This window comes from Hibiscus syriacus, unplaced genomic scaffold, assembly GCF_006381635.1.
Source record: "Hibiscus syriacus cultivar Baekdansim isolate YM2019G1 unplaced genomic scaffold, ASM638163v2 tig00110223_pilon, whole genome shotgun sequence".
NCBI classification, from domain to species: Eukaryota; Viridiplantae; Streptophyta; class Magnoliopsida; order Malvales; family Malvaceae; genus Hibiscus; species Hibiscus syriacus.
Genome location: NW_024062636.1, coordinates 1,638,663 through 1,782,841, shown reverse-complemented (window position 1 = coordinate 1,782,841; position 144,179 = coordinate 1,638,663). Strand labels below are relative to the sequence as shown.

General features: G+C 34.2%; 4 protein-coding genes and 1 long non-coding RNA gene across 6 annotated transcripts; 3 read left to right on the top strand and 2 right to left on the bottom strand.

Moving 5' to 3' along the window:
- Positions 1–24,996: 24,996 nt before the first annotated feature.
- On the top strand, positions 24,997–25,855 carry LOC120114338 (21 kDa protein-like). The gene has a single exon (XM_039135284.1). The coding sequence runs from the start codon at positions 25,032–25,034 to the stop codon at positions 25,698–25,700; it is 669 nt and encodes a 222-aa protein (XP_038991215.1). The 5' UTR covers positions 24,997–25,031; the 3' UTR covers positions 25,701–25,855.
- A 10,717-nt stretch (positions 25,856–36,572) lies between these two features.
- LOC120114346 (21 kDa protein-like) lies at positions 36,573–37,237 on the top strand. The gene has a single exon (XM_039135287.1). It carries the CDS (start codon positions 36,612–36,614, stop codon positions 37,209–37,211), a length of 600 nt encoding a protein of 199 aa, XP_038991218.1. The 5' UTR covers positions 36,573–36,611; the 3' UTR covers positions 37,212–37,237.
- A 26,755-nt stretch (positions 37,238–63,992) lies between these two features.
- On the bottom strand, positions 63,993–68,192 carry LOC120114375. Of its 2 annotated transcripts, none has more exons than XM_039135313.1 (5): positions 67,895–68,192; positions 66,868–66,945; positions 66,706–66,790; positions 65,162–65,250; positions 63,993–64,191 (listed from the first exon to the last, which is right to left on the bottom strand). In XM_039135313.1, exons 1-5 carry the CDS (start codon positions 68,189–68,191, stop codon positions 64,048–64,050), a joined length of 693 nt encoding a protein of 230 aa, XP_038991244.1. In that variant the 5' UTR covers position 68,192; the 3' UTR covers positions 63,993–64,047. The 2 variants fall into 2 exon arrangements, with proteins under 2 accessions (XP_038991244.1, XP_038991245.1); XM_039135314.1 differs by lacking the exon at positions 63,993–64,191 and adding an exon at positions 64,909–64,990 and having other exon boundaries at positions 65,065–65,250.
- Positions 68,193–70,003: 1,811 nt separating this feature from the next.
- On the top strand, positions 70,004–71,928 carry LOC120114412 (NADH dehydrogenase [ubiquinone] 1 beta subcomplex subunit 8, mitochondrial-like). Its single transcript, XM_039135346.1, has 4 exons — positions 70,004–70,185; positions 70,290–70,376; positions 70,473–70,568; positions 71,739–71,928. Exons 1-4 carry the CDS (start codon positions 70,048–70,050, stop codon positions 71,793–71,795), a joined length of 378 nt encoding a protein of 125 aa, XP_038991277.1. The 5' UTR covers positions 70,004–70,047; the 3' UTR covers positions 71,796–71,928.
- Positions 71,809–95,218, bottom strand: LOC120114413. Its single transcript, XR_005515391.1, has 3 exons — positions 95,205–95,218; positions 81,360–81,363; positions 71,809–71,942 (listed from the first exon to the last, which is right to left on the bottom strand). It is a non-coding gene; the product is annotated as an uncharacterized LOC120114413 (long non-coding RNA).
- Between the last annotated feature and the right edge of the window lie 48,961 nt (positions 95,219–144,179).

Genomic DNA, 144,179 nt, shown 5'->3' with positions numbered 1-144,179 from the left:
TTCTCTAGCATTTTATTGGTGTGTATTTTGTCTTCTTTGAATTCCTTTTTCATAGTTCCTCATAGCTTCGGCTATAGATGATTACTTGAGGTCATGTTTTTCTTTTAAATCCAATAGGGCGTATAGGGGGCGGGCTCGACAGAGTGGTGTCAGTGAGACTAGACTTAAGTTTGTACGTTGAATGTAGGCATATTAAATGCTAGGCTGCTGGAGCTGACCGACGTAATAAGTAATAGGAAAATAGATTTTGCATGTATTCAAGAGACTAGTTGGAAAGGGGCTCGCGCCAAAGAGTGTAACGAGTACAAGTTGTTGTATTCAGGCGTAGATAACGCTAGAAATGGGGTGGGTATCTTGGTATCCTCTAGGCTCAAGGAAAATGTAGTTGAAGTTTGTAGAGACCGTGATAAAATCATGATGATTAAGGTCATTATAGAAGCGGAAGTGGTGAATGTCCTTTCAGTGTACGCCCCATACGTTGGCCTAGGGGAGGGGGAGAAACGTTGCCTCTAGGATATGTTAGATGATGTACTTAGGAGTATTCTGGAGGACCAAAGAGTTTTCATAGGGGGAGACTTCAATGGCCATATAGGTAGTGAAATTGATGGGTATGACGGTGTTTATTGGGGTTTCAGTTTTGGTAGTAGGAACGAGGAGGGGCGTACGTTGCTTGAATTTGCTACTGCACACGATATGGTGGTCACTAACTCTTCTTTAACAAGAGAGATGTGAACTTGATTACGTTCCATAGCGGGGGACATTGTACCCAAATTGACTACATCCTGGTTCGAAATCGGGATCGATGGGCTTGCATTGACTGTAAGGTGTTCCCTGAAGAGGAATATGCATCACAACACAGATTGTTGGTTTTGGTGTTCCGCGTACGCCACGGGCGGAGCACTCATAGGAGGGATAAACTAGGTAAACCTAGGATCCTTTGGAAGAACTTACATGGAGCGACATCTAATGACTTTAAGGGAAAGGTTTTGTCTCATACAGGTTTTGGAACTACAAGCTTAAATAATGTAGATATGTTATGGCAAATTCCACCAGAGAGGTGCGAAAAAACACCCTTAGATTGTCAACATGGAAGGCCAAGGATAATAAAGAATAGTGGTGGTGGAACGACGAAGTACAAACTAAGGTGAAGACAAAGCAAACTTGCTTCATGGAGTTGCTACAATGCAATGACGACGAAGAAAGATTGAGAGCTAAACAAAGATACAAGGAGGCAAAGTGGGAAGCTAAGAAAACATTGGCTAAAGCAAAGGATAAGGCATACGAGGAAATGTACAAGAGATTAGACACCAAGAAATGACAAAACGACATCTTCAGGCTTGCAAAAACTAGGGAGAATAGGAAAAAAAGATCTAGGTAGCTTTAGGTTTATTAAGGACATCAATGGTGTTCTTTTAGTGAAAGACCATGATATTAAGAGGGTTTGGGGTAGTTACTTCTTTGGATTATTTAATAACGGTGCCTCTCCCTATAGAGATAGTAACGTTGATGGGTCAACTGACCATCATAATACGACCACTGACTGCCCTACAAGTAGGATTGGGATTGAGGAAGTCAAAATGACCCTTATAAAGATGGGGAGGGACAAAGCTGTCAGTCCATATCAAATTCCAATCACTATGTGGTTAACCCTAGGAGAAAAGGGAGTTAAGTGGTTGACCAACATCTTTAATATTATTTTAGAGACTGCCAAGATGCCAGAGAAGTGGAGAGAGTCTACGGTGATACCAATCTATAAGAATAAAGGAGATCCCCAACGTTGTGGTAACTAAAGAGGTATTAAACTACCCAGTCATACCATGAAGCTATGGGAAAGAGTGATAGAGGCTAGGTTGAGACAGGTTACTAGGGTTTCAAAAAACCATTTTGGCTTTAAGCCAGACATATCTACTACGGAGGCGATTCATCTACTTCGACGACTTATGGAGAAATATAGGGAAAAAATAGAGATCTTCACATGGCGTTCATTGACCTGGAGAAGGCGTATGATAGTGTACCCTGCGATACAATCTGTAAGTCCTTGGAAACGAGATGGATCCCAATTGCTTATATCCGGGCGATTCGTGATACGTACTGTAGATCTACTACATACTTCAGAACTACAGTTGGCGACACCGAGGCTTTCCTGGTGGAAATCAGACTCCACCAGGGGTCGGCTCTTAGCCCTTACATCTTCACCTTGATTATGGACGACATCTATTGTGCAACACTAGACGGTGTTCCATGGTGTATGCTTTTCGCTAACGACATTGTTCTAGTTGCTGAAATAAAAAATGAGCTGAATAGTATACTGGCTACCTGGAAGACTTCTTTGGAAGAAAAATGTCTAAGGATCAATATTAAAAAGATAGAGTATTTATGTTCAAACTTCAGTGGATACCAAAACGATGAAGATGTAGAAGTATGCATCGAATGACACTTTCTCCCCTCAAAAAATTGTTTCAAGTACCTAGGGTCTATGATATATAAAGATGGGGGTGTAGATGATGATGTTACACACCGTATAAAGGAGGGATGGCTAAAGTGGAGGGTTGCTACTGGAGTTTTGTGTGACAAGAAGGTGCCTCTAAAACGTAAGGGAAAATTTTATAGAATGACAATAAGACCAACGTTGCTGTATGGATCAGAATGTTGGGCAATCAAGAAGGATCACGTAAGGAGGATGGAGGCCGCAGAAATGAGAATGCTTCGATGGGCATGTGGTAGGACTCTGTGGGACATGACACCAAACTCCGTAATTAGGATGTCCTTGGGGGTGGTGTCTGTATCTGAAAAATTGAGGGAGGGAAGGCTACGGTGGTTTGGGTATGTCCATAGGCGTAAACCGTCAGATGCGGTCAGGAGGGTAGAGTCGATTACAGTCGACGGTGTCAGAAGGAGAGGACGACCAAGGAGGAAGTGGGTAGACTACTTGAGATCCAATTTGAAGGATTTAGCCCTTACCGAGGACATGACTTCTGATAGGAAAGTATGGAGACTAAAGACCAGGGTAGCCGAGTAGTGTGGGTCACAGACATAGGGTGTATCATATTTGTCTTCTTTTTAAATTGCCTTTGTAGTAATTTCCATGACCTCTACTTTTTATACGATTTTGTCATTGGATTTTCTGAAGGATTAGAACTAGGGTAGCGGAGTAGTATTGCCTTAGTTTAGGTTCTAACCATTAGACTTTATTCCTTCTCTTAGCTTGCTATCGCTAACTTCCGTTTATCCTTCTCTTCATGTTTCCTCTTTTTAAATTTAGCCCTGACTTTCGTTTCTGTCTATATGTAGAGATTTTTAGGCAGAGATTTATGTGAAGGGATTACTTCCCATTACAGATGCACATATGAAGACTATTCAACTATATATTTATTGATTTATTTATACAAGCGTTGTATTTTATCTTTATTTTTAATTTTCTAACTGCCAGAGTTCTTCCACGGAAGCTGCTCTCAACTTGGCGTTGGGTGCAGCCTACTACCCTACCTTCCCCTTACCCCATTGCATATTAGGAATATGGTTTTGTTGTTGTTTTAATCCCCCTAACTTTAGAATATTTTTGCATTCTGGTCACCTGTAGGGTTTTAAATTGTAATTTACCCTTTTATTTGCACGTTATATATTTTTGGTAAAATTACTATTTGGTCCCTATAAGTTAGGTGTGTTTTTACACTTTAGTCATGTGTAGTGATCTTTTAATTTTATTTTAATTTGTGTGGACTAATTTTGTAATTTTTCCTTTTTTAGTTAAACATGTTATTTTAGGCTTAAATAAAATATATAATTATCTTTTAGTCCCTTTAGTTTTTGCGTGTTTTGTATTTTAGTCCCTAAACTATTTTTTTTATTTTATTTCGATTTATCCATTTAATTTTGATTTGTTTTAATTTAACCCCTATTATATGTTTAATTTATTCTTTTTTAGCTTGGTAATTTAATATTTATGCAATTTGGTCCTTGTGCATTCTTATTTTATTTTTATTTTTCATGTTGTGTTTTTCTATTTTATTTTAACTTTAATTACGTTGTTTAGAATAATTAATTATTTTATAGTTTTAATCTTTAGATTTAGCTCTTAGATTAGGTTAGAACTCAAATCAGACTTAGAAATTAGGACGACACCCTAGTTATTAATTAGGGAGCAATTCGAGTCGAATTTTCGCATAAGATGCCCAATTACACGAATTGATTGCTCGACTTTCTAAAATTTATTAATTATAAATAATAAAAAACACTTTAGGCTTAGTCCCTTTTTAATAGATTAATTTAGATAATATTTAGGATTTTGGTTTATTAATTAGTTTGCAACTTTAGAAATTATTGATTAGGCCCTTAAACTTCTAGTCTCTTAGAACTCAGTATTTTAGATCTTTGACCTTTTAGTCCCCGAACTTCAATTAGACCTTTAAGATTGACATAATCAAATAGGTTAAATAGAACCTCCATTTTAGCTAGATTTCAATATAGTCATCTTAATTTAGGGAATAATTTGAGTCGGCCCTCGCGTAAATGCTCGAGTGACCATCTCGGTTATTCAATTCAATAATTGGTTTAAAAATCAAATATGGTTAATATTAAAACCTACACTCCTATGTTTGTGCCTTTAGGCTCTTTAACTTTAATAATTCGACACTTTAGGATATAGAGAGCCTTAAATTACCCTTATTTAATTAGGAAGAATACAATTTGTTTGATTGCATTTTTTGATGTAGGCTGATCTACACGCTTTGGTAAAAAGAGTAGATAGTCTTATTGTGTCCCGATCTAGGATTGACAAGTATTGATGCCCTTGAATTATAAGCTTGGCTGCAACATAGATAAGAAAAGAAATATAATTAATAAAGGAAGAAATAATGAAATAATAAAGATAAGAAATGAAATGAAAGAAAGATGGAATAGAGATGGCTGCGGAATTGATGGTCTTTATGGATGATGTTGAAGGTGTTGATGATGAAATAGAGATGGTGGTGAAGTTGTATCTCAAACACGCCAAAGACGAACAATGCTAAAGAGCACAATCCCAGTCTTCACAAACTTGCTTGAGGCGTGGTGATAGTGTCTTTAACCCACTAGATATTAATCTAGAACTTTTGGAATCAGGATGGAAGGAATGACTCCACTAGTATAGGACTGATACTTGTTTAATAGATAAAGTTCACAAAGAACTCTGAAGAGAAAGTAACTCACAAGAGTAAATTTTATATATGAGATGAGATGATTACAAATGAAGGAAATAGCCTATTTATAGTTTCAAAGGGTTTAGGCTGAATAGATACATGATGGTTCGGCTATGGATGAAATCCCTTTGAAAATACATGATTTTTAAATGAAAATACATGATTTTTAATGAAGATACATGCTTTTGGCCGAATATTAAGGTGTTGGTTCGGCCTTAGGATGTTTTGAATGCATTTGGAAGTTATTTGGGCGCCAAAATGAAGAGGAAGGAGTCTTTGGCCGAATAGGAAGCATCCCTTGGTGTTTTGGCGCTTATTTGACGTCACATGGAGTACACATGCTTGAATGATGCACATGGCAACCTACATGAATGCACATGGGTCTTCTTGCAATGCTTTGGTGAGGTTGCAACCATAAGATGATGTCTTGAAGTCCATTGGCAGCCTAGAAATGAACTAGCTTCAAGGTAAGCTAGGTGAGTGTCTTGGTAGCTAACTAGGTGAGTTATAGCTTGATGAAGTCAAGCTAGTTAGCTTTGGTATTCTCAGCTCCTCAGCTACTCTCTCAGCTACTTCCAGCTACCTTTAGTCCACTTTTCAGTAATTTGGTCCAAAGTGCTCCTCCAGTTAAGTTCAGCTACATGCTAGCTCCTCTAGCTAAGTTGAAGCTCCTTAAATGATGAAATGAGATACCATAACATTCAAGAGCTAGTGTGAGCTGCTATGCTTGTCCTTTTAGCTAACTAAGCTACCATAATATGTCTTGCTTTGTGTTTCACCTATATAAATCAACAAACAAATCAAGTAAGCAATGTGTCAGCTCAAGAAGAGATAACATGTATATATGCTAGATAGAAGGCATAGGACGTTCATGAGCTTAAGAAAATATGTATAAGCTAGAAAAAAGATGCATACATGCAAATGAGTAAAGAAACATGGATTTAAAGCTAGTGAGCTAATGTAAATATATCATGAGCTAGAATAACATGACGTGAGCTAATAAATGAATGAATACATGCTGCCATGATATCTAAATGATATGCAAATATAATAAATGAATCTAAAACATATGTAAACATAATATAAAGCTAAGTAAAGATGTAGAAACATATGTTATGCATGAAAATCATATAGTATGCAAGTGAATGATAACATATGATTATTCAAACATAGTTTAAGATGCAAATGTATGCTCATAATAATATATAATGAGTAAATGAGTAAATATAATATAAAGTAAGGAATAACTCCCTTAGATTTATCTTGATGGATGTTCAATGATGTGAGTATGTGATGTAGAAAGTTGGTGCTAAACAGGATCACATCATCATCCCCTTCTTTTAGGCGATTTGTCCTCAAATCGAAAGGTGAATTCTCCTTAGTGTCTTTCCATTCAAACGTTGTTGATTTGTCTTCAAAATATATCCATTCAATAGAAACTTTTTCAAGACATTTCCTTTCAAAAAGATCTATGAAAAGATCCTTGTGAAAAGTCATGAACCTTGAATAAGTACTTTGAACCTCCTTGTTCTGAAAAGAAAGAAGACTTTGATAAGTAAGGGAATTATTAAGCATTGTTAAGTTAACCATATACTCCCTGTTCACATATTTTGAATGGCCAATAATGATGTCTTTTGAATCACAAAAGATGTTGCTTCGAACGATCATAACTTTTGGCATTCTAAAAGACACATTCTTTAGTTTTCCAGGGGTCATGTCCTTTGATTGAGGAATTACAACCTTTAGCAAATCAAAATATAAGTGTTTTAAACTTCCATGGATCATGTCTATTGGTTCCTCCATTTGACAACTTATGCCTTTTAGATTGTCCTACAAATCAAAGAAAATTTCTACAATTTCATGTTTAGAATATTCATCCTTGATCTGCTGTCTCGTCCATAAGCATTCTCGAATGACCTTGTCATAAAAAATTGATAATATAATACCATAGACATGAATCAATTTACTGCAAAATATATCAAAACATGTAAATGAAAAACTGTTGACAATATGAAAGGAAATATCAAACCAGGGTGGATGTTTAATGGGAGTTGGTTGCTGGACTCTTTTTTGGATTGGCAATGTACTTGGAATGTCAACGAAAACAACTCTTGGCACTTCAAGTGATGCTTCTTTTGGAAATTCAAATGGCATAACCTTTGAAATATCAAGAGACATGTTTTGTGAATCACCAAAAGTCATGACTATTGGTTCTTCAAAAGTCACATCTTTTGGTTTTCCAAAAGCCATGATTTTCGAATCATCTCCTTGAAAAGATATGTATCTTGAATCATCCTGCAAAACAAAAGAGAGAATAGGAGAAGAAGTAGGTTAGATAAAAATTGTTCTTCACTCTCCTCTTTTCCTCCAAATTTATTCTTTTCAACTCCAACGGTTTCTGCATCCACTCTCCGTTCATCATTTTCAACTCCAACATTTTGTTCAACTTCAAAACGCTTTTGTTCATTTGAATTTTCCCCCAAACATTCTTTATTTGCATTGTCTTTAAGTTATTCTTTCATTGCTTCAATGTTATTCTTCAATGTGTTTTGATCTTCATTTACTCAGTTTGGTGAAAGTGGAGTTAAGATGATTTTCCTTTCATTGTGAAAGAAAGAGTATCGGTTTGTGAAACCATCATGGACAGTCCGCTTATCAAATTGCCATGGCATTCCCAAGAGTAAATGACTCGTATGCATATGCACCACGTCACATAGAATCTCTTCTTTGTAACTTTCAAGTGAGAATGGAACAAGTACTTGTTTAGTGACCTTCATCTCTTCCTCATTGTTCAACCATTGCAATTCATATGGGCTAGAATGTTTAATCGTTGTAAGCCCCAATTTGTTCACCATGTATGTACTTGCAATGTTTGTACAACTTCCTCCATCAATAGCTACAAGATACAGTTTACCATTTATATGGCAACGAGTGTGAAATTTGTTTGTTCTTTGATGTTCATTCTCCAATGTTTGGAAAGATGAAAGATCATAAGACATTGTTAGTAGAAAGAAAGAAAAATTAAAACCTTACCAGCACGCTCTTAAAGCCTCACAATCTTCACTCCAAAGAAAATAAAGAGATCACTCCACTCAACACTCGTGTTTACTCTCGAGAATATAATTTGGTTTTTAACAATTCCCTTTCTGATATCACTCTCTCAATTAGCCCTTTTCCACTCAATTTCTCTTGCTAAGCCCTTTGAAAAACTTATTCAAGATTAGAACAAGTTCATTCTTTCCTTGTGTGCATCGGCTGCAAATAAGGTTTGGGTAGAAAGAATAGAAGAAATGAAAAGGTAGAAGAAATGATTCAAGGTATTAAAAGAAGGAAATGGTTGAAGACAAGGAAAATGAAAGGATAGAAAATGAAAGGATAGAAAATGAAGAGGTGACTTACAATTCAAGAAATAACACTTACTGCAACCTTTCTCAAGAAACAATAAAGTTATATTCTCTTAGTGTAGATGGCCTCTTTGATGTATTTTGCAATGGTAGAGCACTTTCCTTGGCTTGCTTTCTCTTTTTGAATTTTCTTTTCTTTTTCTTTTCTTCTTTTCTGAATTTTTTCTTCTTTTTGTCTTTTCTTTTCTTTTTGCACTCCAATTTTGATATAGGAGTTTGATTTCTCTTTCAACTTCTTTTTCTTCTTACTTTGCACGCCAATGACACTTTTGTTGTCAATCCAACTATGCTCTGATTACCGCTTGATGTAGACTGATCTACACACTTTAGTGAAAAGAGTAGATAGCCTTATTGTTTCCCGATCTAGGATTGACAAATACTGATGCCCTTGAATTATAAGCTTGGCTGCAACATAGATAAGAAAAGGAATATGATTAATAAATGAAGAAATAATGAAATAATAAAGATAAGAAATGAAATGAAATGAAAGAAAGATGGAATAGAGATGGTTGCAGAATTGATGGTCTTATTGGATGATGTTAAAGGTGTTGTTTATGAAATGGAGATGGTGGTGAAGTTGTATCTCAAACACGCCAAAGATGAAACAATGCTAAAGAGCACAATCCCAATCTTCACAAACTTGCTTGAGGGGTGGTGATAGTGTCTTCAACCCACTAGATATTAATCTAGGAATTTTGGAATCAGGATGGAATGAATGACGCCACTAGTATAGGAATTATAATTGTTTAATCGATAAAGTTCACAAAGAACTTTGAAGAGAAATTAACTCACAAGAGTAAATTTTATATATGATATGAGATGATTACAAATGAAGGCAATAGCCTATTTATAGTTTTCAAAGAGTTTAGGTCGAATAGATACATGATGGTTCGGCTATGGATGAAACCCCTTTGAAAATACATGATTTTTAATGAAGATACATGCTCTTGGCCGAATGGTAAGGTGCTGGTTCGGCCTAAGGATGTTTTGAATGCATTTGGAAATTATTTGGGCGCCAAAATGAAGAGGAATGAGTCTTTGGCCGAATAGGAAGCATCCCTTGGTGTTTTGGCTCCTAATTGATATGACATGGAGAGCAGCTGCTTGAAATATGAACATGGTAGCCTACATGAATGCACATGGGTTTTCTTGCAATGCTTTGGTGAGGTTGTAACCATAAGATGATGTCTTGAAGTCCATGGGCAGCCTAGAGATGAACTAGCTTCAAGGTAAGCTAGATGAGTGTCTTGGTAGCTAACTAGGTGAGTTATAGCTTGATGAACTCAAGCTAGTTAGCTTTGGTCTTCTCAGCTCCTCAGCTACTATCTCAGCTACACTCAGCTACCTTTAGTCCACTTTTCAGTAATTTGGTCCAAAGCGCTCCTCCAGTTAAGTTCAGCTACATGCTAGCTCCTCTAGCTAAGTTGAAGCTCCTTAAATGATGAAATGAGCTACCATAACATTCATAAGCTAGTGTGAGCTACTATGCTTGTCCTTTTAGCTAACCAAGCTACCATAATATGCCTTGCTTTGTGTTTCACCTATATGAATCAATAAACAAATCAAGTAAGCAATGTGTGAGTTCATGTAAAGTAAAATGTATGTTGTCGTGAGGTATTTGAATGATATGAGCTATGAATGATTATCTAGAAGCTAAGATAACATGTAAGCAAGCTAGATAGAAGGCATAGGATGTTCATGAGCTTAAGAAAACATGTATAAGCTAGAAAAGAGATGCATACATGCAAATAAGCTAAAGAAACATGGATTTAAAGCTAGTGAGCTAATGTAAATATATCATGAGCTAGAATAACATGACATGAGCTAATAAATGAATGAATACATGCTGCCATGATATCTAAATGATATGTAAATATAATAAATGAATCTAAAACATATGTAAACATAATATAAAGCTAAGTAAAGATGTGGAAACATATGTTATGCATGAAAATCATATAGTATGCAAGCGAATGATAACATATGATTATTCAAGCATAGTTTAAGATGCAAATGTATGCTCATAATAATATATAATGCATAAATGAATAAATATAATATAAAGTAAGGAATAACTCCCTTAGATTGATCTTGATGGATGTTCAATGATGTGAGTATATGATGTAGGAAGTTGGTGCTAAACAGAATCACATCATCCTCCCATTCTTTTAGGCGATTTGTCCTCAAATCAAAAGGTGAATTCTCCCTAGTGTCTTTCCATTCAAACGTTGTTGATTTGTCTTCAAAATATATCCATTCAATAGCAACTTCTTCAAGACATTTCCTTTCAAAAAGATCTATGAAAAGATCCTTGTGAAAAGTCATGAACCTTGAATAAGTACTTTGAACCTCCTTGTTTTGAAAAGAAAGAAGACTTTGATAAGTAAGGGAATTATTAAGCATTGTTAAGTTAAACATATACTCCCTGTTCACATCTTTTGTATGGCCAAGAATGATGTCTTTTGAATCACAAAAGATGTTGCTTCGAACGATCATAACTTTTGGCATTCTAAAAGGCACATTCTTTAGTTTTCCAAGGGTCATGTCCTTTGATTGAGGAATTACAGCCTTTGGAAAATCAAAATATAAGTCTTTTAAACTTCCATGGATCATGTCTATTGGTTCCTCCATTTAAGAACTTATGCCTTTTAGATTGTCCTGCAAATCAAAGAAAATTTCTGTAATTTCATGGTTAGAATATTCATCCTTGATCTTCCGTCTCGTCCATAAGCATTCTCGAATGACCTTGTCATCAAAAATTGATAAGATAATACCATATACATGAATCAATTTGCTGCAAAATAAATCAAAACATGTAAATGAAAAACTGTTGACAATATAAAAGGAAATATCAAACCAGGGTGGATGTTTAATGGGAGTTGGTTGCTGAATTCTTTTCTGGATTGGCAATGTACTTGGAATGTCAACGAACACAACTCTTGGCACTTCAAGTGATGCTTCTTTTGGAACTTCAAATGGCATAACCTTTGAAATATCAAGAGACATGTTTTGTGAATCACCAAAAGTCATTACTATTGGTTCTTCAAAAGTCACATCTTTTGGTTTTCCAAAAGCCATGATTTTTGAATCATCTCCTTGAAAAGATATGTCTCTTGAATCATCCTACAAAACAAAAGAGAGAATAGGAGAAGAAGTAAGGTTAGATAAAAATTGTTTAGATAAAAATTGTTCTTCACTCTCCTCTTTTTCTTCAAATTTATTCTTTTCAACTCCAACGATTTCTGCATCCACTCTCCGTTCATCATTTTCAACTCCAACATTTTGTTCAACTTCAAAATGCTTTTGTTCATTTGAATTTTTCCCCAAACATACTTCGGTTGCATTGTCTTTAAGTTGTTCTTTCATTGCTTCAATGTTCTTCTTCAAGGTGTTTTGATCTTCATTTACTCGGTTTGGTGAAAATGGAGTCAAGATGATTTTCCTTTCAATGTGAAAGAAAGAGTATTGGTTTGTGAAACCATCATGGACAGTCCGCTTGTCAAATTTCCATGGCCTTCCCAAGAGTAAATTACTCGTATGCATATGCACCACGTCACATAGAATCTCTTCTTTGTAACTTACAAGTGAGAATGGAACAAGTACTTGTTTAGTGACCTTCATCTCTTCCTCGTTGTTCAACCATTGCAATTCATATAGGCTAGAATGTTTAATCGTTGTAAGCCCCAATTTATTCACCATGTATGTACTTGCAATGTTTGTACAACTTCCTCCATCAATAGCTACAAGACACACTTTACCATTTACATGGAAACGAGTGTGAAATGTGTTTGTTCTTTGTTGTGCGTTCTCCAATGTTTGGAAAGATGAAAGATCATAATACATTTTTAGTAGAAAAAAATAATTAAAACCTTACCAGCACGCTCTTAAAGCCTCACAATCTTCACTCCAAAGAAAATTAAGAGATCACTCAACTCAACATTCGTGTTTACTATCGAGAATATAATTTGGCTTTTAACAATTCCCCTTCTGATCTCACTCTCTCAATTAGCCTTTTTCTACTCAATTTCTCTTGCTAAGCCCTTTGAAAGACTTACTCAAGATTAGAACAAGTTCATTCTTTTCTTGTGTGCATCGGCTGCAAATAAGGTTAGGGTAGAAATAATAGAAGAAATGATTCAAGGTATTAAAAGAAAGAAATGGTTGAAGACAAGGAAAATGAAAGGATAGAAAAGGAAGAGGTGACTTACAATTCAAGAAACAACACTTTCTGCAACCTTTCTCAAGAAACAATAAGGTTATTTTCTCTTAGTGTAGATGGCCTCTTTGATGTATTTTGCAATGGTAGAGCACTTTTCTTGGCTTGCTTTCTCTTTTTGAATTTTCTTTTCTTTTTCTTTTCTTCTTTTCCAAATTTTTTCTTCTTTTTGTCTTTTCTTTTTGCACTCCAATTTTGATGTAGGAGTTTGATTTTCTCTTTCAACATCTTTTTCTTTTTGTTTTGCACGCCAATGACACTTTTGTTGTCAATCCAGCTATGCTCTGATTACCGCTTGATGTAGACTAATCTACACGCTTTGGTGAAAAGAGTAGATAGCCTTATTGTGTCCTGATCTAGGATTGACAAGTACTGATGCCCTTGAATTATAAGCTTGGCTACAACATAGATAAGAAAAGAATATGATTAATAAAGGAAGAAATAATGAAATAATAAAGATAAGAAATGAAATGAAAGAAAGATGGAATAGAGATTGTTGCAGAATTGATGGTCTTTATGGATGATGTTGAAGGTGTTGATGATGAAATGGAGATGGTGGTGAAGTTGTATCTCAAACACACCAAAGATGAAACAATGCTAAAGAGCACAATCCCTATCTTCACAAACTTGCTTGAAGGGTGGTGATAGTGTCTTCAACCCACTAGATATGAATCTAGGAATTTTGGAATCATGATGGAAGGAATGACGCCACAAGTATAGGAATTATACTTGTTTAATCGATAAAGTTCACAAAGAACTTTGAAGAGAAATTAACTCACAAGAGTAAATTTTATATATGAGATGAGATTATTACAAATGAAGGCAATAGCCTATTTATAGTTTTCAAAGGTCGAATAGATACATGATGGTTCGGCTATGGATGAAACCCCTTTGAAAATACATGATTTTTAATGAAGATACATGCTCTTGGCCAAATGGTAAGGTGTTGGTTCGGCCTAAGGATGTTTTGAATGCATTTGGAAATTATTTGGGAGCCAAAATGAAGAGGAAAGAGTCTTTGGCCGAATAGGAAGCATCCCTTGGTGTTTTGGCGCCTATTTGATGTCACATGGAGTGCACATGCTTGAATGATGCACATGGAAGCCTACATGAATGCACATGGGTCTTCTTGCAATGATTTGGTGAGGTTGCAACCATATGATGATGTCTTGAAGTCCATGGGCAGCCTAGAGATGAACTATCTTCAAGGTAAGCTAGGTGAGTGTCTTGGTAGCTAACTAGGTGAGTTATAGCTTGATAAACTCAAGCTAGTTAGCTTTGGTCTTCTCAGCTCCTCAGCTACTTCCAGCTACCTTTAGTCCACTTTTTAATAATTGGTCCAAAGCGCTCCTCCAGTTAAGTTCAGCTACATGCTAGCTCCTCTAGCTAAGTTGAAGCTCCTTAAATGATGAAATGAGCTACCATAACATTCATGAGCTAGTGTGAGCTGCTATGCTTGTCCTTTTAGCTAACCAAGCTACCATAATATACCTTGCTTTGTGTTTCACCTATATGAATCAACAAACAAATCAAGTAAGCAATGTGTGAGCTCATATAAAGTAAAATGTATGTTACCGTGAGGTATTTGAATGAAATGAGCTATGAATGATCATCTAGAAGCTAAGATAACATGTATATAAGCTAGATAGAAGGCATAGGACGTTCATGAACTTAAGAAAACATGTATGAGCTAGAAAAGAGATGCATACATGCAAATGAGCTAAAGAAACGTGGATTTAAAGCTAGTGAGCTAATGTAAATATATCATGAGCTAGAATAACATGGCATGAGCTAATAAATGAATGAATACATGCTGCCATGATATCTAAATGATATGCAAACATAATAAATGAATCTAAAACATATGTAAACATAATATAAAGCTAGTAAAGATGTGGAAACATATGTTATGCATGAAAATCATATAGTATGCAAGTGAATGATAACATATGATTATTCAAGCATAGTTTAAGATGCAAATGTATGCTCATAATAATATATAATGCATAAATGAGTAAATATAATATAAAGTAATGAATAACTCCCTTAGATTGATCTTGATGGATGTTCAATGATGTGAGTATGTGATGTAGGAAGTTGGTGCTAAACGGGATCACATCATTTTTAAAACCCAAGGCAATTTTCATTTATTAGGGAATTAATAGTATATCTCCCACAAGTATGCTCAAGGGGTAGCTACCGGTGATTCCTAAAATAGGTCGACATACTTTTCAAAACCACATCATAATTTTTAAAATATCGAGGCAATATTCAGTTATCGGGCACAATAGTTGATCTCCCGCATTCATGTTAGGGGGTGAATGCTATCGACCTTAATAAACAAATACATTTTTTCAACTTTGCATCCGTAATGCTTTTTAAATTAAATAAAGTTCGAATTCAAAATTTCTGATTTTAAATATAGGGTAATCAACTAGGTACCAATTTTTGGGCGCTTGTGGGGGTGCTAATCCTTCCTCACGCATAACTGACTCTCGAACCTGATTTCTGGATTTTCGCAGACCTTAAAACTTGGTATTTTGATAAAAGTAAAATGTTTTATTAAAATCACCCGATTCTTATGGTGTCCCAATCGCACCTTAAATGATTAGTGGCGACTCCTCACATTTCAAAATTCATTTCAAAGAAAAACCCCTAAGTCGATACTGATCTTTCCCCGCCCGGGCAAAAAACAGGTGTTGACATAATTACTCATTTATGGGTTAAAAAATCTTGGTAGTTTATATATATATATATATATATCAAATATTTTATAATTTAAACTCAATACTTAATTTTTCATGCAAAATCCAAAATATATATTTTTACTACATAAAGTGAATATAATTCTTCACTTTATCAAATAACATCTAAATTTCATACTAAATATATTGTCGGCCAAATGGTTAATTCTGCCCGATAACAAGCTTTTCATTGATGATTATATTCGAATGACGACTTCATCACATATTCAATTAGTGTATCATCAAAATTTTGAATTGCATTTTTCTTTTCTTTTCAGAGAAGGACGATTCATTATTTAAAGCTTGAAATAAATTATCTTTCATATTTATTAGTAATATTTTATTTTATTTTATATATTAATTCAGCATCATTTAATTCGTAATACAAATTCAATAAATAATATATTTTATAATTATTAAAATTCATCAACTGACTTTGTGAGTTAAAAGTAATTTTTAAATAGTAACTACTTTTTAATATATATATATATATTGAAAAATAATAATTATTTAAATAAATGGTTATCATTACAATAATATTAATTAGTTTATAATATTATGGAAGATTGTAAAAAATACAAATTACTAAAATCTGTTATTTTTTATTGAAAAGTTCGAGACTAAAAATGTCACTAAACCTATAAATATTTGAATTTTAATAGAATCGTCTAATTACATAGTTTATTACCAGAGCAGTCGTCATTGAAGAAAGAACTAAACAAAACCTCCAGGAAAAATTGGGAAGTGAACAATTATCTTTATATATAGGGAAGGCCGACGACGCAAAAAGCCCCAAAGATGTTGATCTAAGCTCAACTTTTATAGAAAAATAAGAAGGGGATTTGGTGTAAGATAGTACAAGTTGGGGTTTGGATTAAGGATATGAGCCCCACAACTCGTGGTGTAATGACTGGACATTCAAAAGATAGAATTTCTTGACTGATCAACACTGTCCCTTTTTGTGTTACAAGACACCTCCATAGGTATAATGAGTAATAAGTCTCGTAAAGATGGGGTTCGGTGGGGGGAAATTGGGGGATTGAAGAAAAATTATGGTTTAGATTGGTCCTGTAAATTTCTCTTCAATGGAAGAATTTTGGTTTATATTCAGAGTGGCGGATGAGCTTATAAGATAGCTCAACTGTTGAGTATGATTGGATGGCAGTATAATATAACCATTGTTTTCTTCAAATAAATAATGAAAATAAATAAATAACATGAAGATAAATTTAAAGTACTAATTGTGTGCATTCTAGTTCTTTTAGGGTTTTCATATGACTATAAGGTTGGATTTAATAAATTCTCTATATGACGGTTTGGTTCTAAAAAGGTACTCAAACAGTCCATATAACTTGCTAAGTTAAATAAAGACTTCGATCCTAACTCACTACAGGCTTTGCAGACCGGATTCAACTCAGGAAAATACATCACTAAATGTCTATCAAAGGAAAGTAGTATCCTTGAAGATATAAAGAATGTTTTTTGAAACTATTCTGCTAGACCTACCTGAAGAAAAACAATATTCTTTGGTGGTGTAGCATTTTCCCACACTTAGGTAAGTCGGGACAAAGTTAGGGTATAGAGCTATGATATCATTTCTTAATGTATTCAGACAAGGAAATCTTGTAATCATAGAGAATTTTTAAAATATATATATATATATATATTGGGTTATAAATAAAATAAATTCGAAGTCAAAATTTCTAAATTTAGAATAAAGAGTAATTGACTCATGACTCGATTCTTTTTTTAAAACAAAAGTCTCAGTGAATCGTCAAGCTATCATAAAGGTTTTTTAGGGTCGATCTTGATGAGGTTTTGAAAAAAAATGAGAGTCACCATCAATCATTTTTTGGTAAGATTGGAGCACTCAGTTATACGTGGGGAAAGATTAGCATCCCAAAGCATCCAAAATTAATACATAGTCGATTACCCTTGGTTTTGAAGTTGGAAATATTGAACTCAAGGTTTTATTTAATTTAAGATCCACTATGTATGTAAAATTTAAAAAGATATCAATTTATTAGGACTATAAAAATTACCCACAAACATAAGTGGAAGTTTCATTATTAATCCTAATAAATAAACATTATCTTAATAATTTTAAAAATTATGATGCGAGATTTTGAAAAGAATGTTGATTTATTTTAAGAATTAATAACGGTCACCCCCGAGATAAGGCGGGAGATACATTATTAACCCACAAAACAAATGAACTTTATCTTATTTTGAAATTGAATTATGCAGATAAACAACCAATTATTAAACCTAAGTATACTAGGTTGGTTAATTAAGGCTTCGCTCTAATTAAAGTACCAAATTACGAATTTTAAAGAACTTAAAAGGACTAAACCTCAAATGTAGGCTCTAATATTAAGATCTAACAGATTTTACAAATTTTATTCAAGCAAAGTGGGTACCATTTTAAATATTCACATGAATTAAGGGACTACAGAAAAAAATTAAACTAAGAAGAAGGCTCTTATATTAAAATCTAACCATTTTTAACCATTTATTGAGACGAATAATTAATTTATAACCTCGAGCAAAATTAAGGATCAAATTAAAAAGTCACCAAAATTAAGGGGCTAAGGTGAAATTAAACCTAAAATGGAGGCTCTAATATTAAAACCTAACAATTTTAACCATTTATTGAATCGAAAAAATACTTTGGAACCTGAAACAAAGGTGAGGACCAATTTAAAAATTCACCTAAATTAGGTACTAAGGTGAAATTAAACCTAAAATTGAGGCCCTAATATTAAAACCTAACCATTTTTAACCATTTATTGAATCAAATAATTAATTTGAAACCACAAGCAAGGCAATGACCAAATTAAAAATTTCCCTAAATTAAAGGACTAAGGTGTAATTAAACTCAGAGTTAAGGCTCTAATATTAAATCCTAATAAATTTTAGCAATTTATTGAATCGAATAATTAATTTGAGAACCTCGAGCAAAGGAAAAGACTAAATTAAATATCCTCCTAATGTTAGGGACTAAAATTAAGAAATGTTGATAAATCTAGAAGCTAAGTAATCAAACTAGAACTAAATTGTAAGATCACAAAAATATTGATTAAAGCTAAGATAAATTAGAACATAAAAAAGGACTAAACTGAAATAATTTAAAATAAATGGATGAAATTAAAACACATCGAATAAATTAACTAAAATAAAAGAAAATAGAAAGTAAATCATAAAATAAAAAGGTGTAGAAAATTAAACACTGGAACTTAAAGGACTAAAATTGAAATTCTAGAAATTAAAAATACTAAAAATTAAAGTATGGAAATTTAAAATAACAGAAACATAAAATTGAATAAAATTAAAGTTAGAATGTTGTTTTTAACATTTTACCTAGACCATAAATAATATGAGTCGTACTCTAGGACGAGTCGTCGTGAGGTCATAGAATGATTTTGTAACGAATTAGAAATTAATGGTTAGAACTAAAAATTTATGCCAGCCGTAAATAATGTGGGTCATCCCTTAGGAAGGTTGAATCAAATAATTTTATGATAATTAAAAGAGTTAATGATTAGAAAAAATGAAAAATTTCTGAATTAGTACATCATATTCGAAATAATAAAAAATAATAGAGAAATAGAGACCAAAACGTAAAAATACAGCAAACGTAGGGGGACTAAATGCGATTTACTCTTTTTTGCGTACGTAATAAAAACTCAGTTTTGACCTTTTTTTTTTTTATTAATTTTAGCCTAAAACCAAAAGCCTCCTTACTTTTATTTTTTTACTCTTAACTCTCCCCTTAGCTGCAAGTCTCCCACAACCCACGACCGAGACTCAGCCAAACACCCAACAATGTTGCTTGGACCGTCGGACTTCAACAAAGGTTCACTCTTCGACCACCACCAGAGGTGACCGATAAGATCAAAACCTAACCCCGAACGAACCTAAATGTTCGTCATCTCCTCTCTACACCAAAGACTCGAAGCCTAAGGGCTAAAGACGACCCCTGAACTCTCGCCCTAGCTTCGGTGACGAAAAGTCACCTCCCTTTTGCTACCAAATACTTAGATTTGAGCCTAAACCAACCCGCAAAGACCAAAGACCCAAACCATCATCTCCCCAAGGACCCAACAACCCAAGATGCTTCACTATTCTCCTCGATGGTGAAACCTCGCTGATGTGGAACGAACCGAGAATATTTCACTGAGGAAACCTCAAACGACAGTTAAAACAACGAAATTTAACCCTCTTTCGATTATGTTTCTTTGTTTTTTAAGAAAATGTGAGATGACTGCTTCAAATGTAAAGGCAAAAATTACCTTAAAATAAACTGCATATTACTTCGTTTTTATATTTTTTTGGATTGCCAACTCTTTTACATTTCGTTTTCAGGGGTTAAATAGACCATTTTTTTAGGTTACAAACGATAAAAATTAAAAAAGCTCTGATTGGAGGGCTTCTAATTATTTTACATTGTTTTACCATCGCATGACTCTTTCTTGTGTTTGCATGGTGGCTCCGACGAGACTGCTGTCGTGGAGGACTCCATGAGCTCCTATCTTGCTGGAGGCTACGTACCGTGAAGGATGAGAGAATGAGTGAACCACGGTTTGAAGATCTGATGTGAAAAGGGGACCAATGGTTGTTGACGACGATTGAATTGATTCATTAGAGCTAGGCTTGATCTGAATTTGAGAGTTCTCTCAATCGGAAACTTAGGAGAGTGTGGCGCGGTTAAGATGAAAACCCTAAGGTTACGTTTGTTGTTCACAGAATGTAATATTAAATTTGGGAATAAGATTATTAGAATATAAATATTTATTTATATAAAATATAATAATCTCGAGTGGACAAATATATTATTTTTAATATATAAGATCTATTTTTAATAACTCAAAATGAAATATTATTTTAAATAATTACATTTTTACAATAATAATATTTTCAACTCATAATTTTATAAAATAATTAATATACTATATATTACAAATATATAATAATTTTAACTACTCAAAATTATTAATATTTTATTAAATTAAACTCTTTGTATATTATTATTATTATTTAGTTTATAATTTTGAGTAAACACGAATAATAAAAATTGAGAAAGATCTATGTAAAAATAATTATTATTTCAAGGGTATTTGTGTCCAAAGTGATGAGAATTGTTCATTAACTAAGAATTTGAAGGTAATTACATTCTCGCCGTTTTAACTCGAAAATGTTATTATTAGTAATAAGTTATTACCTGGTAATGATTTTTTTCATGAACCAAATATAATAATACAATTCCGAAAAAGATCATTCCTTTGATAATGATCTTTTCTGTGAACCAGACACTTCTGATTTGGGTTTGTACACACAGGCCTTTACTACTGTTTGACTACTCTAAATGGGGTTTAGATCTTGGATAAGTAATTTGTTTTTGGTGAGTTTAATTTGAGTTGGTATGAAATGAGTTCATGCTTGGATAATGAATTTATTTATAAATGGGTTTTGATTGTTGGGTTTGATTTTTGTAAAGGTTTAATGTAATGGGTAAATATCATTTGAGTATTGATTTGTAACAGGGCTTTTAATGAGCACTTGGTTATTATTTTAATAGGAGTATTTATAATAATATTAATATAATAATTATAAAAAGGGGATAAAAATGGTGACTACAGTTAGTTTTCGAAGTGAAAAGAGATCTACGTAGAATCGCCTCCGTCGACTATAAACTCTAGACTTTGTATATTCTTCGGTTAATTATTTTTTTATAAGATCTTTAATAATACCATATGGTTTGTTAGAGTCATATCAACAATGAGACAGTCATTTAAGGATAGATCGAGGGGTTAGAAATTTTAAATTTTTCTTTATATTTTCTATTGATAATATATTTTCTTTCATGAAATTTTATAAATTTATATCCTCTTAAAATTTTAGAAATTTATCTCTAACATAAAATTATGCATCGGTATATGGTGTTATCTATTCAACTTGTCAGTTTACAAGTAACAATTATAATCCTAGGTATACGCTAATATCTTCTTTATAATCCTTAAGCTATTGGAACTTGCTATTGATTCAAGCCCATTTCCCATTTTACAACACCAACCTTGAGGCCTTTGTAAATTATTTGCAGCACTGCCAGGGCTCTAGCCTTCTGTTGAATGAAAAGAAGACAAGTCTAGCCCCAAACAGAAAGGTTGGGCACTCTGTAACTTCATTGAATGGCTCGATGGCTCGATGAAAATGAATTGATTAGAAAGATTCTTCTGAGCTTTGATGATGAAAGGTGAAGTTTTTAAAATGCAAAGGATAGGATAAAATCTTATTGCTGGAGTATCTGTGTTTTTCTTCAGTGTTGCCCGTCATCACTTCACATGCCATCTGAAATCAAAGCTCATTCATTGGCTGACAAAGATCAGAGGTATATGCTACTTGAATTGGATATAAACTAAAAAAAAAAGTAAGGGCTGAATTTCAATTGTTTTGGCAAGTCTAAAATCTTTGGGTGATTACTGTTCCTTCTTTGTTTGATGCTGAAAACTTTGACCACTACATTTGACCTATTGATGCTTGTTTGCCGAATCTCGTGCTATTTTGCTTCTGTCTAGGGATGTAAAATCGGGTAATCGTTCAGGTTTCAATTGGAATCTGTCAGGTCGGATAAAATCGAATACAAGTCAAGTCAGGTAAATTTGATGCTTCGACTCGGATCAGGTCGGGTCCAGGTCAAATCAGGTCGGATCATTTTCATGTTGATTTGACACCAGGTATAGTTCGGGTTCAGGTCGGGTTACTTTCAGTTCGGATCGATGTCAGTTCAGGTCCGGAACAGATAAAGACTAGGTTAATTCAGGTACGGATGGACTTCAGGCGGATATCGTTCAGATCAGGTGACATCATTGTCAGATAAAATTCAGGTTGAATCTTTATCAGATACGAATTGAGTTCAAATTAGGTCAATTTTTATTTTTGGATTAATTATTTTCGTCTTTCACGAAGGTTGAATTGCAATTTTAAATTGTATATAATTTAGAGTAAATTACTAAGAATATAAATAATCATGGATCTATTTTATGAAAAATATAAAATTAATGACTAAATTGAACAAAGATGAAATTACAAGTAAAAGTTCAAATAAATTACAAAACATGCATTGATGAGGGACTAATGTAAATGGATTAGCACTAATGCAAATGGACTTATTTTTGGGTTTCATTATTACTTATTCATAACAACAAAATAAATGGGCTATTAATGTGAATTAACCTAACATGTAACTAAAATACTAATTATGCAAATGAAATTAATATGACATGTACTACCATTTATGAACCATATAATATGCAATGTGACATACTAATTATTTAACACCTAATTAATCATTTTTTATATAATTTATATTTAAATAATTTTATTAATTTTATTAAACAATTTTATATAATATGTATGTATAAACCATGTATGGTATATATAAATTATATATATATACCTATATATATATATATAAACTATATAAAGTAAATTACTTATATTGTTTATAGAAACACAATGCATAAACTATATAAAGTAATAAAGTATATAGTTTATAGAAACCCTAAACCCTAAATCATAAACCCTAAACTTTAAACTATAAACACTAAACACTAAACCCTAAATTCTAAACCATAAATCATAAACTCTAAATCCTAAACCATAAACCTTAATATAAATGGACTAGCACTAATGCATATATATTTGTAATAAAAAAGTGGATTTATGTATTGGGCCTATGTAAACTAATGTAAATGGACTAGCACTAATGCAAATGGACTTATTTTTTGGTTTTATTATTACTTATTCATAACAACAAAATAAATGAGCTATTATTGTAAATTAACCTAGCATACAACTAAAATACTAATTATGCAAATGAAATTAATATGACATGTACTACTATTTATGAACCATATAATATGCAATGTGACATACTAATTATTTAACACCTAATTAATCATGTTTTATATAGTTTATATTTACATAATTTTATTAAATAATTTTATATAATATGCATGTATAAACCATGTATAGTATATAAACTATATATATATATAACCTGTATATATATATAACTATATAAAGTAAATTACTTATATATTTTATAGAAAACTATGCATAAACTATATAAAGTAATAAAATATATAGTTTATAGAAACCTTAAATCCTAAACTCTGAATATTAAACCCTAAATCAAAAACCCTAATATAAATTAATGGCACTAATGCATATATATTTGTAATAAAAGAGTGGGCTATGTATTGGGCCTATATAAACTAATATAAATGGACTAGCACTAATGCAAAAAGACTTATTTTTGGGTTTTATTATTACTTATTCAATACAACAAAATAAATGGGCTATTAATGTGAATTAACCTAACATGCAACTAAAATACTAATTATGCAAATGGAATTAATATTACATGTACTATTATTTATGAACCATATAATATGTAATGTGACATACTAATTATTTAACACCTAATTAATCATGTTTTATATAATTTACATTTAAATAATTTTATTAATTTTATTAAATAATTTTATATAATAGGTATGTTTATTAATTTAATTATCATAATAAATATTTATTATAACATTTAAAAAGTAATCATATTAATTTTTTAATTACATCTTAAATTAAAAAACTCATAATTTTATTAAAATCTTATAATTTCGTCCATGATAATATATAAGTAAGGTAAATATCAAGTCTGATAAATATCAGATCATGTCATTAACAAGTCGATCATTAACAGGTATTATCATAATAAATATTTATTATAACATGTAAAAAGTAATCATATTAATTTTTTAATTACATCTTAAATTAAAAAACTCATAATTTTATTAAAATCTTATAATTTCGTCCATGATAATATATAAGTCAGGTAAATATTAAGTCTGGTAAATATCAGATCAGGTCATTAACAAGTTGGATCATTTACAGGTCAGGTTAAAAACAAGTCAGGTTCATCACAGGTCAGGTTGAAAACAGGTCGGGTAATACCAGTTATTTACCAGGTCAATCTCGGGTTCGGGTTCATATCAATCGGATGCAGTTCGGGTCCAGGTATCATATTTTCGGTTCAATTCGGGTTCAGGTTGTTCTCAGGTCAGATGCAAGTCGGGTTCAGATCCACAATTTCCAGGTCTTACTCAGGTTCAGATCAATACCAGTTCCGACTCAAGTCGGTTTTCGATCGCCATAACACATGTCAAAAACAATTTTAACTCGAGTCAGTTTCAGTCAGTTTTATTACACCCCTACTTTTGTCCCAAACATATTCATCTTAATTGCAGTGTGCTTTTAAAAGCAAAAGAAAAGAAGATTTGGCCAACAATGCCTTGTCACCTACCAGAAGGAAAAACAATAAACAATCACCGCAAAAGGAGAAGATCAAATCAGTTCAAAAGGAGGAAGAAGCCAAAAGAAAGAAGGAATGCAAAAACACATTATTTAATCCAACCATTTTAATTCTCTATAAATGGTTGAACTCCGGTACTCCATTCATTTCATCACCATTCAGTTTTTCTCCTTTAAAGACATGGCAAGACTAGGTATTTTTGTGCTAGTTTTCTCCTTTCTACTTTACATGGCTGTCATAGCTTCATCTGCTTCAAGTCCAACAGACTACATCGTTGCATCGTGCAAAACCACAAGCTACCCTGCGTTATGCGTCCAATGCCTGTCCGGTTATGCCAAGGCGATTCGGAAAAACGACCGACACCTTGCTCAAACTGCTTTATCAGTGAGCCTATCCAGGGCTCAGTCAGCTGCGGCTTATATTGCCAAGATGATTCATGTTAGGGGTATCAAGCCTAAGGAGCGTCAAGCAATTAAAGACTGTATAGAAAACATGGGTGATAGTGTGGACCGACTTAGCCAGTCTGTGAAGGAACTCGGCCGTATGGGACGTGGTGTAGGTCAGGACTTCATGTTTCACATGAGCAACGTGCAGACATGGGTCAGCGCTGCACTAACAGATGAGAATTCTTGCCTTGATGGCTTTGCAGGCAGAGTCATGGATGGAAACATCAAGGTTGCACTAAGACGCAGGGTCGTCCATGTTGCTCAAGTTACTAGCAATGCGCTTGCATTAGTGAATCGTTTTGCTGCAAGACACCGACCGGCTAAACTTACTGAGCAGCCTTAGATTCAACCTAAAATATCTGGTTTATGTATAAAAGTGTTGGTTTGGAAAGCAAGGTTTATACCAGCCTGGATTTTGTGTAAAGGGGTTCGGCCTGCTTGAAATGTCTGTAACTATATCATATAACGACTCCAAGTCTATGGCGAATACTACTTGTTTGATAGTTAAGTTTTATGGAATTCTCTGTAAATCAACTCTTTCCTTTCTACTGGAAGGTGTTATACGTCCGAAAGTTACCTCAGTAAACTACTAGTTTTTTTGGATAGATTCCTTTACTTATCGGACCTTTCAATAAATCTATTCCTCTAATCACATGAGTATCATAATCTCTCGCAGAGCTTCAATGCATAGGCAAGACCTCTGACTGGTTCACTTAATCTACAGAACGAAATACAAGATCTGACAATCAATCTATTTAGCCTGCAAATCTATGAGTAGTCATAATTAATTTATGCCGACTAAATATACTAAAAATATCTAAGCCACGACTGAGATAAGGATCTTAGCAATTTATTCTTTTTCTTCATTCATATTTTCCACTGTGTTTTCATCTCTCCCACATAAAAACATAGGCGAACAATCATTACCTCACCGATTGTGACTCTTTATCCAAATAATAAAAGAACTATTAATGACAGACAAACTTTTTCCATCAACAAAATGAAATGCCATTTAGCTACAGCGTCCGAACGTAAGTATTTATGGTGGTTTTGCTCGGCTTGAATGTTGCAACTTAAAGTTTGGTCAATTGACACTTGATAGCTTATAGCGGAGACAAACACAGTGAATGAAATGATACGCTTTGAGCTTTAAAAATCTGACATTATTAAATTTGTACCTGCTCCTCAACTTTGGATTATAATAATATGCAGCAAAAGAAGGTGCCATGAACGCTTGTCTCACCTTTTTAATACCGTAGCAGACAAGCATATCTCTTTCTGTAAAGACATGTCACGAAAGATCAGTCTTTGAATCATCCAAAGGAAATCTTTAAGACTGAAATTGACGACTAAGAATTCATGAAAGATTACAAGTTCCCACAAAGTGATACGAATTGCAAGGGAAAAATGAATGGAATTGACATGGAACTGATGATCAGACCACAAGGATTTATCAATTGCCATATGGCTTAACCCTTTTAAACATTCTATGTCTATAACTTATGGTCTAAATTTTTCTGATCCACTACTGATTTAATACTGAAAATCTTAATTTATTTTTATATTCATTGTTATTACTGTGGTCTGTCTTTATCCTTATCACCTATCCTTACTGTGGTCTGTCTTTATCCTTATCACCTATCCTTACTGTGGTCTGTCTTTATCCTTACTCATTAAAGCATCCTAAATTATCATTTCTATATACTCGCAGCATGACCCAGCAAACTGAGACGAGCCTTGACAAAAATATTAAACCTTAATCTTGTTTTACATTACAATTGAGATCCATTTTAATGTGTCCCTTTCACAAATTGATTGTTAACTTTGAATTCATGTCATTAAACTAGTTTTAAATGATTGAGCGACGTGATGAACTTCAAAGCTCGACGACCGTGGCCAGAGCAAGTGCTAAGCATTAACTGTTTCCCACACTCAACAGTTATTTGAATATGATGTAGGATTTTTCATTTTGAGAGTTCTTCAAAATCAGTGGAGACAAATTGCCCAACCCCACTGGTGTACTTTTAGCATGATTATTATTAGGGTAGACACAATTTTATATTAGGGGTAGATTTATAAAATTATTTTTTTATCTAAGGAAGTTACCAATTAACATAAAATGATTTGCACATCATCCAAATATTAAAAAATATAATTTATTTTTATAAAATTAATCTTCTAAAATCTATTTTAATAAAAAAAAATATACCATTAACTATTAAATTAGATACCTCAACATCCACCGAATATATCTTCGGCCCTTTGGGTTAAGTGAGGTCCGATTGTAGATCATCCAAAGCTGTACTATCTTCCTCTCTTCTACACAAGTCATCTCACTTGTTTATTCCACAAACATGACTCAGCAATGCAAAGGAAGAGAAATTGGAACATTAGGTTAGAGTTATACTCGAGGTAATATGGGATCCGAATAATTGGAGGCATTTATCCAAAATATATCAAATATTTGAAGGCAAGAAACATATAGTGTAGTCTATTTTTGTCTGCATCGGATAAGAGCCTGTCACACCCCTACAATAATCAAATTAAAGTGGCTATGTAACACCCCTATTTTTGTTTAATTTTTAATTTTAAAAAAATATTAAGACATCGTTAAAAACCCCTTCTATCAATGCAAGGTTGGGTCCTATAAAGGGAAAAGAGTACCCAACTATTCATTAATCAAGTTTCTTTACAACCTAGTCAATGAACTCGGGATAATTCGCTTCTCTACGTAAACAGGTCACAAGACAACTATTAAAATTCTTGCAAGTGTCACGTATTGGCCGCATGTGTACACATATCGTGGATTCGTTACCATCCTCACTATTAAACATATTAACCACCATTGTCGAATCAAGTTCGATGATGCTATCCGACCAACCTTATTCAAGGGCAACATTTAAGGCTGCAACCATGCTATGCAATTCTGCCAAACCGGGTTCAAAAACGTAACCAGACGTGGTGGCTAAACCTCCAAGTACTGCCCCTTTTGCATTTCCTGCAATGACGCCAACTGCGAGCTTGGTCACTGGGTTATACGCACCATCAACGTTCAGCTTTATAACGCTCCCTTACGTGGACACCCTTGATCAATAGTGGGAATAGAAGGTCCGTTGGACAGTCACGATGAAGCACTCTGGAATTAGTAACAAGAACCCATGGGGGTTGCACCCGTCCATCATGGACCAACGAGTTCTGTCTATTCCAAACATTCCATTAAAACACCTGTATCTAAATAGTTAATACCCTCGAATAGTCTGAGTAATGAAATTACTCCTGTTATATCTAAAACTTAAATAATTTTGTATGTAAAGATTCCTGAATACATTTCTGATGCACCCGAATCCTAAATGGTCTTGAAGCATCAATTTTCAAATGTTTGATTAGATTTGTTAGTAGTCAAACCCTTTAAATAAAGTTTTTTTTTCTAAAATCCAATCAAATTACAGAAGTTCCATATTTCCTTTCCTGATCACTACCAAGTGCCTCTGAAAATAGCTGAATCCTCTGGTGTGTTTCTTTTGTGTTACATTTTTGTTTTAAATACTTGTGCACATGATTATTTTATTTGATTTAAAATGTGACTGGCTTACTTGATTTGACTTCCAAATGCTTTATCTAGTTTAAAGTCTAATTTCTGGTTTATCGAATTTTAAATCATGTTTGTCTGATACATGTTCTATGGTTACTGTTTTATTAAAAATATAAATATGCCTAATTTATAGAATCTTGATACTATTAGTTACTACATGAAATTGTTTTACTGGGATATATTATGGAGTTCTGAGGTTCAACTTTGATTAAGCTATTAATTTATTATGGACTTAAGATTATCCTTGGATAGGCTCATAGGCCCCAAGGTATTCCCTTAGATTAGATCATATACCTAATGTGTATAGGGTAAGTCCTTAAGGATGCAGTTTTAGGGGACTCCAGAACTGCATTTTAGTGTACACTTGGAGGGTAGTTATGTGATTTAAATAAACATCACTGTCACTTTTACAATATTTTACTCGCTCACAATTTCTTATATTATTGTTTAATGTTAATCTTATTTATATTGGGGTACTGTCTAGGATCTATTATAGAGTTTGTGTAGGTTTAGCTCCAATAAAGCTAGTAATTCCTTATGGACCTGAGGTATCCCCTCAAGTTGGTTCTTACACACAATGGTCCTAGGGTAAGTCCTTATGGATGCAGTTCTAAGGAATTGCATATCGGTTTTAGGTTGGAGGGAATTATTATGATTTTTAAAATTTGTTTTCTTGAAATAACCTACTACTATTTTAAATTATATCTACACTTATTTATGATTTTGTTAGAACACAATAGACACGTTAATTCAATTTCTTGAACTTGTCTCTCTAAATGTTTCCTTTAAACGGTAGTTTCCTAAAAAAATAATTGGTGAACCCCAACCCATCACTAAAACCCGTACATGCATGGATTACTAAGAATGTTTGATGTTTCAGTATATATCTATTTGCCATTTTGCATCATTTGATAGTCTTGTATTACTGAACTTTCCCAAAGCTCACTCCATTACTTACCATTTCAAGTTAAAAAGACTTGATCATGTGCAATTATCGACGGTAGTAATGAGATTTCCTTTGGCATCACTTGCAAAGTATGGTACATATGTAATTAGTGGGCATGTAGGTAATGTTTTGTTTTTATATTGAGTTTGAAACTTGTATAAAATTGTGTATGATTACAATTTTGTTTTAAATATATGAACGATTTTATGAACTTGTATATTTTTATTTATAATTGTTTTATGGTTTAAACTATTAAGTCGTAGGTAACAACAATATTCTATTAGTATTCTTTATTCATAAGAACATGATCATTCCTATAAATTAAGACCCTCCATTAAAAAGAACTTTCAAGCTTTTCTAATGAGGTTATACCAAAGAGAAAACGGCAGCTGCTGGCTTTTATTTTTCCAATAACTGCTCTTGTCATCCTCATTCAGCTAGAAACAAACCTGGATACATGTTTAGCTGCGGCACCGGTTCACCACAGTGGAAGGAGGAGCACTCGACGTATAAGAACCTCTTGTAGTGCTACCCTCCATCCGAACTTGTGTTTCACCACCTTCACCCGATATGCGACCAGAGTCTGAGGTAGCCCCAGATCGCTAACCACCGCTGCCTGTTGGGAAATAAAAAAAAGTAATTTTCCTATAACCAGATTATTGAGAATGCGAAATAAAAGCGGAAAAATAATACCCGAAATTGATAACGGAGTTCAGCCAATTATGCCTACGTCTCCAGACTGCTGCAGATCTTTTACTAAAGAGAGAAAATTTACAGGTGTTTACAAAACACACACAACTCACAAGAAAACTCTCTAAACTCTTTAGTATTGGGAGAAAGAAATGATTTGGGATGATTTTGAAGCTAAATGGGTTAGGGTATTTATAGTTGAAGCTTAAGGACTAATCTTGTAAATACCCTAAAGTTTAGGGACTAAAAAGTAATTTTCTAATACTAATTTTTAACAAAAATCAGCTTCTCACCTTTGAAATCATCTAGCCATCGGCTGCCAAAATTGAAGCATTCAATGGATGCCAAAATTTGACATTTAAATTAGTCGACTGCCATGTTGACTTTTTAAAAATCTTCCACTTGAAGACTGATTTTAATCTGTCTTCACACCTCGATTAATGCAGCAGCATTTCTGGCCTTGTTACTCTAGCATGCCAATTAAAGCTAAACACAATTTCAGTTTGTTCGTAGTCACCGTCTTTGTTAACATGTCTACCGGATTTTGAGCTCCACTAATATTTTCAAGTTTCAAAATCCCATCTTCCAGAAGAGATCAAATAAAATGATATCGCAATTTTATATGCTTCGTCCTGGAATGAAAAGACAGATTTGTTGCTAGATGGATAGCACTTTGACTATCGCAATACAAGACATTGTTTTCTTGTTTCTTGCCTAACCCTTCCAAGAAACGTTGGAGCCAAACCATCTCCTTGCTGGCTTCCGTAACAGCGACATATTCTGCTTCAGTTGTGGAGAGAGCAACTATCTTCTATAGTTGAGAAACCTAACTCACTGTAGTACCTCATAAAGTATAGACATACCCTGTAGTGCTCCTTCTGATGTCAACATTTCCGGCTAAGTCAGCATCTACATAGCCTGTCAGTATCGTATCTCCACATTTGAAACAAAGTGCTTTATTTGTGGTACCCCGCAGATATCTGAGGATCCATTTGACTACTTCCCAGTGTACCTTGCCCGATTATTCATATACATGCTAACAGCTCCCACTGCCTGAGCAATATCTGGTCTGGTACAAACCATGATATACATCAGACTTCCAATTGTTGAGGCATACGACACCTTCACCATGTGTGCACGTTCTTCCTCCGTCTTTGGTGACTAATCTTTGGAGAGTCTAAAATAAACAGCTAAAGGTATACTTACTGGTTTAGCATATTGCATGTTGAACCTGGAGAGTACTTTGTTGATGTACCCAGCCTGTGATAACATCAAAGTCTCCGACTTTGTGTCTCTCTTAATCCTCATCCCAAGAATCTGCTTTGGAGCGCCCAGATCTTTCATTGCAAACTGCTTCAACATTTTTTGCTTCAAGTTTATAATCTCTTGTATGTCTGAGCCTGCAACGAGCATGTCATCAATGTACAACAATAAAATAATGAAGCTGTTGTCGAACTTCTTGATGTAGCAACAATGATCTGCTTGGTATCTGGTAAAACCACTGCTACCCATGAAGCTATCGAACTTCTTGTACCACTGTCTAGGAGTTTGTTTTAAACCATACAAGCTATTCTTCAACTTGCATACCATGTTTTTCTTGTCTGCCTTTATGAATCCTTCTGGTTGCCTTATATAGATTTCTTCCTCCAAAACACCATGAAGGAAAGCTGTCTTCATATCTAACTGCTCAAGATGTAGATTCTTTGCAGCTACAATTTTCAACACCAGTCTGATTGAAGACAATTTCACAACTGGAGAGAAAATTTCATTGTAGTCAATACCTTCTTTTTGCTGAAAACTTTTGACAACCAATATTGCTTTCTAGCGTTTTCTCCCATCGTTCTCTTCTTTGATCCTGTAAACCCGCTTGTTATGGAGAGCTTTCTTGCCTGGTGGTAATTCAACTAATTCCCACATCTGATATGACATAAGCGAGTCCATCTCATCTTTCATGGAAGACTCCCACTTAACTGAATCCTCCACCTGCATTGCTTCATCATATCACTCTGGTTCACCATTATCAGTCAGCAACAAGTAGCGCAAAGAAGGAAAATAACGCTGGGTTGGTTTAGAAATTCTGGAGGAGCGTCTCAGTTCTGGTTTGCTTGGTTCTTCTTGAACTGCTTCAGGACTGATCTGAACATCATTTCCAGAGATCTCCTCAAACTCAGCAAATTCCTTTTGTTTCAGCTTCGGTATTGGAGCTACTTGATTATATGGTTGACCTGTCTTTGTACATCACATTTTCATTGAAAATGACATCTCTGCTTCTGATGATCTTTCGATTTTCATAGTCCCAAAACTGGTAACCAAACTCATCACCACTATAACCAACAAAAACAAATTTGTTGGACTTAGCACCAAGTTTACTTCTTTCAGCAGAATTTATGTGTACATAAGAAATACAACCAAACACTGTTAAGTGTGAAAGGTTTATTTCTTTTCTGGTCCAAACTTCCTCTGGTATTTCATCATCCAAGGGAATTGAGGGCCCACGATTGATCAGGTAAGCTGCAGTGTTGATAGCTTCAGCCCATAGCAATTTGGGCAAGCCGACATGTATCCTCATGCTTCTAGCACGTTCATTCAGAGTTTTGTTCATGTGCTCTGCTACGTCATTCTACTGCGGTGTCATTGGAACTGTTGTCTCCATATTGATCCTATTGTTTGCGTAAAATTCTCTGAATCTACTATTTTTGTACTCTCCTCTATTTCAGACCTCAACCGCTTGACTTTCAAACCACTCTCATTTTCCACCATGGCCTTCCATTTTCTAAAGGTATCAAAGACTTCTGATTTCTTCTTCAGAAAATAAACCCACACCTTCCTTGTAGAATCTTCAATGAATGTGACATAATATAGTGAGCCTACAAGAGATGGAACTGGAGATGGTCCCCATACATCAGTATGAACCAACTCTAACTTTTCAGCCTTGGGTGTCTTGTCAATCTTTGCAAAACTGACTTTCTTTTGTTTGCCAAAGATGCAACCTCACATAGTCCGACATCTATACTCTTTAGATCCAGCAGCTTCCCTTTTGACAAAAGTGTCTTCATCCTTTTCTCTCTCATATGGCCTAGCCTTTGGTGCCATAGTTTTGATTTTCCATCAGCATCTGCTACTGTAATGGTATTCTCCAATTTTGAGGTTACGTAAAGAGTATCAGTCTTCTTACCACGAGCAATGACAAGTTCTCCTTTGGTAATCTTCCATTCACAACCTGAAAAGGTTGTACAATATCATTCTCCATCAAACTGTTCTACATAAATCAAATTTCTTTTAAGTTCAAGAATATGTCTCACTCCTTTCAGCTTCTAGGTGGTCTGGTTTGGCCACTTTAATCGGATGTCTTCTTTTCCGACGATCTTCAAGGTTTCATCATCAGCTAGATGAACCTTCCCAAAATCACAACTGACATAGTTCTCCATGATTTCTTGGCATGGGGTATAGTGGAAAGATGCCCCTAAATTTAAGATCCATGATTCAATTGGACTGTTAACACTTAGAATCATGGCATCACCTGTTTCCTCTGTCACGTTGGCAAATTCCTATGTACTGGTATCTTTCTTCATTGTTTGACAATCTCTTTTAAAGTGACCCTTCTTGCCACAATTATAACACTTAAAATCTTTCTTTCCCGTTCTTGATTTTCCCGTTCTAGATTTCGATCTGCCACGATTTGGATTCCTTTCTGAAGTTCTCCCTCTAGACTCCGTGTGCAATGCTGAGGAGCTTGATGCTTCACCCGATTCTCTCCGTCAAATTTCTTCACTCAGTACCAGATCCCGAACATCGTTGAATTCCAATTTACTATTTCCTGACGAGCTGCTGACTACTGTAACAGTAGCATTCCAACTGTCTGGTAGAGATGATAAGAGAATTAAAGATCGAACTTCATCATTGAATTCAATTTCCACGAAACTCAACTGGGTTATGATTGTGTTGAGTTCATTTAGGTGTTGAGCCATTAATGCCCCTTCCGCCATCTGCAAATTGAATAATTGCCTCATCAAGTGAACTTTCTTTGAGGCCGATGACTTCTCATACATACTAGAGAGAGCCTCCATAAGACCCGCCGTGGTCTTTTCCTTTGCTATGTTGAAAGCAACATTGCGGGATAACGTCAGTCGGATAACTCCGATGGCTTGTCTGTCGAGAAGAGTCCAATATTCATTCTTTATGCCCTATGGTTGCTTTCCTGAGAGAGGTTGATATAGATTTTTTTGGTACAGAAAATCTTCAATCTGCATTTTCCAAAAGCCAAAGTCCGTACCATCAAACTTCTCAATTTTCACATTCCCTTCTTCTGCAGCCATTGCTCCCACTCGAATCTGGCTTCTTTTGGATCATTTCTGATAATTAATACGAACCACTATGTATTAGAACACCTCCGTCGACAAATTCGTATCGCCGACCAAATTTTACTATTTACGAATTTCACTATTCACATAAATAGTAACCTCACAGAAAAACCGAAAAAAAATCACCACCAAAAGCTCTTGATACCAATTGTTGGAAAATAAAAAACGAGTAATTTCCCTATAACCAGATTAGTGAGAATGCGAAATAAAAACGGAAAATAATACCCGAAATTGATAACGGAGTTCGACCATTTATGCCTACGTCTGCAAACTGCTGTAGATCTTTTACTAAAGAGAGAGAATTTACAGGTGTTTACAAAACACTCACAACTCACAAGAAAACTCTCTAAACTATTTAGTATTGGGAGAAAGAAATGATTTGGGATGATTTTGAAGCTAAATGGGTTAGGGTATTTATAGTTGAAGCTTAAGGACTAATCTTATAAATACCTTAAAGTCCAGAGACTAAAATAACAATTTTCCCATGCTAATTTTTCAACAAAAATCAGCTGCCCACCTTTGAAATCATCTAGCCGTCGGCTGCCAAAATTGAAGCATTCAATGGCTGCCAAAATTTGATATTTAAATTAGTCGGCTGCCATGCTGACTTTTCAACAATGCCCGATACGCGACCATAGTCCGAGGTAGCCCCAAATCGCTAGCCACCACCGCCCTTTCATTGGCGTTCAACACGAATCATTTCACTACGAAATCGATGATATCTATCTCCAAACACCACGGCTTAAAGCGTAGAGAGGCCGCGGCCTTGAGGGATTGTGTGGAACAACTAGAGGACTTCGTTGATGAGCTGAAAGACTCCATCACGAAACGGAGTCCGCCTACTGCGGCAGCAGCCATTTGACGAGTGCAGCTTTAACTAACGAGGATACCTGCATGGATGGCTTGTCTGGGAAATCCATTAATCGTAATTTGAAGACTGGAGTGAGAAGAAGAGTGGTGAAGGTTACACATTTGACGAGTTTCGCTTTGGCTTTCGTCAACCGCAATGCTGCAGCGCCCACTCATAAATGATATTGCCATTTCTCTTGTGCATCGAGTGAGGTTTTGCCTTTACAGTTTGTATTGATTTGCTTTTTTGCTAGCCAGCTAAATAAAGCTAGGGTTTTTCAAATTGATGTGCCGGATCATTTTTCCTTTGGGAATAAATATCGACTGAAAATCTTTACTTCCTCTAGCAAAATTGATGTTTGATCTAAATTTGCAATTTCAGAGTGTTGTCTTTCTTGTCTCTTTATTTTCCCCAGAACTACTTTAATATTGTTCGTTTAATTTTTGTACCATTTTCGAAGATGAATAAGATTTAACATTTAGTCACATCAAAATAGATGCGTTAAATACATAAATAGCCATCAAAACTGTTCACTTCTTTCATTTTAATACGAAAGTGATAAAAGTGAACAACTTGAGGAGGTTATTTATGATTTTCACCATGTACAAAATCCAAACTACTAGTGTAGCAGTCCGATTTTAACTTGAAATTATTGGATTCATTCATTCGCTGCCGTCACATTCCCAAAAGTTCTTTTTGTTGGAACCACATGACTCGCGACTCGTGAGCTTTCTCTTCCAATAAATTCAGTCCCTCTCTTCCGCAAGACCAATCGATCTCTCAAGCTTTTCTTCAGAAAGAGAAAGGCAAGCAAAATGGCAATTGGTTCACACTTTTCACCGGCAGCTATTCTCATCCTCATTCTCTTCACAACTCACCCAAACTGTTTATCGGCCAGAAAAATCCTCAGCTCCGATACAGACACAGAGTTCATCAAAACTTCGTGTGACGCCACCACCTACCCCGACCTGTGTTTCGCCACATTTTCAAGCTACGCAACCGAAATCCAGGCCGACCCCAAAATATTAGCCGCCAAGTCTCTCTCTGTGGCACTCAACACCACGCTTTGGGCTTCACAAAGCCTGACGGACCTCTCCAAAACGCAGGGACTAAAGCCTAAAGAGGAAGCGGCTCTTCACGACTGTGTGGAAGAAATGAGTGATTCAGTGGATGAATTAAGAAGGTCCATTTCTGAAATGGAAGAGAGTGAAGGCAAAAGCTTTGCATTGAGAATGAGTGATGTGGAAACATGGGTCAGTGCAGCTTTGACTGATGAAGATACCTGCATGGATGGCTTCTCCGAGAATGAAATGGATGGTGATGTCAAAGCCACTGTGACGACGACAATCGAGAACGTTGCACAGTTGACAAGCATTTCATTGGCTTTCGTCAACCAGTATGCTGGCAGCAAATAGTAAACTGTTATTTAAAAAACATGTCCATTACCTATGCAATTGTATTTCAACCTCTCTTTTTTTCCCTGAATTGTTTAACATTTGAGTATCAGTTCCTATAGTTTATCATCAGTTTGTCTCCATTGCAGCAATGTGATAGCAAAACAAATACTAACAAATAAGCGTTTTGCAGTTGGAGAACGAAGCTCAACCTATTTTCCACATGGTCCTACTTATCACAAAATGAAGGTCCAAAACAACCTGCCTCATCCCCAACTCAAACTATACACCACGTGATCCGAGAGTTATCAAGAATTCGTATAACATGAAAATTTGATCACGAATTTTATTGAACAGTGATCGATTACTAGAAAAGGTTGACACGAGTGAGAGCAAAAAGAGAAATGAATTTATCGAAAATTTAAAAGATTTCGATGTTTTCTTTTATTCCCCCCCCCCTCCGAAAATACAAAATTCGGTAGGAGCAAACAAGCCCAATACAAGAATTTATAATCTCAATATACTAACAAAAAATAATTATATACTTAATAAATTATTTTTGGATTTTAAAATTTTAAATTATCACTCTTCTCTTTTCCCTTTTTTCCTTCATTATAATTTGTGTCAATTTTATTTATCAATATGATTTTTTCTTCTTTAATTTTGTTTAATCGACGAAGACACCGATTTTAATATAAGTTGTTGTCTGCTGATTATTATTTTTTTAGTTTGTTAATAAGAATAATTATGTCTTTGTGACATGTTCTCTGCCTTTATGACACGTTTATATATATCTGCCTTTGTGACATCTTTTTCTATGCCTTTTGGTAACTTACCTTTTTCTTGTTTACGATTTTTTTGTCGTTATTTTTGTTTATCTATCTTTTTTTCTCATAGTTGGATTTCATATAACCATTTACTGATGAAGATAGCGCTTATTTGTTATCATGATGATCTTTCTTGATTTGGACCCTCGGATAGATTTGGATACGCGTTTTGCTTTCGTGGATAGTTTTCTCACGTCGCTTGACTTTGATTTGCGGTTTGTTGGAAGTATTTCCACAGCTTCATCCCCTTTTATAGTTCGTTTATCGATGCAGTCAGATTTGTTCGTATCTTTATTTTATTCGAGCTTTTTGGTTAAGTTTTTTAACTTTTTCCTTCTTTGGTCCTTATGTGATCTAGGTGGGTAGTTTTTGTCTCAATGGTAATAGGAAAATGTCATAATTATATTTTAGGTTTATCATTATGCTGGTAAATCGTTATTATAATTTTGGATATTTTCTATTTTTAATAAAACTAGCGACAATTTAAATTATCATATCGATTTTTTATTTTATTTTATTGAAAATTATTTAAAATTATATATATATTCATGAAGAATTATCTCAAACAGATGCAAATATTACAATTCCTAATGGTATAAAGTTAAGAGAGTTTTTATAATTTTTAATTTTCCACATGTTGAATAATAATTAAAAGGGTTAACTACATGATTTATTTATATTTGTGTTTTTTACTTTTCCATTGATTTAAAAAATAATAATATATGGTCAATTTCGCTTTTATTTAATTAAGATATGGTCACTTGTATTTTATTTAATTAAGATGTAGTCTCCACGAGTTAACTATAGTTAACAATTAACAGACTAGGTGACATGATATTTTGGTATAATCACACATTTGATCCCTATTATTTATATATTTTCTTAATTTAATCCTACTAAAAATAAATTAAAATAAATTTAATCCTCCAACCAAATGATGCCACATGTCACCATTCTATTGGAGGACCAACTTTATTTTAATTTAATATGTTTATTTTTCACCAATCAGTGTCACCCTCTTGAAAACAAAGCAAAGTAAATTGGGGCTAAAGGGATTCAAACCCGGGTATCTTAGAAAATCAAGCATGTACCCAACCATGTATCTTAGTGTATAAATACTTAAATTCATAATATTTTTTTCATATTAACTTTAAGAAATATTTTTTATATTAATTTATAAAATATATTTTATTATTAATATAATTTAAAAATATTTTATTTTTATTTTTATTTAAAAATATTTATTTTATTCTTATCTGAACTTTTGAAAATATATTTTATTATTATTTTAACTTTTCAAACTATATATTTTTCTTAATTTACTAAATTATATTATATTATTAATTTAAATTATTAAATATATTTTATTCTCATCTTAACTTCAAAATATTTTAACATAAAATATATATTTTTCAATTAAAATAAAAATGAAATATTTTTTAAAATTAAGTTAATAATAAAATATATTTAATAAGTTAATATAAAAATATTTTTTAAAATTAATATAAAAATTATTATGAATTTAAGTTAAGTATTTATACACTAAGATACAAAATATATAAATCATGTTGTATATTTTAAATCAAGTATTGGTGTTGGCTTAATGGTTGGGCACATACTTGGTTTCCCAAGTGACTTAGATTCAGATCTTTTTTTGTTTCAATTTGCATTGGTGTTTTCTTTCGATTAGAGGATTAAATTTATTTTAATTTATTAAAAGTAATATTAAATTGAAAGAATATATAAATAGAAATGACCAAATGTGTGATTATTCTAAAATATTTAATTGTCATGTCACCTAATTTATTAAATGTTAACGACAATTAACTTGTGATAATCACATCTTAATTAAATAAAAATGAAAGTGATCATATCTTAACTAAATAAAAACAAAAGTGTCCATATATTATGTTTTTGAAATCAACGAGGAAAAGTGAACAAAATACAAACATAAGTGATCAATCATGTAGTTAACTCTAATTAAAATAATAAAATATCAAAGATGGTTTCATTAATATTTTATATCAAAAATAATTATTTGCCATCTTAAAAAACTAATTAACAATAATAAATAATTTAATATTTTTTTATTAATTTAGGGTGCTTACAAGTGGTAATATATGTTATAAAGACTCTTAACCATTTGACAATAAACGCTCAAATATCATATAGTATCTGATGCTCGAAGTTGAGACCTCTAAGAATAACAACCTTCCTTTAACCACTGAAATAACTTAGTTCATGCATAAACACTTTAATCTTAAATCAATCTCTTCAAAATAGTTCACTTCTCATTTTTCAAAAATAATACTAAACTAACTCTAAACAACAAAAATAATACTGAACCAACTCTATATAGCAGGTAATATAAGGCATAACAAGAGCAGCTTAAAATACCATAAAACGTGTGTTAAAAATAGTGCATCTCAGTAGACTTTATGTTTACTTTTTTGTTTTGTTTGGTCAGTGTTTTGTTCCTGAAATATAGGAATAAGTTGCTTAGCTGAAGTCAATAACGTGTCTAATTGCTTCCTTAGTTTTATGAGATAATTAGAGTTCTTTTAGGAACAATTTGTTACGTTTTTCATGTATTTAATCCCTTTATAGAAGATTAATAAATAATTATTTTTCCTTAATTATTTTCTCTTGTTAACTAAAAATTACTTACATCTTTGTTTTGTTTCATGATATCACTGTCAGGTCAAAAAATTGTTATTTATTATTTCTCTTTGTATATCAAGTCACTTGTTTTGTCTTGTTGGAAGTGATTCGAAGCTGAAAGCAGAGATGAAGTTAGAAAATGGAGGAAGTAGTTCTATCATTCAGTATGGTGTTGAGAAACTTGTAGAGACAAACAAGTATTGGAGGATGTGTGTGGAGGCATTTCTTCGAGGTCAAGATCTGTGGGATCTAGTTACAGGAGCAGATGTAGAAATTCCTAAAATCACAAGAGAATGTTAAAGCTAGTAGAAAATGAAGATCAAATCCAGAAAAGCTCTCTTTGCATTCAGGGCTTCCATTAGTAAGGAGTTCATCACCATGTTCGTGATGTTAATTCACCAAAAACAATTATGGGAGACTCTTGAGTGGTTATTTTCTATAAAGAATACAACTCGTTTGCAATTTTTGGAGAATGACATTGCATCCTTAACACAAGGTAGCATGTCATGAGAAGTTGAAAAGCATGACAACTTGATGTGAAAAATATTTTTTATACGAAAAGTTAGATCGTGAAGTATTCATGGAACAACCTGTTTGCTATATTTTTAGACTAATATCCTTACCATGTATGTAATTTAAAGAAGCAATGCATGGTCTTAAACAAGCACCACGTGTTTTGTAACGCTCCGAAATACGAGTTAGGAGTTTCAGGTTTATTCAATTAAGCTTTAGAATAAATTTCCCTTAGTATGTCAAGCTTTGGACCCAAATGAATATGACTTGGGCTTATGATGAGCCCAACAAGAATACGAAGGGATGTATTTAACCATGAAGCAAATGAGGAAGGACTAGGTGAAGAATTTACCCATTTGTTTGAATCAAGGTTGATTCCCATTAATTTCGGATGATCTCGCGTTTGAAATATATATTCTCTTTGCCCCGAAAGTTTGTCTTCTTCCTCTATTCTATTTGACTCTCTTCCTCTTCAAGAACCAAGTTAAAGTAGGAAACTTTAAGAGTTCCAAGCACCCATTTGAGCCTCCAATGTAAGAATTACAACCTTCATTCCCTAAGCTTTCATTCAAACCCATTTTTGCAAGTTATGGCCAAGTTTCACAAAAATGGGTTTTAGTGGGGGTTTATGAAATTCTATATTTCAGTTCATTTTATGAGATTTAAGTTGTAAAGAAATGTTTTTGGCTTCTTCCCAATGTTTAAAATGAGTTAACGACTCATTAAACTTATTTTGATCAGTGCAGGAGCAAGAGAAGAACTCAAAGGTTAGAGGCAAGGAAAGGTTAGTCCTTGGGTGATTTTAGCGCATTTTTCAGTCACATAACTTCAAGGTAACACGATTGTACACATGAAGATCATTGTATGCACATATAAGGTTTGTTTGTTCATGAAAGTATGCTAGAGTAAATCCATGGTACAATTTGTATTTGATGTTTGCAAGCAAGAAAGTTAGTACATTTTGACCTCTAAGACACCAAATAACACTTTAAAAATGCTTGCTAGTCTTAGGAGAGTGAAAGAGTGAGATTTGTGTGCGATTTCGTGCTCAAAACAAAGCACACAGGTCCGTCGATACCGGTACTGATACTGTTCTTCGTGAAAGGTAAAAACCAAGCAATTTATAAGGGCAGTATCGATACTCCTTCAAGGAGTATCGATACTCGGGGCCCAGTATCGATACTCAGAGGGTTGGTATCAATACTGAGGCATTTTTAAAAATAATGAATCCAAAGGTATCAATACTCAAAGTATTGATTCTCCTATAGGAGTATCGATACCAATGTATTTTTCAAAACATCGAAGTAAATTTTGGTGCCAATACCTAGGTGAGTATCGATACCCACGGTGATTTTTTGCAAGTTTGGTTCAATTGGTTTGGGTGTTTCAAGTTCGCTTAAGCTTCAAGTATCTAATACAAGTAAAAACAATCAAGTTAACTAATTTCTCAACTAGAAATCAAGTAAGATAGAATGACATAAAATTGGCCCTTGTGTGATGCTCGGGAAACGGTTAGGACACCCAAGTTACTCTAGCATTATGATGATCATCCATTGTTTGTAAATATCCGGATATTGTTTGTTTGGTACGTATTCGATGCACATAAATTTTGGGTCTTATCAATACAAATTTTGATGCACGTAAATTCTAAAATCGTACCTTATACTCGACTAGGTTTGATATATGAGCTTCCGATGCACATAAATTATGGTCCTCACCCTGACCTCTCGAGGATCCGAGGTAGACTAAGGGCTATAATTTTCGATGCACGTAAAATTTGGTTCTTACCCCAAAGCTATCACATTTTAGATAGGCTAGCCTATTGTCTGAGATGCAAGTAAATTCATCCGACCACACCACTTGGTCTATCTCATGTTTATTATGTACTTATACATGTTTACGGCTTTGCACACCGATATGTTTATGTAATGAATGCATGTAGTATTGCATAGTTAATCTTGCGGTACTGAGCTTGTGAGCTCATCATATGGAATATGTTTCCATGCGTAGGTTAGTAGAGGGGATCATTGAGGAGCCTATCGCATTCGTACATTCCAGACCAGAAGATTTGCAGAGTATGTAGTGGGTATATTTTAGAGGTCATGTATTCTATATGGACATTGTATAGTTGAGTCATAACTATATTTTGATTTTAAATTCTATGGTTATTTTGTACGTATTTTGGGGACTCCTATGTTTTGTAAATGTTGAATTTGATTTCTATTGCAATTATGATGAATTATTTTTTATGATTACAAATGTTTTAAAAGAAATTTTTGAGTTGATCATTCTTGTGGTCCCGTGTGGCATCGTAATCAATGGATCTTTGAGTTAGATTGGATTAGGGTGTCACAGTTAGTGGTATCAGAGCGTCCAGGTTTAGTCATTCCTACGACCCTCAGATCAGAGTCAGTAAGTGTCTACGAGTGCATGCCCCTCAAGAATACTTAAGTTTCTGGAATGACATAGTGACCTATCTTTCATTTCTAATTTCAAGATTCGATTATAGCTAACGATATGATTCTAAGTCATGAGGGCCCGGAGTAGAGTCGTGCCTTCTTGGTTGAGATTTTGACGATGAATACGCCCCTGATTCTGATCACAAGATGCTTGCAGACGCAAGATTCGATGAGGTGAAATTCTTTCACGATCTAACCTCGACCCTTAAGTAAATAATTTACATTATTATAAATTTGCACCCCTAGTTCAGCCTACTGTGGCGCCTCAAGAGTCTCCCGTTGAGAGGCTTCATAGGTATAGGACTATCGACTTCTTAGGATCTGGGGACGATGATCCCATCTCTGTAGACCAATGGCTTCAGAAGACACTATGTACATTCATAAGAGAACCTTATCGTCAGTTTCTAGATCTATCACCAAAGACATCTAGACAGTCTTAATTACCAGCAAATAGGGCCAAGGGCCCCTAAAGGCCAAGGGCCCCTAAAGTCCAAGAAGACTACCATCAGGGCCGTCTAGGGGATCATCACATAGTTTAGATCATGGAGGTAGATATGGCTTCAGTAAGAGAACCTTATCGTCGGTTTCTGGATCTAGCACCGGCATATCAGAGAGGGCGCTAGATCATTTGATGTGCCCGACTTGTGGCAGGAGACACCTTGGGGGGTGTTATTGAGGGACTAGAGGTTGCTTTAGTTGTGGGTCATTGGACCACTTCATCAGGGATTGTCCCAAAGCTCAAAGTTCAGCCTCCTCATTTTCACAGAGATTCGTTCCTTCTATTCAGCGAGGTCGAGGGTCCTCGATGGGTGGCAGAGCTGGTTCATGGCAGGAGAATAGGGGTACACCAAATTAGAGTCCGTCTAGGATCCTAAAGTAGTATCGTGTCAGTATGTCGTGTAATACCCCAAATTTTTGTTAGTGACCAAAATTCAACTTTTGAAAGTTTGATGGTCAAAGTATAAACTTGGAAAAATTTAGGAAATTAAGTGATGAAGTTCCTAAAAAGAATTTTATTCTATAAATAGATAGTTTACTCTTGAGAGTGGGGTTTCATGGAAATTTGGAATTTTAGTAAAGAAAAATTAGAAATGGTTAAAGCCGATAAGGAATTGGTAATTTCATATTGAATTGGAATTTTACCAAAATTTGAAGGATGATATAAAATGGTTGGAAATATTATTTTAATATTTTGAATCAGAGAAATTTGGTTTGGAAATGTGCAATTTTTCATATTTAACCAAAACAGTGGAATTTAGTGACTAAAACGTAATTTTTGAAAATTCATGGGAATTTTCGTAAATAAAAGTCAAAATAATTCATCTTTGACTTTGAAAGATGATAAGGATGAGGTGTATAGGTTTTATGGTGAATATGGAGATTCATTAATGGCAAAAATGGAATTTCCTATTGATTTGAATAAAAAATTCCATTATGTGATATTATGCCATGTGATGGATTATTTAATATTAGACTATCAATAATGGTGGAGCATTTTCAGCTTCTTCCTCATCCAAGCTGTCGTGGGCTTTCTCCTAAGGTAAGAGAAAACTTCAACTCAATTTTCAAGCAATTTACTTAGGATTTTGAGTAAATTGTAAATAGAAAATTGTTATATACGAAAAACGTTATCATTTGGTACCAATATTGCATGATAATCTTGTTGGTGTGCAAAGATCCCAAATTATATAGTTTTTATTCATAAAAGGGATCATTAAATTGATGATGGATCTTGATGTTTGTGAGTTGGTTGATTCATATTCAAGCATGTATGATGATTAGAACATGTTTAATTTTTCTAGAACTTGTTCTTTAAGTTTTGGCCATGGATTGTTTGAGTGAGAAAAATTATGGAAAAATTATATATGGGTTGGAAATGATGAATGAAGTATTCTACAAGTTTTATAAAAAATTTGAGGACCATTTTGTAGTTTTTGAAAAGTTGGAGATCAATTCGTAAATTCTATAAAATTGAGGGGTTGTTGTATAAGTGTTGTATAATTGATGTATTATGCTAGAAATTATTGATTGGGAATTTTAATGAGTGTTATATGTGAAAAATGACTATTTTGGAAGTTTGAAAAGATTTGTGATTTAAGTATAATATTTGTAAAGTTGGGGTACTTAAATGTAATTATGCTTTTGTAAAAGCATTTGAATGGAAATAAATTCAATGCTGGAATTATTGGTGTTAAGAATGTAAGTGATAAAATGGTAAAGGACCATTTTGTGTAAATTGGAAAAGTTGGTTCCAATGTTAAAAGGAATTATTAAGAGATAAGTATTTTGATAGATAATGAGTTTCAAATATATTATGGAGCTATTTTAGGATATGTTTATGTTAGTACAAAACTAACATATGTATTGTTATGAATTTGTGAATTATACAGATCGTGATTGATTTGTGATCGAAGCAAGTCAAATAGAAAAGGGTTTATTGTGGACAATAGTGAGGCACATATATATATTTGGAAAATTTTAAAGTGTCAAGGTGAGTGCAATACATGCATGAAATTATACATGGATATTTTATACATCATCAGGAAGACTTGCGATAAGTCAACCTTATTTATATTAGCATGATATATGTTATTTTTATAACTTCGACATGACATTGAAATGTCACGGTATGAAATTAAAATGCATTGATCATGAAAAATGTGATATTTTACCATGAATGTTTTCGGGTATGAACTGCCCAATGTTAAATTTGATAATATACTTTGCCATGGATGGATTGAATAAAATAGACTATATGCCCAAGTAAGTCATTGAGGGAAAGGGTATAGTTGGCATGCCATAGAGTATAGCAGATGCAGGTTTATATTTCACTCTAGCGTGTAAGGACACTAAGTGTATATGGTGGGCACGACCTTATGTGTAATACACTTCGGTGTATATGGTGGGCATGACCTTATGTGTAATACACTTCGGTGCATATGGTGGACACGACCTTATGTGTAACACTACGGTGCAAATATCGAATACCCAGGGTCCTCAGGGTTTTATAATGGGCTATTGTCTATGGTTTATGATTTATAGTTTATGGTTTATTGGTTAATAAATGGTAAGCATACAAATAAGCTTACGAGCTTATGGAATAAATGACAAGTATATTGGTAAGAAATTTTATACTTAGTTATATTATTTTGATCATGGTAAAATATTGGATATGCTGGTAATATGATTTTAAGGTATTTGATTTTTATAATGAAATTCATGCATGAGTTGTATTGCATTGTTATTGTTTTAATTGTCTCACTAAGTATATACTTAGTGTGTGATGATTTTCACGCGTAGGTAAAAAGCCATTAGTGGAATAAGGAGTGCAAAGTGATATCAAGCATCAAGAAGTATATTTCTATATCAGTAAGACATCCTAAGATGTAATGTAGACTTAATTAGTGACATGTAATTATTAAAGTTTTATTTGTTTTGTTGAACAAAATTGGAAACAAAATGGAATTTTTATGAATTTATATGTATTTTCGGAAGTTACTTTAGCAGTTACTGTAGTAGTAAACAGTAACCACATTTTAAGAAAATTTCCAGAATGATTTTAGGGTATCGATTCCCTACTATGGGAACCGATTCCCCCACTGTTCATGGTTCATTATTCACTATTCACGGTACTATTCATAAAAATCTTTTGAATTGAGTTTCTTATAACGAAATATAAATTATATGATATGCTATTTTTATAATATCAGTTACCATTTTAAGAATATAAGTTTTAAATCATTTTTAAATTGATAAAAGGTTTTAAAAAAATTCGAGTTACATCTATAATATGTATAGGTATAATTATACAGGTTATATGTGTTACATGTTGTGCGAGCACATGAGGAGTACAATACTACCAATGTGATCTCAGGTATCATTACAATTTTCTCCATTCCTATTATTGCATTGGTATATATGAGTTTCACATACTCTTATGTTTGTTACGATCTGATCTGAGAGAGAAACATTCTCGCTAAGAACTTAGTAATAGGGGTTAGAGCCTCTATTTCTCTAGGATTGGACGTTTTCTTGACAAGGTTCATCTATGTTACCTCGTAGAGCTTCAGGGTGAGGTATTCTTAGCCGACTTAATGGAGATACTATTTTGGGAGTTCGATGTGATCTTAGGCATGGATTGGCTATTTGAGCATGAGACAAGTTTAAGGTACAAGGCGAGACAACTTAAACTTTGCAAGGACGATGAGACCAAGGTATTGATGACCAGTTGGAGTGCGAGTTGCGCTACCAAAGTTATTTCGGCAATTAGGGCTCATAAATTGTTAAGTCATGAGTGTGAAGCCTTCTTGGCTCAAATGGTGGATACACTAGTTCTATTCTAACGTTTGAGGACATTCGTACCGTGCGAGAGTTCTCTAATATGTTTTCGGAGGAACTACCAGGGATATCACCTGATTGCGTGATCAAGTTCAGTATTGAGGTTTTTTCAGGTTCAACCATAGTGTCCATTGTACCATATCACATGATGTTGTTAGATAAGGGTTCCATCTGACCGAGTATTTTTCCTTGGAGAGCACCAGTCTTATTTGTCAAAAAGAATGATGGGTTGATGAGGTTGTGCATCGACTACTGGTAACTGAACAAGTTAACTATCAAGAACCGCTACCCTCTCCCTAGGATAGATAATTTGTTCGACCAGCTTAAGAGAGCATGTCTGTTTTCCAAGATAGACTTGAGGTTAGGGTATTATCAGTTGAAGGTTAAGGTTGCCAATATAACCAATACAACTTTTAGGACAAGTTACAACCATTACTAGTTTCTTGTGATGTCGTTCGTACTCGCCAATGTCCTGGTAACATTTATGGATTTGATAAATCGTATCTTTCATCCTTATCTGGACCAATTTGTGGTGTCTTCATTGTCGACATCTCGATGTACTCTCGATCCAAGGAAGAATATGACCATCACCTCTGTATCATTTTGCAGATGCTTCAGAGCATAAGTTATATGCCAAGTTTGGGAAATTTGAGTTCTGGTTACCCGAAGTGGTATTCTTAGGTCATGTAGTAGCGATCGATGGAATCCATGTAGACCCCCATAAGATTAAGGCAGTGTTAGAATGGGAACCACTTAATAATATCACCGAGGTGCGCAGTTTCTTAGGTCTTGCAAGGTACTACCATCATTTCGTCAATGATTTTCCATGATTGTGACATCGATGACCAACTTACTTCAGAAAGGAGTTCTATTTGTATGGAATGAGAAACGCTAAGAGAGTTTTGATCTATTAAAAGAAATTCTCACGTAAGCCCCCCATTTTGACCCAATGAGAATTGGGTAAAGATTTCATTGTATTTAGTGATGCGTCATTAAATGGTTTGGGATGTGTTTTTATTCAAGAAGGTAAAATTTGTGGCCTATGTGTCTCGTCAGCTCAAGCCACATGAACGAAACTATATTACCCACAATTTGGAATTTGTCGTAGTGGTTTTTACCTTAAAGATTTGGAGGCACTACTTGTTTGAAGAGAAGTGTCACATCTTCACGGATCACAATAGCCTTAAGTATCTACTCACTTATAAAGAATTGAACTTGAGGCACCGAAGATGGGAAAAACTTTTGAAGGACTACGATTGTGTGATCGATTACCATCCGGGTAAAGCGAATATTATTGCAGACGCATTGAGTAGGAGCTTTATGTAACATCCTCAATATCGAATTAGTGACCAAATTGAAAGATTTTAAAATTTAGTGACCAAAGTAGATAAGTCGAAAAGTTAAAGGACTTAATTGAAATATTGATGTAGGATGATTTAGCAAATGAATGAGGAATAAAGGGAAGTAATTAAATATTATTGTGGATATTTAAATACCCACGTGGGGCATGTGTAGGAAACAAAGTTTCCAGACAACTCTTCTTCCACTTTCTTCAACCGTGGAGTACATGAGCTAAGGTAAGAATTCCTTTAGTTGAATAATTCTTTTAAATTAGATATGCTTTGGAGTCTTGGAATATTAGGAAACCTAAAAGAAGGTTTAAAGTAGTTTAACGTCCAAAGAATAACAAGTTATGGAGGATTGAAGGTATGGAGCATTTAAGTGAAAATTTGAAGAAGGTTTAAATGAATTTAGGAGCTGAATTTGGCTTGTCATATATTAGAATAAGAAGTTGTAAGTGTCAGAAATAAGTTTGGCTTATATGTAAAATTTGGTATGATTCTTAGCTTTAAGAATTTGGATGAGATATGGGAGATTATAAGGTATTGGAATGATAGAAGTTAGTTAAAATGATTGTTGTTGAGTTTGGTAGCATAACAAGGGTTTTATATATGAAATTGAGGGAAGTGTTGGTAATTTTTTGGTGGAAACAGTATGTTCTGGGTAGGGTGTATCGGTACACTATGAATAGGTACCGATACACTAAGACCAAATTTTGAAGGATATCTTCACGGTGTGTCGATACATTGAAGAGTGTATTGATACCTGTGTATCGATACACACAGTCATGTATCGATACTTGTGAATTTTGAAGCTGTTTTGGATATCGATACACCCGTAGTATACCAATACCCCCTAAAGGGAAAATTAAATTATGGTTCGTTAAATTAGTTTAAGTTATTAGCATCAAATAATAAGGTTTAGGCATCTGATAATTGTCTTAAAATTTATATTTATGTAGATACTGAGCCTAAAGCAATTCCGAAACATTTGGGAAGTAAGATCGATCGAGGGAAAGACAAAGAGATCTAGATCGAGGGAAAGACAAAGAGATCTAGGTGAGTGCATATGCATAGCATGATTATAATAGTATATCGAACTTTAGATTTGTGATAAGTATAGATTCAATACCTTAATACATGACTCATTTTATATTATGATACATGAAATGAATTCGTACCATATGCATTATATGACATGTTTTAAATGAATATGCATGAAAAGTTACATGAGCCATATGATAAAGGTAAGAAATTATATGTCTATGAGATACACTGTGTGAATTGTGAAAATCCCATGTTATGTAGATGAAAACTATAGGTATAGTTGGCATGCCAAGAGTAGAGTGTCTACGCGGTCCTTCAGGACATATATGTATTCTTTGGAACATGTATGGGGTCCTTTGAGACACGTACTTGATCTTTTGCATATGTATATGATTCTTAAGGAATTTCTATGTGGTCCTTAGGGACATCTTATATGGCACTTCGGTGCATCTCTACACGATAATTCGGTGCAATTCTAATTGGCACTTCGGTGCATTTATAGGAGTTGTGGTGACAGCATAGTGCACAACCTCTTTATACTCGTATACCTTAGGTTCTCAATATTGTATCATGGGCTAGTGAACTTATTAATAAAAATTCATGATTGTTAATATGTTAAGCTTATAGATAAGAAACATGGTTATATAAATTGCATTGATTAAATATATAATTCCATTGCACTCCATCTCATTCTGGCATTATCATTATATTTTATTATTATTATTATTATTATTATTATTATTATTATTATTATTATTATTATTATTATTATACCTCACTAAGTCGATGACTTAACGTGTGAATGTTTCACACGTAGGATCCGAGAAGGTAAACAAGCAAAGCTAGGCAGCTGGACAGCATTACTCCTGTAACTATCAGATCAGAAGCAACCTAAATAGTATGTCATTATGTTATATAAATTAATGTTGGCATGTAATCAAATGATTAGGTTGTGTATTCTCTGAGTATTTTGGGGAACTTTTGTATAAATCTATGTATATTATCATATTTTATTAATATAAGTCCTAATGTGTTGTTATTTCGTTAAGAATATTATTTTAAAAAGTCAATGTGAGATCTCGGACTCGTATTCGGGTCGGGTACGGGTTGGGGTGTTACATTTAATGGTATCAGAGCTACGGTTTAGCCGATTCTAGTCATAAACCAGAGTCTAGAGTGTATTTAATGGAATACATGCCAACAAATTGTGAGAACTTCTGATATGATATAATAATGAGTATTCTGTCTTGCTAATAGAATATTATGTTTATTCTTATTAGATGTCCGGACATAGTAGCTCCTGAAGTGAAGCTGGAGAAGATAGGCCAGCTGAGAGTCTAGCTGAGAGTAGTAATTCACCTTCTCTGGCCAGGCAAGGTGAAGAACAGGCATTTCAGTGGGTGATTGTGCAAGATCAGGACACATTCTTCAGGACGTTGGACGCTATTCTAACGCGTCTCCAACCTCCTTCTCCATCAACTCCAAGAATGAATATAGTAAAAGAGTTAAGAGGATTAGGAGCTCCCAAATTTAAGGGAGAAACCGAAGAAGGTCCGGTGGCAACTGATCTTTGGCTGAATGATTTGAAAATCATGTTAGATGGTTTCTAGTGCTCTGAAGTGGAGAAGTTGGATGGAGTTGTGTCTTTGTTAAGGGGACAAGCGAGGATATGGTGGACGAACGTCACCATGAGAATGTCAAGTGAGCAATTGACGTGGTCTCTGTTTTTGGAGGAGTTTAAACTCAAATATATTGGAGATCAATTCATCAGGCAAATGAAGCAGTAATTTATGAACTTGAAGTAGAAATCACTCCGTATATGAGTATGAGTGCGAGTTTAATAAGCTGAGTCGGTTCGTCACTGAGCTCGTTCCTATAGAAAAATATGCTCGTGAATGGTTTGTGGAGGGCTTGTGCCCTAGATTAAAACAAATGCTAATAGTACTGAACTTTTCATCGTTCCAGGAGGTGATTAATCGTGATAAAGCTCTTGATAGAGCTCAGAATAAAATATTTGGGGATAAAAGAGTTCAGACTTAGAAGAGGACTGGTGTTTCATCCAACTCAACACCACCAAAAAGATGAAGAGATTCGGGATTCTAGCCCCAAGCTAGATCTGAATCTGTTGCATCTTCTGCAAGGGGAGTAAGTCAGGCGAGAGCTAGACAGACACAATCAGTGGGATTCGATGTTGGGAGATCCAACCAAAGTCAAGCAAGACAATGTCAGTATTGTGGAAAGAATCATTTTAGGATATGTCGGATGGCTTTTGGAGCCTGTTTTCAATGCGGAGATATCAGATATTTTATCTGGGATTGTCCATTGATGGTTGGTGAGCCTGCACTGTCTGAGAGAGTTGGTTCTGTCTCGCAAAGAGGACAAGGAAGAGGCAGAGGGAGGAACCAATCTGAATCCTCTGCACAACCTGAAGTCCATTCAACTGCTCGGGTATACAATCTAAAGACAAGTGAAGACCGTGATGATCCTAATATTATAGCAGATACTTTCCAGCTGTTTGATAAATTAGTACCTATATTGATTGATTCGGGATCCACTTATTCTTATATTACCAGTAAATTAGTAAAGAAATTGAGAATCCCATTAGAATCTATGAGTAATGAGGTGATAGTAACTAATCCTTTAGGGTATAGTGCTCGGGTAAATAAGGTCTGTAAAGGGTGTCCCATAAAGATTCAGGGAATTGAATTCCATACTAATCTGATGGAACTACCCTTTGATGAGTTCGAAGTGATTCTAGGAATGGATTAGCTATTTCGTTATTATGGGAATGTTGATTGTAGATTGAAAAAGGTAACTCTGAGAAGTCCAGAAGGAACAGAAATGAATGTGATCAGTGAAAGGTTTAATCCTTTAGCAAATGTAATATCAGCGATGTCAACCAAGAAGTTGCTACTACAAGGATGTCAAAGTTTTCTTGAAAATATGATCGACATAAGAATTAAAGAGAAATGTTTAAAGGAGATTCCAATAGTTTGAGAATTCCCTGATGTTTTCCCTGCTGAGTTACCAGGATTACCTCCAGATAAAGAGGTAGAATTTAAGATAGAAATAATGCCAGGAACAACTCCTATTGCAATGACACCTTATCGGATGGCTCTGAAAGAACTACAAGAGTTAAAGAATCAATTGTAAGAGTTGCTAGAGAAGGGATTTATTCGACCAAGTGTGTCGCCTTGGGGGGCTCCAGTTTTATTTGTTAAAAAGAATGATAGGTCAATGCGTCTCTGCATTGATTATCGACAGCTTAATAAGGTGACCATCAAGAATAAGTATCCCCTCCCCCGAATTGACGACTTGTTTGATCAGTTAAAGGGAGCTTCGGTATTCTCGAAGATTGACTTATGTTCTGGTTATCATCAATTGAAGATTCAGGAGAAAGACATTTCGAATATAGCTTTTAGAACGAGATATAGTCACTATGAATTCATTGTAATGCCATTTGGAGTAACAAATGCACATGTTGCTTTCATGCATCTCATGAACAGGATTTTTCAACCCTATTTAAACCAGTTTATAGTTGTCTTTATTGATGACATACTGGTGTACTCGAAATCCAATGAAGAGCATAGTGCACATATGAGGATAGTCTTGCAAATTCTCAGAGATAAGAAATTTTATGCCAATTTGTCTAAATGTGAGTTTTGGCTTAATGAAGTGATTTTCCTTGGGCATGTGATTTCTATAGATGGGATTTTGGTGGACCCTTACAAGATAAAGGCTATTATGGATTGGAAAGTTCCAAAGAATGTATCGGAAGTTCAGAGTTTCCTTGGACTTACTGGTTATTATCGAAGATTCGTTAAGAATTTTTCAATGATAGTGCTGCCTTTAACAAAGCTGATGAGAAAGAACGTATTGTTTGTTTGGACTCTTGAATGTAAAGAGAGTTTTGAAACTTTAAATAGAATTTTGACAGAAGATCATGTGTTGGTTCAACCTGCATCTGACAAGAATTTTGTGGTATACAGTGACGCGTCCCATAATGGTTTGGGATGTGTATTAATATAAGAGTGGAAAGTGGTAGCGTATGCATTGAGAGTTGAAACCACATGAAAAGAATTATCCAACTCATGACTTGGAAATGGTTGTTGTAGTGTTCGCTCTCAAGATTTGGCGTCATTATCTGTACAGAGAACATTGTTATTTGTATACGGATCATAAGAGTTTGAAGTATCTGATGAGTCAAAAAGAGCTTAATTTGAGACAAAGGAGATGGGTTGACTTCTTAAGAGATTATGATGTAATAATTGACTACCATCCCGGAAAGGCTAACTTGGTAGCAGAAGCTTTAAACATGAAAACGTTTGCAGCCTTACGAGTTATGGATGCAAGATTATCTTTAACTGGAGACGGTGGTGTATGTGCAGAGTTAAAGCTTAAACCAGCATGGTTGGATCGAATTAGACAATTACAAAGTAAAGATGAAGGGTGCTTGAAAAGAGTAGAGCAAGTGAAAATGGAGAAATTAAAGATTTTGAGGTTAAGTCGGATGGGAATTTGTTTTATAAGGGAAGGATTGTGATACCCAACGATGAGGAGTTGAAGAAAAATTTATTGACAGAGGCCTATTACAGTCCATTGACGAATCACCCAGGTAGAACCAAGATGTATATGGATTTGAAAGATCGGTATTGGTGGCCAGGGATGAAACGCAGTATCATCGAGTTTGTGTATAAGTGTTTGGTATGTTAACATGTCAAAGCCGAGCATCAAGTTCCGTCAGGATTATTGCAACCACTTTTCATTCCTCAATGGAAGTGGGAAAATGTGATGATGGATTTTGTTTCGGGGTTACCCTTGACTTCGAACGAAAGAGATTCAATCTGGGTAATTGTTGATCGATTGACTAAGTTAGCACATTTCCTTCCTGTCAGAATTGATTTTTCTATGGAAAAGTACGCGGAATTATACGTTAGAGAAATTATTAGATTGCATGGAGTGCCTGTTTCTATAGTTTCATATCGAGACCCTTGATTTACTTCGAGATTATGTAAATCCCTACATGGAGCGTTGGGAACTCGCCTAAACTTTAGTACGACCTTTCACCCTTAAACTGACAAACAATCAGAGATGACTATTCAAATCTTGGAATATATGTTGCGAGCATACGTAATTGAGTTCAAATGGTGGTGGGAGAAGTATTTACCACTGGCAGAGTTCGCTTACAACAATAGTTATCAGTCCATTATCAAGATGGCACTCTATGAGGTGTTATATGGGAGGAAATGTTGTATGCCATTAAATTGGTATGAGCTCAAAGATCGAAGCATTTTTGGTATGGATTTGATTCAAGATGTGGAAGAGAAAGTTCAGGAAATTCAACATAATCTCAAAGTGGCATTTGATCGGCAAAAGTCCTATTCTGACCTTAAAAGAACAGAGATTAAATTTGAAGTTGAAGATAAAGTTTCTAAAGGTATCTCATTGGAAGAAAGTATAAGTTTTGGTCGGAAAGGAAAGTTAAGTCCTAGATTCATCGGGCCATATGAGGTTGTTAAGAGGATAGGACCAGTGGTATATCAGTTATCTTTTCCACCGGAAATGGAGAAAATCCATAATGTCTTCCATGTGACCATGTTGCGGAGGTATAGGTCTGATCCCTCTCATATCATTACACCAGAGCAAGTAGAAGTCAAACCTGATTTAACCTACGAAGAAGAACCAGTACAAATATTGACTTATGAAGTCAAAAAGTTGAGGAATAAAATGGTTCCACTGGTCAAAGTTCTCTGGAGAAATCACAAAGTAGAGGAAGCAACATGGGAGAGTGAAGAGGATATGGGTCAACAATACCCCCATCTATTCGTGCAATAAAAATTCAAGGACGAATTTTCTTAAGGGGGTGATTTGTAACATCTTCAATACCATGTTAGTGACCAAATTGAAAGTTTTTAAAATCTAGTGACCAAAGTAGGTAATTCAAAAAGTTAAATGAATTAATTAAAATATTAGTGTTGGATGATTTAGCAAATGAATGATGGAAAAAGGGGATAAAAAGTCATTGAGTAAAGGGAAGTAATTAAATATTATTGTGGATATTTAAATACCCATATGGGGCATGTGTAGGAAACAAAGTTTCCAGGCAACTCTTCTTCCACTTTCTTCTTCTTCAACCGTGGAGTACATGAGCTAAGGTAAGAATTCCTTTAGTTGAATAATTCCTGTAAATAAGATATGTTTTGGACTCTTGGAAGATTAGGAAACCTAAAAGAATGTTTAAAGTAGTTTAACATCCAAAGAATAACAAGTTATGTAGGATTGAAGGTATGAAGAATTTAAGTTAAAATTTGAACAAGAATGTTTAAATGAATTTAGGAGATGAATTTGACTTGTCATATATGAGAACAAGAAGTTGTAAGTGTCAAAAATAAGTTTGGATTACATGTAAAATTTGGTACGATTTTTAGCTTTAAGAATTTGGATGAGATATGGGAGATTATAAGGTATTGGAATGATAGAAGTTAGTTAAAATGATTTTTGTTGAGTTTGGTAGCTTAAAAAGGGTTTTATATATGAAATTGAGGGAAGTGTTGGTAATTTTCAGGTGGAAACAGTCTGTTCTGGGTAGGGTGTAACGATACACTATGAATAGGTACCGATACACTAAAACCAAATTTTGAAGGATATCTTCATGGTGTATCGATACATTGAGGAGTATATCGATACATGTGTATCGATACACACAGGCAAGTATCGATACTTGTGAATTTTAAAGCTATTTTGGGTACCGATACACCCGTAGTGTACTGATACCCCCTAAAGGGAAAAATGAATCATGGTTCGTTAAATTAGTTTAAGTTATTAGCATCAAATTATAAGGTTTAGGCATCTGATAATTGCCTTAAAATTTATATTTATGTAGATACTGAGCCTAAAGCAATTCTGGAACATTTGGGAAGTAAGATCGATCGAGGGAAAGACAAAGAGATCTAGGTGAGTGCATATGCATAGCATGATTATAATCGTATATCGAACTTTAGACTTGTGATAAGTATAGATTCAATACCTTAATACATGACTCGTTTTATATTATGATACATGATATGAATTTGTACTATATGCATTATGTGACATGTTTTAAATGAATATACGTGAAAAGTTATATGAGCCATGTGATAAAGGTAAAAAATTATATGTCTATGAGATACACTATGTGAATTGTGAAAAGCTCATGTTATGTAAATGAGAACTATAGGTATAGATGGCATGCCAAGAGTGGAGGGTCTACGCGGTCCTTCGGGACATATATATATATTCTTTGGAACATGTATGGGGTCCTTTGAGACACGTACTTTATCCTTTGCATATGTATATGATTCTTAAGGAATTTCTATATGGTCCTTAGGGACATCTTATATGGTACTTCGATGTTTCTCTACGCGGCACTTCGGTGTTTCTCTACGCAACACTTCGGTGTAATTCTATGTGGTACTTCGATGTATTTATACGAGCTGTGGTGACAGCATAGTGTACAACCTCATTATACTCGTACACCTTAGGTTCTCAGTATTGTATCATGGGCTAGTGAACTTATTAATAAAAATTCATGATTGTTAATATGATAAGCTTATGGATAATAAACATGGTTATATAAATTTCATTGATTAAATATATAATCTCATTGCACTCTGTCTCATTCTGGCATTATCATTATATTTTTTATTATTATTATTATTATTATTATTATTATTATTGTTATTGTTGTTGTTGTTGTTGTTGTTGTTGTTGTTGTTATACCTCACTAAGTCGATGACTTAGCGTGTGAGTGTTTCACACGTAGGATCCGAAAAGGTAAACAAACAAAGCTAGGCAGCTGGGACAGCATTACTCCTGTAACTATCAGATCAGAAGCAACCTAAATAGTATGTCATTATGTTAAGTAAATTAATGTTAGCATGTAATCAAATGATTAGGTTGTGTATGCTCTAAGTATTTTGGGGAACTGTTTTATAAACCTATGTATATTATCGTATTTTATTAATATAAGTCCTAATGTGTTGTTATTTTGTTAAGAATATTTTTTTAAAAAGTCAATGTGACATCTCAGACTCATATCTGGGTCGGGTACGGGTTGGGGGTGTTACACTTTACTAGCGCATCTAAGATTGACTGATTCAGGTTATTTGTTAGCCAAGTTGAGGGTCAAACCCGAGCTAGTGGGTGAAGTTAAAAGATTGCAAGCTTTAGACAATCAATTAAATTTCAAGTGGAATATGTCTTTCGAGGAGAGGTCCCAAGTTTCGAGTTGTATGATGAAAGTGTATTGTACTTTCGATGGTGTTTATGTGTACCAGCTGTCAGACATCTTCACAAAAAGATCATTCACGAAGCACATTGTAGTATCCTCTTCATTCATTCGGGTAGTAACAAGATATACCAAGAGCTTTGACCTTTGTATTGGTGACCAGAAATAAAGAGTGAAGTGTCTGAATTTGTTGCTAAGTGTTTGGTTTGCCAACAAGTAAAGGTGGAACATCATGTTCCCTTGGATTTTTGCAGTCGATTCAGATTCCGCAGTGGAAATAGGAAAGAGTGACGATGGTCTTAGTAACCGATCTTTCGATGAAGAGGTTTCGTCATAGTGTTGTATGGATTACTGTGGATCGACTGGCCAAATCAGCTCATTTTTTTTCGATTCGTATGTATTACACATAAGAGAACTTGGCTCAACTGTACATACATGAGATTATGAGATTGTATGGAGTCCTTATCTCAATTATTTCCAACAGAGATCCACGATTCACTTCTCGGTTCTAGAAAGCGTTACATAGAGCTTTGGGTACTAAACTGCATTATAGCACCATCTTTCATCCTCGAACAGACGGGTAGTCCGAGAGAGTTATTCAGATTTTAGAGGATATACTTAGATGTACCGTTTTGGATCTTAAGGATAGTTAGGAGGATCACTTGCCCTTGGTGGGATTTACGTACAATAACAGTTACCAACCAAGTATTAAGATGGCTCCTTATGAAGCCTTGTATTGGAGAAAATGTAGGACTCTATTAAGTTGGACGAAACTCAACGAAAAATTGTAGGTCCTGACTTAATCCTAGAAACCGAAGAGAATTCAATTGATTCAAAGCCATTTGAAGGAGGCTTCTGACAAACAAAGGTCCTATGCCGATATGAAGCGTTAGGATATAGAGTTTACAGTGAGAGACATGATATTTCTTAAGGTTTCCCCAGAGAAAAAAATACTTCAGTTTGGACGCAAATGTAAGTTGACCCTGCGATTCATAAGACCTATAAGGTTTTGGAGAGAGTTGGGCTAGTGGCTTATCATTTGGCGTTACCTATAGAGTTAGAGCGCATTCACAATATGTTTCACGTCTCTATGATTTGAAGATACTGATCCGATATATCCCATGTTAGTAAATTTTTTATGGATGAACCATGGCGTAGAGGAAACGACATGGGAATCCGAAGAGGATATGCAACTCCAGTATGCGTACCTCTTTTATTCGGGTAAATTTTGAGGACGAAATTTCTTCTAGGATGGGAGAATTGTAACGCCCTAAAATATGGGTTAGTAGTTTCGGGTTTATTCGGTTGAGATTTAGAATAAATTTCCCTTAGTATATCAAGCTTTGGACCCAAATATATATTACTTGGGCTTGTAATGAACCCAATAAGCTTAAGAAGGGATGTTTTTAATCATGAAGAAAATGAGGAGGGACTAGGTGAATAAATTACCCATTTATTTGAATCAAAGTTGATTCCCATTAATTTGGGATGATCTCACGTGTGAAATATGTTTATCTTTGTCCCCAAAAGCTTATCTTCTTCCTCTCTTCTTTTTGTCTCTCTTCTTTTTGTCTCCCTTCCTCTTTAAGAACTAAGTTAAAATAGGAAAATTTAAGAGTTTCAAGCATCCATTTGAGCCTCCAAGGTAAGAACTACAACCTTCATTCCCTAATCTTTCATTCAAACCCAGTTTTTCAAGTTTTAGCTAAGTTTCACATAAACGAGTTTTAGTGGGGGTTTATGAAATTATATGTTTTGGTTCGTTTTATGATATTTAAGTTGTGAGGAAACATTTTTGGCTTCTTCCAAAGGTTTAAAATGAGTTAACGACTTATTAAACTTATTTTGATTAGTGAAAGAACAAGGGAATATCTTAAAGGCTAGAGGAAATGAAAAGTTAGTCCTTGGGTGATTTGAGCACGTTTTTCAGTCACCTAGCTTCAAGTAACACGATTTTAACTTGTTCATACCACATGTAGATCATTGTATGAACATATAAGGTTTGTTTGTTCATGAAAGCATACTAGAGTAAATTCATGGTAAAATTCATTTTTGATGTTTGCAAGCATGAAAGTTAGTACCTTTTGACCTCTAAGACACCAAATAAGACTTTAAAAATGTTTCCCAGTCTTAGGGGAGTGAAAGGGTGAGTTTTATGTGTGATTCTGTTCTCAAAACAGAGCACACAGATATCGGTACTAGAAGAACAATACTGATATTGTTCTTCGTGAAAGGAAAAAACCAAGTAATTTATAAGGGCAGTATCGATACCTCTTCAAGGAGTATATATGCTCGAGGCCCAATATCGATATTCAGAGGGTCAATATTGACGCTGAGTCATTTTTGAAACATAAAAACCAAATTTGGTATCAATACCAAGGTACTTTTCAAAACATTGAAGCAAATTTTGGTACCAATACTCACCAAGGGGTCAATATTGATATTGTTGGCACGGTATCGATACCCACGATGATTTTTGGCAATTTTGGTTTAATCGGTTTGCGTGATCGGGCCTAGTGTTTTGAGTTTTCTTAAGCTTCAAGTATTCAATACAAGTGAAAACAATCAAGTTAACTAATTTCTTACCTAGAAATCAAGTAAGATAAGATGACATAAGATTGGCCCTTGTATGATGCTCAGGAAACAGTTAGGACACCGGGGTTACTCTATCATTATGACGATTGTCCTTTGTTTGTAAATATCCGGATATTGTCTGTATGGTACGCATCTGATGCACGTAAATTTTGGGTCATACCGGTACAAATTGTGATGCACATAAATTCTAAAATCGTACCTTATGCTTGACTAGGTTCGGTATGTGATCTTTCGATGCACGTAAATTTTGAACCTCACCTCGACCTCTCAAGGATCCGAGGTAAACTAAGGGTTATAAGTTTTGATTCACATAAATTTTGGTTCTTACCCCAAAGCTATCACGTTCTAGATAGGTCAATATGTTGTCCGAGATGCACGTAAATTCCTCCGACCACACCACTTGTCCTATCTCATGCTTGTTATGTACTTATGCATGTTTATGACTTTGCACACCGACATGTCCATGTGATGAATGCATGTAGTATTGCATAGTTAATCTCGTGGCACTGAGCTTGTGAGATCAGCTTATGGAATGTGTTTCCGTGCGCAGGTTAGTAGGGGGGATCGTTAAGGAGCCTATCGCATCCGTACATTCCAAACCAAAAGATTTGCAGAGTATGTCTTGAGTCTATTTTAGAGGGCATGCATTCTATATAGACCTTGTAGTCGAGTCATAACTCTATTTTGATTTTAAACTCTATGGTTGTTTTGTACGTATTTTGGGGACTCCTATATTTTGTAAACGTTGAATTTGATTTCTGTCGCAATTATAAATTATTATGATGATTACAAATGTTTGAAAAGAAATTTTCAAGTTGACCATTCTGGTGGTCCCGTGTGGCATCGTAATCCATGGATCTTCGGGTCTGATTGGATTAGGGTGTCACATGTTTGGTATGGTAAAGTCGCTCAATTTTTTTTATCTTTTATGGATTTAGAGTTTCGGACGCTGATTCTAGTTTGCTCATTAAGCTAGAATCAAATATATGTTTGCTAGTTTGCTAGTTCTCTTGCACGTGGATGATATGATAATTATTGGGAATAATGAGGCTGAAACTTCTATGTTGAAAAATGAACTATCGATTCATTTTGAAATGAAGAACTTGGGAGAGGTGTGTTGCTTTTTTGGTTTAGAAATTAAAAGATTAGACTAAGTATATTTTATTTGTCAACATAGATATGCAAATCAACTGTTGCAGTTTTCTAATACGAGGGAGTCCAAAGAAAAATTAGCTCCAATGGAATCACATCTCAAGTTGAAGAAAGATGAAGGGGAGCTCTTCAAGGATGTCAGAAAATTCAGACTTGTTGGTAGTTTAATTTAATTAACTATCACACAACCAGAGATTTCGTATGCAGTTGGTGTTATTTCTCAGTTTATGTAAGCTCCAAGAACTCCATATTTTGATGCTGCTAAAAGAATTCTATGATACATCAAGGGAACTACTGATTTTGGTCTTTTCTACAAGAAAGGAAATGAATTTTCATTGCAAGGCTATACTGATGCAGTCTGGGCTGGCAGCTTGGAGGATCGTCGATCAACTTTAGGGTACTGTTTCAGTTTTGGTTATACTGCTATTTCATGGTGTTGTAAAAAGCAATCGATCGTCGCACTCTCCAGCACTGAAGCTGAATATATGGCAGCAACAATGACAGCACAAGAGTGTGTTTGACTGAAGTGTTTGATAAAAGATATTTTTGGTGCAGTAGATTCTCCAATAAAAATTTATTGTGACAACCAAAGTGATGTCAAGTTGCTTCAAATCTGGTCTTTCATGCACGAACGAAGCATATTGAAGTTTGTCATCATTTTATCTGTGAGAAGGTGTTAAATCAAATATCTGAACTGAAGGGGATATCTTCCAATCAACAAGTTGCAGGCATATTCACAAAAGCTTTAGGGAAACTTGAGTTTGAATGCTTTAGAGCAACCCTTAGTGTCATTAACCCTGAGTATGCACCAGGGGATATCTTCTAATAAGAAAAACTTATGTTTGCTTTTCTGTTTTGCTTGGTCAGTGCTTTGTTCCTGAAATCTAGGAATAAGTTGCTTAGTTGAAGTCAATAGCATGTCTTATTGCTTCCTTAGTTTTCTAAGATAGATGGAGTTTTTAGGAACAATTTGTTACGTTTTTTATGCCTTTAATCCCTTTACAGCAGATTAATAAATAATTATTTTTCCTCAACTATATTCTCTTGTTAACTACAGATTACTGGCATCTCTGTTTTGTTTCAATATGCGCGTTGAAATGATGATATATACTAACATCTAATCCAGAAATTACACATACAGACTGTGATTAGATAATGCTGATTTTCATCTCTAGAAATTCCTGCCTCTACTTTTCAGCATAATATGACTAAACCAACCCCAGATTCAGAGATTTCGATGGCTAAAATATGATCTTTTTAATAAAAGAAAGATTTATTAAGCAAAATTAAAATGCATAAATACAACCGAAAGACAAACAAAGCAAAGTTGAAAACCCAAGTCATCGTACTTACCCAATCAAAAGCCTTCAAAGTCCTTAGGTACCCAACACGCCAATATGCCCTATCTTAGGCCTTTTGATATCTTGCATGACAATGACATAAAGACTATTAGGAAATCTCTAATTCAGTAAAGTCCGTATTTAATAAGACTACCTAAAAGGCACATGAGCCACCTTAATCAAGTACATGGCTGCCTACGCAGGACTCAAAATTTCCAATTGCGCATTTAATAATAAAGAAACCAATAAAAGAAGCATCATTCTCCACCAGACTGGATTCCCATGTAGTTTCTTGTTATTGTGGAATGAATTAGTATAATTAGCTACCACTGCAGCTGACAATAAAAGGTTTGACAAAGTTGATGAATTCAGAGGTTCTGATTCCAAGCTTCAGATCAACCTCGCCTCCTCCCAACCAGAAGAAATCGGGATTAAGCTTTACAAGGGCTTCATCTAAAATTACCTGAAATCAGTTTAATTCTCCAGTCACTAGAAGCATGATGAAAAACATGAAATCATTTTTTCTGCCATTCATGGTGCATACATGGGCATGTGCAATGTCATGCCATTTAGTCTAATCAAGATGGATCATACCTCCAATCAGAAACATTAAAATTGATTTTCTGTTTCTTGAAGAAATTTGTGATATAGTTTCTCAGTTTTCATCACTAATCACCCCTTAAATGTAGACTGTCCAATAGAAATGTCACGCTACCAACTAATTTTTGAATCTTAGGCTTCCATCTCTCAGTTTACACAAGCTATCATCATGTGCTAAAGGAATATGCAGACATACACACAACAAAACAATAAACTCTATAAGTGGCAGACTAGCAGCAAATGATTTGAGCTGACATGAGGAACAGTGGACCAACCCGAAAGCGGGTAGATAGATTGAAAAACTGGAGTATATCTGTTTCTATACTCAAATACATGAAACAGACTTGAAAACAACAATTTTTACTGTTTGACTGTGCATACAAACGTGCCAAATGGTTCTAAGCATGATAAGGATGGATATCTGTCCAGGCAACAGACACCCCGGGTCCTCATTCGATCATCCTATGGGACAGGCATTGAAGGAGGTACTGTCTAAGACAGGTAAAGGTACCATTTTTACACAAAAAGGCTCGTCAAAGCAATGAGTTGTCTACAGAAAAATGAAATGACATTTTTTTAGAAACTTCCTTGTTCCCTTTCTATTGTCCATTATACTATGTTACAAACTGAAGATAAGTGCCATATTGAATAATTCCCAATGCATTGTACAGCAATGGCAGATAAAGAAGAAATAACAAGCAACACAAGACCAATATACTAACAAAATAAACAAACTTTAGTGCATTTGAAGGAAGGGGAAGCAGAAAGAAATGGAAAAGCAATTAGATGTCATGTAAAGCAAGAATATAAAGGTTTGCATAAAGAGCACTTACTGGAATGTCAGTTTGCATACCAATGCAAGTAACTGCATTGTGTTCATAGCCAGTCAACTTTATTGATGTCTCCTCGGGAGCAAGTCTCACTGAATTATTTAAAACAAGTAATAATTAACTAAATATTTTAGAGATCTCAACCTTAAACAAATCTTCCAGCCACATAAAGAATGATAGGAGCCAACATTGCACCAAAAGTTTAATGGTTTCTTCAGCCCAATATTAAAAAAAATGGCATCCTTAAGAAGAAAGCATCAATCAAATAACTTGACCATGCATCAGAACAATAAAAAACTTCACAAGCTGGGTTCTGAATGCATCTCATATCTTTATAGATGATTTAATAAAATTCAAACAAATCGGCATTGCAGTAGAATCAGAAATAATGAACAACCAAAAAAAAAAAAGAATGAATGAATGAACACCGGATAGCTTTATTACCATTCGCAGTCATAAACAACAATGCACCTATTAGTCAACAACTTTTGCATAAAAGCCAAAAATGTCAACAAGTTCTCTCTCAATTATTGATTCAGCAGATGCTGAAACTAGTCCTTGCATCCTCAGCAAATGGCAGTAAGTGAACTAATATTTAGACCAAAAATGTAACGGTAAGTTGATGATAACTTGCAATTTATTACTCCATAGCTTTCCCTTAATTAATCATTCAGTTCATGCTGAAACTAGTTTTTTTATTAATTTGAGGTAAGTACAAGTCAGTATTTGTTCAAAGATAACTCTCGGCTCTTTAACATTGAATGCTTACACCCCTGGCATTCCAGGTGCTCGAACCCGGTAACTCAAGGAATAATAATGACTCCTTTACCATTGAGGTCGCTTGGTTCGTGCATGCTGAAACTAGTTAAATGACAATAAATGAACTAATTTCTGCCCGTGTTTAGTTAACTTAGTCTCTGTGAGGAATGCAGACAGCTTAGGATCTTTAACTAGTTATGGTTATCTCTAGACTTACATGAAATGCAGACTACCAAATATAAGCAAAAAATGTTTGTGCTAATGGAAAAAAGAATGTTATTACTAATCAAAATTCATTAGCTTCTCCAAACTGAAATAATGAAAAGGAAAGAGAATATGATGACAATGACATAAAAGGAAGGTCTGTAAGACTGACAATAACTTTATAATATGATTCATTTTGAACAAATTATCAAATAACTAGGTTGACAAGAAAATAAGGGCATTTAGGACTCCATTCTTTCCACACAGAGATTATTAAAGACTTAGGACATCATGTATTAATGCATGAATGACATGTACTGGCACCAACCTACCAGAATATAACATTGAAACCAACTAAACTCAAATATGCCAGGATCTTTACACCGACCAAGTGTAATCTCTTGGCTGCTAACCTCCTAAATGCATGTGCTTTGAATCTTCATTATAGTCAAATGTTTATGTTGGATCTTTAGGTATACATTTCAGAAAAGCTAGAATAATCTAATAATAATTTCAATGAAATATTCCTGAATTTTAAAGGTGTCATTTTTAACATAAAGAGGATTACAAACAAATAAGCTTACAGTTAAATTTCTTCTTTGATATCTTGCCATTGTTGAGTGTGTAGAGAAAATTTTTGACAGTTTCAGCATTGAATCTAGCAGTATACTGCAATATGAAAGGATTTAAATGTAAGATCCTTCTTATAGGGGCATCTTGTTGATACATAGGGAAAAGGAAGTTACCTGAACTACAACAACATAATACTTTGAATTGTTCCAATCACTACAATCAATTACATTGGGAGGGGCTTGAGTATTCACCTGAGCAGACAAAGCAGACTTAGTAAATAGTATGGTAGATTAAAATGAACAAATCAACTTATGGTCTTTTGCAATAGAAAATAAAAAGCCACCGTAAAAATGGAAGGAGTGAAGGTAAATGGCTGTCATATTGAAAACTGAGAATATGCTCAGAATGCTTAGCAGTTTACAATTTTAACTCTCTGCTAACACCCAACTACCCATAAAACCATATTCGTCAATCCACATGAAACCCCTTACAACAGAAATGTTTATATTCAAACATGAACCAACTGTGAAAGAACCAAGACAGCTACTGATGTATTTTTACAGCTCATACAAATATGTTGTTGAATGATAAATGACTTCAAAAAGGTTGGGGGGCATATTTCACTGTTCATATCAGAACATTAAACCTATGATCATCCTAACAACATATTCTTTACAGAACTCATAAATTTCCACATGTACAAGGTGTATGACAAAAGGTAATATCAACTCAAAATTGCCCATCACGGGTTGGTTATGCGAGCTCTATTTCACATTACAGCCACACGTCAAGTCACCTTTTAGTACATTTAAATGCATTTGCATTTCTCCTCCTTAACAAAAGCAACCAACTTTTTCACCTTCTGAACAACCAATATCACATTCTCATGTCAGCTGCTTCACTACTTCAAATAATCTTTCTTCAATGATGTAGCTCGGCGTTGTAATGAAATGAATCCATTTTTTTAAAGAAAAGTCTAGATGCACTACTTAATTGCTTCTCAATCTTACATTTATCGCTAATTGCTTGAATAAAAAAAAGTAATGACTAGGAAATACGAGAATTAAAGAAATTTAACAGATATTCAGTATCTCAAGCTAAAAATCAAATCAGAAACTCGTTGCTAATTAAGAAAAAAATTACTAAATTGCAACTAAATGATCAATTATCAATTTGAAGTAAAATAGTTTAATGACAAACCAAAACGATGCTTTTGCAAAGATGATGGACAGAGGCGGCACCGAGGGCGTCGCGGCGGGACTCGAGAGGCCATTCATAATAATTGGAGGCGACTCTCTTGAACATGAAGTCGTTGACGGCATTGGACCGTAGAATATTGGAAAGACGAGCTTCGACATCGGCGCTGGCATCGCCGTTGGTGAGAGGAGAGGAAGAAGAGATAGGTTCAGCATTATGAGGCAGGTGAGTGAGCTCTAGCTTCAATATTCGTTCGAGGATTCGAGTCTGGACTCGCTCTAGCTCTGCCAACGCCTCCATTTTTACAGCCAACGCTAGGGAATGGGGTGTGCCTTCGGTTTTAAGATGCGAGAGGTAGGATTGTGTTACACAAAAGGATAAACTACTCAATTTATCACTTAACTTTCTTCAAAATATTAGTTTGGTCACTAAAATTTTAAAATTGTAAATTAATAATTAAATTTTATATATTGAATTTTTCTATCACCCCTCCGATTTCTAAGTAACATCCCAATTATGAGACTTATTTTTATTAATATATAATTATAATATGTTTTTATTAATATTTAATTGTAATTTAAAATAAAAATAAATTTTTTAATTATACTCTAAAATTCTAATCCCAAAATTATTAACCTCAATATCTTTTTATTTTATCCTTAAAACCTGACGGACGTTCTTCTCACAAATCCTTACCATCGTTCTCATTCTCCCTTCGTCGGTTCTCCCTCTCTCTCCCCTACCCTCATGGTGTCCCTTTTTCCTCCCTTAAATTCTTGTTGTAGGGATAATCGATAAATGTCGAATTAAGTCGAATTGAATATTTTTTTAATTATTTAAATTGATGAATCATATTTTATAACATGAATTTAACTTAATATTTTTCTAATCGAAATGATTTATTTGAGTTTATGTTTAAATTTAATTATAAATATTTATAATATTATAATAATATTTTATTGTAATTTAAACGGTTCTCTATAATCATATGTAATATATGTATATTTATTCGTATTTTCATATATAATATACATATATCATGCAGAGTCGAAAGATTCGGCTCAAACTTGAAAATCAATATATTAATTACTAAAATTTTTTGAGTTACTATTCGAGTTGTATTTTATAACTCGATTTGAATTTGAAATTTTTTCAACTAAAGTCCAGTTTATGAAATTACAATTCAAAATCAATTCGAATCGAATGGAATAAAAAATTAATTTTTTTAAGTCATATAAATATAGATATAGATTATAGATTTATATATTATATAAATTTTATAAATTATAGATATATAAGAATTAAATATTTACCCCTACACACCACATAATTTTACTTTAAAAAGTCTTGGCATAACAAAAACTTAAAACCAAAAATTAAATGGGTCTTCCATAATTATAGATATATAACAATTAAATATTTACCCCTACACACCATATAATTTTAGTGTCTTCCATTTTTTTAATATAGGAAGTTGAGAAAAAAAAATTAGAACCAAATCGTGACGATTGATTAAGATGACATTAATTTATTATCATGCCGATCTTTCATGCTTTAGAATTTCAGATTAATTTGAATATGCAATTTGCGTTCGTAGATAGTTTTCTCACGTCACTCGACTCCGATTTGTAGTTCGTCGGTGGTCTTTTGGTAGCTCTATTTCCTTTTGTGATTCATTTGTTGATACAAACATATTTGTTTGTATCTATATTTTGTTCAATTTTTTGTTAGGGTTTTAACATTTTGCTTCTTTGGTCATTGTGTAATCTATGCGGCTAATTTTTTGTGTCAATGGGTATAGGAATATATCTCAACTATATTTTAATTTACGTTTATGATTATACTTGTAAACCTTCATTGTATTGTATATTTCCTATTTTTAATAAAACTAACATCTTCATATAAAAAAATTGAATTTGTTGAATTCACTTTTTAAATTAAATTCAGTCATAATAATAATAATAATAATAATTCTTAAAATTCCAATAAATGGGTCGATATTGACGAGCTTATTGGATATTGGATTCAATTCTCTATCCCATTGATGGGCCTGTGGTTTTGAGTGTTATCAAGACTCCACCTCATTTTACATCAATTTACCAAATTCTAACTTCTGTTTGGTTTCAGGAAAGCGAAGGAAGAAGAATAGAGAAAAAATGGCAGGACGATTGAGTAACGTAGCGTCGAAGATCATGGGCGGAAACGGCATTGTTTTGCGCTCAGCTGCTTCCTCTCTCCGCCTCCGTTCCGGCATGGGTCTCCCTGTCGGCAAACACATCGTTCCTGACAAGCCTGTAAGCTTTTAATCAATATATAAGTCCCCCAATTAATTCATCGGCTCTATTAAACCAATTAACTGAAAACCCTAAAATGTTTTTACTTCTTTTTGACGCTTCAGCTTCCTGTTAATGACGAGCTAACTTGGGACAATGGAACCGCCTTCCCAGAACCTTGCATAGATAGAATCGCTGATACTGTCGGAAAGGTAGGAAATATTTCCTTGCAGAAATTGAGATTTTTTTTTCTCATGTCTATTGCTTATTCTTATGTTTCATTTTATTTATTCATTTGCTGAGAATAGTACGAGGCATTGGCTTGGATGTGTGGAGGTTTGAGCTTCTTTGCATCGTTGGGAATATTAGCTTGGTGGAATGATAAAGCCTCTAAAATTCCATTTGTAAGTAAAAGAAAGAAACTCTGATATCATATCTGATTTTGCCTTGGCTCAGTTTAGTTTTCTTTATAGCCCGTGAATTTCTTCATGTGATAGTAACTTGTAGCTTTAGCGTTGTTTTGGGTATCCTTCAAATTTCGAAAAAGTAGAAATGTTGGATATTATTCATTGAATCAAATGCCATGGCACCCTGGTTTCACGCGGGTTGTCTGCTAAGAAAAATTGATGCCATGCTCAAGTCAATGGTGATCATAGAATTGGGGATTTGATATCTAAATTATATAAACTATACATGTCAGAACGCAAAATTGAAGATACTTGTTTGTCGAGGATTCAGGATTCTAGGCCTTTCTCAGCAATCTTTAATAGCTCTAAGAAAGAACATTGCTCAAGTTCGTGATGTAAGATCGGTTTCTTTGGTTCTTGATCCTTTTATAATGAACCGAGAAACATAACCAGAAATGACATTTCCTGTTTAACATTGAAATTTTTTAGATGAGCCCTTGCCTTGGAACGAGGACTACTTTGGTTGTCTGACTTACTGTTCCACCAGCTAAAGTTCTATATTCATTAAATGTTCAGTTAGCAAAGTTAATATGTTTTGGGGTTTGCAAAAGGCACTTGCACTCTTGCAGGATAGTTTCCTTTCATCCCTGTACTTGAGGGATGAAAGAGCACTATCATGTCACCTCAGATATCTCAAATGGATTATTTGTAAATAATAATTACAATCTGTGGAGTGGACATGCCTTTGCTTTTAGGATAGTTAGTACAAAACAGCCAAACGTAAGCTCTCTGCTTCAACCGGCAAATAAATATTTTGTTTTTATAATACTCCAATTGTGTTCTCGAGATATGGCAGATAAAATTTTAATCAATAATGCCTGTATCTGGTTGAGTGATATCTGTTTTGAATTATATCTTTCTATTTCGTATATGGATTTTAATTTCTTTTGTTACTGAGACATCAATCTACGTTTTGTACGTTGTCCTCCATAACCACAATTCTGTGTAGACAGAAGTGTATTTGATCTATATTTCTTAAATTTGGTTTAAAACTATTGTTGCTTGCTAGGATTAATTAGTTTGTTACACTCTTAAAGTTGTGTTGCTTGCTAGCTACATATTTTGATACTTATGCTGATTGATTTTTTTTCTCCTACTATTAACTAGGCACCTAAGTTTTATCCATATGACAACCTACGGGTGGAGCTTGGTGGAGAACCATAGGCTGACTCGTACGAGAAACTCATTCGGTATCATTGTGTCACTCATCTTTCATGTGTTTCATTTACTTTTGGAACTCAACGGTTAAATAATGTAAACTTGTGGGTTTTTTGCTGAAATAAACATTTCAAACATATGTGCATGGCTCGTCTTGGGAGACTTAAGATTATGATGTTCGTAAAGATCATCCGCATGGTTGTAATTAAATTTTCACCAAGTAGAACAGTTTGCCGATTTTCATGTTTCAGAATAAATGACGTACAAGGTGAAATTGATATCTGTTTCCTCTGAAATCATGCGGATTAATTAGAAGCGTTTGGCCACAAACTTGATCATGGGAACTTCTAGGGATAGAGCTATAAAAGGGTAAAAATAGAAGGAAAAACCACTTGGTCAGGTAACAAGTTTCAGGTTATCTCTAGCTATCTATATTTTGTTACCAGAAACAGAAACAAATTGGGCATATATTAATATATAGTAATAGGTTTTGTTCACAAAGTTTTTTAAAATGAAATCTCTTGAATTTTATTAACTACTTGCGCATATACTGTGGGTAAATTTTACTGATGTAAAATAAATCGTTAGTAAAATAAATAAATAAACACATAAAATTTATAAATTATATTATCTTAGTCGGTGTGATTGATTTCTACACACATCTATTAAAGAATTCATATGTTATTACATATGAAAAAATACTTCTATAAAAAATATATATGTATTGTATATGGTTATAAAAACTATTTAATTTAGAATTAAATAATATCATAATATTAAAAATATTTATAATTAAATTTGAACGGAAACTTAAAAGTTTGATTCAACTTAACTCAAAATTTATAAATTTGACTCGATCTGACTCGTATTTTATAAATTTGATTTGACTTGAAAAAATTTAAGTTAACTTTGAGTTATAAAATAAGACTTGTTAATTTGAATAAGTCAAATTTTTTTGACTCGATTCAATTGAATGCTTAACCTACTAATGGTGAAATCATAACCTAAATGTCATTTGAGTTTATTGGCTTTTAAAGCGTGTTTTACATGTTTTATGATTATGTGAGTTAAAGACTTAGCAAGTATGATAGTCCACACATGTTTTAAATCAGTTTCCAATGCTGAGCATCTTTGGGTTGCACATGACTTGAGGATCATTTTTTATGGGTCGGGAGGTTTTCAAGTATAATTTTCCAATTTTCTGACATGGGTGTCGAAATCGATGAAGGGGTTTCAAAAGCAAAATTTTAGTACCTAAATTAAGTATATGGGTTTTAATAAGGTTTTTTTACGCATTATCTCATGCAGGTAAATTAATTGGCCCAATAAGTCCGTCAATAATTTTTTTTACAATCTATGGTAAATGCTACAACGAAGTATAAACTTATCAAGTCGAGGTGACGAGTTTAATAAAAAAAATATTTTTTAATGATCCAAGGTCTATGAGCCCCATGTGGGCTAATATTATAATATATTTTTCAAAACTCATCATTTCGGAGTGACGGGCATTGTTTAAAGTTAATTTTGTTTTTTTTTAATTTAGTAATTGTTTTAAAAATTAAAAAAAAATTAGGGAACTCATGAAGTCGAGATGATGAGTTTGTGTTGAACTAAAAAAAACTAGTCGTTTACAATTGTTGTGCAACAGGAAACTGCAACGATCAAATATCAACGGTCAAGGCAAAACTCATCACCTCAAGATGAAAAATTCGGTGTAATTTTTGAAAAATATAGGCATTGGGTTTGGGTTATAAATAAGAGTTTGGGGTTTAGAGTTTTTATTTATATATTGTTAAGCAAAAAATTGAGAAAAATCATAGTTTTTGAAGAATTCCCGAAAATTTTCTATCTGAGATGAAATGTTACGCCTTTATGCTGTCCGTATTTCTTTGGTCAAACTCGGTCCCAAAGAAGAATGGGAAATTCGCTAACGAGGAATGACACTGAGAAATCTGCATAAGTGGATTATTATATATATACAACAATCTGGGTTGTATCCAGCCACATTTTTGTGTGGTTTTAAGGTGAACCCGTCATTAATTTGATTTTTGATTGAACGTTGGAGGCCCAAGATGCATACTTTCAATTTTCAGAGCGGTAAAGCGACGATTACATTGGAAAATGTCACTTACCAACTCGATGTTCTGGTTAATGATGCGTCATTAGTGAGGCATAACGATTTCAACTGATTCACTATTGTTCACCAAGTTTTTTGAAAGATGCCACCACCAAAGATATTAGACGAATATCGAATACAAATCACTTGGTTGGAGTTCGAATATAATGTGACTAATTACTCTAACGAGGAGGAGGTCATATTACAGCCCGAGCGTATCTTTTCCAATTAATTATACTTATTACCGGATAAATCTGGTAATTTGGCGCACATTCAATATATTTCGATATTGGAGAATTTTATTGAGTGTTGCAACACTAGTTGGGGCGCGACCATTTTGACATTTTTATATCGGGAACTTTGCAAAGTTACAATAATCGAAAGGGGTCAAAAAGTCGATGTTGTTGGTTTTCTAGTCTTGCTACAATCTTGGGTGTGGTACCAGTTCTCGTTTTTTACGCCAATTACATCAGCTCTCAAGATCAAGTTATCATGTGCAAATAAGAAAGATATACAAATGAATATCGATATCGTTGGTCGATATGCGGTAAATTACTAACTTTTATATTATTTTTTATACTATTTTTTATTTATACTAACTTTTATAGTTAATGTTTAAAGTTTGCTTGGATTCTATATTGTGACGATGAGATCTAATGGTTACTAACACCGGGATTTTTTTGAAGGGTCGGAGTTGTGGTGTGCCGTTACTTATTTGCTACACTTTACGAATGTTGAGATGCACGTCGCAGATAGAGTGTTGCGGCTGTTTGCGTCTCATCAACCAATCCCTACACAAATATTTGTTATGGAAGCGCTCCATAAAATTGATACTCGTGGGAAGCATAAAGTTAATTTACCGAGGAAGCATGTTGTATATATTCAACAATGGAATGAGCGACATTTATATGTCCATATGCGTTTTGAAATTACATATGTTAACCTTGATTTTGACATTTCTCCCTACCTCCAAAATTAAGAAGCAAATGGGAAATCACATTTATCAACACCGTAAAAGAGGGGACAATGGAAACAAATGAATGCCAAGTTCGCAAATGGCAAGAAAACATCGTCATCGACATCTTCGTCTTCTACTTCTATCGAGTATTTTGCATCTCAGTCCAGTTATGGTTTTTATCCTCCATACCATGCTTCAATGGAGAGTCAGTCAAATTGAGTTAGAGGTTCATCAAATGCAATGCAGAGCACTCAAGCATATTAGACAGAACAAGCGGGCGAGGGTGAATGAGATCATATTATATATAGTTAACAAGGTATTGATTTCGGTATCCAAGTTGAGTCAATTACAACAATGATGGGATCAATTATCTTAAGTACTTCATCACCATATTTCAAAGGTGGATCTCTGTAACACCCTAATTCGATTCGACCCGAAAGTTCAATAGACTATGATGTCACATGAAACTATGTGAAAGGCTAACTATTTTTTTGAAAACATTTTATCAAATAAACAACAATATTATCCAAATACCATACGCTTACAAAATATAAGTATTTAAGTTATGAGGGAGCTCTCGACAAATGTCTCCAAAATAGGCAAGTAAAACAAAATATAGAGGTTATGACTTAAATACAATTAAGGGTCTATGACAGTACATGCCCACTAAATACTCGAGATGTACTCTGATAATGATCAAGTCTATAAATCTTCAATCGGGGGCGTGTTCCTCGATCTGGCACCTAAAGATCTCCGCACGGAAAAACATTCTATACGCTGAGCTCATGAGCTCAGTGCCACATAAATAACCCTACTATACTACATGCATTCAACTTATAAGCATGATACAATAATCTTAAACAATTACAAACACTCAAGAAAATAAGTAAGTATCATGGTGTAGTTCAGGGTTATTTAGCCTCGTGGAACTCTTACCCATCTTTACTTACTACAAACCTTAAGGAAGACATGGGTCACATAGCATCAATATCTCCCTATCTCGGGTTAAGTTCGAGTCACGAAGCGTCGGTACTTTACCCAGCTAGTCTAATCTTCTAGAATACTTGGGACGTGTCTGTGTCATATAGCATCGACATATATTCAACTAGCGTTAGAGTGCCTAAACACTAAATTGGATTTATTTGAATAATCCTTACACAATCACACTAACGTCATTAAGTAACTCGGGTGTTCTTGTCATTTTTCGAGCATCAACGAAAGGCATAAATATTATGGAATCTTACCTCATTAAGACCTTATGTTATCATACAATTATTAAGCTTACCACTTGTATTCTTATGAAGAGTATACCCCCTTGAAGGAACCCAACTCACCATTATGAAATTAGCTAGCAAAATTGCCCAACATTTCACGTGGGCATCGATACTCGCCTGGAAGTATCGATACTCACCATCCTTAGTTCAATACTCCCTTGAGTATCGATACTAAAATTGCATTCGATGTTTCAGAAATACCCCAGTATCGATACCCCTATAGAGAGTATCGATATTACCCCTTTGGTATCGATACTCCTTTGAGTATCAGTACCAAATTTGGCTACTGAAATCCGATTTGGGTCATCGAGTATCGATACTAACCCCTGGGTATCAACACCGCATGATCAGTATCAATACTATCCTCCATGTTGAATATCAATACTATCCTCATAACATTTAAATTTTTGCTCTTCCACAAAGGGAAGTACCAGTATTGTTCATCCAGTACTGATACCCCTTCCTTAAGAAACCCTATTTCACTCACTTAAAGTCCCCCAAATTGATCCTAAAGAGTCTTTAAGAACCCCAAGTGATTTGTAAATCTTATTTAGTCCATAAGAAGCATAAATGGCCACTACTTTACACAAGAACAACATCAAAACCCGTTTTCATACTTTAAACCCCCATCCAAGTGCACTCAAAGGTTTATACACCCAAACTTACATCGAAGTTATACATATTGATCTACAAACAGTAAGGTAGGGTTAGAAATGTGTTACCTTGCACTTAGGAGTTGTAAGAACAACTCCATGCTCACCCAAGTGTCTTTTTTCCTTTGCCTTGACCCCTTGAGCTTTCCCCCACTTCTCTTATAAGGAAAAATCAATAGAAATGAGTTACAAATCATTTAAAGGCTTAGAAATGTTAGTAATATGATTGTTAAGATTTGAAGATGTTTTAGAGCCACCCATAAGCTCTAAAACACAAAACCCTCATAAAAACCCAACCTTGGCCACCATGGCCAAACTCTATGGTTGTGATCTTAATTTGAAGCTATAGGGAAGGTGATTTTCTTACGTTTACTAATCCAAAATGGGAATGTTGATCAACAAGTTTCCGCATTTACTTAAGCTCAAGAAGAAATATGAGAGGATTTGAATGGAAGGAAGAAGACAAAGAGAATGAAAAAGAGGAATGAGAGAGTTTATGCACGTTTACATTACCATCCTTAATTGATATTCAGCCTTTGAAACAGTTTGGGGGGTTAATTACACTCCTAATTCTCCTATTTTGATGCTTACTTTTAAAACACCTTTTTTGGCCTTATAGGTTCCAAGCCCAAAGTCAAAACTAACTATAATTTAGCCCAACATTCCAAATGGTTTCCTTAGCATATTTAACGCCCGTTCAGGTTTTACCCGAAACTACTAACTCGAGAATCAGGATGTTACAACTTTCCCCTCCTTAAAAAGAAATTTCGTCCTTGAAATTTTCCTGAGTAGAATAAATGTGGATATTGGAGTTGCATATTCTCCTTGGTCTCCCACGTTGCTTCTTCAATATCGTGGTTCCTCCAAAAAACTTTTACTGAGGGAATTCACTTATTTCTTAACTCCTTGACCTCCCATTCAAGGATCATTATCAGTTCTTCTACATAGGTCATATCTTGACTTACTTCAATTTTCTCTAACGAAATAACATGTGATTGGTCTGAATGATACCTCATAAGCATCGACATATGAAAAACATTATGGATGTGTTCTATCTCCGACAGGAAGCCTAAACGGTAGGCTACGTGTAACACCCCAACCCGTACTCGACCCGGATACGAGTTTGAGATATCACATTAACTTTTTAAAACACTTTTCTTACAAAATAACAAAACATTTGAACTCATATTAAGAAAATACGATAATATATTATTGAATTATGTTCGTTATAACCAACTTAAGAATATATACAGTTTATGAACAGTACCGTGAACAATAATGAACAACACCGTGAATAGTACCCTGCTACAATACCAAATGCTAAAATTTTCTAGATTGCTGACAAGGAACCGATTCCCTGCTACAGGGAACCGACACCCTACTACAGTACTGCTACAATACTTCCGTAAAACATACATAAACTCTTAAAATTTAACCTTTCATCATTATACAAAATTACCATTTACATATATAAGTTTAAAACATTAGAAAAGTCGATCACAGCGTTCATAACTGATAACTTATTACATGCCAACACACTTTATACCACAAAATAAATATATAACAATGAATTCATGAAACATGCACTCTTACCGTTCAATCGTAACATTATAACCTGCATGTATCCATTACACTACAACATATGTGATCATGTCATGCATATATAAAATTTATCTTCTCATGCAAGTTTCACTTCACTTTATCTTTGTATTGCCCATATGCATTATTGAGAACAGGAGGTAAATGAGTACACTGAGGTTGTACACGAATGTTGTCACCACAACTCGAATAAATTCCCACTAGGGACACTGAATATTTGTCTCGAATGACCACTATGTCCCGAATGACCACTGTATAACCCTCGACTCTTGGAATGCCAATTATACCTACAGCTCTCATATTAAATAACATGGGCTTAAATATGAATACATTTCTCATTTTTATATCTTTTTCATCTCTTTTCATATAAACACATATTTTACTTCACATGTACACATACGATCATTTCCATTATTTCACATACCTGGATTGATTCTCTTATAACGATATTCATTCATATTATATCATATTAAAGCATGTATGAATTATTCATGTACATGGCTATGAAATCATAATTCAACTATAAGAGATAGACTTATCGCAAGTCTTATCTCCATACAATTCTGTCTAGTATATGCACTCACCTTAGCCTTGCTTACTTTGACTCGATTCTAATCCTTCGATTGTTCCAGAACAGGATTACGTTCTATATCTACATAATAATAAATTGATATAGATCAATATACTAATAACATATCCTAAACTTTCATTTCTTAAACTAAAGGAAAGGTAATTTCATTGCTTATTTAAAGTAGATATCGGTACCTGTTGAATGGGTACCGATACCCTTGGCCCAGAGTTCACATTTTCAGCACGTGAATTACTTCATTCCAGCTCAATACTTCATATTTTCTCCCCTTTAATAATCCTAACTTACATACACATGCTTAGCCTCACTAATATTCATTTATTCAATCTTTAACCTCAATATCATCTCCTCTTTATAAAATTCAAGATTCATACAAAAAATTTCAACGTGTTTTAAATCCAATTCTAACACTCCATATTCCTTAATTAACCTCTTGAAAAGTCAAAAATCTTATTCAAACTTTAAAAACTCATTCATATCAAAATTTCATCTAAAAACTCATTTTTCAAATATATCTCTAAAACACTTATCTTGTTGTTTTAATGCCATATAAGCTTTCCTTTAGCTTATATAACATCCAAACTTTCATTAATAAACCAAAAATCAAAGAAACAACCAAGATTCAGATTCTTAGCTTAAGATGCAGCCCACGTTGAAGAAGAACAAGAGAGCAATATGATTTACCAACTCTTCTTCCCTTTTTCTTCATATATATCCCATCCAAAACCATTTAAAAATATTTTTCCCTAAAATTTACCATTTTACCCTTGTTATAATTCCCTATTTAATATCATACCCAAAACAAAAAATTCCTCCATAAACCACAAGACTTATCACTTTATTCTAATTCACCAACTGAATTTATAGGTTCTTACAACTTAGTCACTTACCTGGTAATTGGGGTGTTACACTACGGGTCCAACCCTCTCAAGAATCTCGTAAGGCCCAATGAAACACGGAGTCAATTTCTTTTTTTGTCCAAATTGAAACACTCTTTTCCATGGTGACACCTTTAAGAAGACCTTATCACCAACCTCGAACTTTATGTCCTTGCACTTCAAATTCACATACGATTTTTACCGGTCAAAGTTTATCTCTATCGATCTTGAATCAATCGAACATTCTCTTCCACCTCATAGATCAAATCAGGACCAACTAGTTTCCTATCAGTGAGTTCTGTCTAACACAAGGGTGTCCTTTATTTCCTCCCATACAAGGCCTCACAAGGAGCCATTTGAATGCTTGATTGGTATCTATTGTTGTAGGCGAACTCAACCAAAAAAAGATGATCCATTTTCCCTCGAGGTCTATCACTGAACATCAGAGAATATCCTCTAAAATTTGAATCACACACTTTGACTGACTATCAGCCTGCGGATGGAAGGGAATGTTAAAATATAGTCGGGTACCCAAAGCCTCATGAAGCACCTTACAGAACTTCAATGTAAAACGTGAATCTCAATAAGAGATGATCGATATTGGCACCTCATGCAGTCTCACTATCTCATGGATGTACAGCCTAACCAATCTCTCTAGGGTGAAGTCCATGAGAACCGGTAGAAAATGAGCGAACTTGGTCAATCTGTCGACCACTAGCCAAATGGTGTTGTGTTTCCTTAGCGTCATAGGCAACCCAGCCACAAAATTCATGGCTACCTTATCCCACTTCCACTGCAGAATCAGAATTGGTTGGAGTTTTCCTGATGAAACCTAATATTTCGCCTTCACTTGTTGATACGCCAAGCATATGGATACGAACTTATATATTTCCTTTTTCATACCCAACCACCAAAATAACTGACGAAGGTCTTGGTACATCTTATTTCCTCCCAGATTGACTGAAAACGGACTATAGTGTACCTCTCCAAGGATCTTGTCTCATAAATCACTAACTAACGGAACACACAACCGTCCTTGAAAATACAACACATCGCCACCCTTAAGCGTAAAACTCAACGCCTCATCTCAACGATTCTGTTCAACCTTGGCTATCAAGCCGGTGTCGGTCCTTTGAAGTTCTTTGACTTCCTTAACTAGTTCAGGCTTTACTTGCAACTCAGCTAATTATCCCCCATCGCCAGTTAAACTCAAGCACGCAAGTCAATCTTGAAGACCGGACACTGTCTTCTATCTTAGAGTATAGGCTACTACATTCGCTATACTTCACTACAGCAAAATGGGTTTATAGTGGCATTTTTAGTAGTGTTTTTAGAATAAACGACACAAAATAACAAATTTTGGGGTGTTTTAAGCAAAAACACCATTAAATACTCATACTTTAGTGGTGTTTTTATATAAACGCCGCTAAAGATTATACTTTAGTGGCATTTGTATACAAATGCAGCTAAAGACTCGTACTTTAGTGGTGTTTTTATACAAACGCCACTATAGACTTGTACTTTAGTGGCGTTTCTATACAAACATCGTTAACCACTCGTACTTTAGTGGCGTTTTTATACAAATGCCGCTAACCAATCATACTTTAGTGGCGTTTTTATACAAACACCGCTAAAGACTCGTACTTTAGCGGCATTTTTATAAAAACGCCGCTAAAGACTCTTACTTTAGTGGCATTTTTATACAAACGCCGTAATAGGACACATATATAATGGCGTTTTTGAAAAAATACAATAAGAAATTCATACTGTAATGGCGTTGTTTTGAATAAACGCCACAATTTATCAGTACATTAATGGCGTTTGTAAATACAAACGCCGCAAGTTTACAATTTCTAAGTCCCGCGCCCCTTTAACCCTTTTTCATTTTTTCTCCTTCACCTATTTTTTCATTCCCGCCGTTTACATCTTCTTCCGCTTCTGTTCATGCTCTGACAACTCTGTCTTCCGCGGCATCTCCTTCTCTCCTCCCATCCCCCGCCGTGATCTAGTCTTCGTCGTCAACCTCGAGGTTTTTCTTCTTTGTCCCACTTTTTTGTTTGTTTTCCGAGAAAATGTCTTGCTTCCCGGATTTCTTATGGTTGTTTGAATGAGGGATTTGGAGCAAGTTAAACGAGGTAATTTCGGTCGTCTTTGATTATGTCATCTTTACTAGCTAGCTTTTGTTGTAGTCACTCCGACTTTTTAGTGCTTAGAAATGTATTTTTCCCCTTTTTTTATTCAAAAAAGACTTTTAAAAAAAATAATATTTAAAGCCATCAATGTTTATAGTATATTCGAATTGATTTTTTAAAAAATTAGATATATCCATTTACTCTAAAATCTTTTATTTTAATTTCGTTGCTAGAATATGACATCACTCATACAACTGAATTTCCAAACCAGATAAGATGTGTTACATGAGTACTCACCTATTAAAATTGGCTTTAATTTAATAGTTTGAGTTATGAGGCAAAATAATTGAGGGTATTTTATACTGTGTATGCTAGATGACAAAATACACCCGTGTGATTAAATATATCAAATAATTAAAAATATATATTTATCTAATTTTGAACTTTAAACTTAATTATTTTAAATATATCAATTAATTAAAATTTTAAAAAAATATGTATTTAGAAACTCATACTAGGTGTAACTTTTCGTGAATATTCAAACAAACAATTGAAGGATCTTAGACCGCATCGATGAGAAATACATAATATTAATTAAAAATAAAGAAAAAGAAAAAAAATATCTTAGAATTAAATTAAAATTAAGTGTATAATATTTGCTACGTTAGAAAAAATGATAATTTAATTATTTAAGTTACAACTTACAAATCTGGAGCAAAACCATCAACTAATTAATGTTCTAATTCGAGAAAACAATTGCTAAAAAAGTTAGATAGGATGTAAACCAAAGAATGAGGTTTCACATGTTCGAAAAAGAACACTGCAACAGCAAAATGCAAACCCTAGCTAGCTCGTTAATGACTTCTGCTATGTCACAGTCACAGTCACTGTACCATCTGCTGATCTTAAGACTGTAAATGAGTCGAGTGAAGCTCGAGTATTAACTCGAAAACTTTAACTATACTCGAAATCTTGTGAGTCTAAAATTTTCAAGCTCAACTCAAACTCGAAATTATAAACTAAATCTCTAAAAGCTCGAAATAAAAAAAAAATCTTAAACTTAACTCGATTGAAACTTCAAACTTAAACCTTAAATATATGAAAACCTTATATTGTATTTTTCAAAAAAACAACACATAAATTGTTAATATTATTAAGATTTTATTTTTTAAAAAAATAAAATCTTAATATATTATATTTTCGAACTGTTCGTGAGCTTTTAGAATCGAATATCAAGTATCTCATTTCAACTCACTAAAGACTCGAGTCGAACTCGAACTCGAATCAAGTATTTATCAAATTTTGATCGAATTAATCTTAAATAACTCATAATATGTATCGTCTCATTTTCTGTACTAACTGATCTCAAAAATAAGCATAATTTGGCGGTATAATATTCAGTTCGACAATTAAAGGCTAAAGCAGAATTTTTTTTTTTTTTTTGCTTTCTTTTATCAACGCATAATCATTTGCTAATTAATATATATATATATTAAAACGGAATTGCAGAACAAGTCTAACCCAAGGTAAAACTAAAGCCTACAGGCGAACGGCGTTCAAAACGATGGAAAATAGTATAGGAAAGAAGCAGACAAACAGTAGGTCCTAGAATTCTGGGAGACTGAACCTGCTGCTGCTCAGAAATCAACACGGATTCAAACTGAGCTCAATAGTCACGGATAGGACATTGTATTTTGCAAAGAACCTACACCGTTCCAAAATCTTCAATTTATTTTTCAACTTCGTCTCTTGGAATTCGAATCCTCAGTTTTTTTCCCAGGTACGTATGTAGGGGACTAGTTGTTAACAGTCACGGGTTACAGTACTTTCACGTAAAGTTCAGTTATATATAGTTTTGCTTTGATCCAATCCCTATCAAAACTCAAGGGTAACACTCTTTGAACCCTAAGTCATGGCTTGGAAGATTACAGCCATGGTTTTGATCTTATTGATTTTCATGTTTGTATCGTTGCCACCCATTTACGCTTGTACGCCTTGCACGCATCCACAGTTCCCTCCCCCATACCACCGGCTAAAACACCCTGGTAACCCCAAAATAAAGCATCCACCAAAACATGGAGGCGGCCACAATGTAGAACCACCATCCAAAAAGCCACCAAGGCCACCTGTTGTTGTTGTTCCACCAATAACGAACCCTCCCGTTACAATCCCACCACCTTCTTCTCCTTGTCCACCTTCTGGGGGAGGGGGCGGTGGAGGTGGTGGTGGTGGAGGAGGAGGCGGAGGAGGAGGTGGAGGTGGTGGTGGCGGCGGCGGAGGAGGTGGGGGTGGGGGTAGTAGTAGTCCTGCTCCACCAACTACACAACCAACATGCCCAGTTAATGCACTTAAGCTAGGACTGTGTGTGGATGTGCTTGGAGGATTGGTGCATATTGGGTTAGGAAACCCAGTGGAGAATGCTTGCTGCCCGGTGCTGGGAGGTCTACTGGAGCTTGAAGCAGCCGTTTGTCTTTGCACTGCTATAAGGCTTAAGCTCCTAAACCTAAACATCTTCTTTCCCCTCGTTCTTCAAGCTTTAATAACGTGTGGCAAAAATCCTCCTCCTGGCTTCATTTGTCCCCCTCTTTAATACCCACCATTCATCAATAACGAGGCGACCGAAGAACCATTAAAATGGAAAACAATGTCTACTTTTCCCGTTGTTAAGTTCGATTAGGGTTGCTTTGCCCTAGGGTTTTCACCATTGTTGTTGGATTTTCAATTGATTTAGACTTTGGTTTTCATTAATCGTTCGAGCTGGAATTTATCGACGTTGCGTTTGAAAGAAAATTCATTTAACTTCGTTAAAATGAACTAATGATGCAGTAACGATAACTAATAATACACATTTTGGTGCTTACCTTAGGAAAGAGATAAATACAACGATACATTCACACTTCTATTATATTAATGAATTATATGGTCAAATTTTGAAAACTTCTATAGCATTTTGTTAGTGTGTATCACATGTTTATATAATTTTCCCTTAAACTAATTACATTGTTTTTTGGATTATAGTAATAATTAACATTTACACATCATAGTAGATAACATATATGAATACCTAATTAAAAAGTCAGATCAACTATATACATTCACATAAATTCTTCAATTATTTATGGACAGGGAAACTATTTAGGGAAGGCTTTCTTCTAATAATTGCAATTAGAGAGAAAATAAAGGACATATCGTTTTCGTTTCCCTTTTATCCTCAAACTCAAAATGCCATTATCATTGTTACAACTGCTAGCACCTCATTAGCATTATCAAAATAGAACTTCCTTGTGGAAGTCATTTTCCTTGAAGAAGAGTTGGAAATAATTTAGAGATTAAAGTAAAAAAACATGGACATAGTTTAAGTTAAGCCTTAATTTTTGAATAATGTAAATAAAAATGAATCAAATATTGTATTTAATGATTGAAAAAAATATGGGAGATCTCCATGTGACAGACTTGATGAATTCTTTGAATTTAAATTTTAAGAGATTGAATTTAATAAATGATTTTAATGATTTCATATTGTTGATTCAATAATTTATATTGAGATAGAATTAATAAAATTACATAAGTGCTAAAGATTAATCACATTCTATCAAAATTATTGGGTAATTTTTCTAAAGCACTTACCTCCGTCCCAAGATATATTGATTAAATTGTTAATCTATCGTAGAACTTAATTGGATTTTAAATTCTTGAAATGTAGGTAAGTGCTTCAGCAAAATATATATATATATAATTACTTGTTTAAATATGTATTAGTTTAAATCTAATAGATATTAATGCTTAAGCGACTAATTTCGATATAGACTTTAATCCTATTATAAGCATTAATCGAAAAAGATACATTGTTTCGACCGATAACTCTCTCAAATTCTCTCTCCGGATTTTCCTCATTATCGTTCTTTTGGGGTCCTCTCTCTTCACCTTCAACGATAGGGAGAAGGATTTCTTTGGCCATCAATATCGTCCTTGGATGATTTGATGCACGGTGTTGGAATTATTCAAAGGTTCCTTGAAATCTTTGGCTTCCGCTTTGATTCCCGATCTGGCTATGTGATCAGTAAGGATGAAACACAATCGATTCACAAGAATGGTGCACGCTACTCTCACGGCTACATTATTATTTTCAACGCAGGATGGATCTCACATTCGATAGCTCGATGTCTGACGGCACTGTTGTTGGATTCACTCCCTGGTAACGGTGAGTTCGTTGCTGGGTTTTATTTAGAACCTATGTTGTTTCGATGCCTTATGAGTAGATTGCTTACTTCTGTTATTAGTTGTTATCAACAACAACACTGTTGTGCATCACTGGTTCTGTTGAATCTTCGCCAGTGTTATTCCAATGGATGCAGAAATCAGAATGGTTTTAATTCTCTGTTAGATGATACGTTCACATTAGGGTCTAAGAATAGGTATTTTGTGAATGTTTTTTACTGTGTTTTTCTTAGATGTCGACGCTTTAGAATATGCCTGCACTCTAATGTAGGTTTACAGCTTTATGATCAATTGGGTATCTCTTGCTCTAGTCGTTTAAATGATTATATCGGTTTTCATTATTTCTTGTATATTCTTATTCTTGGTTTCTATCCTTACCATATTGGTAAGGTCGAAATTCTATCTAGCCATCGTTTAAATGGACAAAGTAAACAGTGTTGCATTTTGTGGTAACCGGTTTTCGCCCGGCACGGATTTTTTACTTGGGGGAAAAATAATGTAGATAAAAATGATTTTTGATTTAAAAATATTTTGGGAGTCGCCATCGGCCTTTTGGGTTAGGTAGGTTGAATACCTAAAAAAATATCATTTAAAAGAGTTTTTAAGAAAACATCAATTAAAAGATAAACTGATATGCATTTTAACCAAAAATTCATTCTTTTTATAAATAAAAAAGGATTCGTGGTCGATTACGTTTAGGGAAGGATTAACACCCCTACAAACCCCAAAATTGGTATTTTATTAATTATAATTTGTCTCTATTTGTTAGAATTTTAAAAATTCAAAGATATATTTAATTCATAATTTTATTATTTCAAAGTTATAATTATATAAAAAATGTATTTATATATAAAATATAAAAAAAAATATTTATTTATTTAGAAATATCAGAAAAAGACTTCTAGGTAACTTAAGACAGTTCTTTTCTTTGATATTAAAAAATAAATAAATAAGTAAAACATTTTTCTAAAAATAATATATAATTTAAAAAATAGGATATTTATTTATTTAAAAATATTTAGAAAATAGACATCCAGTTGTTTTAATACTGCCCTTTCTTAATATTGAAAAATAAATAAATATTAAAACATGATTAAAATAATTAATATTAAAAATAAAATAATAATAATTAATATTTAAATTAAAATATAACTAAATAATGACTAAAATAAATAAAAATAAAACTATAATGTTAAAATATAAAAAGTAATAAAACTTGTAGTTAAAATAAATGAAGATATTAAAATTAATGACTAAATTAAAATATATTAAAATTAAATACCCTAATTTGTAACATTATGAAATAGAATAACCAATAGTGTAATTTAACCTCAATTATTTATTCAGGGCTAAAATATAATTAATTAAAATTATAGGGGACTAAAATGAGTATTTACCCTAATATATATAAACACTGGAAAGGACTAAAACATAATAAAATAATATTGGAAGACAAAATTAAAATATCCAGAAAAACAATTCTGGTGACTAAATTGAAAAGGTTACAAACTGGGATGATTGCGCGTATGGTTTGGCCATGCGCGAAATTACAGATATACCCCTCCCAAAACGGCGTCGTATGGGAAGGGGTATAAATACCCTGAAATGGCCGGCCCTTCGGGCCATTATCTCATTTTCTTCTTTCTCTCTTCTCTATCTAACTGAGAAAGAATTTTTAACTCTCTCGCCTCTCTCTAAAACTGAGAGAGAGACCACCGGCCGGCAGCCGTGCTCCGACGTCGGCAACCACCGCCGGCCACCGCTGTCGGTGGCCGGAAAATTTAAAAATCCCCCAAAATAAAGATCAGAACGTCCTAAAGATGAATCCGGTGTCATTTTTCTCTAAAATGCCTTGTAATTACCTAGATCTACAGAAATACTCTCAGTATTTCGGTTATGTTTGGCTGTGCATGGAGGTTCCGATGGCCGTGCTCCCCTTGGTTAGTGCTTCTCTGCTTTTGGTTTATGTTTCTGTTGTGGGTTATTTTTTTTCTCTGTAGTTGCTGTCCGTTCGATATCTCTCGGGTGCCCCTTTTTCTGTTTGCAGTTTCGGTGGCTTTATAGCCACCACGATACTACTCTTGGACTGGTTTAAACGGATGGCCCTCGGTGAGTCACCATATCTATGCAGGTGACTCACCGTAGGGATGGCGATGTGGATGGTGATACAACATTTCAGGAGGTTTCCTTGAGGCGGCGTCGGCAGCATCTGGTTGGGTCACCTGGCAGTGGCGTTGGCAGCAGGATGGCAGCTGGATCATCTGGAAGTTGGAGGAGCGACTGGGAGCATCTGGAAATAGTAGAGGCGGCTGGGATAGGGTTGAGAAACCCTAGCTAAAACCCCAAATTGGTTCAGGGTTTCTATTTGGGTCTGGGTCGGTTGGGTCATTGTTGGGTCATCCAGGATTATTGGGCCTCTGTTGTAATTTGTAATATATATATTTATTTAATAATAAATAATAATAATATTAATATATTATATTAATAATAATTATAATTATAATTATGAAAAAATTAATGTCTATAGCTGACCCTCTTTGCTCATTCTTGTGTTAACAAGAATAGAGTAAAGACGAAAAAGACAATAATTTTTTCATTTTGCCTCTATTGAGTAGGATGGAAATGTTTGAAAACATCATGCATTGAAGGGCTTACAGATGACCCTAAGGCTTTGAAAACATCAAAAAGCTCCCGAAGGCTTTTTGGAAACATCATGCACTGTAGGACTTACAGATGACCCTAAGGCTTTAAAAACATCAAAAAGCTCCCGAAGGCTTTTTGGAAACATCATGCACTGTAGGACTTACAGATGATCCTAAGGCTTTGAAAACATCAAAAAGATCCCAAAGGCTTTTTGGAAACATCATGCACTGTAGGACTTACAGATGACCCTAAGGCCTTGAAAACATCAAAAAGCTCCCGAAGGCTTTTTGGAAACATCATGCACTGTAGGAGTTACATATGACCCTAAGGCTTTAAAAACATCCAAAAGCTCCCGAAGGCTTTTTGGAAACATCATGCACTGTAGGACTTACAGATGATCCTAAGGCTTTGAAAACATCAAAAAGCTCCCAAAGGATTTTTGGAAACATCATGCACTGTAGGACTTACAGATGACCCTAAGGCTTTGAAAACATCAAAAAGCTCCCGAAGGCTTTTTGGAAACATCATGCACTATAGGACTTACAGATGACCCTAAGGCTTTGAAAACATCAAAAAGCTCCCGAAGGCTTTTTGGAAACATCATGCATTGTAGGACTTACAGATGATCCTAAGGCTTTGAAAACATCAAAAAGCTCTCGATGGCTTTTTGGAAACATCATGCACTATAGGACTTACAGATGGCCCTAAGGCTTTGAAAACATCAAAAAGCTCCCGAAGGCTTTTTAGAAACAGCATGCACTATAAGACTTACAGATGACCCTAAGGCTTTGAAAACATCAAAAAGCTCCCAAAGGCTTTTTGGAAACATCATGCATTGTAGGACTTACAGATGATCCTAAGGCTTTGAAAACATCAAAAAGCTCCCGATGGCTTTTTGGAAACATTATGCACTGTAGGACTTACAGATGACCTTAAGGCTTTGAAAACATCAAAAAGCTCCCGAAGGCTTTTTGGAAACATCATGCACTGTAGGACTTACATATGACCCTAAGACTTTGAAAACATCAAAAAGCTCCCGAAGGCTTTTTGGAAACATCATGCACTGTAAGACTTACAGATGTGGGAAATAGTTTACTAAGTAAGAAACTATGAAAATCGTTTTCTTACTTTTCAACAATTTCATTTTTAGAAAAGATTGAATGAGAAACTATGGAAATCGTTTTCTCATTATTTTTCAAAATACTATGTTGATTGAGTAACATGACCCAATCTCAAGATAATGTTCATTCTTGTGGATTGCGTCCATCTGTTCTTCATATGTTGGCGTGATTCCTGTATTCGAGGTTTTGAATTCTATCTTCTTCTTGTAAGGTATTGTTCATCATGAATCTTCTTTTTCATATGAAGATCTGCAAAACCTTATGTTTGAATGCAATCATATGTATCAATGTAATGCATTGTCTATTGTGTAAATAATATTCTTATGAATGCATGAATTTTGATGCAATCTTCATTTGACTTCAAAGTGGTGAACTAGGTCTTCCTTCACTTCATCATTTATTTCTAGGGTTACCTCTGGATATCAGTGTAGCAACTTATGCTATCAAGCTTGCATTTCTGCAGAATCATCTGATCAACTTGTATCTTTGTGTCTTCTTTGCTTCATTTAAGTCTCAGAAGAAATGTTTCATCTGTGGAACTCTTGCTGTAGTCAGAATTATGACTTTGATACCCCATTTTATCTTTGATAACATCGGCTTTCTTTGCTTGGACTTGTGTAGAAATCCCATAAAGCTTTCATATTTGAAAAGAGAATCTATCATCTTTAAAAAGAGAATCTATCATCTTTGAAAAGAGAATCTATCATCTTTGAAGAGTGTAGATGTAGATATGCCTGACTCAGCAGGGATTAATTAGGAGAGTAGAGTTTGTTCTAATTTAACTCTTGAAACACATCACAAGGAAGATTTATTCCAAATCTTTTTCATGTCTCCATATATAATCAGATCTCGAATAAGGCAACTTGGACCATATCATGTCGAGATGCTTAACAACAACCTGTCGTTCAACCTTAGTTGGCACCACTATTTTCTTGTTTAAAATTTCAGTTCTCCTTCTATGGAAAGAAATCTTCATCATATCTTATTTCTAATCTTGGGGTTGATGAAGACAAAATTTATCTTGGATCAATAAAGGAAAACCATATGATAACAACATTGGTTTAGCATCGGAATAACTGGTTCGTAAAACATTTGACAACACATTCATCATTTCCTGTGGTTTCTAATCAGATGTAAAACATTTGACAACACATTCATCCTTTCCTGTGGTTTCTGCCAAGATTTCTCAATCATTGAAATTCTTTGCATATTTGTTCAAAGCTTTTGTATGATGTCATAAGATCACTTGAGAACAAAACTCAATGGGAATACAAGTGAGATGTTGGTGTGTTTCATGACCAAAACTTGATCAAATTCATAAAATATGCTAGTGTCGAACTGAATAAGAGACACTAACTGATCTTGATATCATCAATGGCAAAGGCAAAAGTGATATTGATTACGCTTTCTTCTGTAATGAGCGTTGTAAGAAGTAGAAACACACCCACTATAATAGCCATGTATGGAAAGATATCCGTAGAATTCTTGACGCTGGGGATGAAACGCACATGATAAACCAAATAGATGAAAACTCAGTTCAGTCTAGCTGGCAATGATAACCCCAGTAACATCGAGAAAGAGCAATATACATGAGCTTCTCTCTTTAATGTCATCAAGTAAACAAAATGTATGTGAAAAACAGTTTCGTAACCTCAACAGTATGGTTGAAACTAACTGACAGGAATCTCAAAGAAATATTTTCAATTATCACCGACACACAAAAGGCCAAATTCAGAGTTCGAGGTCTCGAGGAATTGATCCTTGGATCGAATGGTCTACAAGGGGACCATCTTTATTCATGCAACCGTGATGTAGCTTAACAAAGTTCACACTGTCATGTGACACATGGTTTAAGAAGATTGGGTATTTGAAACCATACTTGCTGAATAAATATTTGTTCAATAACAGGACCCTAATACAACTGCCTGATGAACGAAGCAATTATGTGTAGTCAGATTAACTGTTATTGTTTCACCATTTTCATTCTTCATATCTTTCTGTCTCATTGGAAATATCTACTCAAGTCAATGATTTTTAACACATGATGATGTGGGCCTTCAACATGCCCCAGCATTTGCTAATACAAATATTCAAAAATGCATCAACAATCCTAATTCTGATTGAAATGGGCTTTCAGCATGCCCCGATATTTGCTTCTTGTTAATCTGAGCCTTTAAAATGCCCCACATGGATCAGTCTGAATCACTCTCAATGTCTGTTTGACTGAAATGTCATGATCCCCATGAGGTCCAATTTTAACAATGCACTGTGGTGGGTACTTGCGGCTTTATTCGTGCCCCAAATCTATTTATATTGAATACTCTCATTCTGGTGTCACTAAACAATAGTGTTATCAAGTAACAAGAATTCTCTTCATGTTGTCACAAATTTAAGAAGTGCTCAATCATTCTGACAGAAACATCTGAGATATGTGTCTTTCTGAAGGAGTCTAGTCGGACAGAGCGGTATAAATCGCTTGGTAATCTATTCCAGGCTGACACAATGAACCTTGTTTTTAGTGAAGGCTATTTCTGGAATATACTTTTCTGTGAGAGAGAAACCAATTCATGTGAACAATAATCTGATGCAATGGCAAGACTACATATACAATGGTACATGCTCTTGAAAAATCCGCACCCATACAACATGTTGATTCTGATAACTGCTCATCTGATTATGAAGCAATCTTTCAGGATGATTTCATAGATATTGATAGTTCTTCTGATATCGAGGAAATCCTGAATTCTGATTCTAATGAGGAGAGTAAACTGTTATACTTGACAAAAATGGGGTACTTAGAGGCTGAAGCTTCAATAGCCCTGGAGAGATGTGTTCCGGATTCATCAATTACAGAGTTGAAATACTTTATATGTGCTGCTCAAATGGCTAAGGTTGCTGACGCACTTCTTTCAGTAGAAGATAGGAAACCATTATGCAATGACCCCAATTATAAGCAAAGGCGAAACTCAGGCTATGATTTTTGAAAAGGAAGAAGCAAAGAAAGCTTGAAAAGAAGCTCCTTAATGAAGACGACCTACATTTCATCTTCTAAATCCAATGATTGATTTTGGGGTTTTTACTGGATCAGATCAGATAACTCAAATAACACTTTAAGAAGATGCTATTGGACCTCCTTATTTCTACTACGAGAACGTGGCACTTGTTCCAGTTAGTGCTTGGACTGAAATATCACAGTACTGATGTAGAGCCAGAATTTGTAGATTCAAAGTATTTTTATGCGGCTGCACGGAAAAGGGGCTATGTTCATAATCTGCCAACTGAGAACATATTTCCTTTTATTCTACTTTCTCCTTGCGCCATACATGATGCTTTTTCATTGACTAAACATGGTGGCCTTCCTGGGCTTCGAGTGTCCAAAAGTATGTTCTTGATGAGTGCCGAAAATGGAATCTGGTATGGATTGGAAGGAATAAAGTTGTTCCACTTAAATCTGATAAGGTGGAAGTGTTTTTAGATTTCCCTAAAAACCATACACGAGGAAGAGGATTTGCTAGAGACATATTCCCCGTTGTATCAATGTCCTGTCTCTTTTCTCTAGGATCAGTGATGCAGAGGTTGCTTTCTACTGTCTTGGTATACCTTTGAAAACAGATGTGCAAGAACTGAATGGTGATCAGTTGGAGTAATTTATGAGTAGGTTCGGCAAATTCAACCTTGTCATCGATGGCATCCAGTGTAACAACCTTACTGGAACAAATAAACATCATCAGGATGAACTAGAAGATTTTTGTTGGTGCCTTTTATTACAATGACTGCTACAACGACTGTCTCTTCTGTTGCTTCAAGATACTATTTCAATATTCTACTTTTCCCGAATCATGAAAAGGTTTAGTAGACGGTAAGACTGGTTATCTCAACGTTTGGAATCCTGTAACCAATGTTCACCCATATGAAAGGCTTATAAGTGTAGAATCTGTTTCAATGTCCTATCCGGTACCATAAGTCCTTAAATTCAAATTCAACAATCTTTTGAAGGACATAATGGATATCATCTTGACAAAGAAAATAATCGGCATAGAAGAAGTAGTATGAATGTATCAAGACTTAAACCAGTATCACGATATAACCATAGTGCAAGTAGTGACTTGTTCATTCCCATAATACATCTTACTGGGACTTATATCTCTGTGATGTAATCTGCAAGAAACATGGATTGATGGCTGGGGAAAATAATTTGTCTGGTAATGCTTATTGCCCTCAGCATGAAATAAGGGATAATCTTTCCTGATGGATTGCTAATGATGTCATAGGAGAGTGTTACAATTTCAATTCTCCGGACTTTCTGGCTTTTTGGACCACTTGCCTTTAAAAAAAGTGAAGAGCTTCATTATTCTGGCCTTGTTCATTATTTTTCTACAACTGAGGTAGAATAAGCAACAATTTCTTCAAGGACGTTCCTCATTTGAGACTGTCATGTTTGAAAATGTTTTTTCTCCTTTCTTTATTGAAGAATGAAAGAATTTTGAAAAGTAATGCCCTTTTCAGGTTCACAATATAATCAAATCATAAATAATGAATTTAATGAATATCAAATAAATCAACTACACTTTTAAATCATTCAAAAATCATAGTCCTATGGCAAGTGTCAAAATTATTGACTGATTTGAGGTGTAGGTTGATTTTGGTAAAGTAGGTTATTTCAAGTTGGTTCAGTATGTCGCTTCGGGCTTCCACTAACTTGAAGAAATGCTTGTTATGCTCATCTTGTAGAGATACTTCTTGATTCCATAATCTCAGGAACGTCTTTTGGGATGTGTGGTGCTTCATTTAAGAGCTTATGATCATCTATTATGTCGTTTGTTGCACCATTCAATATTCGAGCCGCCTTTTTAGGTTTTCAACTCGAATCCTCATTTGGTTTCAAGATGTTATTTAAAAATTTACATCTTGAACCCCCATTTATCATTTTTTTTCATATCATGCATTAAAGATTTTATAAACCAATTTGTAAATAAAAATCAATCTTGAGAGGCGGAATGAAATCTGAAGATATTATCTTTCACTTAGAAATCCATATATGATTAGAATAGACTTTTCAGGTATGTAACGTAGGCCATGGCTTATGGTAACGAAAGAAAGGGATAAAAAAGGCCCAAATAAGTGTTTAAAAGTAATCAAACCAAGGCTCAATTCATTATGATGCCTTCACCTTGCCTTGCTTAACTCAGATCTGCTTTGTTGGGGATTTTTCCATCATCTAGATCCCTCTAGACTGCCAAATTTTGGATTTATTTCCATTTTCTCATATCTCCAGCATTTCTTGTTCTTCTTGTTTGTACTTGATCAACCTTGTAACTTGAGGCTTAATAAGTCACCCATCTTGATTCAATTTTCCTTTTTTTCTTTTCTTTTCTTTTTCTTTTTCTTTTCCTTTTTCTTTTTTTTTTCTTTTTTTTTTTCCTTCTTCTTTCTTTACTGGATGAGTATAATACTTCAATTGCTTTGAGCACCTCCTTTTCCTTTTGCATTTTGGAGATTTTCCATTATTCTTGATTGTATTGATCTTCAAGTACTCTGTATTTGACATACCTTGTAGTTCAAAACTTTCTTGACTTCATGGAAACTTGTCTTCGTAATAAAACTATATTGACAATCTTTATTCTTGTGAGCAAATATCCTTCACTTTACCCCCCAATGTGGAGGGTGATCCTTGGTTAGGGTTGAATTAGAAGAAAAATCATTCAGGCTCAAATGGGGACAATAAAGGATATATATATATATATTAAAGGATAAATGAAACAATGCTGTTCATCATCTCATACACAGAAACCTTTGTAAAAAGAGGTATCCACAGGGGGATGAATATTCGAGATTAACTTTATTTACATGAAAAATGTAATTAATGCATGATATATATATTTCAATCAATCATTTTTTCCTTCTTCTTTGATTATGTCCCAATCACTCGAAATTATCTTCGATAAGTTGGTCCATGATGCCTCATCTCGTCTCTTCTTGCAGGAAGATTCCCAGATATTTTGAAAGTTTGGTTCTTTTGAGGTCTTTTTGTTTATGATGATTTTGTATTTGGAAGGTTAAATGTGTGACTTTTGAGGTCATATATATGGTGGAAGGGGTAGTATCATAAACCAACCAACTCTATCCGAGAAGGTAAACATCTAGAATTGGTGTCTCAAGAACAGGTAGAGACATTCTTCAGAGTCTCAGATAAATGTATGGTCAAAATTTGGTCTTAGTAAGGATCAAGTAATTGGCATTGGATGGAAGGTATAATTTTATCACTTGCCAAAGATCTATAATTATTGAAAAACTAAAAGAATGTTTAATCTACTTGATACTCAATAATCTCAAGATTAAAACTTAATTACTTGTTCATAACCATAAAAGCAACACAAATTTATTTATTGCACAAAAAACGGAGAAAGGAACAAAAAAACAAGTTCAAACAAGATGCTGAAAATAGAAAGGTACTATAGTGGTAGATAACACTTCCACTTATTTATCTATCATGCTTCATTACTCCTCTAATGTTGGGTATGTAATAGGATCAGGGTCATTGTCCTCATTTGCCCCCCATTTCTTGATCATTTCTTTTGTCAAGACTCCCTTGTCAACAAGCATCTCAATTTCTTTTAACAGTGGCCTACAATTTCCTGTAGAATGCCCCCTTACCCCCAAGTGGAAATTACAAACACTATTTTGATCATAGCTATGAGCAGAAGGGTTTGATGTCACTTTAGTTGGTCTTGGTATGATGTATTGACCTTTAACCAAATGAGGATACAAGTCTGAAATGGAAGTTTGGAACACTTCCAAAGTTTTTCTTGATCGCATGACTTTCTTTGGTCGATCTGAACAATTATTTACTCTTTTCTTTTGCAGTTGCGAGGACTCTGGATGCGATACTCATTCACACTACCAACTTTAGCTCTCTGATCAATCGAGCTCTGGGATGTGACTTTTGAGTTTTCTTCACTGATTACATTCTCAATTAAATCTCCACTTGTCACAAGATTCTCGAATTCCTTTGTCGGATTTGCCTGCATTAACTCGAAGAAAGGCACTAGAAGGGAATCACGAAACATACGTGATATTTCTTCTTCTAATATGGGAGGTTGAACTTGTGCTGCCACTCCTCTCCATCTTAAGGCATATTCTTGAAATCTTTCATTGGTTTTCTTCTTTACTCTTCGAAGATCCATACTTGTTGGAGCTAAACCTTTAACATACATATATTATCCCAAAAATGCATCAGCTAAATCAACCCATCTCTTGATATGTTCTTGAGTCAACTGATTATACCAGACTATTGTTGGGCCAACGAGGCTATCATGGAAAGAGTGAATTAACAGATCATCAGAACTTAAATATCCTTCCATTTTTCTGCAAAACATTCTCAGGTGGATTAGGGGACAACTGGTGCCATCATAATTCTCAAAATCAGGCATTTTGAAATCATGGGGAATAACCAAATATGGAATCAAGCTGAGCTCTCTTGCTTCTAGTTCTTTGTGGGAAGCATTAACATCTTTCATATTTCTGATTGCTTCATCCATCTTCTTGAATCTATCCTCATATTGTGAATAATTAATGAGGCTATTCTTTGGGTCCAATTGGGATGCCCCAGGGTATGTTATCTTTCTTGACTCTTCATTCTGATAGCATGGTTGCTCTTTAGCAATTATCTCTTCTTTATCAGATACCACACACTGAATAATTTGATTTGATCCATCTGGTACTGAATCTGATGCTTCTTTCCTTGTATCCTGAGGTAACCCTGTCAATTATTCTGGACACTGATCTTGTAGTCCCTCATAAGATTGCTTCATTGTTTTTATGATGATGGTAAAGTAATATGAATGGTCTTGGTTTTTACTTTTACAGAACCTTTCATGAATTATTTACATGTTTTTATAATTAAAGTATATAACAATACTTAAATAAAAAATGTAATGTAAATGGGAAAATACATAAATGCCAAGAATAAGAATGCAAAATGTTCAATTCAAAGATGTAAACATAAAAGTACAAATACAAAATGAAAAATGCAAAGATGCAAAATGTAAATGTAAGAAAAGGTGTTACTCAAGAGTGATCATCTTAGAACAGATTTCATTGAACATAAAAGCTTCGGTACATCAAACAAAACTTTTACATGTAGGGGATAGCTTTCACTCCTAACTTCTCTATTTCCCTTAAAAGCCAAACTAACTTCCACTCATGCTCAGGTGTGGAGTTCTCAATCTGCTTTAATTCTCTTGCGAAGCCAGCTATGTCCACCAGCTTATGAGCCACATTGTTTGCTTGAACAGCAGCTTCCTTCATGACAGTGTCTTTTTCCTTCATCTTTTGTCTCAATTCCCAGAGTTGTAGGCAATGTTGCTCATTTTCCCTTGTAAGGGAATCTTTATGGTTACAAAGTTCTCGTACAAGATCTCCATAATCATCTAAACATTTCTTCAATGTCTTGTTCTTGTCGATAGTGGCTTTTAATTCAGTATCAATCTAATGCTGATGAATCTGATATGAAACTTCCATGTTGGTCATAGAACTATTCAACATTTGATTTTCGACTTGACATCTTTTAATTCACTAACAGACGTATTGCATCTTTCTTCTGCAACTCGTGAATTATAATAAAACTTCTTGGCTCGTCCTTCATGTATGTTACAATTCTTCTTCAGTTTGGTGACCCCTGTTATCCACTCTTCTGGGGTGTTCCCTATACCAGCATTTTGAAAGGCTTGACTGACCTTCTGAAAATCTTCCTGTATGCTTTCCATTTCGGTGCTCAATTTATCGTGACATATTTGGGCTTCGAACTTCAGCAAATCTTCTTCCTTCTGGACGTCCCTACTGATGCTATTACCTTTGAATACATTTGGTGTTGATCTGGCAGGATCTTCAATTACCAAACTAGGTTGATCATTTATCATAAACTGCAAGATTCCCTGATCTAAAAGACTTTGGACTCGACGTTTGAAGGCAAGACAATTCTCAATGGTATGTCCTTGAGCTCCAGCATGATATTTACAATAAACATTGATGTTATACCAATTCGGATACGGAGGTTGGAACGGTTTTATATAATATGGATCAACTTCTTGTGCTTCAAGTGGCTTCTCATACAACTCTTTATATGATATGGGGATAGTATCAAGATGAGAACCACCTTTTGTCTTGGATTGAACCTGAGTTTTAGACGTCGGGAGCAGACCAAACTTCGATGATTTCTGATTACATGATTTCTTCTCATCTCTGGGAGCTTTTATAGTGGTCACCATTTATTTGGTATCTCTAGACGATTTGTGAATACGAATGATGATTGTCTATAATTTCTCAAGTTGGTTAAGATCCGAAGTCCCTTGCGTATCTGACATTGCAGGGTTAAGTTCATTGAGCTCTCTCTCTTTCTGTGCAGGAATTTCTTTTCCTTTGTCCAAAATAGATATTCTATCCATCATCCTGGACATTTGCTCTCTTATTTCTCGTATCTCCTTTTGCTCTTCAATGGGCATACAATCTTTGGGTGTATAGCTCTCCTCTATCTTCGGAGTTCCCTCAGGCTATCTTTTCTTGGCCGTATCATATTTTGTTTGATCATGAAACTTTTTTTCCATTAACGATCTTTCCAATTTGATGAACAGTCTTTCAAGTAAACACCTTTTGGTTATGCTATGATCATGCAATGCAAACGAAAGAAATCAATATAAACAAGTTAGAGCAAAACAAAATGTATGAAAAATAAAAATGGGAAGGAAAAAATAAATAAATTGGTTAGTACCAAGAAAGATTCTATCTATCAAGGTATATAATATATCCTAACCTCATGCTTTCTAGTTTCATGCTTTGTTTGGAAAAATTAACCTAACAGCATGATTACTAGTTCGCAGACATTTATTCAGAGAGAAAAAAATAATAAATTAAATAAATTAAATAAATTAAAAGCTAGAGCTTATTTCTCCTTTGTGTACACCTACGGACAGAGGTTCAATACTGTCTTAGATTAGGAAAATTTCTAGGGTTCATTATATGCAGGGTTTCAGTTCTAGGAGTAAAGGTACTCGAATTGTCCTTGTTGATGCCCCCTTGGACTGCCAACCCTCAATCCTAGGCCATCACATACTAAAGTGGACCGAGTTCAATTCGAGGGGATACACTTCTCTATGCCTGACACGGAGAATAAATTCTCACGAAGACATAGAGCATATGAACCCCGAAAGCTACTTGCTAGGTCTGACACAGAGAATAAATTCTCACGAAGACGTCGCTTTCACTCCCACTTAAAAGGGATAAATCTCAGTTATAGAGATTATGTTTATGCAATGCAAGTGTTGTGTGTGAGGAGAAATATTCAAACCTTTGACAAACAAATAAAGAATAAAATTTAGTATTTGAAAATAAAAAATAATATACATATAAATATTATGAAAATACTAAATAATAAAATTTTTGAAAGAAAAGAATTAAAAATTAAATAAATATGAATTGTTAATTTCTAATTGATAGAGACAATTTGATTTTAAAGCTTGACCATTGTCCCCAGCGGAGTCGCCAAGTTGTCGTAATCGGTTTTCGCCCGGGCACGAATTTTTTTACTTGGCGGGAAAAATAATGTAGATAAAAATGATTTTAGATTTAAAAATATTTTGGGAGTCGCCATCGGCTTTTTGGGTTAGGTAGGTCGAATACCTAAAAAATATCATTTAAAAGAGTTTTTAAGAAAACATCAATTAAAAGATAAACTGATATGCGTTTTAACCAAAAATTCATTTTTTTATAAATAAAAAAGGGATTCGTGGTCGATTATGTTTAGGGAATGATTAGCACCCCTACAACGCCCAAAATTGGTACTTTATTAATTATAAATTGTCTCTATTTGTTAGAATTTTAAAAATTCAAAGATATATTTAATTCATAATCCTATTATTTCAAAGTTATAATTATATAAAAATGTATTTATATATAAAATATAAAAAAAAAATATTTATTTAGAAATATCATAAAAGGACTTCTAGGTGCCTTAAGACGGCTCTTTTCTTTGATATTAAAAAATAAATAAATAATTAAAACAATTTTCTAAAAATAATATATAATTTAAAAAATAGGATATTTATTTATTTAAAAATATTTAGAAAATAGACATCTAGTTATTTTAAGACTGTCATTTCTTAATATTGAAAAATAAATAAATATTAAAACATGATTAAAATAATTTATATTAAAAATAAAATAATAATAATTAATATTTAAATTAAAATATAACTAAATAATGACTAAAATAAATAAAAATAAAACTATAATGTTAAAATATAAAAAGTAATAAAACTTGTAGTTAAAATAAATGAAGATATTAAAATTAATGACTAAATTAAAATATATTAAAATTAAATACCCTAATTTGTAATATTATGAAATAGAATAACTAAGAGTGTAATTTAACCTTAATTATTTATTCAGGGCTAAAATATAATTAATTAAAATTATAGGGGACTAAAATGAGTGTTTACCCTAATATATATAAACACTGGAAAGGACTAAAACATAATAAAATAATATTGGAAGACAAAATTAAAATATTCAGAAAAACAATTCTGGTGACTAAATTGAAAAGGTTACAAACTGGGATGACTGCGCGTATGGTTTAGCCATGCGCGAAATTACAGATATACCCCTCCCAAAACGGCGTCGTTTGGGAAGGAGTATAAATACCCTAAAATGATCGGCCCTTCGGGCCATTATCTCATTTTCTTCTTTCTCTCTTCTCTCTCTAACTGAGAGAGAATTTTTAACTCTCTCGCCTCTCTTTAAAACTGAGAGAGAGACCACCGGCCAGCAGTCGTGCTCTGGCGTCGGCAACCACCGCCGGCCACCGCTGTCGGTGGCCGGAAAATTTAAAAATCCCCCAAAATAAAGATCAGAACGTCCTAAAGATGAATCCGGTGTCCTTTTTCTCTAAAAAGCCTTGTAATTACCTAGATCTATAGAAATACTCTCGGTATTTCGGTTATGTTTGGCTGTACATGGAGGTTCCGATGGGCGTGCTCCTCTTGGTAAGTGCTTCTCTGCTTGTGGTTTATGTTTTTGTTGTGGGTTATTTTTTTCTCTGTAGTTGCTATCTGTTCGGTATCTCTCGGGTGCCCCTTTTTCTGTTTGCAGTTTCGGTGGCTTTATAGCCACCACGATACTACTCTTGGACTGGTTTAAACAGATGGCCCTCGGTGAGTCACCATAGCTATGCTGGTGACTCACCGTAGGGATGGCGATGTGGATGGTGACACAACATTTCTGGAGGTTTCCTTGAGGCGGTGTCATGGCATCAAGGCGTCGGCAGCATCTGGTTGGGTCACCTGGCAGTGGGGTTGGCAGCTGGACGGCAGCTGGACCGTCTGGAATTTGGAGGGGCGGCTGGGAGCTTCTGGAAACAACAGAGGCGGTTGGGATAGGGTTGAGAAATCCTAGCTGAAACCCCAAATTGGTTCAGGGTTTCCATTTGGGTATGGGCCGGTTGGGTCATTGTTTGGCCATCCGGGATTATTGGGCCTCTGATGTAATTTGTAATATATATATTTATTTAATAATAAATAATAATAATATTAATATATTATATTAATAATAATTATAATTATAATTATGAAAAAATTAATGTCTACACATTTCATACGTACGAATAACTGGTAACATGATAAATGGACAAAGGAAAGGGTTAAATCATTATCCAGGGACATATATCACTTGAATAAATGGCTTGGATGTGTTCTCGTTATATACTTCTGAAATGCAAATTATCATACTGTCCTTTTCGCAAGGGTTTACCACCTTGGACTGGTTTTTTATATCCCAAATCATAATTGGTTCCACTTGGTCTAAGATCATTTTACGGGAATCCCAATGGAATTTATGGCTAAGTACTTCAAATTTAAGCAGGTATTTTGGAATCTGTATGAAAACTAAAGCATCGTATTCCGTATGATGATGGCTTTATGAAGATCCATCTGAGACAATTACGTCTACGTTTTCAAAGTCTTATGCATGGTTTCTCTGGTCCACGTATTGACTGGAGTATCCAAGCGCACAATTTTATTAACATAGAACGATACTGTTCTGAGGCAAGGTATTCTGTTTTATCAGGCAAACTCATAGTATCAATAGTATCAAATTGCGGTTGTGGATGTGGTTGTGGTGTTGCGGTTGCAGATGCTGCAGACGTTACGTAACGTGTCGCGGTTGTCGCGGGCGTGATGTCTTCCTCAAAAATCACAATATATCTAAAATATTATATTTAATACATTTTACAATTATCTTTTAATATACTAATATTAATATACTCTTTTAATATTTTATTAAAGTAATTTCATAGATAAAAATTTATTAAAAACAAATATAAATCATAGAAGTGTTATCATACTGGTTAATGAGTAATAACAATTATAATGTTAATGAATAACATATAAACAATATCATTAAAATCATATCAAAAGTTTTTATATTTTAACATAAAAATGTTCATTTTACATAACTTAGAAAGAAAAAAAATACATAACTACAAATATAAAAATTATATATCTTACAGTTCACCGCCAAAATGAATTGTGTGGCGGATCTAAAGCATTTTCATCTTCGTCATTGTCTTGATTTTGATTCCTTCCCATTCCATGTGAAGAAGACATCACGTTATGTGCATCATAAGATGCATCATTGGTAGGAAACATGTATGATAAATGATGACAAAAAAATCCATAACTTGGATTTTGTTCAAGGTAAGGTGGATAACATGAATTTGATTGGTAAGAATACGAACAATGAGATGATTCACTAATTTCATTATCATTTATGATGAACCTGCAAATGAATCATAAAAGTGTTATCTCATCCTCATATAAGTTCTATCATCATCATCTCTTTTATTTTGTGATGCATTTGTTCTATAAATACCTGAATTATCATCATAAGGATATTTGGACGTACCTTGTTCTCCATGAAAAGTAGTAGAATAAATGTGTCCGTATTCTGGTTGATACGTACCTTTATTATCACCACCACTATCATCACAACCACCATCATCATTGTTGTCCTCATTATCATCATCATCATAACTTGACGTCGATAGTTGAACATTTTCCTCATTAGATGGAGTAGGTGAACTGTTCATATCTTCACCTTGAGTTTCTTCATCAGTTTCATTAAGTATCTCTTCAGGCAACCATGAGAAATTTTGTTCACTATCAAGTGTAGCATTCTCTCTTTCTTCAATCCATGCATTTAGTAGGTCATCTTCTTCAAAAATATTTTCAAGATTAATCGGTTTAAAACCCATTTCTAATTCTAGTGAATTTTTTCTTTGCATGTGTCTCAGCTTCAACCTCATATTATAATGGACATAAACCAATTTTTGAAGCTTTTTATGCTTGAGTCTATTTTTCTTCTTTGTATGGATCAAACTAAAAGTACTCCAATTACACACACACCATCACTTTTTTTTTTTTAATTTTGTCAAGGAATATATTCTTTTTTTTAATTTTATTTATAATTTTATTTATTTATTTATTCTTTATATTATAGATTAGATAAAATTTTATAGTTTCATAGTAAATAGATAAAATACATATACTATTATAGTATTATAAAGTGAATTCCTTTCTTATACAAAATTTATATAATAAATAATAAACATATAATTATGATCTTGATGTTAATATAAAAATTTAATTTAAAATTAATCACATCAATTTTAGATATGAGAAAAATTTAATTTAAATTTAAATTAATTTAATTTTAAAATAACGTTAATAAATAATTTAATTAATTCAAACTTAAGTAACTAATTTTAAACATAACTATTAGGATATTATTAATTATATATATTTATAATTCATTTTAAAGAATTAAATTAGAACAATTAATCTATGTAATTTTATATTTCAGATAATTTAAAGTTTGTTGCGGCGCAATTTATAGCGTGTTGGGGGGTTACATAACGGTTTTTGAACGCAACAATCGTGATGCGGTTCCTTTATCGCGTTGTGCCAATATTACGTCGCGGTAACCTTAAAAAACATTACGCTGCGTTACGGCCACAATTTAGTACTATGGGCCAACCAGTTGAAGTTACGTGGTTTTATAAAATGTAAAGCATGGGGAATTTTGAATTATTTCAATTTTCTGATAAGATAAGTACCCTACTCATACTTTTTTGGGATTGTATTCAAGTGAATATACGACTCTTGTTTAGTGGTGTTTCGCTATTCTGTTATGGTATATATATTCTGCTTCAATCCTAGATTATACCTACTGCCTTCTCATCTTTTCAACGTTGTACTCTGCGATAATCTATTCTTTTGTCCCTCTAAACCTTCTTTCCATCCCCATAACTGCTATATAACTTCTCCCTCGATGGAAAACTATATCCTTCAGCAAATGGAAGATTTATCCTTTACGACGTTAGAGGCTGGAGCAATTGTGACTCACAGATATTTTGACACAAAAGATTCTATTGATTTGACCCACTGTTTGATGAAAAAGGTAATCACCCAACGTTTGGTTGATGCAAATACGCTGGGTAGTGTTCCGAGCGGTTTGGGGACCCCAGAAAGTCGAGGATATTCTAGGGCTAAGAGAACGTGTGTTCCGAATTTAGTTCAATTCTGCTGGTGCAATGGCGTTAGTTATCCAGCGGCTCCTATGGACCTTTGAAGGAGACCTTTTCTTATTAGTAGGGTGTAAACTAGCCGAGTCGAGCTCGAGTATTGCTGAGCTCGACTCGACTAAAAAATTATGAAATGAAGCTCGACTCGACTCGAAAATTCGCGAGCTTAAAATTTTCAAACTTGATTAAAATTCGAAATCTTGAACAGAAGCATGTGAGTAGCTCGAAAAGAATCGAAATGAAAAAAAAATCTTAAACTTAATTCAATTGAAGGCTCAAACTCAAACTTGAACCTGAACTTTAAATACATGAAAACCTTACAGTATTTTTTTAAAAAAATCAACACATAAATGTTAATATTATTAATATTTTTTTAAATAAAATCTTAATATATTATATTTTTGAGCTGCTCACGAGCTTTTCAAGTCGAGTATCAAGTAGCTCGTTTCGGCTCGTTAAGAACTCGAGTTGAGTCCATTTGATCCAAGTATTTATCGAGCCTTGACTGAGTCAATCTCGAGTAGTTCGCAATCTATATCGTCTCATTTACAACCCTACTTATTGGTGGAGTGACAATCGTCGTAACTGTCAAATAAATATTTCTTTTTCTCAAATAAAATAAATTAAAACGTAGTATAGAGTAAAAGGGTCGATCCGCAGTGAGTTCGAAATTTTCAATGTCATATTGTGTTGATCCTGGTCCAAGAAAATAATGAGTAAAAAAAGGGGTTGGTAATATAAAAACTTAGTAAAATGAATTAAATATAAAAACGACAAAGAATGAAAGTAAATAGTTGAAAGTAATAATAATGAAAATAGCCTCAAGCTTCGGTTTGTCTCAATTCATTTCGATCAATGATAGGGATTTTACTCTGGGATTCATATCGGTTAGTGTGTTCACATAAAGTCAAATTTGCTACCGGCAGACTCTTCCCTCAACTGTAATTCAGAACAATATTCAAACCAATGAGTTTTTTTTTTTAAATGAAAGTGTTGAGATTTTTTAAGGGAAAAGATGATTGCCAAACCAAGTTTGCCTATCAACCTTCTAGACTAATGCTCACTGGACCTTCTAAAAATTATTGTTAACTGGATCTTCTAGAAACTGTTGCAGACTAGATCTTATAGAAATTTCCACATCAGACCACTTCATGCCCCAAGTCATTTCCATGTTTCCAACCATGATTCCAGCAAATAAAAAAAATGTAGAATCATCCCTTTTAATGTTGTTTCTGGAAAATAAGCTCATGCACAAAAATGAGCAAAACAAAACCAAATCAGCAATAATAAATTAAAAAATGAGATAAATAACAAGTAAATATTTTAATACCCTAAAATCTGACCAGTGACCAAAATGTAAGTTTTAAAAGTTTAGTGACCAAAGTATAAATTTGGAAAAGTTTAGGGACTAAAAATGTAATTTTTTAAAAGTTATATATTTTGGTATGTAAATTATAGTTTATTCTGAAATTTATGTTTTTGTGGGAATCAAAATTTTGATTCGGGATTATATTAAAATTTATAAAGCAGTAAAGCCTGATTAGAACTCGGATAATTTGATCGAATTCGAATTTCACAAAAATTTGAAGGATGATGAAAAATGTTATAAATATTATTTTCATAATTTATAACAGTGAAATTTAACATGGATTGGTGGAATTAAGGTCGGTTTTTCATGTTAAGCCAAAATAGTGAAATTAGGTAACTAAATTGCAATTTTCAAAAAATACATGGGTTATGATGGAAAATCAATTTTAATAGGTTCATATTTGACTTTGTAATATTAAAATGGAAGATATTCCAATGGTAAGTTGAAATTATCATGATTCATTAAGGAAAAAGTTGGAATTTCTCATTAATTGTGTCATAACCGGTTTTTGCCCGGGCACAAAATTTTACTTGGCAGGAAAATTAAAACGAATAAATAAAAGATTTTGATTTAAAATAAAATATTTTGGGAGTCGCCATTGACCCTTTGGGTTAGGTAGGTCAAATACCTAAAAATAACATTTTAAAATAGTTTTTAAGAAAACATAATTTAAAAGATAAACTGATCTGCGTATAACAAAAAAATTTTAGTAAAGAAGGGATTCGTGATCGATTACGTCTAGGGAAGGATAAGCACCCCTATAACGCCCAAAATTAGTACTCATTAATTATAAATTATCTCTATTATTGGAAAATTTAAAAATTCAAAAATATATTTAATTCATAATCATGTTAATTCAAATTTATTAGTATAATTTTAAGAAAATATATTAATTATATATATATATATATATATATATATATTTTATATATTTTTATAAATAAGATATTTATTTACTTAGAAATATAAGAAAAAGACTTTTAGTCGCTTTAAGACAATCATTTTCTTAATATTAATAAATAAATAAATATTAATACAATATTTTCTAAAAATAATTAAAATAAAATAAATTAATATATATATAATTTATCAAAATAGGATTTTAATTAAAAATATCAGAAAATGACTTCTAGTTGCTTTAAGATAACTATTTTCTTAATATTAGAAAATAAATATTAAAATATGATTATTTTTCCTAAAATTAATTTATATAAAAATAAATTTATAAATAGGATTTTTATTTATAGAAAACAATAAAATAAATAAATATTATTTATTATATACATATTTATATGACTAAATAATAATAATAATTAAATATATTGAAAATAAACATATAAAATTAAAATATAACTAAATAGTGGCTAAAATAAATAAAATTAAAACTATAGTATTAAAATGAAAGTATTTAAGACTTGTAATTAAAAATAAATGAAAGTATTAAAATTAGTGACTAAATTATAACATATTAAACATAAAAATCCTAATTTGTAATTAATTATTTAAAAATACAGTGGCTATGCATGCTATATTACCTATTTATTAATATAGTCACTAAAATAAATATATATCAAATTCAAATATTAAATTAAAACAAATTAATACATGATGTTCGTGATTAAAATATTAATTATTAAAATTAGAGGACTAAATCTATTATTTACCTAAAATATATATTATTTTATGTAAAGGACTAAAATAAATAAAATTAAAATTAAGAAACCGAATTAAAAGTCTCAAGATTTGATTTCAGTGACTAAAACATAAAATTACAAAGTTATGATGGCAACAAGTATAGTCTACCCATTAATAATTACGTATATACCCCTCCCCAAAACGGCGTCGTTTGGGAAAGGGTATAAAAACCCTAAAATGGCCAACCTTAAGGCATTATTCTTATTTTTTCATTTCCTCTTCTCTCTCTAAAACTGAGAGAGAGATTTCTCTCTCGCATCTCTCTAAATTCCTCCAAATGGAGGAAGGCCGGTCACCGGCCGACAACCGTCATCCGCCGTTAATTCCGCCGCCGGCCACCGCCTCCGGTGGCCGAAAAATATTTTTTACACTAAAATAAAGTCCTGATTTCCCTAAGGTCGAGTCCGGCCTTAGTTTCCCCTAAAAAACTCCTAATCGGAGTAGATCTAAGAAAATACCTTCGGTATTTTCTGTTCTCCGGTGATGTTTGGTGCTTCCGACGATGATCGAGGCTTCAAGCGTAAGTTCTATTTCTTCTCTTTTTTTTTCGAATGGTTGATGTTGGTTGTGTTTTGGTTGCCCTGTGTTCTCTTTTTTTCTTTTGCAGATTCGGTGTTGGCTTTATAGGCCACCATCGACGCTCGTCTCAGACCATGTAAAAGGGTGGTAGTTTGGTGAGTCACCAAACTATAGTGGTGACTCACCATAGCCCTCAACGTGGACAACGTTCTTTGTTTCTTCTGGAGGCTCTCGTTGAAGCGTGGCAACGGCTGGTGGAGGTGTCAGAGAGGCGGTCGGCGTCGTGGCCCTAGGGTGATGATACCCTAGGGTTTCATCTGGAAGCTTGTGGGCCGTTCAACGGTTGGAAAAGGAGCGGCGGCTGGGTGAAGATGCTAAAACCCTAGTTGGGTTTAGGGTTATGTAACTGGACTGGGTTTTGGGTTTCTGGTACCCAATTGCAATTGGGTTCTGGTTTGGACCTGTAATAGTAATAATAATATTATTAATAATAAAAACTAATAAATAAAATAATAATAATAGTATAAATAAAATAATAATATAATAATAATAAAAGCAAATGGATGAAAAAATTAGTATCTTCAAATTGAATTTGAAATTCAATTATATTAGTTGTAGGCCATGTGTATTAGATATTAATTATAGAAAATTCAAGAGAATTGCTCGCTTCTTCAAGCTTGGCCTTGACCTCCATAATAGGTATGTAGACATTTTTCAATTTCATTTTTAAGGCTATATAATTGTTTTTTTTTGATTTAGTTATTAGATAGAGAATTAACCTCTTGAAATTCTCTACCATTTGGCATTAAAAATGTAACACCCTAGACGGGTACGACACACAGTCCACCAATTAGGGTACTACACAGAACCACCGAAGTGGCTAACTAAACTTTTTCTCATTTATTTTGACTTAAAAACGACCATTTCTAGATTAAATTCAGCTATAAAAATATAATTAAACTATACACTGGGGAGCTCCCAAAATAAATAATTTACATTAAAGAATAACAATACAATATGACTTTAAAATAAATTTACGACTAAACAATACAACTAGGTTTATAAATATACATGCCCTTCAAAAAGCTGAGAGTACTCTAATCTGCCCTGGTCTGGACCTCGATCACTCTAAAGATCCTCGACTGCTCCACCTAATATGTGTAAGGAAACAAATTCCAAACGTTGGGCTAACTAGCTCAGTGCCACACTAACAATTACATCATACTAATTTTATAACACCGAAAGGCTCAAGCTATCAAGTCTACTACTCTTCCTTAGTGAGTATACTTGTATACTCACTATCTACTTTATGGTAGACAACATGGTGTGGTTGAGGGTTCTGTATCTTGGAGCTCACAAACCATTCTAGTCTACCGAGAATGTGCCCCCCGGAATCTTTGCATCAGACACCACACTCTCGACTAGCCCACTCTTTGAGTGTCAGATCTTGAACCCAAACTTGTCAGCTTAAAGTGCCTTCCGCACTCTCTAATTATACTAAATCTATACTTTCAACATTGCTAGCTTTTATAAATGAACTAGGGTGTCCTGATCATTTCCCGGGCATAAAATAATGCTAGTCTTATTTCACCCTACTTTATAACGTTTCTATGTTTGATATAAACATTAATATTATTCTCACTTGTAGTCTTATTTGAAAGTGATTATAGGCTTTTGGAAAACCTCAATTGCCTCTATACCTTATCTTAATTTAATTCCCAAAACTTAACCTTGGTATTGATATTAGCCTTGCAGTATCGATACCCTCTCTTCAGCATCGATACCCTACCCAAGGTATCGATACCCTAGTGATAAAACACTTTGAAAGAAAAGGGGAAGTATCGATACTCATATGGGAGTATCGATATTGGACTTTGGGTATCGATACTCCCTAGAGTACCGATACCAAAATAGCATTCTGGAATCTCGGTCTTGATAACAAAGCCCTCGGTCTCGATACCGAACCCTCAATATCGATACTCCTTTAAGGGCTATCTATATTGCTCTTTAAAAATCTCGGTTATAAGCCTGAAACATGAACAATATCGATACTAATTATTACAATATCGATACTTACCCTTAAACATGCCCTATTTAGGCTTGAATTTGCCACCCAAACTCCCTAATTTTTATACTTTAAGGTTTCCCAATGTGTTATTAAGTATTATTTGATCTTGGGGGTCATAAAGAAGGCTTTAATACATGCTTACAACATAAATTATGAAATCCAGCATGAAAACTTGTTAAACATGCTTCAAACTCACTTTCTAGCTAAAACACATTTTTAATGATCTACAATTGGTATAAAGAAGTTGTGAGTGTGTTACCTGGCCTCATTGGCTGCTAAAATTTCTCTCGAATCAACTAAGGGTAACATTTTCCTGACCCCTTGCTTTAGAATTCTCTCTTACCTCTTTCACTAATCCAAAGCAAGATAAGGATATTGCTAACTTGTTTAGAGCTTGGAAATAGAGTTAAGAACACTCTAACAACCTAATTTTACTAAAACTAGCTTGAATCCTTTAATTCCCTTAACTTTTAGAAAAACCCCATTTTGAAAGCCTTAACCAAAACTTAATATTAATGGCTCAAATCGAAGCTTGAGGGAAGGAGATTAAGTTTCTTACCTTGGTTAACTAAATCTGGGCTTGAGAATCTTAAAGTTTTCTCCTTTAACTCACTTTTGGAAGGAAAGAAAGAGATAAAATAAGAAGATATTTTGGGTTTTTGGTTTTCACATAAAATCCTCCTAAAATAAGGGGATTTTTATCCTTTAAACCAACTATGGGTAAATTGCTACTTTGATCCATCTCCTCTTAAATCTATACCAAAACCACCACTTTCTCTTAACTCTTGGGCCCAACTTGAGCCCAATACTCTTATAAATTGGTATAGGAAATCTAGTGGGCTCAACTTACGGGTTTCGGGTTGAACCAAACTATTGACCTGGGATTTGGGGTATTATAACTCTCCCCTCCTAATAGGAAATTTTCCCCCTGAAATTTCAACAAGGCATCTACGACTAATCTCAACCACTAGGATATCTAATTCTAAAAGTTGGACACTGGTTCAACTAGGACGGTTACAGAAATAGGAAACATGGTAAGGGTACCTGAATTCACATCAGATGCCTCCTCATCCTCCTAAGGTTTGATCTTAAACTAACAAGCCATCACTCTAGGCTACCCACTAGCACTAGACTGAACTACACCCTACCATCCTGATCAGAAGAACTCACTCCTCTCTAAAATCTTTCTCATTTCTAAACTGTCGCAGCTGACTGCTGGGTTAAAGTTGGAGCTACATTTTGAGCTTCTGGGTAATCTCGGATAAAGTGATCCAGGGAACTACAACGATAACAACCCCTCGATCCTTGATGGTAACTTCCTAGGTGCCTCCTACCGCATAAAGAATAATGGGGCTGAGAAGGTGCTCTCAATGATCCTTCAACACTAACTACTGGTACGATAAACAATGGCCTCCTATTCTGACTGGACCTATTCCCTCCGCCACTCGGACTCTGTACTGATAAGCTATTCTGGCCTGTTGGGTCCCTCCAATACCCCTGAGATTCTCTTGCCCTTTTAGACAATTAAGACTGTCGTAACCGGTTTTCGTCCGGGCACGAAATATTTTCTTGACGGGAAAATTGATGTAAATAAATGGTTTTGAAAATAATTTGGGAGTCGCCATCGACCTTTTGGGTTAGGTAGGTCGAATACCTAAAAATTATTTTTTAAAAGAGTTTTAAGAAAACATCAATTAAAAAATGAACTGATCTGCGTTTATAACCAAAAATTTGTTCTTTTTAAAAATAAAAAGGGATTCGTGGTCGGTTACGTTTAGGGAAGGATTAACACCCCTACAACGCCCAAAATTGGTACTTTTTAATTATAAATTGTCTCTATTATTAAAAATAAAAAAATTCAAAATATATTTAATTTATAATCCTATTATTTCAAAATTATAAAAAAATATTTATAAATATCGGAAAAGGACTTCTAGGTGCCTTAAGACAGCTCTTTTCTTTGATATTGATAAATATTAATTTAAATTAAATTAAATATTTTTTATTAATTTTTAATTTTAAAATACCAGAATAGGACATCCAGTTGTATTAAGACCGTCCTTTTCTTCGATATTAAAATAATTTATTTTTAGAATAAATATTTATTTATTATATATATATTTATGACTACATAATAAAAATATTTAAATATATAAACAAGTAAAATTAAAATAAAAATACAATTAGAGCTATATATTTAAAAGCAATAAAAAATATTTAATAAATGACTAAATTATAGTAAAATTAAAATTAAAAACCTAATTCATAATTAATCAAAATTTCAGGGATTAAACATGCTATTTTCTTATTTAATAATTTAGTGACTAAAATAAATTTATCTAAAATTCGAATATAAGATTAAAATAAATTAAAAATGTAAACTAGGGATTAAAATATTATTTATTAAAATTAAGGGATTAAATCTGTTATTTATCCTAAATATATTATTTTAATATAAAGGACTAAAATAAATGAAATTAAAATTAAAGATCTGAATTAAAAATATTATAAACTTGATTTAGTGACTAGAATGTAAAAATTACAAGTTGGGATGGCTTCGGACGGGATTTACCCTTTGTGAAATTACAGAAATACCCTCCCCAAAACGACGTCGTATGGGAGAGGGTATTAATACCCCTAATCGGCTGGCCCTACGGGCCAGCTTCTCATTATTTCATTTCTGTTCTCTCTCTAACAGAGAGAGAACAAAATTTCTCTCTGCCTTCTCTCTAGCTTCCCTCACCGGAGGGAAGCCGGTCACCGGGCGGCAGCCGTCTGCCGCCGTGACCCTCACCGTCGGCCACCGCATAAGGTGGCCGGAAAATTTTCTTTTTCCACCATTAGATAGATCGGACCGTCCTAAGGACGGTTCCGATGCTCTTTTTTTCTAAAAAGCTCCCAATCGGAGCAAATCTAAGAAAATACCTTCGGTTTTCGAAGGTTGTTGGTGACGTTTTGAGGGTTCCGGTGGTCGTGGCTTCCTCGGTAAGCTTCTCTCCTCCCTTTTCTTCTATTTTTGGTTGCTGGTTGTTGTGATTTGGTCTCTATTTTTTGTATCTTTTGCTCTCGGTTTTGTCTCTCTGGGGTCTGTTGTTTCCTCGTCTCTGTTGTGTTCTCTGTCTCTCCGTTCTTTTTTTCTTTTGCAGATGGGGTGATGGCTTTATAGCCATCACCGGTGTGGTCATCGGACCGGGTAATAGACTACCCTTCGGTGAGTCACCGGACTACCAGTGGTGACTCACTGCTAGAGTAGTAACGTGGGTGGCCATCTGGGTCTTCTGGAGGCTTCGATGGAGGCGTGGCACTGGCAGCAGAGGCGGCTGGAAGCTGGACCGTTGGCTGAGGCAGCTGGAAACCATTGAGGCGGCGGCACACGGGATTAGGGTTAGGAAACCCTAACTGAAACCCTAAATGTTTAGGGTTTTAGTTTGGTTTGGGCCGGTTGACTGGGCTTGTAATTTTTTATTATTATTATTTATGTATGTATATATATATATTTAATAATAATAATAATAATAATATTTATAGTAATAATAATAATAATAATGATAATAATAATAATAATAATAAAAATAATAATAATAAATCAATATGGGTAAAAAATTAGTATCTTCAGCTGCCCCTCTTTGCTCATTCTTGTGTTAACAGGAATAGGGCAAAGATGAAAAGATAATAATATTTTTTATCCATTTGGCTTCACTTGATTATGCATGGAGATGTTGAATAACTTCTTCTCTTTCTTTCAAATGAGTTCTTCTCATTATGAACTTTCCACTGGGGATGATGTTGACCTCTTTCTTTTTGTGATAGAGTCATTCAAAAGGTTGAATAAGCTCTTGATGAGTTCTTCTCATTATGAACTTTCTCTAGAAAGGCTGATGCTAATCTATCTCTTTCTGTGATAGAATTATGCAAAAAGTTGAACAAGTTCTTCTTATTATGAACTTCTTCTTCCTTCTTCAGATGAGTTCTTCTCATTATGAACTTCTCTGGAAAAGATAATCCATCAATTGATGAATTCAGGTAAAAGGTTGAACAAATTCTTCTCATTATGAACTTCTTCTTCCTTCTTCAGATGAGTTCTTCTCATTATGAACTTTCTCTGGAAAAGATGATCCATCAAATGATGGATTTGAGCAAAAGGTTGAACAAATTCTTCTCATTATGAAATTCTTCTTCCTTCTTCAGATGAGTTCTTCTTATTATGAACTTTCTCTGGAAAAGATGATCCATCAAATGATGGATTTGAGCAAAAGGTTGAACAAATTCTTCTCATTATGAACTTCTTCTTCCTTCTTCAGATGACGAGTTCTTCTCATTATGAACTCTACCTGGCAATGTTGATCCATCAAATGATGAATTCAAACAAAAAGTTGAACAAGTTCTTTTCATTATGAACTTCTTCTTCCTTCTTCAGATGAGTTCTTCTTATTATGAACTTTCTCTGGAAATGTCAATCCATCAAATGATAGATTTGAATCTTTGCTAAAATCTTTGAAATTCCTGTTAAAATTCAACATGGATGAAATGAATGAAAATGCACCTATTTTTTCAAACACCCAAAATATAATGCATGAATGTTAAATTATTTGATTTCAGATTGGTGAATTGAGTATTTCTTCAATTGTAAAAACCCAATAGATCTTTCTTCTTCAAATCAGAGAATCTATCATCTTTGATAAATGTAGATGTAGATATAATGTCACAAAACCTCTTGAGAATAAAACTCAATAGTATAGGCTCTTGAAAAGCTTGCATTCAGGCAACATGTTGATTCTGATAACAACTCATCTGATTATGAAGTGACCTTTTCAGATGATTTCACAGATATCGATAGTTCTTTTAATATCGAGAAATCTTGAATTCTGATTCTGATGAGGAGAATAAACTGTTATACTTGACAAAAATGGGATTCTCAGAGGCTGAAACTTTAATAGCTATGGAGATATGTGGTCCAGATTCATCAATTGCAGAATTGGCAAATTTTATATGTACTGCTCAAATGGCTAAAGCTGCTGACACATTTCTTCCAGTAAGAGATGGGAAGCCATTATGCAATGATCCCAGTTATAAGCAAAGGCGAAACTTGGGCTATGATTTGTGGAAAAGGAAGAAGCAGAGGAAGCATGAAAAAGAAGCTTCTTAATGAAGATGATCATGCAGTTCATCTTTTAATTCCAATGATTGGTTCTGTAGTTCCTACCAAACCAGATCAGATAATTCAAAGATCACTTCCAGAAGATGCTATGAGCAAATTCATCTTTTAAATCCAATGATTGGTTTTGCCAAACCAGATCAGATAACTCAAAGAACACTTCCAGAAGATGCTATGAGCAAATTCATCTTCTAAATTCAATGATTGGTTCTGCCAAACCAGATCAGATAACTCAAAGAACACTTCCAGAAGATGCTATGAGCAAATTCATCTTCTAAATTCAATGATTGGTTCTGCCAAACCAGATCAGATAACTCAAAGAACACTTTCAGAAGATGCTATGAGCACATTCATCTTCCAAATTCAATGATTGGTTCTGCCAAACCAGATCAGATAACTCAAAGAACACTTCCAGAAGATGCTATGAGCAAATTCATCTTCTAAATTCAATGATTGGTTCTGCCAAACCAGATCAGATAACTCAAAGAACACTTCCAGAAGATGCTATGAGCAAATTCATCTTCTAAATTCAATGATTGGTTCTGCCAAACCAGATCAGATAACTTAAAGAACACTTCCAGAAGATGCTATGAGCACATTCATCTTCCAAATTCAATGATTGGTTCTGCCAAACCAGATCAGATAACTCAAAGAACACTTCCAGAAGATGCTATGAGCACATTCATCTTCCAAATTCAATGATTGGTTCTGCCAAACCAGATCAGATAACTCAAAGAACACTTCCAGAAGATGCTATGAGCACATTCATCTTCCAAATTCAATGATTGGTTCTGTCAAACCAGATCAGATAACTCAAAGAACACTTCCAGAAGATACTATTGGCAAATTCATCTTCTAAATTCAATGATTGGTTCTGCCAAACCAGATCAGATAACTCAAAGAAAACTTCCAGAAGATGCTATGAGCACATTGCATTTATTCCAGTTAAGGTTTGGACTGGGATATCACAGTACTTATTAGATGTAAAGCCATAATTTGTAGATTCGAAACATTTTCATGCTACTACACTGACAAGGGCTATATTCATAATTCTGCCAATTAAGAACAGATTTTCTCTTTATTCTGCTTCCTCCATGTGCTGATGTTTTTTCATTGACAAAGAAATGATGGCCTTCCTGGAATCAAAGAACAAAGTTGAACTGTTTATAAACATGTACAGGAAGTGCCAAATTGACAGAAAGGATCTGTAAGGTTCTTGAAGCCTATGACAATGAGCCACCTTCGAGTGTCCAGAAGTATGTTCTTGATGATAGCTGAAAATGGAATCTAGTATGGGTTGGAAGGGATAAAGTTGCTCCACTTGAACCTGATGGGGTGGAAATGCTTCTAGGTTTCTCTAAAAACCACGCACAATAAATCTGTATAGAGACATGTTCCATGGTGGTATCAATGTCCTGTTTCTTTTTGCTGGAATCAGTGCTGCAAAGATCGCCTTCTACTGTCTTAGTATATCTTTGAAAACAGAGGTGCAAGAACTGAATAGTGATCGGTTGGAGCAATTGATGAGTAAATTTGTCGAATTCGACCTTGTTGTCGGTAGCATCCCGTGTAACAATCTTAATGTTCATGGCTTTAAGATGGTGATGATTTGCTTACTTTGTATTCTATGTATTTAAAAGTATTAACATAAAGTGATATTCAGAAATCTTTAAATTATTTCAAAATTATGTTAATTCATATAAAAGAATAAATTGAATTTTCGAAAATAAATTGAATCTCAAATAAATTGAACTTGAAATAGATAGAATTGTATTCAAAGTTGTGACAAACATAAGAATGATAAAAATTCAAATGTCTCAACAAATTATTAGCATAAGTATTTCTAAATTAATCAAGTTGACACAATTTAGAGAAATGATGTAAGCTTTTGTCTGGAAGATCTCAAACGTTGTCGAAATGCTTGTAGATGTAAAGTTTCTCCCAAACTGTCAAAATCTTAAGAGAGTTCAATTGCCAGATGCCTAATATCAACCTGCATTTGAGCCGCCTTTTCAGGTTTTCAACTCAAATCCTTCCTTTGGTTACAAGATGCCCTTCGCGGGTTTTCACCTTGACCCCTTTTTTTTTCTTTTTTCTCTTTTTTCTCTTTTTTTTTCTTTTTTCTTTTTTTTCTTTTTTTTCTTCAATCATAATATTTCTTGACAGAATCCGAATTTATTGGATTTCTCTGAATTTTTCCATCCATTTCTGCCAAGATCAATGCTCCTCCGGAAAAGGCCTTTTTCACAACGTATGACCCTTCCCAATTAGGCATCCATTTTCCACGGAAATCTTTATGTATAGGCAAAATCTTTTTTAGTACTAGATCACCCTCTTGGAATTCTCTTGGATGTACTTTTTTGTCATGAGACTTCATCATCCGTTTTTGATACATCTGTCCATGGCAAATAGCTTTCAATCTTTTTTCCTCAATAAGGTTCAATTGATCAAATCTAGCTTGGATCCATTCAGATTCATCCAATTTTATTTCTCTCAATATTCGAAGCGATGGAATCTCAACTTCAATTGGTAAGACTGCTTCCATCCCGTAGACTAAAGAAAAAGGCGTTGCTCCAGTAGATGTTCGAACAGTAGTTCGGTATGCATAAAGAGCAAAAGGTAACTTTTCGTGCCAATCTTTGTAAGTTTCAGTGGTCTTTGTAATGATTCTCTTGATGTTCTTATTTGCTGCTTCAACTGCCCCATTCATCTTTGGACGATATGCCACTGAGTTTGCATGTTTGATCTTAAACTGCGCACAAAGTTCGGTCATCATTTTGTTGTTCAGGTTCAGAGCATTATCTGTAATGATCCTTTCTGGTAGACCATATCGGCAAACTATCTCTTTCTTTATGAATTTACAGACTGTGGACCTCTTAATATTGGTATATGAAGTAGCTTCAACCCATTTGGTAAAATAATCAATTGCCACAAGGATGAAACAATGTCCATTCGATGCTTTTGGTGTGATTGCACCAATGACATCTATTCCCCACATAGAAAATGGCCAGGGTGCTGTCATTACATGTAAAGGACATGGGGGTACATGAATCTTGTCTGCATATATCTGGCATTTATGACATTTCCTTGCATAATCAATGCAATCTGTGTGCATGGTAGCCCAATAGTATCCATATCTCATTATTTTTCAGGCCATGGAAAGACCATTTGCATGTGTTCCACATATTCCATTATGTACTTCTTCAATGACGTTTCGAGCTTCGCTGGTATTTAAACATCTCAATAGCATTTGATCATTGCTTCTTCTATACATAATCTCTCCATCAAGAAAATATCCAGCAGCCATTCTTCTCAAGGTTCTTTTATCAATTTCCGATGCATTTGGTGGATAACTTTGATTTTTGATATATTGCAGGATATCATGATACCATGGTTTACCATCTACCTCTTCCTCCACACTATAACAATGTGCAGGAATTTCATAAACTTGCATTTTGATTGGCATCATATCAACTTTCTTAGTTGCCTGAAACATAGCAGCTAATGTAGCCAAAGCATCTGCCATTTGATTTTCTTCTCGAGGGAGATAATTGAAGGCAACTCTCTCAAATTCTTTCACTAAATCAAGGGTAAAATTTCGGTATTCCAACAATTTGGGGTCTTTTGTTTCCCATTCTCCTCGTAATTGATACACCACTAAAGATGAATCTCCATATATTTTGAGACATTTGATTTTTCTTTCTATAGCTGCTTTCAATCCCATGGCACAAGCTTCGTATTCTGCCATGTTATTGGTGCAAAAGAACTCCAGTCTACTTGTAAAGGGATAATAAACATTTTCTGGAGCCCCGATTCCTCGTCCCAAAGCATTGGATGCTCCGTCAAAGTAAAGCTTCCAAGATGCAGATGTGTCATTTGTTCTGACTTCTTCATTCATGGATATACATAATAAATCTTCATCAGGAAAATTGAAACTCAAAGGCTGATAATCATTTGATACACGACTGGCCAGAAAATCAGCTATTACACTTCCTTTTATTGCTTTTTGGTTGACATATACAATATCAAACTCAGATAATAACATCTGCCATCTAGCCATTCTGCCTGTCAAAGCTGGTGATTCCATTAAGAATTTCAAAGGATCAAGTTTTGATTCAGCCAAGTAGTATGGTATAACATATATTGTCTGAGTCTTCGAGTAGCCCACACCAAGGCACAACATAATTTTTGTATTGGTGGATATCGAATTTCACAATCAGTAAATTTCTTGCTCAGATAATAAATAGCTTTTTCTTTTCTTCCAGATTCATCATGCTGTCCTAGTACACATCCCATCGAATTTTCGAAGACCGTCAAGTATAGAATTAATGGTCTATCAGGCATTGGTGATACTAAAATTGGGGCATTGGATAAATATTTCTTAATAATATCCAAAGTTTCTTGACATTCTTCATTCCAGACTTCAGGATTGTTCTTTCGAAGTAATTTGAACACTGGATCACATTTGTCAGTTAATTGAGAAATGAACCGAGATATATAATTTAATCTTCCCAAAAAGCCTCGAACTTCTTTTTTTGTATTGGGTGGTGGAAGATCTTGAATTGCTTTTACTTTATCTGGATCAATCTCGATTCCTTTTTTGCTGACCACAAATCCCAAAAGTTTTCCGGAAGTTACCCCAAAAGTGCATTTAGCAGGGTTGAGCTTTAATTGATACTTCCTCAATCTCTGGAAAAGCTTTCTCAGATTTTGAATATGTTCTTCTTCAGTTCGGGATTTGGCAATCATGTCATCTACATATACTTCAATCTCTTTGTGCATCATGTCATGAAACAAAGTTACCATGGCTCTTTGATACGTTGCCCCTGCATTTTTCAATCCAAATGGCATCACTTTATAACAGAATGTGCCCCACATGGTTACAAATGTTGTTTTTTCCATGTCTTCAGGATTCATTTTTATCTGATTATATCCTGAAAATCCATCCATAAATGAAAACCATCCGTGCCCTGCAGTATTGTCCACCAATGTGTCTATGTGGGGTAATGGAAAACTATCTTTCGGACTAGCTCTGTTGAGATCTCTGTAATCCACACACATTCGAACTTTCCCATTTTTCTTTGGTACGGGAACAATGTTGGCTACCCATTCGGGGTATTTAGCTGCCTGGAGGAAACCTGCATTGATCTGTTTCATCACTTCTTCTTTGATTTGCAACAACATTTCTGGCCTCATTCGTCTGAGCTTTTGTTGGACCGGTTTATATTCTGGATTGATTGGAAGTTTGTGTATCACTATATCTGTGCTTAAACCAGGCATATCTTGATAAGACCAGGCAAAGATATCTTTGAACTCTTGAAGGAGATTTATCAATTCTTGTTTTATCTGGATTGTCAGAGTAGTACCAATTTTCACCTCTTTTATTTCTTCATCTGTTCCCAAATTCACATTCTCAATCTCTTCTTTGTGGGGTAGAATTTGTTTGTCTTCTTTTTCTACCAATCTTAATAGTTCAGTAGGAACATCACATTCCAGTTCATCCTCACATCCATTGATTTCTTCCAGACATATAGGTTGCTCTAAATTTATCTCTTGATTAAATTTAGGAATAAAATTGCTATTAACACGGTGACACCTGCAAATTTAAGTCGGACATATTTCCGAAAGAATATAGTAAATTTATGAAATAAATAAATGTAAAAATGTAAGAAAATGTAAAGAATGATTGCCATCTGAAAATTTTAAAGAAAATTTCTTATATTTAACATAATTTCTTTTACAAGATAACAAAAAGTTTTCATATTTTTGAGCTAAACATAAAGATTAGTTCTGAATATTACTCTGCGTTAATATTAAAAACTATAGGAAGATCTTCAGTGGTCCAATTGTTGAGTGTTTCTCCAGGAAAACATGGGCGAATCCTATCCAAGTATTTGCCAGTCTTGTTGTTATTCATGATCATGTTGATAAATAATCCATTCATAGCTTCTTCAACTATGTCTTGATCTTTCGTCAACTTTTCTTCTTTAAAGGCTTTAACAAGCCGCTGTTCTACATTAATTGTTCCCCCTGATCTAAATGTGGTCTTCAATTGTGGGAAAAACATGTGTTCCCAAAGGATTTCTTTCCCTTTCAACCTTGCCTTTCTGTCTTCACATCTTCTTTTCATCTCTTTGTTCTTTTGCTGAAAATTGGGCTTAAACCCAAGCCCAAAACAATCTTTCTTCATCTTTATACTGACAGGAACTGAAATTCCTTGAAGATTCTTTCCTAAACCTTTCCCAGCTTTAGCTCCGATGGCTAAAGTTTGTTGTACCGTCATCTTGGTGCAATCAGACAATCTGGGATATGGAATTTTGCTTCCTTCTGCAATAAAGGTTGCATTTACAAATTCAAGAGCTCGGAAAGAGCATTCAAGAGCATCATCATTGGTTTCGATATATGGAACATCACTTGTTACTGACGGAATGATTTCTTCTTCAGCACCTATGCATATTAGTTGTCCATCAACAACAAATTTCAATTTCTGATGTAATGAAGAAGGAACGGCTCCTGCTGAATGAATCCATGGCCTCCCTAATAGACAATTATATGTAGGGTGGATGTCCATCACCACAAAGTCAATATTGTACACGACTGGTCCAATTAACAACGGTATTTCCATTTTCCCAAGCACTTCTTTTTGAGTACCATCAAATGCTCGCACTACATTATGATAACTCTTCATGTGTGATTGATCCACAGGCATTCTTTGAAGTGTGACTAGAGGCATCAAGTTGAGAGCGGATCCATTGTCAATCAATACTCCTGGCAACACATGACCATGACAATGTGTCGTGATGTTCAAAGCTTTTACTGACCCCATTCCGCCTTCCGGTATTTCATCATCCGTGAACGTTATGTAATTGTCAGCAGCTATATGTCCCACAATTCTGTTAAGTTTATTGAGGGATATATCTTCAGGGATAAATGTTTGATTGAGAATTTTCATCAAAGCATTTCTATGTGCTTCTGAATTCATCAATAGATCAAGAATAGAAATTCTCGCTTGTTGTTTGTGTAATTGTTCAACCACACTATACTCACTATGTTTCAGGAATTTCAAAAATTCTTGAGCTTGTTTTTCTGTCACAGGCTCATTAAATGCTGGAAGGGATTCATCCTCAAATACCTTCTGAGGTATTGCCATGGCTTTTCCTTTTGCTTTTACTTGTTCTGAAGCATTGGATGTTTCGGGAGAGTAACATCTCCCACTTCTAGTAAAGAACCCGACTTTGCTCACTGCTTCAGACTTCGATGTTGTACCCAAACTCTGTATTTTCTCTTCTGTTTTTTCTAGAGAAACAGATCCTCCTACCATTGAAACATTGGTAGTATAATTCCAAGGTACCCTACGGGTATCTTTGTATGGAAATGGTAGAGGAGTGGTGATAACTACTTTCGGCTTTATTGGTGCAGGAATCGCCGTAGATGATTTCACATTAATGATCACAGGATCATTTATTCTTTGATTAGGTTTAGAATCCTCTGATGAGCAAACATCATCTTCTTTTTTTTCTGGTTCTTCTTCAAAGAATTCTATTTCTCTGTTGTTCATCAATTTTTGCACCAAATCCCTAAACTCAAGACATAGTTGAATTTTATGCCCTTTCTCCTGATGATATTCACAATAATTCTTGCCTTCATTCTGCTTTGGCCTGAATTGTTGTGGAATTATACCGGCTAAAGAGAGTTGTTGGAATATCCAAACAAACGGAGATTTAATTTCAGAAATGTCAGTTTTTGCTTTCTTTCTGTTCTCTTCCTGAATTGCATTCACGTTTTTGTCTCCATGATTTGGCAATGGATGATTTGATGCAGATGGTGTATTGAATTCCAATTTCCCAGTGTTGATCAAATTTTGAACCACCCTTTTGAATGCCAAACAGTTTTCAATAGAATGACCCGTGATTCCTTCATGGTAAACACAGTGTGCCTTTGTATCATACCAAGGAGGGAATGGTGGTTGCATGGGAACCAAAGGATAGGATCGTATGACATCTGCTTTTAACAGTGAATCATAGATCTCAGCATATGGTACTGGTAAAGGTGTAAAAGACAACCTTTCATTTTCCTTTTGAGATCATCTGGAATCTGCTCGATTAGTGTTTGTTTCCTCTTTCTTAACCCTTGGCTGGGTTATTGTAACACTTTTCGATGAATCCTTGTTGTAAGAATTTGTATTGTTGACTTCATTCTCTTTTTTCCGGTACATAGGTCTTTTGGAACTAGACCCCTCGTTTGATTCAATTTTGCCACTTTTCAAGACATTTTCAATGAGTTCTCCAGAAATGACTAAATCTGCAAAATTTCTGGTTGCATTCCCCATTAAATGATTTAAATAAGGAGCCTTCAAGGTATGAACAAATATTACTGTAGCCTCTTTTTCTGACAAAGGTGGTTGAACTTGGGCTGCCGTGTCACACCATCTCTGGGCATACTGTCTGAATGTTTCATTATTCTTTTTCTCCAAGTTTTGGAGAGTCCATCTATCAGGAACCATGTCTGTTACGTGGCGGTACTGCTCTAAAAATGCTTTAGCCAAATCTTTCCAGGATCTAATGTTGGCTTTGGTCAATTGAGTATACCATTTTAAAGCCGGTCCTGTCAAACTATCCTGAAAGCAGTGAATTAACAATTTCTCGTCTTTCACATATCCTGCCATTCTGCGACAAAACATAGTAATGTGGGATGAAGGGCATGTAGTACCATCATATTTATCAAATTCGGGAGCCTTGAACTTGATGGGGAGGATTAGGTCTGGAACCAAACTCAATTCACTAGCGTCAAACCCATAGAATGATTCAGTTATTTCCACGGATTTCATTCGTTCTTCTAAGCTCTTGATCTGTCTGGTCAATTCTTCATTTACTTTTTGTTTCTCATTCAGCTCATTCAAATCTGGGATTAAATGCTCAGTATTAAAATCCCCTATTTTCACATCTGATATAAGCGGATTTTTACTTGAAGATGCAGGATCCACTTGTTGATTTTCCTGTGGTTTGGCTTCTTGAAATGCTGATGTACGAGCATTGATTTGTATAGGTGTAGTACCAGAATGATAAATTGGTTCTGGTGGAAAACCTAGAGGATACATAGGTTCTTGGTCGAAAGATACAGAATTTTCAGGCATTTTTCCAATGATAGCCTGTCTTTTAAACATGTCCTCTATTTTCTGCATCATGCTGTCTTGTGAATTTGCGATATTGGCTTCAATTTTCTCCAGCTTCATTCTCATTTCTGCTTGCTCTTTATTATGCTGTTCCTCAATACGTTGTATTTTATCCTCCATAATTCTCTTAGTAGCTTGTCTAGTACCGTAGTGATGTTGTATTTCTCTTTTGGCCAGAATAACTGCGATTGAAAAATCTTTTGATATTATTTTTTCCAAATTTTAATTAATGAATTTTATCTTGATAATAAAAATTATACATAAAGAAAATCATGAAATGAATAATGAATGTATGTAAAATGCATGTATGCAAAAAGGTATTGATCCCAAAAAGTTAACTGTCATAGAACAACTTTCATCGGCATACAAAAGTTTCTTTATAATAGTTCATAACTACAGATAAGGCGTAGCTTTCCTATTAAGCTCTATAATTTCTTTCATTAACCATGACACCTTCTTTCCGTACTTAGAAACTGGATCAACATGATGCTCAATTATTTTGGCTTCAACAGCTAGTTCCCCAACATATCTAGCAACTTCACTCATTTGTACCATGGCCTCGAACACCATATTACTTCTTTCTTCACTTCTTTCAACATAGAACTCAGTTGACTTTTGCCATTGTTCATTCGTTCCTTCAAGAGTTTGCTCTAACTCAGTGATTCTGACTTGACAATTGTGCAGAATCTTTTCAAGATCTCTAATGCGTCTTCGCAGTGAAGCACTTTCCTCATTACTTTCTTTGAGATCATTAGGTCCTATACGAACCTTTTCTTGAAACAACGATTCTTCAAGTTGCAAAATGTAAGCATTAAACTCTGTATTTTTGTTTCTAGATTGATCCAGATCTTCTTCAAGTTTTGTTCGTGTTTCTTGCGTTCTTTGATTAAGCTTCTGGATTTAAACATCCTTGTTTCTGCATCTTTGCATCCAATTGCTAGCCACTTCCTGCTCTACCTCAAGTCTGGTGTTGAAATTTTTTCTTTCTAACCCCCATTTTTCTTTTTCGATATTGGATTCTTCCATCTTTTGGCCTCTGACTTCTAGTTCAGCAATCAGCTGGTTCATTTCAGATTCAAATCCCTTGTACATGATATTTTTCTCACCTTCAAATTTATCAAAGATGTCATTCTTCATTTCTTCTAAATCTTTGGCTCGATCCCTTTCTCTTTGCATTTCATTCATGATCTCGCGGTGTTCAGCCTTGCTTTTTATAATTCGCTCTCTTTTGTCAACCTCAAAATCTTCCATTTTTTGCTTTCCTTTCTCAAGGCTTTTGAGTAGACGGCTATTCTTTCCTTTCAGATCTTCAACTCGTCTTTTCTCGATGTTCAATTCTCTGGTCATCTGTATTGTTGCTTGGCTTGATCCTGATGCTTTCCGGGATTTATATAACTCCTGGTAATTTTTCTGTAATGCTCTGAATTCATCATCAACTTTTTCTTTATCTTTTCTCAACATTGCACATTGTGATGAATGAAAGTCAATGTCAACCCCCAACATAGCTTTATCTTATCTCATTTGCTCTAATTCTTTCGACCAGCCTTCTCTTTCTGCTTCAAACTCAGCTCTCAGGATTTCAATCTCTGATGGAACCACCTTAATACGATCTTCCATAGAGATATCCTCTTTTTGATCTGGTAGAGGAATATTTTCATTTTTCCTGGCAGATCTCCATTCTTCATAATCAGGAGTTAGCATTTCTTTTGCTGCTTTAGCTCGGATACAAAAAGTTGTTTTCCAAGCTGTAACGGCTTCCATGATATTTCTTTTATAATTTTTGCTATGGAATGCGAACTCAGATGACTGTAATCCAGCAGTAACAGGTACAAATTGACGACCTTCATACTGTCTTATGACCAGAAGTGGTGCATATCCAATTCCTCCCCATAATCCGAGCAGCATTATCCAGTTGTAATCTCCACATTTGTAAAAGAATTCCCTTTGTATTTGCCACGGGGCTCGCCAAACAACGTCATTGCTTTGCAGATTTCGAAAGGCATTAATCCACATATCTTTCTTAATTTCTTTCGGCCATTCTTGCTCCAGAAATTCTTTTAATGGTGAGTAATCTGTATTAAAACGTCGGTATGAAACCTTTTCTGTCCTCCAGAAATGACTACGGATCCAAACATATAACAACTGGGTACACCATGAGAATCGTCCACCTCCTAGCCTTCTACAAGCATTTAACGATCTGAAGGTCTCTGCTAGAATTGCAGAAACATGATTAATCTTTTTCGGTAGCTGTTCAAACAAATCTACCACTGCAGCTTCAACATATCCCAACACTTTTGGGAATATGACCATACCATACATACCCAGAGCAAATAAATCGAATCATACTTTAATATCTGGATGACTTTGAATAAGTTCTTTAATGTTGGTCCAAGCAATGCCTTCACTTTCGCCTTTTTGTTTTGTACGGGATGCCACCCATTCTTCTCGTACCCCGGCAATCTTTGCTAATTTAACTCGAAAGGGTTGAGTTTTAATTGACTTTGAATAGATTCGATTTTCCAAAGCCCCTTCGATATGTAGCAAAGTTGTGTACTCTTCAATAGTAGGGACCAAGTCCTCTTTATTGAGAGTGAAGCAATTGTACCCTGGATTCCAGAATTGAATTAGGGCTCTGAGTAATTCATCATCAACTTCGACATAGAGCAAATATGGGATGTCTCCGTAAGTCTGATAAAACTGCAATTTTTTATTTGAATCCCAACTTTCCCAAATACTTCGCAAATCTTGCATATCATTTCTTTTTAGCGAAACTGGAGCATAACTGGTTAAGTCAGATACATAATCATCCTGCAGACTGTCTCCTTCTTGTCTTTGTAAGTCCTCAGCCCACTGTCTTACTTCTGAGTTTAGAATTACTTGATTTGAACACTTTTTATCCATAGATGAAGGCTTTCCAATGAGACAATTAACACTAGGATCAATTCCTTTTATCTTGTATGATGCTATGCAAACAGAAAAAATAAAAAACATACAAAAAGAAATGAATTAGTTTACATAAAAAATTTAATAATAACATTTACCTAAATATTTTATTTAAACATGCTTTTTCTAAATTTAAATAATTTAAATATACATGTAATTTAATCAGTAAAGAAAATAAATAAATAAGAAAGTTAGAATTCATTTCTCCTGTGTGTACACCTATTTTGGACAAAATTTTGGCATGACTTCGGATCGGAAGAGTTTCTAGGGTTTTTTATATGCAAGGTTTCAGATCTAAGAATAAAGGTACCCAAATTGTCCTTGTTAGTGCCCCCTTGGGTTGCTAACCCTCAACCCTAGTCCATCACAGACTAAGTGGATCGAGTTCAATTTGAGGGGATACATTTCTCTATGCCTGACACGGAGAATAAATTCTCACGAAGACATAGAGCATATGAACCCCGAAAGTTACTTGCTAGGTCTGACACGGAGAATAAATTCTCACGAAGACGTCGCTTTCACTCCCACTTAAAAGGGACAACTCAATTATAGAGCTTTATGTGATGCAATGCAAGTGTTGTGTGTGAGGAGAAATGTTCATACCTCTGACAGAAAAATAAATAATGAAATAAAATACTTACAAATAAAATGAAATATTAATAATATATATAAATACTATAAAAATAATATGTATATATATAAAAAAATTATAAATTAAATATATGAAATTTTAATTTATAATTAATAGAGACAATTTATAATTGATTTTTAAGAGTTTGACCAGTCCCCAGCGGAGTCGCCAAGCTGTCGTAACCGGTTTTCGTCCGGGCACGAAATATTTTCTTGACGGGAAAATTGATGTAAATAAATGGTTTTGAAAATAATTTGGGAGTCGCCATCGGCCTTTTGGGTTAGGTAGGTCGAATACCTAAAAATTATTTTTTAAAAGAGTTTTAAGAAAACATCAATTAAAAAATGAACTGATCTGCGTTTATAACCAAAAATTCGTTCTTTTTAAAAATAAAAAGGGATTCATGGTCGGTTACGTTTAGGGAAGGATTAGCACCCCTACAACGCCCAAAATTGGTACTTTTTAATTATAAATTGTCTCTATTATTAAAAATAAAAAAATTCAAAATATATTTAATTTATAATCCTATTATTTCAAAATTATAAAAAAATATTTATAAATATCGGAAAATGACTTCTAGGTGCCTTAAGACAGCTCTTTTCTTTGATATTGATAAATATTAATTTAAATTAAATTAAATATTTTTTATTAATTTTTAATTTTAAAATACCAGAATAGGACATCCAGTTGTATTAAGACTGTCCTTTTCTTCGATATTAAAATAAATTATTTTTAAAATAAATATTTATTTATTATATATATATTTATGACTACATAATAAAAATATTTAAATATATAAACAAGTAAAATTAAAATAAAAATACAATTAGAGCTATATATTTAAAAGCAATAAAAAATATTTAATAAATGACTAAATTATAGTAAAATTAAAATTAAAAACCTAATTCATAATTAATCAAAATTTCTGGGATTAAACATGCTATTTTCTTATTTAATAATTTAGTGACTAAAATAAATTTATCTAAAATTCGAATATAAGATTAAAATAAATTAAAAATGTAAACTAGGGATTAAAATATTATTTATTAAAATTAAGGGATTAAATCTGTTATTTATCCTAAATATATTATTTTAATATAAAGGACTAAAATAAATGAAATTAAAATTAAAGATCTGAATTAAAAATATTATAAACTTGATTTAGTGACTAGAATGTAAAAATTACAAGTTGGGATGGCTTCGGACGGGATTTACCCTTTGTGAAATTACAGAAATACCCTCCCAAAACGACATCGTTTGGGAGAGGGTATTAATACCCCTAATCGGCTGGCCCTACGGGCCAGCTTCTCATTATTTCATTTCTGTTCTCTCTCTAACAGAGAGAGAACAAAATTTCTCTGTGCCTTCTCTCTAGCTTCCCTCACCGGAGGGAAGCCGGTCACCGGGCGGCAGCCGTCTGCCGCCGTGACCCTCACCGCCGGCCACCGCATAAGGTGGCCGGAAAATTTTCTTTTTCCACCATTAGATAGATCGGACCGTCCTAAGGACGGTTCCGGTGCTCTTTTTTTCTAAAAAGCTCCCAATCGGAGCAAATCTAAGAAAATACCTTCGGTTTTCGAAGGTTGTTGGTGACGTTTTGAGGGTTCCGGTGGTCGTGGCTTCCTCGGTAAGCTTCTCTCCTCCCTTTTCTTCTATTTTTGGTTGCTGGTTGTTGTGATTTGGTCTCTATTTTTGTATCTTTTGCTCTCGGTTTTGTCTCTCTGGGGTCTGTTGTTTCCTCGTCTCTGTTGTGTTCTCTGTCTCTCCGGTGTGGTCATCGGACTGGGTAATAGACTACCCTTTGGTGAGTCACCGGACTACCAGTGGTGACTCACTGCTAGAGTAGTAACGTGGGTGGCCATCTGGGTCTTCTGGAGGCTTCGATGGAGGCGTGGCACTGGCAGCAGAGGCGGCTGGAAGCTGGACCGTTGGCTGAGGCAGCTGGAAACCATTGAGGCGGCGGCACACGGGATTAGGGTTAGGAAACCCTAACTGAAACCCTAAATGTTTAGGGTTTCAGTTTGGTTTGGGCCGGTTGACTGGGCTTGTAATTTTTTTATTATTATTTATGTATGTATATATATATATTTAATAATAATAATAATAATAATATTTATAGTAATAATAATAATAATAATAATGATAATAATAATAATAATAATAATAATAATAATAAATCAATATGGGTAAAAAATTAGTATCTTCAAAGACGGTTCTATTGAATCAACAACCTCTCTACCTTAACCGAGGGTAGTATATGGGTCTCTCTAACATAGTTTTAGCATAACTAATCCAAAAACTGATCCTAGTAGGTCATTCAAGCTCTAACAACATCTTCACATTCTCCCACCAGTTTATCGCTTCACCTTTTCACAGGGAGATGAAGCACTCTAGCATTCCCTTGGGGGGAGATGATGCACTCTTAACCACTAGTCGGCTACTATTGCATCATTATCTCTTGACCCAAAGAATTTGGTGGTTTGATACCTCTAGAGTCTTTCTACTGGAGTTTCCTGAGGTGATACTATTGGAGGAACTGGTTGTGCTGGCTGAATAGGTGGAGTAGCATGCATCCTGGGGAAGGATATAGCTATACTATCTAGGATGGAGGTCAAATTCCTAGAGAATATCACTTCATCAACTCATGCATCACCAGGCTCTCCTTGCTCAGAGTCTGGGATGAACTCATCTCTGAAATCACTGCTAAGGAAGCTCTACTCTCTTACCTATCCTCTCTACTATGGCTCGGGCTATCATCCATCACTAAAATCTAAGATTAAGACAAAAACGAGGAATTGCTACTACTATTGAAGATACAAGAGTACGACATAACTTTTTAGGGCATGTATACTCATAAACTCTTTACTAACACTGACTCGTGGGTCCTAGGAATGCCTTAACTATACTCTGATATCACTAAATGTAACACACTAGACTAGTACGATACACAGTCGACCAATTAGGGTGCTACACAAAACCACCGGAGTGTATAAATTTTTTTTCTTATTTCTTTTGACTTTAAAAAGACCATTTCTCGATTAAAATCAACTATAAAAATATAATTAAATTGCACAACAGGGAGCTTCCAAAATAATTAATTTAAATTAAAAATATTAATACAAAATCACTTTAAAATACATTTACGACTCAACTATACAACTGGGTTTATAAATATATATGCCCTTCAAAACGTTGAGACGTACTCTGATCTGCTCAGGTCTAGACCTCGATCACTCTAAATCTCCTCGACTGCTCCACCTAATCTGTTTAAGGAAACAAATTCCAAACGATGAGCTAACTAGCTCAGTGACACACTAACAACTAGATCATACTAACTGTATAACATTGAAAGGCTCAAGCTATCAAGTCTACTGCTCTGCTTTAGTGAGTATACTTGTATACTCACTCTTTTCTCTATTGTAGACATCATAGTGTGGACGAGAGTTTTGCATCTAGGATCTCACATACCCCTCTAGTATACCGAGAATATGGCCCCCAAAATCTCTAAATAAAATATAACACTCTCGACTAGCTTACTCCTTGAGTGTTGGACCTTGCGCCCAGACTAAATCTATACTTTTAACATTGCTAGCTTTTCTAAAGGAACTCGAGTGTCTTTATCGTTTCCGAGCATCAAACAAGGCTAGTCTAATTTTACCCTACTTTATAAAATTTCTATGTTTGAGATAAACAGTAATATTGTTCTCACTTGTAGTCTTATTTGAAAGTGATTATAGGCTTTTGGAAAACCTCAATTTTCTATATACATTCTCTTAATTTAATGCCCAAAACTTAACCTTGGTACCGATAATAGCCTTGCAGTATCAAAACTCTCTCTTCAATATCGATACCTTACCCAAAGTATCGATGTGCTAGTGCTAAAAGACTTTGAAGGAAAAAGAAAGTATCGATACTCATATGGGAGTATTGATACTCACTAGAGTATCAATACCAAAACAACATTCTAGAATCCTGGTCTCGATACCGAACCCTCAGTATCGATACTCCTTTAAGGTGTATCGATACAACTCTTTAAAACTCTCGGTTCTAAGCCTGAAACATGAACATTAATGATACTACTTCTTAAAGTATCGATACTCACCATTAAACATGCCTTATTTAGGCATGAATTTTCCACCCAAACTCTCTAATTTTCATACTTTAAGGTTTCCCAATGTGTTATTAAGTCTATTGATCTTGGGGGTCATAAAGAAGGCTTTATTACGTGCATACAACATAAATTATTAAATCTACCATGAAAACTTGTTAAACATGCTTCAAACTAACTCTCTAGCTAAACATATTTCTAATGATCTATAACTGGTATAAAGAAGATGTGAGTGTGTTACCTGGCCTCTTTAGCTGCTAAAACTTCTCTCGAATCAACTAGGGGTCACCTTTTCCTTACCCGTTTCTTTATATTTTTCTTCTACCTCTTTCACTAATCGAAAACAAGATAAGGATATTACTAACTTGTTTATAGCTTAAAAATAGGGTTAATAACACTCTAACAACCTAATTTTACTAAAACTAGCTTGAATCCTTTAAGTCCCTTAACTTTCATAAAAATCCATTTTGAAAGCCATAACCAAAACGAAAGATTAATAGCTCAAATTGAAGCTTGAGGGAAGGAGATTAAGGTTCTTACTTTGGAAAACTAAATCTGTGCTTGAAAGAAAAGAAAGAGAGAAATCCTAGAATAAGGGTGTTTGGTTTCCAAGTGAAATCCTCCTAAAATAAGGGGATTTTTATCCTTTAAACCGACTATGGGTAAATTACTACTTTGATCCTTATATTCTTAAACCCATACCAAAACCACCACTTTCTCTTAACTCTTGGGCCCAACTTGTGCCTAATACTCTTATAAACTGGTCTAGGAAATCTAATAGGCTTAACTTACGAGTTTCGGGTTGACCCGAACTACTGACCTGTGATTTGGGGTATTAAAAAAAATTCACGAAAAACATAATTGGATGATGAATTTCATTATTTGGGTGGATGAAGAACATATTAGATTTTTAGGACTTAATGGCTGATTTTTATGTTATTGATGTTGTAAATTAATTTTCAAGCATGAGTGATGATTAAAATCATCTAGAAAAGCATATACAAGTTTCGATCAAGCTATGGTTTGGTGAGGATTAATTTAATTAGAATTGAATGTGATGTTAGGATGATTGGAATTTCATGTATTTGATGTTAAGAGGTTGAATTCAAGCTTGAAATTGAATGAAAAGTATACCCTAGTTGCTTCAAGAGATTCGGCCGTGGAATAAAAAATAGGGAAAAATAATAAAAAATTTCCTACGATCTATATTTGATATTGGAGTGATTCTACAAGTTTTACAAGTTGATTTGAATCAATTTTGAGCTTTGTGAAAGTAAAGGGACCATATTGTAAGTTTTTAGAAATTTAAGGATTGATGTATAAATGTTCAATTATGAGTGTACTATGCTGGAAATTAATATTTGGATGCTGAATTTGAATTTAGAATGATGATTCGAGACCAAATTGCAAATTTGGTTAACTTTAGTGGTTTATTCTAAAAGATTTGAAACTTTAGGGATTAAATGACAAGTTTGTAAATGTGATAGTATTAGATTGAATATATTATTTTAATGCTTGAAATTTTAGCATTGGATTTGAATTGAATAAAGTGGTCAAGAACCATTTTGAATTTAATGGGAAAGTTAGTATGAATTCTAAAAGAATTCATAAATGGTGACTAAATTGTAAGATTTGTGAAGTTAAATCAGTTGGTGATGAATATGAATATTTATGGAATTGAAGATTTATTTTGGAAATGTTGAAGTTGTTATCGAATAGTGAAATGATTTTTATATCGAATAAGAATCGGATATATTATATGGGTTTTTCATTTATTTTTGGATATTGGTTATGTTAGTATAATACTAAAATAAACTTTGAATATTTGTTGTGCATATGATTTTATATAGAATGCGATAAATCTTGTGATCGAATTGAGGACAAAGGATTAAGCACGTGATTAAAAAGAATATCGTTGAAAAAAGGTTATTGTGAAACAAATAAGGTGAGTCCATTACTGTTTTATACTATCGTATATAATATGATGACTGTAACACCCCAATTTAGGGGTTAAATTTTAGAAATTATAAAGTAGTGGATTAAATTGGTATTTTGGAAGAAAATTGAGGATTAAATTATAAAATCGTAAAGTTGAGAGACCATTTTAAGAAGTGCAGGAAGTTCAGATACTAAACTCATGGCTTACCCATTTTTCTTTAGTCATGAATTATAACATCTCTCCCCCGATTGTTTTTCTGTAGAATTTCCTTATTTTCCTCATGCAGTCAACTCACTTTAATCTCCGATCTACTCACCGTCCGGCGTCCGTTTGACATACCGAAACCACCATTGTGTTAGTTGTCGACCGAGGAACAAAACCCCTTAAACCTTTCGTCGTGAATAGTCACTGTTCGTCGTTAATTTCAGTCGGAAGTATCGTCGGTAATAACCCAATTTCAATTGGTTTTTCGTCGATTCATGATGATCCGATCACCCGTTTACGACACCTCCCACACCATCGTGTTCCTTGTTCCATTATGAGTTCGCCGGTGTCATCCTTGGTCTATGTCAGCGGTGGTACGTGAGGAGGTGAAGCGGTTAAAGTTTCTGATTTGTTGAAATCGAGCTCTCCGCCATTCAAAAATTTGAACCGAGCTTTGTAAGTATCTCGAAATCGCTCAAAATAATTTTTAGAAATTTTTAAATGATTTATAGGACACCGGAGGGGGTCCCATGCGTCGCCACTACACGTGGGGATTGTCCAAATGACCTGTTTTCTACCCATTTGACCGGTTTTACCGGTTACAACCCGACCCGTTGACCGTTGACCACTGTTGACCAAAACTTTGACCAGGCATTAAACGACCTTTGAATTTGACCGAGTATACCTATCCTGACATTTTTCGACGTTCCAAATCCGATTCCGCAATCCGTTTTTCGAAATTCGGACCCGAAGGCCTCGAAATTGGAAGTCAAACCCATTGACTTTGATTTTGACCGAAAATTCCAAATTTTTGAAAAATTATATTTTATGCTTTCGACGTCCTGAATCTGAATCCGACATCCGTTTCGCCAAATTCAAACTCGCTAAGCTTCTTTTCAATGATTTATCACCCAATTCGATCCGTTTATCGTAATTAAGCTCCGTTTTTTTATGTAATTTCTGTTGATATGGATTTGAGGAAATATTGGGAGTTGAATTAAAGATCAAAGGCGTTCGAATGGAATTTATATAGTCGATCAGTATGGCACGAAAATTGAGGTAATACTTTACTACCTCTTTATGCTTTATGAACATGTGAATATTGGTAAATGCACGAATAAGATAATGTTGGTCTCATTTGGGTAGTTAATGAATTTCTACACTCGACTCGAATACAGTAGAAATTTGGCAACTGATTATGGTTCAACTGATTAATATAAGAAATTGATGGATTGTTATAATTATATTATGAGTTCTGTGATTAGTGATAAAGGAATTATCATGGATTTGTAGCTTATAATATATGTCATTAAAGGTTAAATGTTAAAGGTACTTGGATGAGAAATTATGAGAATACTTCGGTAGGGTAAAATTATGAAAATACCCTTAAGTTGTAGGATGTCAAGATATGTCCCTAGAAGTTGATTAATAAATGTGAAAGGATATATTGATATGATATAATTACAGAAGTGCATAAGAAATAATAGTTTTGTTTATAAAATTTGGATAACTGGTTTTAACGCCAAAAAAGGTTTGCGCAAGATGCTAAAAGTTTGTTAAGGAATAATTTCAAGATCAGAGAATGTTCAGAAAAGCAATTGACCATAGGATCTTTAAATTATAATTATTTCGTTAAGAGCTAATATCAAAATTATCTGGTTAAGAAATTACGAAAATGCCCTTGAGAGGTAAAATAGTCTGAGTTGACCATGAATGAGAAAGTACTTTGAGGATTTGAACTTAACTCGATTAAGTACGAATTTAATTGTTAATATCCTGTCTTTGTACAGACAAATTCATGATATTCAGTTTGTAAAATCTGAGAAGGCACTTGACCCGAAAATATTCGAGTAATGAGTAAATACCTGAAGAATAATTTATTGGGGGTATTCTGCTGTCAGAATTGTTCGAAAGAACTGAAATAAATGATAAGATTGAATTTAATAGTAAGATTTGATGGAAGAAAATGATTAAAATACACTGAATCTATAAAATGACCAAAATACCCTTGTAATGGAAATGGCCCAAGAATATCACCAAGTTCAGGAATGATTGGATATCCTCGAGCTCTGAAATGAATGTAATAAAACTGAACACCAAAATTACCAAAATACCCTTATGGCCTATATTAAGTAAATATCTTGGATTAATTAAGGAATCCAAATAAGCATAGGTGTTGGACTGCCTTTAAAAGTTATGGAACACAACTTAAGTATGCCAATCAACCTTAATGATATGTCAGTACCTGAACGACATAAATATTACTTGAATGTGTGTTTGTCTAATCAAGGTTGGCTCGATGATAATTTTGGAAGTATTTAGCTCAGCTCAGCTCAACTCTAGATCGCATTCAGCACTAAGAATTGGATATTTGTTCGACAAATCAACCACGAAAATTGAATTAAACTGAACAGAAGTACAATATGTATCCAAAATTTAGAAACGTCTGAATTATTCTGAAAAACCCCGAAGTAACTGAAATGGACTTGACTACTAAATAAGCTAAGTAACCTCAACGACTGAGGATTTAGTAAGTGATTTGGATAAGTTTGGAAATTCTGATGAGTTTATAAGACGTACTGTCCTTATGGAACATTAGCTACAAATCAAGTACGTCAGTATTTCATGATATCGTGGAAGCTTGGAAATGAAATAAAGACCATTGGAAGATCTATTCAGCGATGATTCTGAAGATGATCTATGAACAAGAATTTATGGTATTAAAGAGTAAATACCTGGAAGGAAAATGAATTGGCCAGTTGACATAGATTGTTAAGGTTCTGAATCTTCGTTCTCAAGTTGTTCGATTATCCGATCAATTGACATGGATATAAAGGATTCTGAATACCCTTCTGACTACGTACAACTTCTGAAAATTGTCTGAATAAGATATGATCATGATAATTCACATTCTGAATAACTAATGATTTCATCATTTAATGAACTTTTCCAATAGTATTTCTAACTTTCGGTATTTTATCGGTATACTGAAGATCTGTATTTCTCTTTCTAATAAGATTATCTTTTACCTCTGAATAATATTTGTAAACTCTGGTGTGTTCCCTAATCATATAAATATTTTATCTGATACATGACCTGAATTCTGTTCTGATTTCTGATCTGGATTCTGTTCTGATATCTGTTCTGAATTCTATTTTGATATCTGTTCTGAATTCTATTTTGATTTCTGATATCTCCGTTTACCGACAGAGAAATGTTTTATCTGGGGGGTTTATTATTGGAGGAAGATTATCTGCAGGCTTATTGGCTGTGTGCTCAGGGCCTCACTGGTTGTGCGGGGTGTATGGTTCTGAGAAACCTACACAAACAGATTGTGAAATGATGGGGGTGTATATATATATGGTTTAAAATAAAAATCTGTATCTTCTTACTGGTTTTATGGGAACCCACTAGATAACCTATTCTGAGCTCCTGAACTCAGTCATTCGAAATATTTATCTAAACTGAAAGCTCATTGTTCGTTACCATCTGAAATATCAGTGGGATCTTCGATCAGCATAAAAATCTGTAGATGTTCGGAAACAATAAGAAAACATATGTTTATCTGTTTCTGCATGTTCTTCAGCATCATCTGGTAGTTCTGTATTACTGAGCTTTCCGAAGCTCACTCTATTACTCCCCATTTCAGGTTAAAAGGATTGAATCAATGCATCTATCGACATCAGTATAGGAATTCTTACGGTGCTGATTGCAGAGTAAGGTACATGTGATTAGGGGGCATGTAATTGAATTTTGTTTTATACACGAGTCTGAAAATCTGTTTTATTTCGAATATTGATAACTTTTATTTTGTATTCATAAATGATTTTATGAGTTTACAAGTTTTAAGAAAAGTTTTAAATTTTCCATTATTTTTACTAGGGGTCGCTCCGGTGGCCCTAATGTGACACTCCAGATCGGATCGGGTTATCTGCATCGGTCTGAGGGGTTACATTTAGTGGTATCAGAGCTATGGTTTGAGTCAAAATTTTTCAAGATAGACCGGCCGTTCTAATGTCAAAATATGTCTGATCAGTACATGTCCCTAGACTGCAATCGTACCTCTCTGAGCCGGAACTCTTGGGCTGAGTCCCTATCTGTAGCGAGTAAACAGAAGTTTCTATCCGTTAAGGCTACACTTGTACAAAAAGAAATACCAGTAACATCTGTCTAAACGTTGTATAGTACCCCCGAGCCATGTAAGACTTAATTATCCGAGAAATGCTGACCCGACTCCAGAAATGAAATTGGGATATGTTGCTGCTCTGTGAGCCTATTCACGTAATCAATGCTGAATTGATTTCACAAGGATAAAATTGTTTTGATTATTTACTTGGATTGAGGGAGAATTCTGATGAAAATGTATACTCAGCTGGTTAAGGATCAATAGAGGACACGTACTTTTGTAAAAGCTACTTGAAGATATAAAAAGAATTAATGGAAGTTTCATTTCTGTAATAATGTGACATGAATGAATTTCGAGGACAAATTCTTTTAAGGAGGGGAGAATTGTAACATCCTAATTTAGGGGTTAAATTTTAGAAATTATAAAGTGGTGGATTAAATTGGTATTTTGGAAGAAAATTGAGGATTAAATTATAAAATCGTAAAGTTGGGAGACCATTTTAAGAAGTGCAGGAAGTTCAGTGACTAAACTCATGGTTTACCCATTTTTCTTTAGGCATGAATTATAATATCTCCCCCCCCCCGATTATTTTTCTGCAGAATTTCCTTATTTTCCTGATGCAGTCAACTCACTTTAATCTCCGATCTACTCACCGTCCGTCGTCCGTTTGACGTACTAAAACCACCATCGTGTTCGTTGTCGATCGAGGAACAAAACCCCTCAAACCTTTCATCGTGAATCTTCGCCGTTCGTCGTTAATTTCAGTCGGAAGTATCGTCAGTAATAACTCAATTTCAATTGGTTTTTTGTCGATTCACGACGATCCGATCATCCGTTTGCAACACCTCCCGCACCATCGTGTTCCTTGTTCCGTTCCGAGTTCGCAGGTGTCATCCTTGGTCTCCGTCGACGGTGGCGCGTGAGAAGGTGAAGCGGTCAAAGTTTCTGATTTGTTGAAATCGAGCTCTCCGCCATTCAAAAATTTAAACCGAGCTTTGTAAGTATCTCGAAATTACTCAAAATAATTTTTAGAAATTTTTACATGATTTATAGGACACCGGAGGGGGTCCCACGCAGCCCCACGTACCGCCACTGCGCGTGGGGATGGTCCAAAGGATCGGTTTGACTGGTTTTTTTACCTATTTGACTGGTTTGACCGGTTACAACCCACCCGACCCGTTGACCCGACCCGACCCAATCCATTGACCCGACCCGTTGACCGGCGTTGACAACTGTTGACCAAAACTTTGACCGATTTTGACCGGGCACTAAAAGACCTTTAACTTTGACCGAGTATACCTATCCTGACATTTTTCAACGTTCCAAATCCGATTCCGCTGTCCGTTTTTCAAAATTCGGACCCGAAGGCCTTCAAATTGGTAGTCAAACCTGTTGACTTTGATTTTGACCAAAAATTCCAAATTTCTGAAAAGTCATATTTTATGCTTTCGACATCTTGAATCCGAATCCGAAGTCCATTTCACCAAATTTGAACCCGGTAAGCTCTTTTTCACTGATTTATCACCCGATTTGATCCGTATATTATAATTAAGCTCCGTTTTTTTATGTAATTTCTGTTGATATGGATCTGAGGAAATATTGGGAGTTGAATTAAAGATCAAAGGCATTCGAATGGAATTTATATGGTCTATCAGTATGGCATAAAATCGAGGTAATACTTTACTACCTCTTTATGCTTTATGAACATATGAATATTGGTAAATGCATGAATAAGATAATGTTGGTCTAATTTGGGTAGTTAATGAATTTCTACACTCGACTCGAATACATTAGAAATTTGGCAACTGATTATGGTTCAGCTGATTAATATAAGAAATTGATGGATTTTTATAATTATATTATGAGTTCTGTGATTAGTGATAAAGGAATTATCATGGATTTTTAGCTTATAATATATGTCATTAAAGGTTAAATGTTAAAGGTACTTGGATGAGAAATTATGATAATACTCTGGTAGGGTAAAATTACAAAAATACCCTTAAGTTGTAGGATGTCAAGATATGTCCGTGGAAGTTGATTAATAACTCTGAAAGGATATATTGATACGATATAATTACATATGTGCATAAGAAATAATAGTTTTATTTATAAAATTTGGATAACTGGTTTTAACGCCAAAAAGGGTTTACACAAGATGCTAAAAGTTTGTTAAGGAAAAATTTCAAGATCAGAGAATGTTCAGAAAAGAAATTGACCATAGGATCTTTAAATTATAATTATTTCGTTAAGAGCTAATATCAAAATTATTTGGTTAAGAAATTATGAAAATGCCCTTGAGAGGTAAAATAATCTGAGTTGACCCTGAATGAGAAAGTACTTTGAGGATTTGTACTTAACTCGATTAAGTACGAATTTAATTGTTAAGATCTTGTCTTTGTACAGACAAAATTCATGATATTCAGTTTGTAAAATCTGAGAAGGCACTTGACTCGAAAATATTCGAGTAATGAGTAAATACCTGAAGAATAATTTATCGGGGGTATTCTGCTGTTAGAATTTTTCGAAAGAACTGAAATAAATGATAAGATTGAATTTAATATTAAGATTGGACGGAAGAAAATGATTAAAATACACTGAATATGTAAAATGACCAAAATACCCTTATAATGGAAATGACCCAAGAATATCACCAAGCTCAGGAATGATTGGATATCCTCGAGCTCTGAAATGAATGGAATAAAACTGAACACCAAAATTACCAAAATACCCTTATGGCCTATATTAAGTAAATATCTTGGATTAATTAAGGAATCCAAATAAGCATAGGTGTTGGACTACCATTAAAAGTTATGGAACACAGCTTAAGTGAGCCGATCAACCTTAATGATATGTCAGTACCTGAACGACAAAAATATTACTTGAATGTGTGTTTGTCTACTCAAGGTTGGCCCGATGATAATTTTGGAAGTATTCAACTCAGCTCGGTTCAACTCTAGATCGCATTCAGCACTAAGAATTGGATATTTGTTCGACAAATCAACCACGAAAATTGAATTAAACTGAACGGAAGTACAATATGTATTCAAAATTCAGAAACGTCTAAATTATTCTGGAAAACCCCGTAGTAACTGGAATAGACTTGACTGCTTAATAAGCTAAGTAACCTCAACGACTGAGGATTTAGTAAGTGATTTGGATAAGTTTGGAAATTCTGATGAGTTTATAAGACGTACTGTTCTTATGGAACATGAGCTATAAATCAAGTACGTCAGTATTTCATGATATCGTGGAAGCTTGGAAATGAAATAAAGACCATTGAAAGATCTATCCAACGATGAATCTGAAGATGATCTATGAACAAGAATTTGTGGTATTAAAGAATAAATACCTTGGAAGGAAAATGAATTGGCCAGTCGACATAGATTGTTAAGGTTCTGAATCTTCGTTCTCAAGTTGTTCGATTATCCGATCAATTGGCATGGATATAAAGGATTCCCAATACCCTTCTGATTACGTACAACTTCTGAAAATTGTCTGAATAAGATATGATCCTGATAATTCACATTATGAATAACTAATGATTTCGTCAGTTAATGAACTTTTCCAATAGTATTTCTAACTTCTGGTATTTTATCGGTATACTGAAGATCCGTATTTCTCTTTCTGATAATATTATCTTGTACCTCTGAATAACATTTGTAAACTCTAGTGTGTTCCCTAATCATATTAATATTTTATCTGATTTCTGACTTGAATTCTATTCTGATACATGACCTGAATTCTGTTCTGATTTCTGATCTGGATTCTGTTATGATATATGTTCTGAATTATGTTTTGATATCTGTTCTGAATTCTGTTTTGATTTCCGATATGTCCGTTTATCGACGGAGAAATGTTTTATCTGGGGCTTTATTGTTGGAGGAAGATTATCTGCATGCTTATCGGCTGTGTGCTCAGGGCCTCACTGGTTGTGCAGGGTGTATGGTTCCGGGGAACTTACACAAACAGATTGTGAAAGGATGGGGGAGTATATATATATGTTTTAAAATAAAAATCTGTATATTCTTCCTGGTTTTATGGGAACACACTAGATAACCTATTCTGAGCTCCTGAACTCAGTCATTCGAAATATTTATCTAAACTGAAAGCTCATTGTTCGTTACCATCTGAAATATCAGTGGGATCTTCGATCAGCATAAAAATCTGTAGATGTTCGGAAACAATAAGAAAACATATGTTTATCTGTATCTGCACGTTCTTCAGCATCATCTGGTAGTTCTGTATTACTGAGCTTTCCGAAGCTCACTCTATTACTCACCATTTCAGGTTAAAAGGATTGAATCAGTGCATCTATCGATATCAGTAAAGGAATTCTTCCGGTGCTGATTGCAGAGTACAGTACATGTGATTAGGGGGCATGTCATTGTATTTTGTTTTATATACGAGTCTGAAAATCTTTTTTATTTTGAATATTGATAACTTTTATTTTGTATTCATAAATGATTTTATGAGTTTACAAGTTTTAAGAAAAGTTTTAAATTTTTCGTTATTTTTACAGGGGGTCGCTCCAGTGGCCCTAATGTGACACTCCAGATCGGATTAGGTTATCTGTATCGGTCTGAGGGGGTTACATTTAGTGGTATCAGAGCTATGGTTTGTGTCAAAAATTTTCAAGATAGACCGGCCGGTCG

Excerpts from the sequence above, each read along its gene's own strand:
- LOC120114338 (XM_039135284.1), top strand. The coding sequence starts at position 25,032 with ATGGTTGAACTCCGGTACTCCATTCATTTCATCACCATTCAGTTTTTC.
- LOC120114346 (XM_039135287.1), top strand. The coding sequence starts at position 36,612 with ATGGCAATTGGTTCACACTTTTCACCGGCAGCTATTCTCATCCTCATT.
- LOC120114375 (XM_039135313.1), bottom strand. The coding sequence starts at position 68,191 with ATGGAGGCGTTGGCAGAGCTAGAGCGAGTCCAGACTCGAATCCTCGAA. Across the intron at positions 66,946-67,894 it reads TTTGCAAAAGCATCGTTTTG|GTGAATACTCAAGCCCCTCC; the intron begins GTTTGTCATTAA and ends TTGTCTGCTCAG. Across the intron at positions 65,251-66,705 it reads ATCAAAGAAGAAATTTAACT|TGAGACTTGCTCCCGAGGAG; the intron begins GTAAGCTTATTT and ends TAAATAATTCAG.
- LOC120114412 (XM_039135346.1), top strand. The coding sequence starts at position 70,048 with ATGGCAGGACGATTGAGTAACGTAGCGTCGAAGATCATGGGCGGAAAC. Across the intron at positions 70,186-70,289 it reads ACATCGTTCCTGACAAGCCT|CTTCCTGTTAATGACGAGCT; the intron begins GTAAGCTTTTAA and ends TTGACGCTTCAG. Across the intron at positions 70,377-70,472 it reads TCGCTGATACTGTCGGAAAG|TACGAGGCATTGGCTTGGAT; the intron begins GTAGGAAATATT and ends TGCTGAGAATAG.